At 48.6% G+C, this 135310-nt stretch overlaps 41 protein-coding genes across 41 annotated transcripts in view; 19 read left to right on the top strand and 22 right to left on the bottom strand.

The window, feature by feature from the left end:
* T310_2523 (uncharacterized protein) overlaps positions 1–1556 on the bottom strand; it is a gene marked incomplete at both ends in the record, with an annotated part of 1563 nt that extends 7 nt beyond the window's left edge. The window contains one exon of the mRNA XM_013474615.1: positions 1–1556. This exon is cut by the window's left edge and continues 7 nt beyond it. Within this exon, the coding sequence (XP_013330069.1) occupies positions 1–1556 (1556 nt within the window).
* A 1118-nt stretch (positions 1557–2674) lies between these two features.
* On the bottom strand, positions 2675–4606 carry T310_2522 (Patatin-like serine hydrolase; the record flags this gene model as incomplete). Its single annotated transcript, XM_013474614.1, has 4 exons — positions 2675–3382; positions 3439–4234; positions 4316–4494; positions 4526–4606. 4 exons carry the CDS (start codon positions 4604–4606, stop codon positions 2675–2677), a joined length of 1764 nt encoding a protein of 587 aa, XP_013330068.1.
* A 947-nt stretch (positions 4607–5553) lies between these two features.
* T310_2521 (60S ribosomal protein L9-B) lies at positions 5554–8270 on the bottom strand (the record flags this gene model as incomplete). Its single annotated transcript, XM_013474613.1, has 11 exons — positions 5554–5604; positions 5667–5844; positions 6019–6274; positions 6367–6565; positions 6717–6921; positions 7009–7061; positions 7130–7181; positions 7267–7318; positions 7431–7697; positions 7762–8128; positions 8196–8270. The coding sequence occupies 11 exons, from the start codon at positions 8268–8270 to the stop codon at positions 5554–5556; spliced, it is 1755 nt and encodes a 584-aa protein (XP_013330067.1).
* Positions 8271–8587: 317 nt separating this feature from the next.
* Positions 8588–9245, top strand: T310_2520 (uncharacterized protein; the record flags this gene model as incomplete). The annotated part of the gene is made up of 3 exons (XM_013474612.1): positions 8588–8761; positions 8865–8995; positions 9224–9245. 3 exons carry the CDS (start codon positions 8588–8590, stop codon positions 9243–9245), a joined length of 327 nt encoding a protein of 108 aa, XP_013330066.1.
* Positions 9246–9703: 458 nt separating this feature from the next.
* T310_2519 (Hydrolase, alpha/beta fold family protein) lies at positions 9704–12480 on the bottom strand (the record flags this gene model as incomplete). Its single annotated transcript, XM_013474611.1, has 2 exons — positions 9704–10545; positions 10731–12480. 2 exons carry the CDS (start codon positions 12478–12480, stop codon positions 9704–9706), a joined length of 2592 nt encoding a protein of 863 aa, XP_013330065.1.
* Positions 12481–14785: 2305 nt separating this feature from the next.
* T310_2518 (uncharacterized protein) lies at positions 14786–18799 on the top strand (the record flags this gene model as incomplete). Its single annotated transcript, XM_013474610.1, has 4 exons — positions 14786–15073; positions 15235–16810; positions 16875–16988; positions 17043–18799. The coding sequence occupies 4 exons, from the start codon at positions 14786–14788 to the stop codon at positions 18797–18799; spliced, it is 3735 nt and encodes a 1244-aa protein (XP_013330064.1).
* A 642-nt stretch (positions 18800–19441) lies between these two features.
* On the top strand, positions 19442–21050 carry T310_2517 (uncharacterized protein; the record flags this gene model as incomplete). Its single annotated transcript, XM_013474609.1, has 4 exons — positions 19442–19514; positions 19570–19691; positions 19777–19930; positions 19999–21050. The coding sequence occupies 4 exons, from the start codon at positions 19442–19444 to the stop codon at positions 21048–21050; spliced, it is 1401 nt and encodes a 466-aa protein (XP_013330063.1).
* A 1185-nt stretch (positions 21051–22235) lies between these two features.
* T310_2516 (Phosphatidylethanolamine N-methyltransferase) lies at positions 22236–23119 on the bottom strand (the record flags this gene model as incomplete). The annotated part of the gene is made up of 5 exons (XM_013474608.1): positions 22236–22308; positions 22369–22711; positions 22863–22879; positions 22948–22987; positions 23071–23119. 5 exons carry the CDS (start codon positions 23117–23119, stop codon positions 22236–22238), a joined length of 522 nt encoding a protein of 173 aa, XP_013330062.1.
* A 409-nt stretch (positions 23120–23528) lies between these two features.
* T310_2515 (Intermediate filament protein (Mdm1)) lies at positions 23529–27251 on the top strand (the record flags this gene model as incomplete). The annotated part of the gene is made up of 3 exons (XM_013474607.1): positions 23529–26178; positions 26242–26477; positions 26535–27251. 3 exons carry the CDS (start codon positions 23529–23531, stop codon positions 27249–27251), a joined length of 3603 nt encoding a protein of 1200 aa, XP_013330061.1.
* A 1303-nt stretch (positions 27252–28554) lies between these two features.
* On the top strand, positions 28555–29964 carry T310_2514 (Uncharacterized protein; the record flags this gene model as incomplete). The annotated part of the gene is made up of 2 exons (XM_013474606.1): positions 28555–29272; positions 29372–29964. 2 exons carry the CDS (start codon positions 28555–28557, stop codon positions 29962–29964), a joined length of 1311 nt encoding a protein of 436 aa, XP_013330060.1.
* An 873-nt stretch (positions 29965–30837) lies between these two features.
* T310_2513 (uncharacterized protein) lies at positions 30838–31612 on the bottom strand (the record flags this gene model as incomplete). Its single annotated transcript, XM_013474605.1, has 4 exons — positions 30838–30978; positions 31035–31218; positions 31336–31387; positions 31459–31612. The coding sequence occupies 4 exons, from the start codon at positions 31610–31612 to the stop codon at positions 30838–30840; spliced, it is 531 nt and encodes a 176-aa protein (XP_013330059.1).
* Positions 31613–34052: 2440 nt separating this feature from the next.
* T310_2512 (Nuclear pore complex protein (SonA)) lies at positions 34053–37179 on the top strand (the record flags this gene model as incomplete). The annotated part of the gene is made up of 7 exons (XM_013474604.1): positions 34053–34307; positions 34374–35203; positions 35604–35655; positions 35926–35980; positions 36021–36048; positions 36103–36375; positions 36597–37179. 7 exons carry the CDS (start codon positions 34053–34055, stop codon positions 37177–37179), a joined length of 2076 nt encoding a protein of 691 aa, XP_013330058.1.
* A 1989-nt stretch (positions 37180–39168) lies between these two features.
* Positions 39169–40584, top strand: T310_2511 (uncharacterized protein; the record flags this gene model as incomplete). Its single annotated transcript, XM_013474603.1, has 2 exons — positions 39169–39690; positions 39784–40584. The coding sequence occupies 2 exons, from the start codon at positions 39169–39171 to the stop codon at positions 40582–40584; spliced, it is 1323 nt and encodes a 440-aa protein (XP_013330057.1).
* Positions 40585–42732: 2148 nt separating this feature from the next.
* On the bottom strand, positions 42733–43424 carry T310_2510 (CAMP-regulated phosphoprotein family protein Igo1; the record flags this gene model as incomplete). The annotated part of the gene is made up of 3 exons (XM_013474602.1): positions 42733–43137; positions 43212–43295; positions 43389–43424. The coding sequence occupies 3 exons, from the start codon at positions 43422–43424 to the stop codon at positions 42733–42735; spliced, it is 525 nt and encodes a 174-aa protein (XP_013330056.1).
* A 1471-nt stretch (positions 43425–44895) lies between these two features.
* On the top strand, positions 44896–45846 carry T310_2509 (DUF431 domain protein; the record flags this gene model as incomplete). Its single annotated transcript, XM_013474601.1, has 6 exons — positions 44896–45226; positions 45260–45291; positions 45335–45352; positions 45414–45528; positions 45575–45720; positions 45790–45846. 6 exons carry the CDS (start codon positions 44896–44898, stop codon positions 45844–45846), a joined length of 699 nt encoding a protein of 232 aa, XP_013330055.1.
* Positions 45847–46971: 1125 nt separating this feature from the next.
* On the top strand, positions 46972–48977 carry T310_2508 (Carboxypeptidase D; the record flags this gene model as incomplete). The annotated part of the gene is made up of 3 exons (XM_013474600.1): positions 46972–47099; positions 47235–47535; positions 47598–48977. 3 exons carry the CDS (start codon positions 46972–46974, stop codon positions 48975–48977), a joined length of 1809 nt encoding a protein of 602 aa, XP_013330054.1.
* Positions 48978–49802: 825 nt separating this feature from the next.
* Positions 49803–51191, bottom strand: T310_2507 (cytosolic iron-sulfur protein assembly protein 1; the record flags this gene model as incomplete). Its single annotated transcript, XM_013474599.1, has 1 exon — positions 49803–51191. The coding sequence occupies one exon, from the start codon at positions 51189–51191 to the stop codon at positions 49803–49805; it is 1389 nt and encodes a 462-aa protein (XP_013330053.1).
* Positions 51192–52044: 853 nt separating this feature from the next.
* Positions 52045–55026, bottom strand: T310_2506 (IQ calmodulin-binding motif domain protein; the record flags this gene model as incomplete). Its single annotated transcript, XM_013474598.1, has 1 exon — positions 52045–55026. The coding sequence occupies one exon, from the start codon at positions 55024–55026 to the stop codon at positions 52045–52047; it is 2982 nt and encodes a 993-aa protein (XP_013330052.1).
* Positions 55027–56039: 1013 nt separating this feature from the next.
* On the bottom strand, positions 56040–58404 carry T310_2505 (uncharacterized protein; the record flags this gene model as incomplete). Its single annotated transcript, XM_013474597.1, has 6 exons — positions 56040–56303; positions 56377–56598; positions 56662–57087; positions 57165–57495; positions 57569–57922; positions 57998–58404. The coding sequence occupies 6 exons, from the start codon at positions 58402–58404 to the stop codon at positions 56040–56042; spliced, it is 2004 nt and encodes a 667-aa protein (XP_013330051.1).
* A 1066-nt stretch (positions 58405–59470) lies between these two features.
* T310_2504 (MFS transporter, SP family, sugar:H+ symporter) lies at positions 59471–61563 on the top strand (the record flags this gene model as incomplete). The annotated part of the gene is made up of 8 exons (XM_013474596.1): positions 59471–59508; positions 59576–59739; positions 59807–59900; positions 59956–60012; positions 60080–60566; positions 60662–61033; positions 61118–61246; positions 61333–61563. The coding sequence occupies 8 exons, from the start codon at positions 59471–59473 to the stop codon at positions 61561–61563; spliced, it is 1572 nt and encodes a 523-aa protein (XP_013330050.1).
* Positions 61564–62693: 1130 nt separating this feature from the next.
* On the bottom strand, positions 62694–66082 carry T310_2503 (CHY and RING finger domain protein; the record flags this gene model as incomplete). Its single annotated transcript, XM_013474595.1, has 6 exons — positions 62694–63246; positions 63294–63658; positions 63707–64976; positions 65087–65125; positions 65645–65749; positions 65802–66082. 6 exons carry the CDS (start codon positions 66080–66082, stop codon positions 62694–62696), a joined length of 2613 nt encoding a protein of 870 aa, XP_013330049.1.
* Positions 66083–66831: 749 nt separating this feature from the next.
* T310_2502 (uncharacterized protein) lies at positions 66832–70039 on the top strand (the record flags this gene model as incomplete). The annotated part of the gene is made up of 6 exons (XM_013474594.1): positions 66832–66969; positions 67013–67150; positions 67222–67512; positions 67557–68363; positions 68407–69776; positions 69913–70039. 6 exons carry the CDS (start codon positions 66832–66834, stop codon positions 70037–70039), a joined length of 2871 nt encoding a protein of 956 aa, XP_013330048.1.
* A 2194-nt stretch (positions 70040–72233) lies between these two features.
* On the bottom strand, positions 72234–75425 carry T310_2501 (uncharacterized protein; the record flags this gene model as incomplete). The annotated part of the gene is made up of 5 exons (XM_013474593.1): positions 72234–73227; positions 73294–73975; positions 74026–75213; positions 75271–75373; positions 75423–75425. The coding sequence occupies 5 exons, from the start codon at positions 75423–75425 to the stop codon at positions 72234–72236; spliced, it is 2970 nt and encodes a 989-aa protein (XP_013330047.1).
* A 414-nt stretch (positions 75426–75839) lies between these two features.
* On the top strand, positions 75840–76670 carry T310_2500 (Kinetochore protein Spc25; the record flags this gene model as incomplete). Its single annotated transcript, XM_013474592.1, has 2 exons — positions 75840–76068; positions 76126–76670. 2 exons carry the CDS (start codon positions 75840–75842, stop codon positions 76668–76670), a joined length of 774 nt encoding a protein of 257 aa, XP_013330046.1.
* A 355-nt stretch (positions 76671–77025) lies between these two features.
* Positions 77026–79180, bottom strand: T310_2499 (Meiotic recombination protein Ski8/Rec14; the record flags this gene model as incomplete). Its single annotated transcript, XM_013474591.1, has 8 exons — positions 77026–77209; positions 77273–77459; positions 77525–77618; positions 77681–77847; positions 77907–78167; positions 78486–78523; positions 78592–78700; positions 78823–79180. 8 exons carry the CDS (start codon positions 79178–79180, stop codon positions 77026–77028), a joined length of 1398 nt encoding a protein of 465 aa, XP_013330045.1.
* A 446-nt stretch (positions 79181–79626) lies between these two features.
* Positions 79627–80948, top strand: T310_2498 (Septin; the record flags this gene model as incomplete). The annotated part of the gene is made up of 6 exons (XM_013474590.1): positions 79627–79765; positions 79830–79958; positions 80013–80094; positions 80149–80286; positions 80341–80554; positions 80610–80948. 6 exons carry the CDS (start codon positions 79627–79629, stop codon positions 80946–80948), a joined length of 1041 nt encoding a protein of 346 aa, XP_013330044.1.
* A 670-nt stretch (positions 80949–81618) lies between these two features.
* Positions 81619–82247, bottom strand: T310_2497 (Guanylate kinase; the record flags this gene model as incomplete). The annotated part of the gene is made up of 3 exons (XM_013474589.1): positions 81619–81891; positions 81994–82057; positions 82201–82247. The coding sequence occupies 3 exons, from the start codon at positions 82245–82247 to the stop codon at positions 81619–81621; spliced, it is 384 nt and encodes a 127-aa protein (XP_013330043.1).
* Positions 82248–83060: 813 nt separating this feature from the next.
* Positions 83061–84994, bottom strand: T310_2496 (Golgi matrix protein; the record flags this gene model as incomplete). Its single annotated transcript, XM_013474588.1, has 6 exons — positions 83061–83311; positions 83370–83476; positions 83535–83782; positions 83851–84309; positions 84362–84772; positions 84830–84994. 6 exons carry the CDS (start codon positions 84992–84994, stop codon positions 83061–83063), a joined length of 1641 nt encoding a protein of 546 aa, XP_013330042.1.
* Positions 84995–86102: 1108 nt separating this feature from the next.
* T310_2495 (putative coiled-coil protein) lies at positions 86103–86996 on the bottom strand (the record flags this gene model as incomplete). The annotated part of the gene is made up of 3 exons (XM_013474587.1): positions 86103–86503; positions 86548–86634; positions 86924–86996. The coding sequence occupies 3 exons, from the start codon at positions 86994–86996 to the stop codon at positions 86103–86105; spliced, it is 561 nt and encodes a 186-aa protein (XP_013330041.1).
* Positions 86997–90849: 3853 nt separating this feature from the next.
* T310_2494 (Glycerol-3-phosphate dehydrogenase) lies at positions 90850–93287 on the bottom strand (the record flags this gene model as incomplete). Its single annotated transcript, XM_013474586.1, has 5 exons — positions 90850–90858; positions 90892–90974; positions 91042–92361; positions 92452–92711; positions 92794–93287. 5 exons carry the CDS (start codon positions 93285–93287, stop codon positions 90850–90852), a joined length of 2166 nt encoding a protein of 721 aa, XP_013330040.1.
* Positions 93288–95371: 2084 nt separating this feature from the next.
* T310_2493 (Unspecific monooxygenase) lies at positions 95372–97145 on the top strand (the record flags this gene model as incomplete). The annotated part of the gene is made up of 4 exons (XM_013474585.1): positions 95372–95740; positions 95807–96564; positions 96631–96749; positions 96823–97145. The coding sequence occupies 4 exons, from the start codon at positions 95372–95374 to the stop codon at positions 97143–97145; spliced, it is 1569 nt and encodes a 522-aa protein (XP_013330039.1).
* Positions 97146–99550: 2405 nt separating this feature from the next.
* On the bottom strand, positions 99551–100136 carry T310_2492 (uncharacterized protein; the record flags this gene model as incomplete). The annotated part of the gene is made up of 2 exons (XM_013474584.1): positions 99551–99751; positions 100053–100136. The coding sequence occupies 2 exons, from the start codon at positions 100134–100136 to the stop codon at positions 99551–99553; spliced, it is 285 nt and encodes a 94-aa protein (XP_013330038.1).
* Positions 100137–103418: 3282 nt separating this feature from the next.
* Positions 103419–105887, top strand: T310_2491 (Shugoshin family protein; the record flags this gene model as incomplete). Its single annotated transcript, XM_013474583.1, has 4 exons — positions 103419–103467; positions 103540–103972; positions 104025–104551; positions 104617–105887. The coding sequence occupies 4 exons, from the start codon at positions 103419–103421 to the stop codon at positions 105885–105887; spliced, it is 2280 nt and encodes a 759-aa protein (XP_013330037.1).
* Positions 105888–106162: 275 nt separating this feature from the next.
* T310_2490 (Type 1 phosphatases regulator ypi1) lies at positions 106163–107460 on the bottom strand (the record flags this gene model as incomplete). Its single annotated transcript, XM_013474582.1, has 5 exons — positions 106163–106464; positions 106591–106858; positions 106945–107064; positions 107156–107238; positions 107451–107460. The coding sequence occupies 5 exons, from the start codon at positions 107458–107460 to the stop codon at positions 106163–106165; spliced, it is 783 nt and encodes a 260-aa protein (XP_013330036.1).
* Positions 107461–108327: 867 nt separating this feature from the next.
* Positions 108328–109296, bottom strand: T310_2489 (uncharacterized protein; the record flags this gene model as incomplete). Its single annotated transcript, XM_013474581.1, has 3 exons — positions 108328–108453; positions 108506–108660; positions 108717–109296. The coding sequence occupies 3 exons, from the start codon at positions 109294–109296 to the stop codon at positions 108328–108330; spliced, it is 861 nt and encodes a 286-aa protein (XP_013330035.1).
* A 799-nt stretch (positions 109297–110095) lies between these two features.
* T310_2488 (uncharacterized protein) lies at positions 110096–113609 on the top strand (the record flags this gene model as incomplete). The annotated part of the gene is made up of 8 exons (XM_013474580.1): positions 110096–110848; positions 110907–112102; positions 112162–112669; positions 112852–112891; positions 113096–113159; positions 113338–113360; positions 113391–113498; positions 113533–113609. 8 exons carry the CDS (start codon positions 110096–110098, stop codon positions 113607–113609), a joined length of 2769 nt encoding a protein of 922 aa, XP_013330034.1.
* A 1329-nt stretch (positions 113610–114938) lies between these two features.
* T310_2487 (Uncharacterized protein) lies at positions 114939–115916 on the top strand (the record flags this gene model as incomplete). Its single annotated transcript, XM_013474579.1, has 2 exons — positions 114939–115464; positions 115540–115916. 2 exons carry the CDS (start codon positions 114939–114941, stop codon positions 115914–115916), a joined length of 903 nt encoding a protein of 300 aa, XP_013330033.1.
* Positions 115917–117597: 1681 nt separating this feature from the next.
* On the bottom strand, positions 117598–121439 carry T310_2486 (Exportin KapK; the record flags this gene model as incomplete). Its single annotated transcript, XM_013474578.1, has 10 exons — positions 117598–117838; positions 117892–118063; positions 118118–118496; positions 118579–118808; positions 118867–119337; positions 119387–120158; positions 120239–121062; positions 121142–121214; positions 121281–121310; positions 121374–121439. The coding sequence occupies 10 exons, from the start codon at positions 121437–121439 to the stop codon at positions 117598–117600; spliced, it is 3258 nt and encodes a 1085-aa protein (XP_013330032.1).
* Positions 121440–125731: 4292 nt separating this feature from the next.
* T310_2485 (Acetyltransferase) lies at positions 125732–128476 on the top strand (the record flags this gene model as incomplete). Its single annotated transcript, XM_013474577.1, has 4 exons — positions 125732–126632; positions 126710–127925; positions 128298–128347; positions 128442–128476. 4 exons carry the CDS (start codon positions 125732–125734, stop codon positions 128474–128476), a joined length of 2202 nt encoding a protein of 733 aa, XP_013330031.1.
* A 201-nt stretch (positions 128477–128677) lies between these two features.
* T310_2484 (Delta-aminolevulinic acid dehydratase) lies at positions 128678–132008 on the bottom strand (the record flags this gene model as incomplete). The annotated part of the gene is made up of 5 exons (XM_013474576.1): positions 128678–129827; positions 130306–130414; positions 130682–130709; positions 130916–131190; positions 131294–132008. 5 exons carry the CDS (start codon positions 132006–132008, stop codon positions 128678–128680), a joined length of 2277 nt encoding a protein of 758 aa, XP_013330030.1.
* Positions 132009–132381: 373 nt separating this feature from the next.
* Positions 132382–134711, top strand: T310_2483 (uncharacterized protein; the record flags this gene model as incomplete). Its single annotated transcript, XM_013474575.1, has 10 exons — positions 132382–132392; positions 132541–132572; positions 132933–132982; positions 133135–133280; positions 133485–133527; positions 133587–133667; positions 133727–133837; positions 134141–134159; positions 134309–134465; positions 134525–134711. The coding sequence occupies 10 exons, from the start codon at positions 132382–132384 to the stop codon at positions 134709–134711; spliced, it is 837 nt and encodes a 278-aa protein (XP_013330029.1).
* Between the last annotated feature and the right edge of the window lie 599 nt (positions 134712–135310).

Below are 135310 nucleotides of genomic sequence, written 5' to 3'. Positions count from 1 at the left end.
GTGGTGTAGCCAGAATCTCGACGGCGGATCCGGCGTGGCTTGAATACGGGTACCTCTTCATCAGGATCGCCAAATGCCCGCTGCAAGGCTCTGGTAGCTGCCTGCGCAGCTCCATAGTTGGGAACAGTGTCGTTCTTGGGATGCTGCTCTTCGATAGAATTGACCAAGCGGGTGAACCTAGTAGAAAAGTGAATCTCGTCGTCCTGCTCCTCTCCGTTGCAAGCAATACCAGGGCCGGCAGAAGAACTAGAGCTTGAAGCCTGCACGAGAGCTTTCTGGGGAGATATGGTGACAGGGGGAGAGCAAATCACACAGCCATGCTCCTTCTTGTGCCTCCGCAGCATCTCTGCAGTGTATACGGAGGCCTCACTGTCCGGCTCAGTGAATGCCTGCTGGAAATAGTCCTGGGTTTCTTTCTGGTACCGTTCCCAGCTCTCCCTGCGGATCCTATCACAATAAGCCTGGCTGGGGGCGTGCCAGGTCTGACCACGCAGGCTGTCTGTCTTTTTGGAATCACCAAAGCTGTACAGGTCGAGAGTCACCTGATCGCACCACTTCCTTCTACAGTAAACCTCCTTCGGCGGCATGTCACGAACCGCCTTCCAGGCTTGATAGGATGCGCGCTCGAGAATCTGGCGCCACTCGCTCATGTACTCGGTGATCTTGTCCTTGAATACTTCAGCATTGAACCAAGGATCCTGAGGGAGGATAAGATCCGCAAAATCGAGAATCCACTGGCAGCACTGGATGACGATGACAATCTCGAGTCCAGGATCGTCATTGTTCATCTCGATTTCACAGTAAGTAGTGACGCTGAGAGACAAGATGTCCACGATCCCGTCCTTGTTGTTGAGGCTCTTTTTCATCATGGAATACAGAACCCAGATGGAAAAGTAGTACAGAGGAACCCCTTCATGCCAAACACTCCATATGTCACTGACTTCAGGCAGCCAGTTAAATGAACGAACAAAAAATTCTTCACAGTCCAGATCGAAGCCGATGACATAGTGCACACCGTTAAATCTAGGACCGTATTCTGCAACAGGAAGAATACCAAACAACAGCTTTTGCTGAGGTCCTGTAGTCGGAAGCTGCCATCCATCGTTTGTCTTGCTCTTGACAAAATCTTGATACGTGAATGGGAAGCAGTCATACCCATCGAACAGGTACATACAGTTGCGACGGTACTTCTGATCCTTGCCTTTCTGGATCCAGCCAAGGTACAGGTTGTAATCGATCAGCCTAAACGGGTGGCTTAAATCGATGTCGTCGATGTTCTCGACGCCGAAAATGTCGTCAGCTTCGCCGTCATCCTGCTCAGATCCGGCATAATGAAAACGTTGGAGTCTAGGAGTCAGGTCTCCTTCTCCCTCAGATCCAGAATCATCATTTTCAAACTCTGGCTGTTCGAAGCTTCGGAAGCGTCTGACTCTAGGAGTCACGTCTCCGTCTCCTTCAACAAAGTCTTTTATGGTGAAATTTTCCTTGTCTGAGGAGGTCTCAGTAAACAGTTGGTCAAACGACAGGTCTTCGGAGACGTCGTCCAGCAGAGACATCTTGCCAACTTTTCTGCCTTTCTTCAACTTGAAGACAGCAGGGATGGGCTTCGATAGTATTATTTTTGAGAGAGAAGTAGCTTAGAAAGCCAACTTCAGGTGCGATTCGGTCAGCAAAGTGCTTGTCTAAGCTCAGCTTCGATTAGCCTCACTCACCGTCGAGGATCTCTCGTTCTTCGACCGGCTATTTGGGTCTTTTTTTCCTCAGAGAGGAGGTCAGCAGCCGTGTACTCGATGAAACGCGTACACAACTTCCACTGAGAAGGATGAAATGATGAAAGAAAGGCTGGTGAGAGATGGGACTAAAGGAAGGATGTGAAGGATGTGAAGGTGAAGGTGAGGAGAGAGAGAGGTGAATTTGTGTGAGAACAAAGAGAGTGCCTAACTGCCTAGCCTTAGCTCTTGGGAGGGGGTCTGGCTTTTAGCGCTGAAATTCCAGCTCTGCAGGTCCCAGAGAAAAGTTTTAAGCACTTTTTAGAACAAATCCTTCTGCTCTCTGTTCCCCTCAGTATTTTTCCTCTTAAAAAGACACTTATAGCATGGTACTAGAGTCCTACAAGGCACTGAGCCGGCCTATCTGTGAAAAGAGCAGTGAATTACATCAGGTTCCTTAGAATTTCCTAATTTGGAAGACGTGAAGCGTCAACAATAACAGGGGAGCGTATCTATAAATAATTATCAACAAGCCTATAGCCATTGGTTCCAGTGACAGTATCTTGGCGTCGACATCATCATTTCATGATGTCCTAAGGGTGACTGATCTCGGTGAGGATTTCAGGTGTGATGTGTGGTGAGAAGACGTGATGCTGCTGCTGCTGCTGCATGCCACAACGCTAGGACACCGCCCTGTGAGAGACTACCCAGAGGGATCCTTCATGCTTACTCACTCTTATGACATCTACAGCAAAATCAGATAAGGTGATCTGTCTGATGGACCCTCTGCAATGAAGGTCTCTGTGTATCACTCAGAGGGCATATACAATACTAACGTCGACATGTCAATCTGACCTTGTTTACACATCTATGGGCACACTGAAATAGATTTAGAACTTGCTCGGAAACACGTGTTTGGCATTGCCACTGCTACAGAATTTTCTCTATTACTATCTGATTGCACCCTATTCTATAGTATCGCTAACAGTACGTTTTCTAGGGACACCTTCATTGGCACTATAATGCTGGACGTTGACACTTCCACTCTGTTGGACGTCGCTAGGTCGTCGCCGATGCACAATCTGATAGCATCTGTCCAGCTCAATCTCGATCGCACAACGGACTTTCAAGGCACTAATCGCAGGCCAGACACCCCTCTCGCCTCTAAGAATCCAGTATTCCAGACCCTCTTTCGTGGGATTCTGAAAGAGTTTCGCCAGATCTTTGGCAGACAAATCCGGTATAAGTGTCAGGCTAGGCCCCGGTATGCTTTCGTCTATAAGCAATTGGCGCAAGCTTGCAGGGAGCAGACCAAGATAATCAAGCTGTTTTAATCGATGACGGATCTCCAGAACAATAAAGCGCATCAGTGGACGTGTGAGACTCCTCTGGCCAGCCTGTCGCTGATCTGGGTGAGAATCGGAGTGGAGGAATGGAATTAGGTATGGTCGAGTCTGCGAGACTATAAAGTGGTTGACATTAAACAGCTCAGCGAGGCGTGCAAGCGGTGATTCACGGCCATTGTAGTTGACTTGCCGCCACGACCGGAATGTTACATCCTGCGAGTGTGGCCAGGGGACAATTGCACCGGTCTCGTCCTTGCAGTAGATCGTTACGGGAGAATAAAGTGCTCTTGACGATGTGTTGGAAGCAAGCGCAGCAGACCATATCAACTGGAATCATCCTTGAGCATAGATACTTACAACGTAAAGGGTGGGTCAATACTCACAACATTGGGCGCGGTCAGGTAATTGAGCAGGTTGGGAAACCCTCCCTTTCCCGATGCTGCTACAGTGATGTTCAGGATTCTTTTTGACTTCTCATACGCCTCTTCAAACGTCAAATCGCCCACATTGGCTCGCACGCATTCCTCGAGCACCCTGACATCGAGAAAGTTTCCCTCTCGAATGAATCTTTTCAACCGTCTAACTATGGTCTGGAACCAGCTATCTCCTGAATCTTTATATAAAGGATCTGCGAACCGCTGTCGGTCAAAGGCAGTGAGATCAATGGCGTCACCGTTGAGAAAGTCTAAGAGCTCATCATCCGTGTGTACGCCAACAAGCGCTGCTACCAAAGCACCTGTCGCTGTTCCGGTGATGATGCGTGGCAACAGACCCCGAAGATGCAACGCCTTGACGACACCCAAGTGGCACAGACCGAAAATAGATCCTCCCTGTAACACCAGAGATGTTCTGCCGAAGGCTTGCCGTGTATCGTGCAGAAGCTCCAGCTTCGCCTGCGAAGTGAAGCCGCTCTCGTGGATCGGTGTCGTCTGCAGGGAGGTCACGTATTCGATCGACCGTGTCACTTGCGTGATGTAGTCGTCAATCAGCAGCTTGGTGCCGGCGTATGCGTGGTTGAAGAGTTTCGGGGAAGTTATATTGCCAAGGTTCCGGATCAGGCCGGACCGTAGGAGGTTCACCAGCGGGAGGATATCTTCGTTTTCCCTGGCGCTGATAATAGACTCCAGTCTTTGGAGGATGAGCCGATAGTCGTAGTCCTTGCTGGTCGGATTTTGGCGCCTGGAGAGCAGTTAGTACTGTTGTACTGTACGTACTATACCACAGCAAGACAAAAGGGGGATAAATGGATAGGATAGATACCAGACATCCGTGCCGAGCAGCTCATCGAGCTGGAAGGCAGCATCTTCCCATTCTTCAAAGGTCTCTGCTGTAGCCAAGCAGTGCAGCAGACGGTCTTTGGGAGACCTGGATCTCCACCACAAGAGCCATCTCTTATAAGTCTGAGTAAGCAAGGGCCCTTGTGTATAATAATGAATGTACTGTATGTACAGATATACAGAACCTACTCACCTCTTTCCAGAACTGCGCAACATCAAGCAACATACTCATAAAAGCAGCCAGAACTCCCCAGAGCCTAGCCCAGAACGCCATTGTTGCGTTTCTCTAGTCACGTGCAGGGATTCCTTGAGACAAATAAAATGAATACAAAGAATTGACATGTACCTAATTAAGGGAGGCCATTTGATCTGCTCCAACATGTGTAGTCATGAGTGTGAGAGGCAGCGTTGGTGAAAGGGGAACAGGTTTATGGTTAGCTTGTCTAAGTCGCTTTCACATGCATGCTTACTCCTTTTTCGCCGGATGGGGTCGCTGAGAAGTTAGGTAAGCAGTCCTTAAGAGTAGTGTTGAATATACGAATCAAAAAAAGATGAAGATAATTTCCGATTAGGTGTCAATGGATAATTAATGATAAATTACCCCCTTCTTTGAGGGGATGAGCTGTCAACACTTTGGCCAGCTAGACCCCATGGAGCAGGTAGCTTGCTACAGCTAAGTGACGACAGCCGGAGATCCGTCGGCCTTCCCCGCAATCCGGCAGGGCAACCTAGATAGGGCTTAGGACTTAGGGCTTAGGGCCGATGACACAAATCAGACCAAGAGACATGTCATAACCTCAGGAGAGACAATGCTAGCTTTGAATCTGTAGGATATCTGTGGGATGGGGCAGATACAGTTTTTGCACAGGCTGGGTTTGGAAACATTCGCTTTAGCGTTTCCAGCATTCAATCGGTTACCTTTCCACGACTAACCTGTCTGGAAGATTCCGATGAAGTTTTAGGCAGGTTGGTCCCGGCTCTTTTTACATGCCATGTTTGCTTTCCAGCAAGCCATTCCGTCACAGAAACATGTAAAAAAGGGCATAATATGAAAGGTTCCGTGGCTCATTTATATTTTTATTTCGCATCGACTCCCGAATCAAATGCTAAGTGTGCGAAATCAGAATAGAAAAGGAAAATGGTATTTCCCGGTATTCCCATTTTCTCCCTTCAGTCTACCACCCAAGCAAAACATACACCGTTTGTCGTCAATATTCTCCTTTAGTCCTGAACAACGTTGGTCCGCTCCGACACGTACAGACCGTCCAGGAACTAGTGAGTGAAGCAAATCAGTATATGGTTCAAATCCACCCAGGATGTGCCATTCTGCTCACCTTCCGGATATCCTTGTTGCGGACTCGGCAGATCTGCTGGATGTCGGCAGCACTCTGCGACACACCCTCAAGGGAGTTTCCAGAGAGCTGGAGCTCATCCTTGACGTTGGGAGAGATGGACACCTCGACACCAGGCTGGGCAGTCACGCGGCGCACGATCTTCTCACCAAGGAAGTTTCTGTGAGGTGCAGGATTCTGTCAGCGCAAGTTCTCTTCAAAGCCCCCGTGTCTCGGGTGACAGAATCGTCGGATCCACAAATATGAATGATGGATTTCCTTCTTTATTCCAACAGTCCACATCCCCAACGACCATCCAGTTCCAGGGTGACATCAAACGCGAGGTTATCCGTACCTGATCTCAACCTCATACAGACCGGTCTCCTTGTTCTTCTCAATGTTGACGTTGATGGGGAAGTGGGCGTAGACGTAGCGCATCTTGTAGAGGAAGCCCTTGGTGACACCGATGATCAGGTTGTTGATGATGGTGCGGACAGTGCGGAGGGCAGCAACACTCTTGCGGGAGCCGTGGTGCATCTGAATGGAGATGACATTCTTGGATGGGCGACCGAATGTCACGGCAATGTGGGAGAGGTCCTTGGTCAGCTTGCCTGGAAGATGACGAAAAGACACCCGGTCAGCCTCCAATCCAGCCGAGAGCAGATGGATCAATGATTGACCCATCTCTTTGGAGGTCGCATACCTCGAGGACCCTCAACGGTGACAACCCGCGAACGAATGTGAATTTTCACTATAGGAAAAAAGACACTGGTCAGCTCCTCGTCGCAATTGAACGCATTTTCCAAAGCAATCATCTTCCTAAAATGCCCATCGGCCTCTTTCCATTCATTGGTCTCCGTCCCACCCGGCGCAACATGAAACTGAGCATATATCTCTGTTCCCTTAAATTTTTAAGAGAATTTTTTTCTTTTTTCTTTTTTCCTCTGACGCCCTCTCTGACTCTTTCTGCCATAATTCTCCTTGCGCGCTCACATATCCGGGGAGGGAACGGAACCAGGGAATTGGCCGTCAGGAAATGTGGTGTTTGCTCACCATTCTCGGGGATTGGCAGCGTCTCCTCGGAGTGAATGTACCGCATCTTGCCTCTCTGAGTGGCGTGAAATTATGACCGAGGAGGAGGAGAGGAGGAGGATCGTCGTTTGTCGTCGACGTGCGGTGCGGTCGGTCGTCGATGGAAATTCGACGAGCAGAAGCCTTTGGTGGAGCGAAATTCGAGGTGCGCACGGGTTGTGCGTCGCTTAGCGCACCGTTACGGTTTAGCGCAATCTTCCCTCAAGTCACGTGATAAGAGACCAGATCTGATGCCTAAGGCTGCGAGACATACAATTCGCTCGTACTGACAAGTTGATGTTCAGAATTGTGAGACATTCTCCAATCCTATGCCGTATTATTTATTTTTCTTCAAAGACTCCAGCGTATCCTCCTCTTCGATCGATCGGTCCTACTAAGGTTCTTAGAGCAGTATGAAAGTCTGGACACAAAAACTCATACAAGTAACTATAACAATGGAGATATCTTCCCACTGAGAAGACTCAAACCCCGAGACCCTATCCAAGAATAAACCCAACCCAAACGCCTGTACCATGCATCATCTATACGGCCAATAGCCCCTCTGGATCCCCGATATACCAAAGCTGCTAAGCGCAACGGACATGGCTAATTACAAAAGGATAACTTCCTCGCTAGTCATATACTACTCTTTGTCTCCTGCCTCTGATTTCCTGGATACCTCCATGATCCGCTTACCACCTAGAGATTTGATTTTGGACGCCAATTCATCATCCCTGTCTAGTGCAGCGATATCGTCTCCACCACCGATGCTTTGTCCATTCACCATAATATTAGGGACTGTGCGACGCCCCGTACTCTCGGCCAGGAGCTGCTGAAGCCGTGGCCCCAATGGATGTTGATCGAGCTCGACAACGAAGGGTGCAGGCACAATGGAGTATTTGTCCATGAGTATCGACTTGGCTCTAGCGCTGTAGGGGCAGTAGGACTTTGAGAAGATAATTACTAGAAAAAACAAAACATTCAGCTTGCGCTCCTAAAGATAGCCAGCCTAGGAGGAACAACATACTTGGTGATCGCTTCAAGATATCATTCAGCTCTGTCTTGGCCTCGACGTCCTCCTTGCTCTCAGTGTCGGCTCCCTGCGGCCTCTTCGTCTCTGCTGCAGGCTTTTGGTCCTCCCTCTGCTTTGGAACCTGCATCTTTGTTCTTCCTGCGACGGCGATCTCTTCCATCTCCTCCGACTTGTCGTTGGATGCGGTGTCGGGATTGTCTTTGTTCACTCGTAACACCTTCTCGTCTGCGGCGACTGGAGAGTCCAGCTTCTGGATATGCGCATTCTCATTTGTCGGAGCATTCTTCGCCGCTCGGGCTCTGTCCATGGCAGCCACTGTGGATTTGTAGAACTTGTGATTCTGAATCCCTCCTGCATCGGTCTGTACGTAGCACGCTCTGTGTTAGCGATCGATTGACCGTCCCCTGGCGGTTTTCTCATAAACTCACCGTGAGATAGAGAATCACAAAGAAGACCGCCAAGGCGGCCATCAAGTATAGCCTCATGCGACGTTGCGACCGCATTGCGACTCCTCTGTTGAAGCTCTCAAGTCGGCAGTATATTTCCAATGGAGAGGAAGTCATTAACAAGTTGCGAAATAGGGGTAGATCGCGGAGAAAACAGCAGCCGCGACGATGTGGAGAGAGCGAACTGGGCTGGCTGGTTCTGCAGTATGTTTTGTAGTCTCCTGGCGCGCCGATGAAAAATCCGGGGTAACTCAGGCCACTAACTACTGCACGTAGCTCGGCGGCATTTATTATTCGTCTGCCAGAAAGCAATATGCCGAACGCATTGGTATATATTTGGCTTGGTGAATACAATGTAGTACTGGCCTGGAGAGATGACGCTGCGAAGAGCTGGTTCTGGTTATGAAAAAGGGGAGGATCCCCAGAAAAGAGGAACGATGCAGCTGCCACCCATCCAAAACAGGGTTCTAGAGTGGGTTTGCGGGCGGCGATCCATCAATCATGATCCCGCCGCGCTGGGCGACACCACTGACGAGTCCTGGTGTAGCGTACGTCACACGTGGGATGATAGTTGACAGGTAGCAGGTTATTCCAGTTATGAATTAAAATTGTCTTCTAAAAAATCGGGTTCGGAGAGGGAACTCCATACAGAACTCCCCTCCCGCTGCCGAGTTCTGGACTACGACTATCCCACACGTCCAATTGTCTGATCAGACGAGGGGATTAATGCGCCTTTGCCCATGTGGACGTCTGCAGGACGTTCAAATGGTGATACACCTTGGGTAAGCTGCGCCGCATGCATCTTGGCTTGAAACGTCTTTGAAACAAGAAAGATGCACGCATGCAAAGCTATGAAAGCCCCTGACACTTACGCAATCAGCGGTCTACATGATTAAACAAGTTCTACATGAGATTCAGCATTCTCAGGGCGTATACAAAACATGTCTTGGAGCCTTGCATTCTCTATGCCGGGCAAGCTTCAATGGATATACACTATACACTATGTACAGTACATACATGCAAAAAGGTTGAAAAAGTAGATGAATAATAATAGTGGGTCTCAGAATTCCAGCAAGACAACCAGAGTTTATGCATATACATCCATTATGTTCAGAAACATTAAAGTAGACTATAGTAATAAAAAAAATAAAAAGGAAATCCTGATCCAACCGACTTTGGCGGCTGGCTAGAACCACGTATCCAAAAGAAACCTCGTCAGAATTGAAGCAATTAGTCAACAAGGAATATATAAGAACGCTGTGAAAGAGGAAAGACAATAAAAACATACGAAATAAGGAACGAACGGCCGGATGAAAATGAAACAATCCCATTTTGTCGTGTCCTCGATGGAAAATCCAGTCAACGCCTCGCACACCAAATTCCGGTTCCGATAATCAATGATTGTTCATGGCATTGTACAGGCCATAGCGTTTTCGTGCCAGTAAACGAGTCGTATGTCATGGCTGAAATCAAGGATAACAGGGTGAAAGTTATACCATGATACCAGAGCGTGATGCGAGACCCGAGCGCGATGCATGATGCGTGATGGTCGCGCGGCGACCTCGTCTCCCCTGGACCACTGTCGTCCAGTCCACCCATTCCTGGGCGATTTCGCTCAGCACATTGCTCATGACAACGGCCGATGCCATTAAGCCATGGCCTTCACCCTCGAGGACGCGAACTTCACACCTCCGCATCGTCCTGCCTAGCCACCGGACATTGTCCACCGGAACGCGCGTGTCTCGGCTCCCATGGTGGATAACGACTTCTCGGTTAATATCAACGTAACGGAAACCAATCGTTTGTCGGCGCTCAAGGCAGACCAGCAGGTCCACAGCTGGGTTGGCATTTGTTGTTGCCAGCTCCCAGATCCGGTACGTCAGTCTGGTGTCATATTCAGACTGGCGTTCTCGATTTTGCGCAGCCAGGGCAGCCGCGTTATTACCGGAACCTGGAGTGGTCGACTGGTTACTGTTCGAACCAGTCGCATCTTGCGCGGCTCCCCGGTCCTGCCCTTGTTGATTATCACCAGACGATGTTTCTGCGACTGTGGTAGCTGGGGTCTCCCTGCCAATGCTCTTCCGTTTACTCCTTCGAGGAGACTTAGGTAGACTAGTCGTCAGACTGCTGCTGGTGGCGTTCATAAAGCTCGAGTTCGCGACCTTCAGAATTGGTGTCGGAAGCGCGCGGAGGATTCTCTGTGAATAAGGAACAGCGTTGTTCGGAAGAGGCTCCTTGTGTGTCCCAAGACTCGACATCTGGGAGGGTGGGATCCAAGGAGCCAATAGATGGATGCGGCCTCGAATATGTTGTGGGATTCGAAGCGCTGTCGCTAAAGCATATATAGCTCCAGCGGAATGAGCTAGGATTGAAAACTTGGTGATTTTGAGGTGGTTACAGACGATGGCAACGTCATCTACCGCGGGGTTAGAAACCTAGCACAGCATGCGGCTTATCCCTCAGAAGCCTAAAAAACAAAAAGAGTTAAAAAGAAAAGAAAAAAAAAAGGATGCTTACCAGGCCAAGTGAGAGGGGTGCAGGTCCCGTCTTCGCAGGGATCACTCTCCCCGACTCCAGGACGGTCAAGTGTGACCAGCCGCAATTTGAGACTGCGAGCCAGTTCATCGTAGAAGGCCATAAGATATCTCGTCAGACCCATGCCCAGGCAACAGAAGACGACATGCCCTTTTGGATCCCCCACTTCAGAGAACGCTATCATGCGACCTGAACGCGGGTGGGGCACCTTCTGGGTCAGTCTGGGCGAGGATACGTACGCTTCTACGGCTAGATCGATGGAATCGGCGCTGGACGGTCGCTCCTCGACAGTCGAGTGGCGGACTGGAGACAAGGGACCGGACGGAGAACGTTTATGATGCTTTGAACCAAGAGGACTGAGAGGAGGATCTGCTTTATCAAGCGACTGTCGCTTCTTTTCTTTTTCCTTTTCTCTTGTTCTGCGTGTCTGGACGGCCGGAGAAGGCGCGCTCTCCTCCTGCAGATCACCGCTGGACGGATCGATGTCCTTAGAAAAAGCTTCACCACCCCGGGACCTGCGACGAGGCGGCGGTTCAGTCGAGGATCGAGAAATCCGTTGCTGGGATTCAGACGTGGCTTGCTTTGGCATGGCAGAAGTGTCTTGGCCGTTCTCCATTCCCGTCTTAATCCTTTGCTGCTGCTCCTTGACCTCTTGAATCCGCTTTGTCGTCTGCTCCGTCTCGTTCTTCGCCTCGGCAATATCGGCATCAACCTTGAGGTCCTTGCTGCCTGTCGAAGAGTATCGGCCATGACGCGCCGACCGGCGTTTCTTGTTCGAATTGCTACTGTAACTATGCCGTAAGGACGAGTCCCGTGCAGGAATAAACCGACCGCTACCAATGCCCCCCGGACTAGGGAGCGGCGTAGTTGGAGATGTAGCCTCTCCTTTGCTTGGAGATTCCTCCACAGTGTCCGAATTACCGCCCTCTTCGGCCACGTCTGCCATAGAATGTCGAGAACGCAGACTAGTTCGGCTTCGAGCCACCCCCGACTTCACGCCATCATCTTGGGTGGGAGTCTTCCGTGTCCGGTCAGTTTCTTTGTCTTGGACGAATTCACGCGATGCTTTCCTGAGCAGTCCTAGCTGGCCCTTGAGACTCTTTCGACCTCCAGAGCTGGAAGACGCGATACTGGCCGTCCGCGAGGGTCGAGGACCAGGTTCCGCCGAGATGACCCCAAATCCAGAGTATTCATCGTACGGCGCTCGCGATGAAGCATAGGAACCCCTCGAGGTGGGTCTTAACGATGAGGAATCCCGCCCGAAGCTAGACTTGGCTCGCGGAGAAGAAGGAGCAGGCGCCGGAGCCATGCGAACGACAGGGGCAATAGCGGCATCATCCGGGTGCAAGAATGAACTGTTGATGGACTCTGCAGGGGTCTTATAAGCGCCATAATCCATACCAAACCCATGCTCAGTGGAGGACTTGCCATCCAATCGGCCTCCAAATTCGGATTGAGGATTTGGAGAGGGCGGCGCCGTGTGGGATCCGATATGGGGAATATTGTCAAAATGGGTCTGGGCGGGGGTTGAGATGCTCGAGAGAGACGAGATCAAAGAAGATATGACTTCGGGAGACGCGGGAGGCAGAGGCGGAGGGTTTGCAGATCGCTGACGCGGTACACTAGTCGAGCGAGACGGAAGCGATTTGCGACGCCGTCGAGAGGTATTGGCATCCTGCGCAGCAGGAGCGCGACGGGAATCTGAACGGGAGGAACGCTCAGGTTGGTCCATGGTGTCTGTCGGCAGCAGAAACTATTTGCGCCTCCTGATAGGGGCAAGACAAAGAAAGGTAGATGGATCTAAGTTAGAATTGACGACTGTGCAAACGCATGATCTCCATGACATGACTCGGCTGGAAGACGCAGTTCAATCGTTTCGCCTCGAGTGCCGCTTCTTCGAGCCCCCTTTTTGCAGTTCTTTGTGATTTCACTGGCGTGCTTGCCGGCCGCGGGTCATCAGGGGGGTACCGCAGGGATACGGAAAACGGAAAGGGGATGCAGAAGAGAGGAATTATTGATTCAAGCGAACAAAGAAAGCTGAAGGAGTGATGGCGATGATCCGTGAAGAAAGGGGTCCCAGGTCCTCGAAGGACCACTACCCAGGCGTGAAACCAAAGGAACGAAAGGCAATACTGGTAATGTCAGAAGACTGCATATGCATATGGAGAATCGGAGATGATCCAAACGCCCAAGGAAGCGCGGGACGGGCCCAAGCACAGTCTCCGTCGCTAGGAAATTAACTGCCTATTCCATTGAGGAACGAGGGTTCGATGATTGCATGATCGCGCCCGCCGGGAGGACGACGGACGAGCCGGCGCCCAGTCAGCAACGCGCATTGCCTGGCGCGCGTCCGAGCTCGATCCACCGGCCCAGTCTGCCGGAGGAAAAGGAGAGGGGCAGTTGGCCTTGACCACTTTACAGAGTATGTCACTAGCCGCGGTCCATTGGGTTGGTCACTCGACATGCATCAGAGATCGGGGATGCAGGCAGCCCATCCCTGGCGCGCGACGCAAGGTTGGCAGCTGCCGCGGGATGTCTATCAGTGGGAGTTCTGTCGACAGCGGGCTGGCTAGCGGTGTGGATGGACCGGAATCAGCCTAACTGCCTGCCAAGGGCTTTCCTATGATAGACTTGAATCGTTCGAGGCGATTAGAAAGTCTCCATTGTGTGGTTAGTCAGCCGTTAACCGGGTTCACCTAGATTAGGTAGGCCCATCCCGGAGGGGCTCCTCCCCCTGGCAGCACACAGCAGACTGAGAAGGCACCAGGTCCATACTCCGTACCTATCAGGCAGGAAGTCAGGACTGAGGTCGTGCCTACTCTGTAGAGTAATCAAATGATCAAGGATCCCCATACTCTATCCACACAGGCTCGCAGCCCTATTAAGCTCATTAGGTTGCGTGCATGCAGGCATGCGATGCTACTCCTGCCCAAATCCATTAGTACTGCAGATCCACAGCCAATGTAGCAGCTTTTCCCCTTTAGAACAGCCAACTTTTTCTTGCTTCTTCATACTGCCGCTTAGGTATTCTGCACGTTGCCCAGCCAAGGTCACGCGGAGGAGCAGCAAGCAAGGACCTTCTGTATAATTCATGGAGAAGACCACCGCAGAGATAATATTTCCCTTACTTCGATATATCAAACAATTATTGTTTGATCTCTATCAGATAAGCATGATGTGTGGCGATCTTCATCATCTAAGCAATAAGCCAGCAGCTGCGCTATGTGGGAAAAACATTCTCCAAATTTATTAACAGCTACATGGATAGCATTATTGCCTACGTATCTATTAGATATCATTTAAGAGTCGCTCTAGAGAACAAGTGAGGTGCTCTTGTTGAAACACTAGCAATTAAATGACGATTTGCTACTTCCTGTGCAACCGAAGTATATAGTTTCATTACCTGCGCAAAATATATGATATTGTGCTCTAGCAGGTCATAGTCCCTACCTAGGGCACCTAGGTATGGACGAAACCAAAGGAGAGATCATTGAGCTCCAGGGTTCCGAAAAGTGATCCAGGAAGCCAGATTGACTATAATAAATAACAGCCACTCAGCAATGCCAACTAGGGTATTTTTTTATTTGGTTTTTGTAGATACCATGGCCAAAGGGCACTTATATACTTCCTTCAGATCGCTCTAAATTCCCTCAGAATCACTGTCTTGCTTCTTGTTGGAATACATTGTCCATAAACTGTGAATGAGCGAATGAAGAACAACGCAACTGAGAATTTGGTTGATAAGCTGACATGCTTCTATATCTCGGCCTGCAAGATGACAGGGTCGTGTTGAGCGCTGGCCACAGGCTTGGCATCGGATCCCCTCCGCAAAGTCAAACCTATCCGCGGACTGACGTGGTAGCTAGAGCGAGTGTGATGGCCTCCGAAGATTGATCTTATTCGCTTCCACAGGGCTCTATACGGTATTTCTTTCTGCGGGGATCCCCAAATCCCTCGCTCTAGATCCTGGAGGGATCTGTGTCGGATCTTAGTCATGCCATGACCTGCGCAATCCGAAGCACCACATACTGTCCGCGATGGACGCCTACCCCGAGGATTACGTTGCTCACAATCTCCCCCTCATCCTGCTCTCCGGCATAGAACCGGCGCCTGATCATGTTGCCAACAAACCGGAGGTCCGGTACCCTCTGCTACAGGAGAAAGGAACGCCGATAGAGTCAGATTTCCCGCTCCTCAGTGGGCGGCTTGTGGAGGACCTGCGGACCGCGTTCCTCCAACAAGATGCGTCAGACGCACCATGGAATTCACGGAGCCATACTGGGCGGTCAATTGGGATTGGGCTGAGAATAAAGATCATTGGGCGGGTAGGTCAGAGAGCTGTTCGATTTGGCACTATATGGACTTCTGCTTGCGTTAGACTGCATAGTGCGCTGGGCAATTCGCAACACTTTTGCGCATTGAACGAGCATGATGGACTTGCATTTTTTTTTCTCATGATATAAGCCGCTAATTCGGATTCGTATAGTCTTACAGACTTCCTCCCAGAAAAGCTGATCCTCCTCAAATCTCTCCCGTCAATTCTTCGGTCGGACCAATTCTTCATTCTCCAATCTCACCGTTGACGCCTGGCTCGCCAACCTTCCCGGATGGGGTGCTTACGCCATTATGGGTCACGAAGCACCAGGATCTTATTCCTGCTGCAGCTATCAATGTATTCCCGATCACCTCCGATCCCAATATGAGTACACTACGAGACAATCAGCTTAAAATCGAGATCAATGGTCTGAAGGATTCGTGGGCTTCGTCCGGTTACAAAACGCGCTTCGTGGTTGTGTTGGTCGCTGAAGATGGCCTCAACATGCAGGATATTGATGATCGAATGGCGAGCATACGGAGAGCCACAAATTTGGACCCGAGATCTCTTTTCCTTCTTCCACCAGATTTATCAGCAGTTGAAGTGAAGGATTTCGTCCGGTCATTACTGGCCTCGTTGCAGTCATCAATCGCGGAGTACTACCGCGATCTGTCCAAGCATGCGAGACGAAAGCGCAATCGGGGTTCCATACCACCGCCAACGGCACCCCCGATAAGTGGAACGTCTCAAACTTTGTCTTCGCAGGGATGGAACGTTCGCTATGAGTTCAAGCTTGGCATTTTCGCGGAATTTCGCCAGGAGATGGATGCAGCCCATCGCAACTATGAGAGTGCATATGAGGCCCTGTTTGGCGAGGAAGTGTTCGAATCCATCGCGGGATGGAACCCAAGATTCAACGATGCCCGTCTTTTGGCCGATGTACTAGCGATCAGGATCATCCGATGCTTGCTCTGGAGTGGTCAAACTACCGCCGCGGTGCGTGCGTGGCTCGAACACAGGGCCCGTACTGAGGATATCGTCAGCCGCAAAGGAAAGGGAACAAAGAATTATGGGTGGGAAGCTTGGGATGCGAGATGGTCAACAGTAATGGCACAGCTCATTTCTCGAGCGGAGCTACCCGCATTCTCAGAAGACATTCTCAATGACCCTAGTAGGCTACACGAATCCCTTTTTCACCAGCCTGAAAAGACTTTGCCCGTGGGTGAAAAGTTGGCCCCCTGGGAATTGCTCCACCATGAAGGCTACTGGTTGGAGCGATCAGCCATACATTCAGCCCACCGACGCGCCCTAGCCGAGCAAGTTCCAGGAGAGGATCGGGTACCTCCTGGCCAATCTCCAGCTTCTCAGATTGCAGGTAAATCTTATCTGTACGACACATATCTGGCACCCGAACCACATGTTGAGGCTCCTGAACCTGGTCAGCCCGGCTTTGATCACTCTTCCCTAATCATAGACACGCTAAAAGCGTCCTTGGAACATTTTGCTGCAAGACGGCAGGTCAGAAAGGTCGAAAGTCTGAGCTTGGAAATAGCCAGAGAATACATGCGGGCCGGTCTCTGGGCGGATGCCCATAAAACACTTTTGCCTCTTTGGCCACAGTTGACATGGCGGGCCGATGGGTGGTGGGAGTTAATGGAGGAGTTTGCTTGGACCTTAAGAGAGTGTTGTCTTCGAGTCCACGACTGTGAGACATTAATCTGGGTAAATTGGGAGTTACTCAGTCGAGGTGAGATTGCATTCGACGTCCGCTCGAATTCGTGCCGTCGCTTCTAACATAGGGTGGTACATAGTCTTTTCGCCTCGGTCCAGCTGGAACTACGACTTTCAGAACTGTCTCAAGGATGTTCCCGTAGGCAGCCCTAAACCTGTCGTCGTCCTCAAAGCTGAGGATGTCGTGTCGTGCTGTTAGTTCCCATCGCGTTCGCCGATGTCAAGCCCCAGTCGCTAATAGTTTGTAGTGTCTGCATCACTCGTTTTTGAGAAAGCAGCTGGAAATGTCGGCGAGCCTCTCCAAGCTCAATTGGCCATCACTTCTGTGGCCCAGCCTTCTTCAGCTCCCATTACTCTCTCTGAAGTAAAAATCGTTTTTGAAGGCAGCCTGCGGCCCATTAAATTGCAATCGGAGCATGAGGTGGATGAGAGCGACTCATCCTCTTGTCAGATATCTGACGTCACTTTACGTGACTCTACAGCCTCAACTGATTCCTCAACACCCCTTTCCCCAACTGAGGGAACGGCTTCCATGGTCGGCGCAGCCAACCTGACCTTCAGGCCTTCTCAAACCAGAGTATACAATTTGACGTCCATACCTCGCGAGGCTGGTGAGGCCAAGGTTGCATCGATCTCCCTTCTGATTGAAGGGGAGAATTTCAATCTTGTGTATGCCATCACCCGTCATAGAGAAGGGGCATTATACTGGTGGGTGAATAGCGCCAAAGGTCCTCATCGAAAGAGGATTGGCAAAGATCGCGACACTACCTTGTGCAAGATCCTACCGAAACCGCCTAAGATTCTCATAAGCACACCAAACCTCAGGGAGACATACTATACAAATGAGCGAGTTATTCTCAGTGTCGCCATCAAAAACGATGAAGAAGAGGCTGCAGACGTAACCCTGCAGGTCAGGCTGTTTGGAAAACCGGAATTGGCAGCTAAGCTGTCATGGGCGAATGACGACGAACATCCTGCTGAATCGGGCGATGATGCTGGGGGCTCTCCTAATGAGGATACTCCTCATTCAATATCTCGTTCGATCGGCGTCCTGGAACAAGCCGCCAGTACGGAGTTATCGATTGTTCTTTCTGACACCCACTATGCCGCGGATTACGAACTCGAAATATCCGTTCGATACTCTCTGGTCTCAGATATGGAAACGCCCATCTCGAAGACTGTGGTGGTCAGCCTGCCCTTTGTGCGACCATTTGAAGCAAACTATGAGTTTCTCCCTCGCATCCATCCGCAGCCCTGGCCCAATTTCTTCCTTCCCGACGACGACCTCGCCGAGCATGGGTCGACCTCGAGGCCGAACGGCTTGCAGCAGAAGTGGTGCGTCAATTCGAAGATTGTGTCATTCGCCTCGGAACCGCTCATTATCGAGAAAGTCTCCTTGGTTCTGCTTGACATTCACGGCGGTGCACTCTGTGACATAAGCGAGGAGACTTTGCTCAGCCAAGAGGCGGCACAGATATTCCCAGAAGAACTTAGGGAATCTGAGTTTACCCTTAATGTTCAGAAGACCAGTCTGGACGATCGACGGTCGGTAACACTGAACCTCGCCTTGGATATTCTGTGGCGACGTCCGACTGCCGACGGTAGTGATGCTAGCACGACCACCTCACTGGCAATCCCCCGTTTCCTGATCCCAATGGGTGAGCCGCGCGTCCTGGCCTCTGCCTTACCGTCGGAGACGCTACCGGGCTTGATCCACCTGGACTACACACTCGAAAATCCCTCAATGCATTTCCTCACATTTAACCTCACGATGGAAGCGAGTGAGCAGTTTGCGTTCAGCGGACCTAAGACGAGAGTAGTCCAACTCGTCCCCTTCAGCAGACACACGGTGCGGTACAACCTCCTGGCTTTTAAGCGGGGCTTGTGGATTCAGCCACACCTCGTGGTGGTCGACACGTATTTCAACAAGACGCTCCGGGTTCTTCCCACCGAAGGAATGCGGGCCGATAAAAAGGGTATTTTGGTATGGGTAGACCCTGATTGAAGTCAAATAGACTTGCTTTAGACGTGATATTTTTTTTATGGGTGAATGACAACGACATGGAGCTAAATGAATGATGGACCTCATATACCTTTTACGCTTGCATGATTTACTGGGGATATCTTTTGCGAGTGTACAAAAGAAATTCTAATGAAAAGAAAAAAAAACTACATCAAGTTCTCATTGTATAGTTACCTATTTCCCATCCAGAGATCTGCGCTGTCACTGTTATCAGCAGGGCATCTCACGTGCCAAACCCTAATCAGTGCTGCGGAACCCGATGCGGATTAGCGTCTTTCAGTATGGTAGCCGCGGCGATCGCTTCCCGAAGGCGGTGAGCTCAACTCCGTACGCGACTGCGTCAGGCAGGCGGAGAAGAAGCGTCGCCGGGCTGGCATGGAGCAGCTGATGACCTTTGTCTTCTCAAACGATTCTGGCCCGTTTCCCGAGACATCCAAGAGCTGAATTCAACCCCTCGCGAGATGGCCCTTTGACGTCTCTGGAGCCTGGAAGCGGCAATCGTCACTCAGGAAGGCGCCTTGTTTTCTCCCCCTCTCTGCAAAAGTCGCCCCGTTCTCGCGCTTCGTCCTCCCATTTCCGTCTTGCTCTCTGCTGGAACGATTCTCGTCCCTGCCACTCGTCATCATGACTACACAGGCGGCCCTGATTGCAGATACGATCATTGGGCTGAAAAAGGCCCTGCGACGGGAAAATGATCGTAAGATTCTCATTTGCCCTCGGTGTTTCCGATGCAGGTCTAATTCCCCCTCCAGACTCAGGTCCAGACGAACCCATCACCCAACCGACGAACCGGGGTAACAAACTGAGAGCGAATGCGAAATATGTACACGAAGGTGTACTAGGTTACACGAATCCGCAGGAACTTTACAAAGAGGTGTGTTAGCTGTTGCTTTCTTTCAGTCCCCAGGTCTGCCACTTGTGACTGCTAGACTAATGCCCCTCCCCGCGGCCAACTCTAGAAAATCGAGCATGCCGGCTACACACGTTACATTCTACGTCGAAACCCACCTCGATATGATTCTGAAGGAGACGAACTTGAAGAGGATGATGAAGACTCTGAAGCCGATGCTGCTGCTGCAGAGGAGAATCCCTTTTCGGAAGTTGCCATCGAACGTTAGTCTCATCGCGCTGTCTCATCTGGGTATTTTTCGAGGAGCTAACTTGTCTTCTTATCTATATAGAAATCCTCTGCCCTCTCAAACACCCGTCCGAATTACCTAATCATCCTGCAATGTCCCAGCCGTATAAATCCAAAGCCCTCAGGACCATGACGCAAGCCATTGAGGAGAAGCTTCGGAAGGAACGAGCGCTTTTATGGCGTGCGAGAAATTTACATCGGCAATTTCTAGGTGATGCGGTCTGGATGCCCTGCGGAAAGGTCGAAACACCGGAGGATCGGTTTATTTTCGAACCAAGGCCCACAAATGAGGGATCCGGATTGGGTATAAACGGGCTCACTCAAAGTGAGCAGGTTTTGCCTTCGGGCGACAGCGCCTCCAAGAACACCAAAGCCGCTGTCCACGAAATGGTTCAAGGTGGAGCTTCTCGGAAGAACTCTATAGCGCCGCAGACTGAAGATCAGGGCCACCCGAGTTCAGGTGGTGACATTGAAATGACCGATGCCCCTAATCCTGAAACGGAGCTTAGTCAAGATACAAAGAAGCCGAAAACTGAAGATGACGATGCCGTGGTCGCAGATCTTCCGCAGCACACTGAAAGTGGTGATTCCGAGATGAAATCGAACGGGGCCGGCCTCTCAGATACAAAAACCAACAAACTCCAACCTGTCGGTGGTCTTCGGGGTGAAGTTGAAGCACCTGACGGCAATGGGGAAGTTTCCCAGGAAGAGCCTTCTGACGCAACAGTCGACGTTGAGATGCGGAATACCGAGCAACCTGACGAAGGGCAAGATACCGAGGAGACCCCTGATGGCTCTTCTCCTGAACCGCTTAGACGTATGACCACGAGAGCGCAGGCTAATGCATCGACGACGACTGAGGAAAATGGCGTCGCAAATCAACGACCCTCACCTGCTGAAACCATGGACAAAATCCCATCTGCACATCCTATCTTTCTCGTGCCTGACAATATCCGACCTGATAGGGACTTTGGCCTCCCCCGAACGAAGCAGAAGAAACAAGGCGCTTGCTTTGGTCATTCATACAAAAGCAGGACGAAACTGTGCGAGGGTTCGAGTACATGCTGGAGTCGCTGCTCCGAGCATGTCGGATGAAAGATGATGTGTACGAGTGGTGCAAGGCAGAGGCGCATCTCGGCGAAATGAGCGACGGTGAGGACTGGTACGACCGTGAGAAATGGGGATTGGCAGAAGGCGAAGATCTCAAGAAGGGAGCGGACGAAGATGATGTCGATAACAATGTCGACGAAGGGAGAACAACAGGAAAAAGGGGAAGAGGAAGGCGGTAATGAAGGATTCCTACTCTTAAACATCGACGGAGACATCGATACTTTGTTGTACATACAATGAATACCTTTCTCTCTCGGTTCCCCTTTCTTCCTTCCCGCATACCCCCGGAGCAGGTACCTCCCTTGTTTCCTTTTTCCCTTCCATATTCATGAAGAACTCCCCTACACTATGCTGTCATCACTGGTCGGTCTTGGTCTTTTGCATACTCTGATCATGATCATCATGTTCATCTTTTCATGTTCATGTTCATACATAAATAAGGTCGGGAGGTTAGGAATCTTGTCTTTTTTTTTGACTTGTCACATCTTATCTTACCTTTGGGAATGAGGTTGGCAGCTATTTATTTATTTGTTTGTTTGTTTATTAGGGTAAAGAGGTTGGTTAGGTAGCTTAGCGTAGCTTAGATACGTACAGTACATACATACAATACATGCCTATCTAGGTACTGTAGTACTGTAGTAGCCATGTGGAGTTCTACTCTCTTCGATGAAGATACAATAAACTAACTTATTGAAACAAGGATATATTCTTTTATGAGGCTTGAAACGAACGTATTTCTAGTCCTGCTCATGACAATAAATCATACATGCCAATTTTTTCTTTCAAAGTGTCCTGTCTTTCCCCTCCCCTTTCTCTGTCTCTCCTGTTTTGTTGATATAAATCATATTTGGCTGTTTGACCACTCTTGGCTCTAGTGGATGCCAGACATTGCAACGTTTTGTCTTTGCTCATCCTTCCAGGTCAAATATAGCTATCGATTCAACTTGTATAGGGCATCTTGCCCGGTCAAGGACTTGTTTTGTCATTGACTGCTCGTTGAAGATGCAAGTCATGGTGACAGTCCTTGATATAGATATAATCTTTAAAGATTGTGGGCCTCAATTCTGGAGCTTCTTTGATGTCTTTCTCGCTCCTTCCTATGTGCGTGACGCTATAGGATGTTGAAAATCCCTATTTTCAAGCCCGCAACGTTCTGAGCGTGGCATGACCTTACGAGCTTTTGCCGCCCTTCTCTTTCGCCTTTTCACGCTCACGCTTCGCATAGATCTCGGCAGTGAAGGGGCTAAGAATATCATTTATTAGCCAGAAACATTCGTCAATGGGGGAATAGAAATGAACGCACTCTTCCCATTGCAAGGCCAACCAGTACATAATAAAGACCTCGAGAGTTAACAGCAACCCTGCGACCTTGCCTCTGTACAAAGCCACAGCCAGGAAGCTCATGGTGCTGCCCCAGTACATGGGGGCATCCGAAACGTTGAACGGGAACCCGGTTACCGGGGCATCCATCAGAATCCCGAAGTAGTCGCCCAGGTACGTTCCAGTGATACCAAGAGCCCACATACTGGAGAGGACGAAGACATTCCCAATGGCAAAGAGGATGTACGCAATCCAGGGTTGATGGATCGGCTCATAGTAGGGCTGGTCTTTCAACGCTTCATTGTAGAGGTGGTCACGGAAGATGCCTAGGGAGAAAATAACAACAGCAAGGAAATAGCAGCCGTAATATGGGCTTCCGAATATGCGAGTCAGGTAATGTTTCTTGTGCTCTGCAAACCCATGACGCTTGTCAGTACGCTCTTTCAAGTCGAACTCACGATAGAATCGGACACATACCTAAACGAGCAACGACGCTTCATTAAAGAGAGTTAGTGCAAGATTCAAATCAAACGAAATGCCATTGAAAAGATAGGATACCTACTTCCAAAAGATGGGATTGAACGCAATGGACAGTGCAGAGACTAGAAAACGGCATTAGTATGACCTCATATGGCGCACAGACAAAACAGAGGGCTAATAGACTAGAGCGCAATCAATGGCTTACACTGCAGGCTCTTCTGCGAGAAATCCACGTAGTCCGTAATGGCTGACATCTTGGTGGCTGGTTGCTGTCAGGAATCGACGCTGGAGCAAGAGGTGTTTGTTGACTGCAAGTTCGACTTGGAGGTTTAGTTATGACGTCCCACACCGTTGTTTGGCTGGCGTGCAGTCACGGGATTGGTGGATACGGTGCGGGAGTGACGACGATGCCGCGGAACTACAGAAGCCACGAGCCGGCGCGAGATAACTATCGTGCAGCAGACAACACCAGCGTTGTGTACCTTCAGCAGTCCCTGCCATCGATCTACCGACGGTGATCCTGTCGTCATTCCTTCAGCCTTCGAACACTCCGCTAAAGCATCCATTCCGGTGCAATCATTGTCGAGCATATACGGAGCATCTCATGATCCTGGTTGCATAACCCGCCATGGGTCTGTTGACCCAGCATCGTGCGTGGGGAGAATGGCCCTCAGCCGTCAACATGTCATCCTGGCAGGCCTCTGCGGCTTTATATCCTGGGGCTTGATAGTGAGTTGGATACCGGTCGCTCGCTATCTCGGCTACGCGTTTGTCTCGGGAGCTTCACTTGTCTTGGTTGCTTTGTTGGGCTTGGTATTGCTCACGGTCAGGAGCAAGTCCAACGATGGAAGACACCAGCGGGTCTCTCCGACGGTAGCCTTTCTAACCCCGGATAATTGGAGGAGGGAAGTGAACAACTATCGAAAGATTGCGGCATACGAACCCACTTCGCTATACCCTCAATCCTTTGTCGTATCTGAAGGCATCGATGACCTTCTCCGACTGGTTTCTCGCGACTTTATCTCTTCCTGGTATCAAAACATCAGCCCCAGTCCGGTGTTTATTCACGAGGTGGACAAGGCGATAAGGATCGCGCTGGGCAACCTTCGCGACAGGCTTCTAAGTGAAGACTTGGTCTCAATCGTCGTCTCGCGTATCTTCCCAATCCTGACAACGCATCTTAAAGAGTTTGACCGGGCTGAGAGAGCGGTGCGCGGAAGAAACCTGACTCGAAATGTGACTGAATCCGAAGAGCTTGACTTCGCAATCGCGAGCAAGTATCGTGACGGCAGGTTACACCCGGCTGTGGCTGTTTCATTCTCCGATCAGAAGTCTCTCCAACAAGAGCATCTCCGCAAGGTTGTCGTCGGGCTATTACCGCAGCTCCTTCCTGAGAACCTGCTGAATAGTCGAGCGGTTTCGGTTTTGATAAGAGAAATCGTCGCTTGCGCTGTTCTTTTCCCACTTGTGACGTTGCTTTCAGATCCAGACACATGGAATCAACTGATAGAAACGTACGGGCGCACAGCGTTGCAGGATCGCAAGACGGTGCGAAAGCTTCGGGCGGCGTTGGACGAGCATGCATCACCGGTTTCGAAGTCGAAACAAGTGCAACCGTTTCCGAAGCTGAGGCCTAATGACTCCGAACGCTCCTTTGAACGTTTTGTCAGGGCGATCAGACGCTGTAATAATCTTTCCGATGCCAGGCGATTTCGGGCGCAGATCGCGAGCCAACTGAAACGCGAGAGTATGGTTGACGGGCAGGATCAGGTCTATCTCCGACGCCTGGAAACCGGCAAAAGAGTTCTTGACCAGAAAGTGGCTAAACTATCATCTACTGGCAGCGTCTCTCGTCCTGCAGCGGCTAGACCTGACGTGCGGCGTAACAGCGCTCCAAAGCTGCATGAAGCATCTTTGGTGGACATTATGCACGACGCCGCTGGACTCTCGTATTTCATGGAATTCATGGATCGTCAACGTCGGATGTCCCTCGTCCAGTTCTGGATCGTCGTCGACGGGTTTCGAAATCCTCTCGAAGACGATTTTGGGGATGAGACCTCCGTTGCTTCCACTACGTGGACTGCAACTGACGTTAATGATATGATATTGATCAGCGAAACTTACTTCTCGAAACCAGAGCTGAATGTTCCAGAGGAATCTCGCAAAGCTGTGAAGGCTTTCCTGAGTGCTGGCAAAAAGGCTACCCCGGAGCAGTATCGCAAGGCACGAACCGCTATTTTGACAACCCAATCCGCCGTGTTGGAAGAACTGCAGGAGGTTTATTTTCCCAAGTTTAAGCAGTCTGATCTATATTATAAGTACCTCTCATCCGATGAGACCTCGACGTCGGCCCCTCAACCGGGTCCTCCGCGGACCATGACGAGCTCTCCTGCACCGGAGACATCCGAAAGACGACCTCTTCCTACTCTCATGACCCGTACAATGTCCCAACCCAGCATGAAGCCGAGAGACCTACGCAGGGCTGCTGTATCTTCTAGCGATGGGAGAAACACAGGCAGGTTGTTCGACGATGCCGACTCTCCAAGACATTCGTTCGATTCAGAGCGTTCTGCACCACTGTTCGATGATGATTATGATACCGACCCTCTTGCAATGTCAACCCACAGTATAGGCAAAGATTCTCAGAATGGTGAAAGCGAAGCTAAGAACAATCAAGTGATCGAGAACATGGAGGCTGCGTTGAACGACATTATTACCAATGAGCCTAAAAATGGGAAAGTAGACGGCGTCACTTCCCCCGTATCCTTGTTTTCCGAGGACAAGGAACGAAACTCGCCCCGTGGCTCGTTAGATGGCCCCCGGGCCGACTCCCGGTCGACAGAAAAACCCAAACCAAGCATCGCCTCGCTTGGCCTGGTTGACCCTTCTTCTCGAACAGGAGTGTTTGATGATGAGCTTTTCCCGGACGAGAAGAAATTCATCGAGGACGAATATGCCGACCCGGAGGAAGAGGACGAGAAAGATCCTGCCGATGAGATCCACGAAGCAGCCCCTGGAGACCTCGGGCTCGCCGAAGCAATCGCAGCTCTGACAGAGGATATAGAAAAGCTGGCAGCGCAAGAATCTGTGCTTGACGCTCTTACCCGAAAAGCCGAACTTACAAACAATACCGCAGAGCTCAGGATCCTCGGGAAGTCGAAGGCGAGTATTCAACGCGAAATCCGTCGCAAGGAAATGCAAAGACAACAGTATATAATTCAAGAGAGTGACAGCAGTCTTTATGGTCGATCTACAGTGCAGATCAAATCGATCATGGTGGGAAAAGAGGAGGATGGGCGGGAGTTTGCACTATGTAAGAGCGAATATTCTTTGTCTTGAAGGTATTGTGCATCATCTGACTAATCTTTGCTTGCAGACGTGATCGAGGTGCATAGAAAAGCAGGAGAGCAGATGCCCGCAGCAACATGGGCAGTTACACGCCGATACAGCGAGTTTCATGAACTTCATCAGAAACTACGGATGAGGTACGCTTCTGTGCGTCAGCTAGAGTTTCCGAGAAGACGCGTTGTGATGAAGCTACAAAAAGACTTCCTGCAAAAGAGACGTGCTGCTTTGGAGGCATACTTGCAACAGCTTCTTCTGTTGCCGGAGGTATGTCGGAGCCGAGATCTACGTGCGTTTCTATCCCAACAGGCAATATTACCTCAGGCAGAGCCTGCGGCCGATGGGGAAGCCAAAGACATTGTTAGTCGTATCTATAACTCGGTTGCCGACGGCATGGAGGATTTTCTTGGGAATATTGCCATGCTGGATCAGCTCTCTGCCGCGGGACAGAGCTTAATTTCCGCTGCTACCAACCAGCTTTCCTCGTCGGAACCGGCCCTGGCGACGGAAGATGCAGTGACTGCAGCAGAGGCCGAAGCTGAATTGAATGCCTTCGAAGATCGCGAGTTGGAGCCCTTCATCAAACCTATCTGCGACCTCTTCCTCGAGGTTTTTGAACTGAACAAGGGCAACAACTGGCTTCGCGGGCGCGCGGTTGTCATGGTCCTTCATCAGCTCCTAGGAGGTACGATTGAAAGGAAGGTGCGCGACAGTGCGAAGTCTTTTGTTCAGGATGACTCGCTACTTCGCTACATTTCACTTGCCAAGGATACCCTATGGCCTGGAGGCGTCTTGCGCCCCCCCGTAGTCCGCACCCCTTCACAGAAATCAAGAAGCCGGACTGAAGCTAGCTTTATGCTTGCGGCGCTTATTCCGGATATGGCTGGGAATGTCGTCGGAAGAGCAAATGCGCAAGCGGCTGCAAGGAGGATCTTTGCGACGCTCAACAATCAGCGATTGAATATGCACCTGGTGCTTACAATCCTAGACGAAATCGTTCTCGTGCTGTTTGGTGGTGCAGACGCCGGAAGAGTTCGATAGGTGTCTATCCGCTAATATGGCAGAGCAAACATGGCTGGTTAGGTGTTTACGGTTTGCTGTTCCGATTTCAGTCTATAGATCTTGGGTGGCTTCAGTCTGTTTGCATGCATTCATGAAGAACACACTCAAGGATATGCAGCAGATTCACAGAGGTCGAAATGAGCATTGTTATGAATTGATGAATGATGGCGTTTGGATAAAGGTTCTGACGACTTTCGTTTCCCCGCCTTTTTTTAAATTATTTGATGTGAGACTCGGAGTTCGCTGGGAATTGTACACCATGGATGAAAGTGAACGTACCAACTGGCACATTGATTTATGAATGTCTTCGCTTATATGAACATATATAGTGCCTAATCAATTAATTCCCGTTATGATAGTAATCATTGGAAGTCCTGTACAAGCTGTCTGGTGCTATTGCTATCCACCGGTGACATGGATTTCCAAGAAGTTTTGACAGAGGGGTTCTTGGTAACCAGTCCAAGTTCCCAGCAAATAGATCTGTTCAGTTTTGCTTGTATGATAAATTGCATCTCTACCAGATTATCTGTACCTCCTAATAATAGCAGTATGGCCTGGTCCCACATGGCTTGTTCAACAGCGAATGCTTCTGCGCATACGGAATACTCCGTACGGTAGTTCGAAAACAAGTACCGAAAAGTACGCAATGCTCTGTACCGAGACGACAACGCCTGATTACTCCGACGAGCTCTGTGGATATTATTGGTCAGTTTTCAACTCTCCACCTGTTTCGTATGGTAAAAGGGGAACACATAAAATGAATAAAGTACGGAGTACGGTACTTGCGAGATGGAAGCCCTCTAGAGGTCTAGACCCTCTAAAGCCCAGTATATGGTCTCACTAAAGCTCTAGAAAGCCCGTTGTAAAGCTCTTACAAAACCCCTATCATGCCCACAATGAAGCCCTTATAAGGCTTGGCTGTAGGCTTTGTAATAAGCTTGGCGGGGGATTTTTAATAAGGATTGAGGCTAGGTATGTATTTTGTTTACCATCTTAAAACATTAAAAAAGACGACCAATCCCCACAAGGCTTCATCCGAGCAATCAGGAGCAAAGAACCCTTTTTAAGGGTTCTTAGTGTGATTGGGAAGCAATCGACTGATCGAGATCCCTGTCAGGTATATTCGTGTCACAAACACAAAACCCCATGACCATGGCATTCCCACCATAATCGAATGAATTCGAGATAATAATCCTTCCCTTTGTTATCGATCTTGTCCTTTNTTTTTCCCCCGTGGGACACTGGGGCTGCGAGACAGCCACCAGAAGAACGTGGGCAAGAAATGCGGCTCCTGAGCGGGACCCCCTCGCTCGGAGCAGCGTCACTGCTGCTCCGCTCCTACACCGCAAAGGTCTTTTTGGTCTTCCTGCTTCTGTACCTGCTGCTCGTGCAGTATGCCCGGACACGATCCTACCGCGATCCCACGTCCGTCTTCTTCGACCCCGATAGGGGCTATCGTCCCGCTTACTCGGCCGTGCGCGCTGAGCAGGCCAACTCCTTCATCGAGCGTGTCGATTCCGGCCAGATCACGCCGTACAAGGCCTCTGCGAATCCGGCGCTCTGCGTAGGCGTCGCGACGATCGCGCGCAATGGCGCCCGGTACTTCAAGACCGCGGTGGGGTCGCTACTGGAGAACCTGTCCGAGACCGAAAGAGCACAGCTGCATCTGATCCTCTTCATAGCGCACAGCGATCCGAACCAACACCCGGCTTATTCGGAGAAATGGCTCCACGAGGTCGCGGACACGGTGCTCCTGTACAACTGGGACGAGGTGGACAAGGACCACATTGTCGAGCTCGAACAGGACCATAACAAGATCTCGGGCAGGGAGAAGGGGCTGTTCGACTACACCTACCTGTTGAAAGCGTGTCATGCCGTCAACGCCTCCCATGTGGTCATGCTGGAGGACGATGTTGTCCTCCTGGACGGATGGCTTCACCGGGCTCGAACGGCATTGGGTGCTGCGGCGCGTCAGACGGCGGAGATGGGTTTGTCGAACTGTGAGTCTGGTCCGGTTTCTTCTTCTCTTGAAGGGAGTGTGGCTCCCTTTGAGAGCTAACGGGAAATCACGCTTTCTGCTAACACGTTTGATGATATAGATCTTTACCTCCGCATGTTTTATACAGAAGAATTCCTCGGCTGGAATAGCGAAGAATGGCCGATCTACTTGTTCTACTCCGTCCTCGCTGTTGCTGCAGTCGGAGCGAGCCTCCTCGGAACCCGACACTACTTCCCTTCGACGAGACGCTTCATCCCCGACGAGACAATCCTTCTCCTCTGTGCCGTCTGCACACCTCTCCTGATCATTCTGTTTTTCGCCGCGGGTCGGGTGACCATGCTACCCATGCCGGCCGGCGTGAACGAAATGCCCAAGTTCGGCTGCTGCTCGCAGGGGTTCATTTTCCCGCAGTCCCGGGTCCCCGACCTGGTGCAGTGGTACGAGTCGAGGCATATCGGCTATGTCGACATGCTCACGGAGGAATACGCGGACCAGAACCGCGAGCTCCGCTGGGCGGTGACGCCGACGTTGCTCCAACACGTTGGCAGCAAGAGCTCCAAGGGGGACGATTTCACCACCCGACCCAAATACCACCGCAGCATGTCCGAGCGGATGTGGAGCTTTGCCTTTGAGACGAACGATGCTGACGCTCTCCGGGCTGAACATGAGGAGCACAAGCTCGACGTTCCCTAGGGAGGGATACCGAACGGTCTTGGGAGAAGGAGACCCATGGAACTTTGCCTCCTTGGATAAGGTTCAATGTGTTAATTCTTGGAATATTATGATTTCCCCACGCACATATGTGTATTGTATTATTATTAGGTTTAATAGGGAATGGGTACTCTGGAGTATGTAATGACTCAATGTGCTTTCTGGCCTGGGCGTTTATCTTACCTGAATGAGATCACCATATCTACTTTTAGTTGACATCAAGCCATCGGTTCACATTGTAAGGTACTCAAGGCATAATTTGGTATCTCATATAGTGATCATGTACTTGAATTGACAGTATCTTAACTATCTGCTCGTTGCAACATAGATTACGCGCCTAATCAGGTTCCATGCAGATGAGGAAACTGAGGATTGCCATGGACGCATGCCCGAACTGGTTCATCAGTCTCCGCTTAATTAATTCATAGAGTGACCTATAACGTACTGATCTCTCTAGAGATGAGCGGTGATAGAGTCAACATATTGTTCCAATCTCGATTGGTAAAGAATGACAGTGGATGCTTGGCCGTGCCACGGCAAACATCAAGGACATCAAAAGAATGCATCAGCCCTTCCAAGGGAAACAGAATATCATATCAACAATCCTAACACCACACAGCATGGAGCAGAACCATCCACGAAAAAAGATCAATAAGACGGATACATTCCTCTCTATTTTCGTTTCTACAGCCGACTATGGACCGAATGAAACATACGATCGGAGTCTGAGAGGAAAAAAAAAGGCAGAGCACAAACAGGTAACTATCACGGACGTCCGAGCAGTCTTAAGAGAATGCAAGGATGACACAAGACTGAGAGAGGGAAGATCCCATCGGCATTGTGGTTAGGCGTCGTCTACTCCTCGGCCTTCTTTTTCGATTTCTTGCTTGCGGGTGGAGCGCCTTCCTTCTTCTGATGTACAATCAGTCTCGTCCACGACTCCTCGGGATCCCACTCGAAGCCAGCGAGGATGGGTTTGTCAAGCTCGTCATCAGCCTGATGGGCGGAACAGTTAGCCGCAGACTCATAGCAGAGCAGTGTTTTAGACGCACCTTCTTCTTGAATTGCTTGTATATTGCATCAAGGGCATCTTTGATCGTGACTCCCTTGAGATTCCGTGCAGTGACTTCCAGGCCCAATGGGAAGTGCAGGTCAATCTTCTTGACAGGTGGTGTGGTGAGGAATTTCTTGAGAGCTTCCTTGTCTTCCACTGATGAGGGCGACGTGTTGAGTTTCCTGGAGGGCAGATCAGTCAACAACATATACTGTACGTTGGTTGTCGTATACTGAAGAGCAAGCCGGTATATCTAGTCGACACACACGCAGAAGGACGCCAAAGGGTGGACAACTCACCAGTTGAGCTTCTGCGTTTCGATTGCTATTTGCAGCTGAATTCCCTCTTTTTCTGTAGTTTGTTAGCATCTGGGTTCAACGAGAAAAGCGTTGCGCTCTGAGATTGGAAAGGGAGGTTTTTACCCAGGTCGTTAATGTTCCGGACTCCTTCAGCCGTCGAGGAAACACGCTTGTGTGTCTTCTTCTCTACCTTTTCAGGCTTCTCAAGCTTCTCATCCTTGGGAGATATTGACAGACCGGCGACGGCAGAGTCGACTCTGGTGAGTTCTTCGGACATAGTGGGCAATTGGATGATTGATGGGGGAGACTTGGAGCGTCTGGAGGCCGTTACGAGGTAGACTGATTAGAAGACGACCTCCAAGCTCTAGCATTGAGGATGGCGGGAGCATGTGAAGCAGGAAGGAGAACCTACCTAAATTGGTCTTTGGACAGAGCGGTGGTGATCGGATGTGTTAGGAAACAACCCTACGGAGGCAGGATTCAGGAGAAGAAAGAGGCAGGTTCGCCCACGAGGAGGGAGGAGGGATAAGGCAAAGGAGGGGAAGAGCGATGCTGGGCCGGGGAGGCGTGAAACACGACCAGGAGGCCGTGGGCTGATCTCAAGCGCGCTCGCATCCAGGCCACCCTTGGAATGCTGTCCAATTGAGTTACCTCGCCGGCTAATGATGCGAGAGGCCCGGCGGAGATGGGACAAAGGCATCCCAACCTTGCGAGGGATGGCAAAGCAGCCGCAGCGCTGGCCGCTGAATGGCTCGCCGCCCTCCAAGCTGCCTTGTTCGGGCAAGGCGCCGCAGATTCCAGGTTGCTCCTGCTTCATTTGGCTGCTCGATGACCTCAGGACCTTGCTGTCCCCCGCCCCCGGCTATTCAACCGTGCCGCTTTTTTGGCTGTCACCAGCAGCATGGATGGCCCTCGCCCAGTGGCCTGCTATCCTGGCCAGTTCCATATTAAAATCCACAGATCTAATTCCCTCCAGCATGACACTATTTCCACGCCTACTTTCGGACCTGAGTGGCCTGACACAGCTGGCCTGGCCTCATGCGACCATGCCACTCCGGCAGAGTCGGATGGAGTGGAGTGATTGACGGCCGTCGTCACTTGACACGCTACCACGGATAGCATGACTGCTCTCTAGTCGCTGGGCCGGCGCCCACTAAGCCCTGCACCCCGCATTCCCGGCATTCTCCATCCGCTCCACTTGGACCGCGTGTGATTAACCTGTGGGGTACGTAGCTACTAGCTGGCATCCAGACTCTCATACGGAGCAGATGCCGATGCCTTGCAATACGTATTGCGGTCCGAAGCTAACAATACGGAGTACTATGAGGAAAATATAATGGTCATGCTTTTAATTCCTAAGCTGTGCTGGCTGCCAAGCGTCTCACAGTCCTTGGCGTCATCCAGCTCGGCGACGGAGCCTGTCCACGTGAGACCATGACGTCTCCAAAACCACCTAGGTATGTGTCCATTATTTTCAGACTTGCAGAATGCAGACTTGTGGATGAAGATTAGTTTGCTATTATTATTATCGCACTTCGTTTCCATCAAGCACTTGTCACCTATAGAAGAAAGAACAGCTTCCCAACTATAATAAGCGCTCACTGCACATTGTTCTTTCAGCGCACCAGTCTCTGCAATATAAGCTGAGAAAACATCCCACGTAAACCATATATCGAGCTACGACATCTCCAACCGTATTCGAGTAATTTCTAATCCGTTTGGTTAACAGAGAGTTTAAAAAAAAAGGGAGAAAAACGACTCAAGTGGTGTTGAATCCCATCCGACGAAGGTCGCACGCATGGTCGAAAGACCCAACAGAAGGACAGGTCTAACCAATCGATCACCCCCAACAAAAACCGGGCTTTGAATAACCCATGACGCCGGAATGCATAATGCCATTGGAGAGTCGATGGAGTTTTCCAGCTCTTGGAAACCATACTGAAATCCTTGCTGCAGTTTGCTTGATCGCCCAATTTTGTGGGGAGTTAAAGCTCAGGGCCTTCTCCGATCTCGATTGAAGCGAAGGTGGTGCTTGTGATTTCCCCACTTACCCTTCGTTGTTTACAATTTTGACAAGACCGCATTGTAGCATCGATTGTAAATAGAAATATATATTTTATTTGTTAGTAAACCAATTATCTCAGGGCCTGTTGCCGACGCAGGCCCAAGTGAGTATATTATGCCTCTTACATTCTCAGAAGGAAATTCGATAACAACAGACGATCAGGCACTCACTGTGCAAAAATAACAGATAGAATGCAAGCAGTGTCTAATTACTCACTAGCATATCCAGCACAAATATGAGATCTATGCCATTTGAGGGCGCTTTCACACTGCAATGGGCATTTTCATCATCCAGCAATTATGAATTCACTTCCAATAGGTTAATCTTCATTCCAGGTCAAAAAGAGGCAGATTGCAATTCTACATCCTTATCTGGTGAATGTGGTGTTGCCTGCGGAACAGAGATTCCTGCCTCAGAGGGCAGGCAGTAGCAGTGTTTGCAGTGTTTGCAGGCGGTGTGTGAATGAAAGGCGGCATTACGCGCGCCTCGCTCACAAAAAGTCATAGGTAGTTTCATCATAGCTTCCAGCTTCTTTCTTTTCTCACAACAATCATTCTTCAGGAAATAAATTGACGAGTACTCCTCTGACTTACTCTTTAATTCCATTTCGCACGAAGATTCGAAAAAAGCAAAAGCAGACTCCTCCCTCTGAATGTCGCTCTTCGGCTCCGCGACGACGTCCACGGGCCAGACTACCACGACTGGCGATATCTCCAAGGATGTGGCCCTGAACTCGCCGCCCGAGGATAGCATCTCTGACCTCGCATTTTCCCCTGTCAGCGAGCATCTTGCAGTGGCATCATGGGACAAGAAAGTCCGCATCTACGAGATCAATGACCAAGGACAGAGTGAAGGGAAGGCATTTTTCGATCATGAGGCGCCAGTGTTAAATTGCTGCTGGTCTCCGGTGGGTAACTTGCCAAAATAGCTGGGATGAACTTTTTCTGACCGTGCTTGCTTTTTTTCTCCTCAGGACGGAACCAAGGTCGTTGGTGCCGGTGCAGACAAAGCGGCGCGCATGCTGGATCTTGCGGCGAACACGACGACTGCAGTCCAGGTTGCTCAACACGACGCTCCTATTCGATGCTGCCATATGATTTCTAACCCTGGAAATGCTGCGTCTCCTCTCCTCGTAACGGGTTCCTGGGACAAGACCGTCAAATATTGGGATCTGCGACAGGCAACGCCGATTGCGACGGTGGAATGCCAGGAACGCGTCTACACAATGGACGTCAAGAACAAGCTCCTCGTCATTGGTACTGCGGACCGGTACATTGACATCATCAATCTCGACAACCCTACGACTTTCTACAAGACCTTGCAGTCCCCGCTGAAGTGGCAGACACGGGTGGTCAGCTGCTTCACAGACGCCACTGGCTTCGCGGTTGGTAGTATCGAGGGCCGCTGTGCTATCCAGTACGTGGAGGATAAGGATTCGAGTTCGAATTTCAGTTTCAAGTGTCATCGTGAGAACCCTCCCAACAACCGTGACATCAGCAACATCTACGCTGTCAACGCCATCTCCTTCCACCCGGTTCATGGAACATTCAGCACCGCCGGCAGCGATGGCACGTTCCACTTCTGGGACAAAGATGCAAAACACCGTTTGAAGGGGTATCCATCTGTGGGTGGGACCATTTCGAGCACCGCTTTCAACCGAAATGGAAACATCTTCGCCTATGCTGTCAGTTACGATTGGAGTAAAGGTTATACTGCAAACACCCCGCAGACTCCTAACAAGGTCATGCTTCACCCTGTGACTCCTGAGGAGGTGAAACCAAGACCGGGAGCAAGGAAGACGAGGTAAAGCAAGATTTTTTTTTTCAAGCTGCGATCGAAATATCTCGTTCCGTTTCTTGATATGGTCGGCGAAGAAGCACCGGTGATACTATTCCTACAACGCCAGGCGAGCTTCACCTCAAAGGGGGGATCCCGTCATGGGCAATCGGAAGAGGTTTTAATTTTCCTTTTCTTTCTCATTTCCCTTTTCTCTTCCATAGTGGTTTTACAAGATATCTGGGACTGCATGCGAGCGGAATTATTTTTAACGGCTTCCATTAGCCCTGCCTGTTTTCTTTCTTCTTTTCTCTTGGTTTAAGAAACCCATGGGGAGTCGAAAATACAGTTCGGAAAGGACGATGAACATGTTGCATGATCTTTTTTTTTTCAAAGACGAAGAGCGAACGAACGTTGTCTTTGCTAGCTACCTACCCACCCTAGCTCCTATTCTTATAGAAAGTGGCATGCATAGAGAGGTTAGTACTTAGTAGATATGATATCACATAGCCCTTTCTCATCCAGTGCTCAGTAGTCTCTTATCGATGTTCAACACGTAACCAACCTCGTTGCTTATAGTTAGATTACCTTAAAAGTTACCTAGGTAGGTAGCTGCTCACCGAAGTCCGTCGCTGTTGTAACTACATGTGCGGTACCTACCTTCCCGGCGTCAGTTTCTCTTTGTCTAGGTACAGTACACCCCCCAGGTAAAGAATAAAAAAAATTCCACTAACTAACTAGCTAACTAGCTAACTAACTATGCCCTGTCGATCGATCGATCGATCGATCATTCTAAACTACTCCGTACGTAGTGAAATTCAGCTCCACCAAAGTAACATAATAGATCCTTCTCTTCTGCCTACCTATCGACTGTACGTACCTCTCGACTCTGGACTCAACCTACATATATACATATACACTGATAGACAAATTCAGAAAAAGAAAGTTATCAAGACGAGATCTCATTTTCCTGCTGCTGCTGCTGCTGTTGCTCCTGCTGTTTTCTGCACTCAGCACCGAGCCAACAATGTTACCCAAGTGAGGCATATTATTGACATATGGCAGAGTACTGGTAATCAGAATATTTGTCTGGTCCTTTTTGGGCAGGATCGTATCACCAGTCGCCATGATGTTGAGGATGGTGGGGTTGTGGAGGGGCAAAAGAAGGGCGCATTTTTTGTAGGTCCGCCGCCTAAGTCGTAGAGCTGAAATCATCCCTCCGCATTCCTTTTCCTTTCCAGCGCACAACTACAGGGGTGCGTCGCTCCCCTTTCTGCCAATCCGTGTCTATCCTGGATTGATTCTTTGATTGATTTCTTATCGCTCCTAGTCGTTCTTCTCTCTCTCTTTCTTTTCCCCCCATATTGCACGACTATCGATGAAATTTCGTTGCTACCATGGAACCGGACTTGTTGGATAGTGTCCTCGAACTGGAGGAAAAATTCTACAAAGAAGGTTATGATTTAGGACTCTCTGATGGCGCACAAGCAGGCTATACTGAGGGCAGCGTGTTTGCGGTGGAAAAAGGTTTCGAGAAATTACTCGAATTGGGAAGGCTGTATGGAAAAGCGTTGGTATGGGCGCAGAGACTTGCCGACTCCAACATTCCACCTCTAAATCAGACGGGAGACACGGAGGATAGTACTGGAACAACCTTTGGCAATAACCGGTCGGGAGTTTCTGATGAATTTCTGATCGAGCCTGCGCTCTGTCAGGTAATGCCTGCTCTTCCAGAGGGCTCCAGACTGGCAAAGAACATCCAAACCCTTCTATCGCTCCTTGACCCTGCGACTCTCTCATTGGAAAATACTGAAGATGCCATATCTGATATTGAGGATAGGCTTAAGACTGCTTCTCTCAAGGCTAAACTGATCCAACGAGCCCTAGGAGAGCGGGATGATGTCTCGGGAAATCTCAATCCGCACAGCGGCAGAGACGCTCAAATGCAGGGAGATGGTTCCGGCAGCATTGAGGACATTAGTTCTTTGAGGATCCGGCATTGAATTTTTTTTGTCTCCAACAGCGAAAGGCCGGAACCGGTTCTTTAGCATCTTCATGTTTCTCTCCCAACGCAGAAGCTTGCTACAGTGTTTCCCCAATTACGAGCAACACTCCAACAGGAAGGCATCAAAGTCAAGTTGCTTGTCAAGTTGGCTTTGCGCGACCACTGTACTTTATTCGGGGATGACATTTGGTTGCACATTTTACAAGTCAGCCATTGTCGCAGATTGCCGCCTTGGGAGACGCGTATCCTTTCTGCTCGTTTAGAGTGCGGCTTCTCGTTAGTTCCGATTCTCCTGTCTGAGTATGAGTCATTCGAGCCTTTTTCTTCTCGCGTCGACCAGAGCTTTTGTTGGCAAGAGGCAATAATGCTGCCAATTGACTGATGCAATGGCATCGGGTTTTATGGCGTCTGCCCAGGAAGTCATGTCCCTGACAGAATTCTTACTCAGAGAGGGCATCTCAGCGAGATCCATTCAACGAGTGATTAGGACCTCTATAGGGAGGGAAAACAGGTGGAAGCAATGGTCAGCCATGGCTTGTTGCCATGACTTGACATGTTTCTTGTGGGAATTTCTGACTGGGAGGGGTTTTTTATGTATGTACATTGCGAATATCTGACATTCCTGTCTATACTCCATGGCAGGAGTGGGACTTGGCAGGGAAAGAGTTAACGAGGTAAAATAAGCCCAAGGCTTAATTGGAGGCCATTGCAGTACCTAAAGAATTATTTGTCAATACCATTTACGTACTGAGAGCGGGTTTGAGTGAGGAGTGTACTCCTCAAGCCATATAACTTCTCGTTTGTCATGCTCTCCTATGTGCGTACTGCTGTTTGTCGGTTCACAATACCAAAGAACACTGGACCATTGCGGAGTAAGGCATGGAGTACTCGGGCACATGCGAGTATTCCAGAGTCGGCAGGCCGTGTTGACGCTAAGCTTTACCAGGACTAGTGCATCTGGCGAGCTTCCAAGGTTCCATCGTGTTCAACTTGCCATCAGTGGTCATCCCGGCAATTTACCAGCTCTTATCTTCTTAGGTAACTTTGAGGTATAGCAAGAGGCAAATTGCATCATATCTTACGTTTCTTATCTGCTGCCCGCACCAGAGGTGGAGGCAAGAAGCCGTATTCTCTTTCACTACATGCACCTTTTTTTACTTTTCCTCTTTTCCCTGCCTTTGCACTCTCTGTTGAGTAATCCGTAATTAAAATGAATGTGCACCCTAGTCTTGACTGCAATTAGCGCCTTTAGGGTAGCGCCCACAGAAAGCCAGACTTTGTAGTTGGAGTTATTCACTGTGTTGCTGCATGAACTGTACAAACACCAGCATCAGATCAATACTTGCATCTGAGCAAAGCATATAATTTGTTGCTCCAGCTTTTCTGTAGCCCAACCAGTGCATGTAATGGCACTTCCACCACAGTATCGATACCTAAAACGCATTGCTGCTAGACCTGAGAGGACAAAAGGTGGCCCGTGCAGGCCCACTGCGGCCAGGCGTCAACAGGCCCCTGCAACCTGCCACAGGCAAACGCGCCACGGTCCAATCACAAGCACCAGTCTGCCTGCACATCAGGAGTCAAGAACAAATTTCCCAGAGCCTCTCATAAACCGCGCCCCTTCTCTCTCACCCCCCTTGTTGTCCTCCATCGCAGAAAAGGCTCGAGGGACTTCAACAGGAGGTGTTTTTCTCTGTCTCCTGTTGTGGGCCTGTCAACGTCGCTGCTGCCACTGCATGCGAGCGTTCGCCCTTGTTTGCACGTGAAGATATCACTTGATCCCGCACCCAGATAAGATCGCGTGCTTAACCCATGCTGCGGTGTGGCCTCTCTCTGAGGATCCACTTCGAAAAACTGTGAGAGTCTAAACCTGTCTGCAAAGGCACGATCTTCTCCCTGCGTGCAGAATCTCTCTCGCGTTGTTTGTCACTGTGGCCTGCGTCGTGTTCTGAACGCCTTCCCCTCTGACAGTTGTCCCGCAGCGTCCATGTGGCTTTTTCGGGTTCTCTCCTCCGCAGTCTTCTTGACCGCCATCGTCCTCTCCATTCCCTTAGCCTTCGATGTCGGTGGCAGGACGTGCGGTCTGGCCTACTCTCTGTCCCTCGCCAGCTTCTACTTCTTCTTCTCGCTGCTCAAACTTGCCACGCCCGACGAGTCATGGTTTCGCCGCTCGTTGGTCATCCTCATTCGATCCACGCAGTGGCTGATCGTCCCGACGTTGCTCATCTGGTCTCTCAATCGCTTTTCAGTCGATTCCGATAACAGCAGTGGGTGGGTGGAGCAGACTTTCGATGGGAAGAGGGCGCAAGACACGTCCATTAGCTCGTGGATCTTTGGTCCTGGCGGGTTGATTGAGACCCTAACCATCGGCAACTGGGATAAACTGTTACGCTGGTCGACTCCGGTCTTTCAGCTGGTGGAAGGATTCTGCAGTCTGCTCGTCATCCAAGCTGCAGGACAGATCACCCGATGGCTGGTCAACAGAGGCGGAAGAAGTGATACTTGGATGGTACGTCTGTCCTTCCCCCCTCTCCCCGCCCCTCCTTTGGTCTCGGCTCAATATCTCTTGACTTAACTGAAATCTGGGGCTAACCTATCGTAGATCTGTCTCTTAGTGTTGTCAGCGACAATCATTTCGAGCTCAGTCTATTTCCTATGGCGCGTCCTTCAATTCCCCGAGATATCCAATGTCGATTCTGCGCTGATTGGGGTGGCCATCACGTGTGCTGTGATCCTGTGTGCCTTGGGAATTGGCAGCGGCCGTGGGAATGCGGTCGAGAGCTCGCTTCTCTTCGCCTACATTGTTCTTTGCATTTATCAGATCTTCACCGACTATCAGCCATCCCGACCAGTTGAGCCGAGTCCACCACCTTCGCAGGCGGCTGATTTCCCTCCTCTTCCGCCCATCATTATGGCATCCTACACCACTCTCATGCATGCCCTATCGCTGCTTCCGTCCATCATACATGCGACCTTCAATGTTGTGACCGCGGCATTCAGCGCTGTCACACCGTCCGTTCTGATCTCTCTTGCCTATCGTCTTTTCGTCCTTTACGCCTCGACGCGCATCATTCCCGCCGTTCGCGAATCTGGAGCCCGAGCTCTGTCGCAAGAAGCCTCTCTGGATGATGATGACGCTGCGGGCCAGTTCCTGGGACTTCTAAGCTGGTTCTCGCCTACGATTCTTGTTGCCGTGTACACCAGTCTCTTGATGCAACATTTCGCTTCGACTTCTCAGGCAGGGAATCACGGCGAATGGTGGAGAAACCAAGGTGACATAGGTGGCACTTTTTGGCGATGGGTCAATATTGCTTGCACTATGGCCTTGTATGCGGTTGAGCTGTGGTTGGGAAAGCAGGATGACATCGATGCAGGACTTGCAGGCCATTGGAAGACAGATTGAACAATGACGACAAAGTGCGGTTGAAATCCGTCCGCACATCCTCTTCGGCATCCCTCTCGGCAGTCTTAAGGCCTAATTGTCCAACAGGGAAAGCAGAGGTAGAGCAAAAGAGCGGCGAGCCCAGAGCCACTGACCGGATGTTGATTTGGAACGTGCGAATCCCAGGCACGTCCTTTTCCCATGATGATGATGATGCAAGCGTACATAGTCGAGCTTGTTTCCTCAGCCACGACTCGGTGTATGAGGATTCAGTGTGATTATCTGTGGGTTATTGCAGAGAGATTGAGCCCAAGTTACCCACTATGCAACCACACACAATACCCCCACCCCAACCCTAACATTCACGGAAAGCCGGCTTCTTTTCTCTTTTTCTTGAATCGTCTGGTAGATATCCAGTTCTGTTCCGCTCCTGAAAGAGGACCCTGCCCGAATGATAAGCTCACCCCTTGTTTTACCCTCCTGCCGAGTCTTCTCACGTGGAATCTATTTTCGTACTTGATTTCATCCACCGATGCCAAATGCCTCGGAATGATATATGGTGATTTGGAAATGGACTAGTTATCCTTGGTTGCACTCTTGTGTGAGCACGACTCTGAATGCAAAGAGTGCAACACAACGATCTTGGATAGTTGGAGGACAGAATTCACACCCTACCGATTATTAGCTTCAGAAGAAAATATCACTGAAGATCATCATGGATATCACATCACAACCACAACCGATTTGCCTATCCTATCACCACCTCATGTATCCCCCACCTCCTATTCTCTCTGATAACATGTATTGAGACTTCTCCAGCCATTTCCCTCTTTTTCTTTTTCCAATGTTACTTATATGACACCTGCCATGCGCCATGAAGCAAAACAGAAAAGCAACCCCATATTTTGTCATATCATTCTTTTCTCTTTCTCACCTTTTTTATTGTCCAATTTTTATTTCCTTTCTCTTCTCACGATCATGGTCTTGATTTTGATCTTGATCTTGATCGATTGAAACAATATCCGCCCCCCGCCTTTAGATAAGTACGGAAAGGAAGAAGGAAGGAAGACGGGGAAAGGAATGAAAACTACACTAGGTAGTGTCAATAATTAGGTAATTAACTTAAATAAATAAATCTATAAAATGGAAGAAAAAAATTGAAATATCCCTTGGAACTCATTGTTATTATTATTTTTTTTTTGGACAGGCACCCCTCCCTGCCTGACCAGATACCTTTTACTCCGTAATGTATGTAGAAAATTGCATGCCATAGATGATTTGAGTAGTGAGCTAGCTCCAGTATCAACTGTGTGGGGTCGGGGGATAAGAGTAAAATAACGTAGATGATGGTGTTGAATTGTGACCCGAGTGCTGCTGCTATCGAACTACCTATCTACCTGCCTACATATGCAGGTACTGTACAATAGAATTATCTAATCACACCACCATTGCTATCAGCAGCTACCCGCAGATCGCCATCATTATCAGACAGGATTGATGATTTATGAATCCTTGGATGGACTTCACATGCACAATACAATGCTATTGATTGAGGTCTCGTGGCAAGATCCCCAAAGGGCTATTGGTATAACATAACAGATGTGTGGGGGCAAACAGTGAACTGAACACATGACATGACACTGACATGGATAGAGTGAAGAAGGCAAGAGAAAAAAAAAGTATGTAAAAGAATGAGAGGTGGGGCTCGAAAACAAAATAAATCTGAGGTTGAATGACATGGAAGACAGAGGCTATATAACTCTGGCTAAGGCCCAGAATATACTCCTTTGATCCCGCATAGATCAACCTCAGGCTTCAACCCTTCCAGGAGGGAAACTGAAAAGGACATATGCGCACAAGCATGAGATGGCAAAAAAAAAGTCACAGACTCTCCTATTTTTTTTCAGGCTTTCCCTTGGGGTCATCCATTTTTGGCAGCCTTGCTTTTGTTTGCTCCGCACTGCAGTGCACAAAGACCTTGTCTGTATGCTTAATTTCTCCACGACGCAAGGACATAAATTAAAAAAAGGAAACGAAAGGAAAAAAAAGGTGAACCGAGTCAATTTGTAGCGCCTGCAATTGCATCTAAGATCGGGGGAAAAAAATAGGAGGGGGGAACGCCGAAGGCATATTGATCAACAACATTTGCCTCTTCACCAAGGGAGCTTCTCATCGCCGGATTGGGACGCCCTCCCTTGCTGGAGGTGGGCTGAGGCTGGGATCCTTGCCAGTATTGTCCTTCTCAGACTGCCCGCTCTCGAGCTCGTCCGCCTTTTCAGAGTCATCGACACTGGTACCACGGTGCAAGAAGCTGGCCTCCTTGACGGGGCTACGACTCTGAAAGCCTATCGACCCAGGATGACCGCTGATGCTGCCGGGAATCGGATGGCCCTGAGAACCGGGTACACCTCCATTGGTATTTGCCGCAGGGTTATTAGCACCCGGAGATGTGGCCGTCAGGTGAGGAATGTTTTCTGGGACGGGATGACGAGATCCAATATTGGTGACCCCGACATCTGAGGCTTTTCCGGCTTTGCTCAGCGCATAGTCTCCGGAATCGAAGTATTTGCGTTCCTGAAATGAGAAATAGGGTCAGAATATTTGAGATAGAGTCGGACAAAACGAGGCGATAATAAGGCGAGTCGAACCTTCAGCTTGTTCTGCAGCAAGTCCTTCTTCGTGGGCACTTTGCCATAGAGACGGAGCAAACGCTGCTCATCGGGACTTAGAGACTGTAGCCAGGTTTAGCAACTAAACTTGTCGACTATGGTAGCAGAGAATTGGAGAGGATGGATCAAATGAGGGCAGAAAGGAAGGGAGCTCACACTGATATCGACTTTGTTCTGCTGGTGGGGATTCATTGTGATGGCGAACGGCGGGGGATATGAGGGAAGAAGAAGAGCAAGGTTGCTGAGGTTATTGCTCTCTGCACACAGGAAGACTGATGCGCGGACCGGTTGAACTGCGCCGATGGCCAGCGCGGGTGTAGGATCAGGTCAGCCCTGATCGCGTCAAGCCCTTGGCTCTGGTCTGGACTTTTGCCTCTGGACAAAGATCAATCACTGGGCAGCTTGGACACGGTCTGCCACCCCTGTCCGAATGAGGCCAGTGATGAAACGCTGAGATCGAGATTCGCACGCTGCGAGAGAGAGCTGTTCACATCGAGGGCACAACGAACCAGCAGGGATGAGAGACAAGCAGCGTACGTGGTTGACACTGCAGAAGGCGGGGCGTGAGTAGTTGAGACGCTAGACGAGCGGGAAGCAGATCGACGGGCGACTGGGCAGAGCCACTGCCTTGGGGAAGACGGAGAAAGCCTGGAGACTGGATGATTAGGTTAGGGAGGTTAACCAGAGTCGGTTGGGTCGAGGCAGTTGGTATCGATAAGTGAGTGCACAACGGACGAGAAAGAGGGGATCGAGGCCAGTACGTCAGAGAGCTGCCCGCCCGCCCAATGGCCGCCCTCCATTCTGGCCCGCGCCTGCCCGGCAAAGGCCGCTCCGACTAAAGAATGGCGATGATTATCTCTGATTAATGTGCTGCTGGCGAAGAAGAACAATAATAGACACTTTCTCTATCCTATATTTCTTGTATGATTTCTTTTTCTCACTGGCCACGATGCTCAGTATGTTTCCTGATTGTCTCGACTATTGATGCCCGAAGTAAGGGCTGTAACTGAACTCGCTTGTAGCTCATAGAGCTGATCATTATTGGTGCTTGCGAACAACAACAACAACAACAACAACAATAATATTCTTCTTATTATCACTGGGAACCAGCTGGGATCCTGCAGCGTGTAGACTAAAAAGATCTCGTGATGGGCCTTCCATGGATTGCACCTTCCTGCTCTCCAGCTATTTCCCATTGTGCGCGACAAAAATCCGGCACCCAATCACCATCTCCGAAGGCCAGTAATGGACAATAATTATTCTGGTTAGCTTTGTTGCAGATATCCCTTCGACCTCTATGCAGTCAGTCAATGATGCGTGCGATCAGGGCTTGGCTGGGAAATTAGTGTTCGTTTCTTTCTCTTTTTTTTTTTAGACTTTTTAGTCTCTGGAGATAGGTCTTGTCCAATCGCAGCTGAGATCTGGATTAAAGTGGTCGTCCTTCGACGCCATCACGAGGTGGGCTCCTTCTGGTGACGTCTTTGACTTCAAGGCTTTTATTTTCTAAAAAATTATTTACCCTTTTTTGGGCTTCCAGAAATCAATTCTATTTGTTCCCCCGCGGATCCATTCTACTACTTTCCGGAGCTTAAATCACACGCCTCCCGGCTCGACCTACTCGCTTGTCCTGAAGATCCCTATTCTGATTTGCTGTTCAGGCAACATGAGTGACGACAAAACCAGGAAATCCCTGACCTTTGTGGTCGAGCATCTTGACCCGGAGCTTGGGCCCTGGTCGGCTCTCGAATATGGTTGCATAGCTCGAGAGTCACGAGCAGCCGGGAACAGGTTCCTGCTCACCTCCGTCCCGGCCACCCTGCAGGTGCCAGAAGATCTGGCTCAGACGGAGGGGTTCGAGGTTGAGGGACGCAGTGTCGAAGAGATCTTCGGGGACCGAAAGTCGAAGGTTTGCTTGCTTGACCCGGCCGCGAAGACGGAATTGAGCCCCGCAGATGGAGATGAGTTTGAGGTCTTCCTATTCGGTGGTATACTCGGTGCGACCAAACCATGACCATGAGAGCTCCCAGCTTCAATTATCATTCGTCGTGAAGCTCGTAGAGTGAGTTCACGTAGTAGGCTGACTTGGTATGATCTTGATGCAGGTGATGATCCCCCGCGAGGTGCGTCTGGCCAACTAAATCCGTGGGCCTCCTACATGTATCTATTACTGATCGCAGAGAGACAGACCGTACTTCTGAATTGCGGAAAAAGGGCTATATTGGGCGAAGGCTTGGCCCGAAGCAGATGTCCACGGACACCGCCGTAAGAGTCACGCGTATGGTCGTTCAGGACAAAGGTGAGAGTTTTTTAGTAGAATGTAGGCTGTCGAATTGTCTGTCCAGCTACTCACTCACATTCGTACCATATAGTTCCCTTGGATCAGATCCCATATATCGATAATCCTGAACTGCGCATCAACGCGCACGAAAGTACCGAGTTGCCTTACCGATATGTCAAGAATCAAGATGGACATCCTATCATGCCCGAGGTACGTTTATTACCTATATAGGAATTTATTTTTTATGGAACTACAGTAGCTTACGAAAACGACTGACAGGGAATGGAAGAGTTGATAAAGAAAGACGCTGACAGAGGCGTCAGCGATCTATTGTGACTTGTGTGCCAGTTGCAGGGCAAGTTACTTAAAATCATCTTCTCATGCGTTTGGTGGACCATTCAAGGCTTCTCAAGGATCCTACAATGTGGGCATAAGTCTGTCATGTAGAGATGAGAACTAAACACCGCCACTGCTCAATTTTGTGTAATGAATATGCCAACAACTATCAAACGGCTGTGACAATAACGACAGGAGATACCGCAATGCACAGCTGGTTGGTCAACTGAGTTCTCCATGACCCTGAGTCAGTCCCAGCTATGCCATTGATAGCTCTTAGCAATGGTGATACAGGATTCGGAATCCATGACATTGATTATATATTGCATATTTCAGTTAGCGACAGTTTATTTGTGAGCAGGCTGCTAACCCCTACTGAGATTGTTGTCTTGAATATATAAGCGTGAGATTTGAGACTGCGTTGTAGCAAAGATATGGAAGACTTCAAGGCATGGATACGAATTGGAATTGTAGTGCTCTTTCTCTTCCTCGACTAGGGGCAGTAACCTGATGAGAAGAGTTTCTAGGAATGGTAACAATAATAATGACCATAATTATTTCCTCTACCAGTAAGCAACTAAATAACAGTGAAAATTGGATGGGAGTAATGTCAGTATTGTAAGTGATGCTGTGTTTGGTACGGTTATGTTACATGACATAAGCAGGACCAAGTGTATCAACTGCTGTATTTGTTCTGTCACAGACGCCCCATACTCCGTAACTACCCGGCTACTCAGCCACAGCTGACGAAACAGCTAATCTGGCCACGCATGTCAATCTCCCTATCTGATCATTCACACCAGCAACCCGCTTCCGCCTTTGGATATTTCTCGTCTCTCCTTTTTGACATCTCTCCTTGGTATTTTCCCGACTCCGCCTTTCTCCCTTTCGCCGGAAGCATCTCCGCGGTAGAGTCCGCCAGCGTCCACGGCCCGCCATTCGGCCGGGCATAGCGCGGAATCGAGGGTAGCTTGGACGCGGTGCTCGCACGGGACATATGCTATTCAAGAGCCTTTCTTCGCTTCATTCTGTGCTGTCTTGTGGCGGAGTGGACTCACGACCTGGGAGATGATGTTTTCCTTCGCCTCCGGGAGGGACTGGAGGCCAAGGAGTTTCCATCCCATTATGCTACAGTCTCTCCTGCTGCTGCTCCTGGGCAGTCCGCTCTGCGCGATTGCGCAGTCGGCTGCGGATTACTATGTTAGATCACTTCCGGGACAGCCGGAGGGTCCATTGTTGAAGATGCATGCTGGGTAAGTTGGCGATATCTTGCTCTTGAGAATGGTGCTGTGCTGATTGAAACGCTAACTGACCCATGCTGCTACCAGACATGTAGAAGTCGACCCCGAAAACAATGGACATCTATTCTTCTGGCACTTTCAGAACAGGCATATTGCCAACCGACAGCGCACCATCATCTGGCTGAATGGGGGTCCAGGGTGCAGCTCCATGGACGGCGCCCTGATGGAGATTGGGCCCTACAGGTTAAAGGACGATCATACGCTGGAATACAACAATGGCTCTTGGGATGAATTTGCCAACTTGCTGTTTGTGGATCAGCCGGTGGGAACCGGCTACAGCTATGTCAATACAAACAGCTACTTGCATGAATTGTTCGAGATGTCCGCGGAGTTTATGATCTTTTTGGAGAAGTGGTTCAAGATTTTCCCAGAATATGAGAGTGACGATGTACGTTTCGACGTCCCGCCAGGTATAGGCTGTGCGTAACTGACATCGCTTGATCGTCGTAGATTTACATCGCTGGAGAATCTTATGCCGGCCAGCACATCCCATACATCGCCAAAGCCATCCTCGAACGGAATCAAAAAGTCGCGTCCACCGGTGGCACTCAATGGAACCTGAAAGGGCTCTTAATCGGCAATGGTTGGATCTCGCCAGCGGACCAGTACCCGACTTACCTCCAATTTGCATATAAGGAGGGTCTAATTGCGAAAGGCAGCGACATCTCTTCAAATTTGGAGTCACTGCAGTCCGTCTGCTTTGCTCAGCTAGAGGCCTCCGGCGGAAAAGATCGAGTTGATATCCCTGAGTGCGAAAAGGTCCTCACAGAAATGTTATCCTTAACCACGGATTCCAACAAGCAGTGCATCAACATGTACGACGTGCGTCTCCGTGACGAGTCCTGTGGGATGGCCTGGCCTCCAGATCTGGAATATCTGAGACCATACCTGCAGCGACCGGATGTCATGCAAGCCCTGAACCTCAACCGTGACAAGGCTAGTGGGTGGGAGGAGTGTGCTGGTGCTGTGAGCAAGAATTTCAAGGCAAAGCACTCGCTGCCTTCGATACGGCTCCTCCCGGAATTGATCGAATCCGGAATTCCCGTTCTCCTGTTCAGTGGAGACAGGGACCTGATTTGCAACCATCTTGGTACCGAGCAGCTGATTCATAACATGAAATGGAACGACGGGACTGGCTTTGAGACATCTCCTGGGGTTTGGGCGCCCCGACGTTACTGGACCTTTGAAGGCGAGCCAGCTGGTTATTATCAGCAGGCGAGAAACCTGACGTACGTCCTCTTTTACAACGCCAGTCACATGGTGCCGTTCGACTTCCCTCGCCGGACTCGTGATATGTTAGACCGTTTCATGCACGTCGACATCGCCAGCATCGGTGGCTCCCCAGCCGAGTCGCGTATTGACGGCGAGAAGTTGCCCCAAACCTCCGTGGGAGGCCATCCCAACAGCACTGCTGCTGAGGAGCAAGAGAAGCAGAGACTGAAGCAAGCTGAATGGAAGGCATACGCCAAGTCCGGCGAAGCCATGCTGGTCGTCGTTATAATTTTGGTGTGTGTCTGGGGATTTTTCATCTGGCGCAGTCGCCGTCGTCACCGCGGGTACCGTTCTGTCTACCGGAACGGCGAGGCTTCCACCGGCGGCTCTTCCAGTGTCTTGGACCGGTTCCGGAACAAGCGAGAAGCAAACGGAGATATCGAAACAGCCGACTTTGATGAATCGGAGCTGGACAGACTCAACCTGGAGGGTTCTCGGAACATGGAAGCAGAGCACTACGCGATTGGTGACGATGATGATAGTGATAACGACGAATCACCATCACAGCAACAACATCCCGACTCTCGAAGAGAGAGTCATCCGTCGGGAGAGAGATGATGCAAATCGGCTTCTTTTTCTTAAAGTCGCTTTTGTTCTAGCGTTTTTTTTTTTGCTTCTATTTAAATATATTCCAGCTTCTTACTTATCGAGTAGGGAAGAAAGGATTTTTTTTGTAAAGATAAGAAAGTATCTCAACAAATTCTCCCTTCTTTTTAAATTAAATATTTAGTAATCGTTCTCCGTTACGAGGAAAGAGGTGGAAAAAAAAAGGAGAATGGTATATATCGACATCTTCATGAACAGGGAAGGATAAGAGTAAGAGGAGAGAGAGGAAATAGGAAATTACTATTACTTCCAGCCGGTAGGAACCGTCATCTTTTTTTGTCTATATACGAAGTATAGTTAATGGCCAGGTAGATACCTAGTTGTTTATTTATTCCCTCTCTACCCCTCTCTTTCTAATTATACAACTTTAAAAATCAGCATCATCATTCGATTGAATTGCTGTATTGTATGTACAGTACAAGATATTGATAGATGGATTGAATTAGATCTTAGTGCGTCTGTCTGTCTATTTGTCTGTATGAGGACTATAAATCTAACTAACAAGGATTATTGTCTGTTTGTCTTCATTTTGTGATGTCCACAGAAGCATGTTTTTCTGTATTCTATTTCCTTAGTTACCTAAACTACTAACTTAGTACCTTTTGTTTACATGGTCATAAGGTAGATAGATATCCGTATGCATGTATGACAAACACACACTAAAAAAGCAAAGTCTCTAAATGTATATCCAGATATCCATGCCAAGGGATGTAATGTAGGGGGATTGTTGTATCCAATTCAGAATATGTCGACGATTACGGTGGCCTGACCCTTTTCCTACCGATCCACTGTCCACACTTTGACGCTGCCGTCGTCTGCCGTGGTGACGAGGATCTCTTCTTCTCCTGCCGAGGAGGACTCATGACGCTTCCGATCAGCACGCTTCGCCCAGCTGATATGGTTCACTTCGTAGATGCCGTGCGCTGCGTCGATCGTTGCGAGTATGACCCATTCAGTTCGCAGTGATGGAGGCGTATGCCCGTCAGTCTGATTTTCAACAGCAGGTTCGACATCCATCTTATCCCCTTCGTTGGAAAGATTGTCATCGGCAGACACGAATCGTTCCTCATATACTACAATCTTGCCGTCCGCCCCTGCAGACGCGACAAGGCCTGTTCTCTTACTCCATGTCACAGCGTAGATGGAAAGATCATGTGCTGCCGGTAGCACTGCTTCCTCATACCAGGTCTCGTCCAGCCCGACAGGGCGGATGATGCTCGGCATGCCAGTGCCAGCGGATGATGACTGCTGCTTGGGCTTTCTGCGCCATACACGGACTGTCCGGTCATCGGAGCAAGAGATCAATCTCGGCCCCGACAGGGCATGGTGTTCCTTCCATCGATCTTTCACCGCTGCGGCTTCGTCTGCAGTCAATGACGGAGATGTTGATGGCGCATTGTCCGCTCCCTCCCAGTCTATATACCACACTGTTCCACCGTGACCTTTCAAACAAGCAACTTGGCCCCAGTCATCGATATCCTCTCGCCATATCCTGATCGTATCGTCGTAACTACCGCTGGCGAGACATTCTTCTGTTGGATGCCAAGAGACGCATTTAACGTCTCCAGTATGCTCCTGAAGCACGGCGACCGTCTCGAAATTGTTGTCACCATCGTCGAGATCTTCCCAGATCCATATTGATTTGTCGCGGGCACACGTTGCGAGTAATATCCCCGACGGTGACCAGGACACGGACTTCACCTCGCTGTCATGTCCGTCCAGTAGCACCGCAAATCGCCACTCCTCTTCATCCTCAGCGTCATGATCATCCTCGGGTCTCAGCGACCCTCTGCCTTCGTCATCATGGTTTTCTTCTCCGTTCGGTTTCGAGTCATCTATGGCCCATGCTTGGCTGCCGCCCTCTTCCCTTCCATAACTGTCCCACCGTCTCCAGATTCCAACAGTGGCGTCAAAGCTGCCTGTGGCGAGCACACTCTCCCCTTTGACCAACGGTTTCCAGGCGCAAGTTCTCACACTCCGTTTGTGACCTCCGGATATCGTCGAGAGAAGCTTGAAGTTTGTGAGTGAGTATATCCGCACCGTCTTGTCGGCGCTGCACGTCGCAACGATGGGGAGAGTTGGGTGCGGAGCAGTCAACCACGTCCGCTCGAGGGAGGGAGGGGTAAGATCGGAAAGGTATGAAATCCGAGCACCTGCAGCTGTCATTTTTCTGCGAAAAATGTGTGATTTTGTAATTTCCAATCAATTCCTTCTCTTTGCGCCAGCTAATGAGGTTGCTTTTTAACCATCCGCCCTCCGAAGAGGGGTGGGTAGGCTTAGTTTTTTTTCCCAGGGGGTCAAAAAGAAGTACAAACAAGATCAATTTCCCCCCTCAAGCCTTGTTTATGGAAGAAAAAACAGAGCAAGGCGCTTATTTTACAAGCAATCTTCCATAAACCGTAATGCAGTGCTAGATATGGGGTGGAAAAATGTTGCCAGTCTTCCGACAGAAAGTTAAGCAAAGAAGTGCGGGGCGGAAACTAAGCTATCTCGGAGCCAATAGATAAAAATCTATTGATATGATAAGCAACCTTACTGTTGCTGGAAATGATATACTGCGTAAGCTACGAGATCTTTCTCGAGTTTTCGTAGAGTTTACTAAATTTTATAATTTACTTGGATCTAGAGCTAAGACAAGGGAAAAAATGAGGAGAAAAAAAAGCATTCAATCTGGGTAAATGTAAATATCACCTTATATATGAAAACATTCATGTAACACCAGCAAATCATCAACTATGCAGGAAATAGGCTTAGGCTGGGCATTCATCCCAGTCTCTCAGATAGCAAGTCCCATCCTTCCATGTGCCCTCGAAAAGACGATATTCGACCAATACTATCCCATTGACATCGTCACGCTGAACCACCATTTCTCCTATTCAGTGACCGTTGATAGGCTGTTCTCAAGGGACATGACGTGCGGCAAAAGAAAAGTTGTACGAACATCAACATCCTTTCATAAAAAGCATAAAGTAAAAAAGAAAGCCATGTAAGCAAATCAAGAAAAGGCATGAGCTATGCCTTATTCCTGTCTTTGAGGCATTTCTTCGTTCCAGATGCGCTCGTAAAACACCCCATGACAGAGCCAGTCAACTTCCCTGACCTTTCCCAGTTCGTCAACCAATTTTCCAACCTCACTCACAAATTCCGGCATGCCTGCCGCGGCCAAACTCTGGCTGGCCGTTGTGGTAGCACGCACTCTTTCGCTCGCGCTAGAGGCGCTGAGACGAGTCAGGACATGCGCACGGAGACGCGATAGTATCAACCGTGCGACAGGGTCACTGAAACTCGAGGGAGTGGCACTGGTTTCATTTTGTGAAGCTGACGAAGTCGACGCCTGGGAGTTGTCCGAAGAGGTCGGCGGTGACGTTCCGGTGATGATTTCAACAGATGTCTGGGGCGTCGCCGAGGCCTCAGCTGCGGCTGACGCGGTAGCAACAGGAGCCAGAACGCGTCTAATGGTCGCAGAGAGCTGTGACCTCGCCGCTGCGGGCATAGGATGGGTTGATTCGATAATCGACTGTACGCGTTCTGCTTTGATGTCGGTGAAGTTAAGGGAAATTATGTGCTCAGCTTCGGTTTTCCACTGCGACCGGACGTCTCGCTTAAGGAGATTCTTTGCGGTCAGGAGAATTGAAGCGGTTGCGACGACCTTGAACGCCTTCAAGTGCAGCCTCTCCAGGCGCTCACGATCCAGATCGAGCGTTTCTGGAATGAGATCGGCAGAAACTGCAGCATTGCTGAGAACAAGATCCACAAGACCCTGAGCGTAGATCTTTGCGGCTGGAGGTTGGGGATCGGCGTTGCCATTCTCAGGATCTCGCCTCTTCATCTCGTCGATAAGGAGGTTTCTGTTAGTCCTCCAGAATCTTCTGGTTCTGTCCAACTTTATCGACCCATCTTGAAGACCTCTCTCGAACGTCCTCTGCTCATAGCCTGGCGCTTCCTGGATAAGCTGAGGTGCAGCTACATGGATCATAAAATTCGTGTGATCTAAGGATAATAGGTCAATGATGCCCATCAACCGGGCGAGACGATCGATCGCGTCGCCAGATTTATCTTCAGCAAAAGCTTTCACCTCGGGATCCCGGAAGGGAGCGCAAAGCTTGGGGAGAATGGTGCTCATGAAGTCAAAGAAGGCATCGTAGGAAAATGTGCCAGCTTTACATTGATTTTCGATCAATTTTGGATCGAGGACTTCACTGATCAGGACATGTAGCGAATTCCCCGGTCTTAGAGATCGTAAGAGCCGGTCCTGTATAACAGTGGCCATGGCCACTATCCAGTTGGTGCCATGACCGGCCTCGACATCTTTCCTCATCATGTCACACATATGCTTCATGATTTGCTTCCGTGGCTCTGTGTACGCCGCCTGTTCGATTTTGTATTCTTTGTTGATGAGAAGTTCATGCACCAAGACGCGGTTCTCAGGAAGGGCCGTCAACGCCTTGGTGAAGCTCTCGTGGGGAGAAAGCCTCTGCTTGTCCAATTCATGGAGAACGGCACTGTCAACGTTGTTGAACGTCTCACTGATGGGCGAAGGGACGCTCTCGGGATGAGCTTCAGCTGATGGGGAGGGCGGCACTGCAGCTGAACGAGGAATGGCCTGCTTGGAAGATGCTGAGCGTTTTCTCTCCCGCTTAGCTTTCCTTAAAGCCTGCCTGACCATGTCCATGGCCTTATCCGGGCCCGCGAGACGCTTTAATTTCGCCAGCAGAAGGATTTGGTTATGCCGGATGCCTTGTTGATAATCATCCACAACCCCACCATCGCGATCGTCTTTGACGGCTTGCCAGATCAATTCGAGCTCGACAAACTGAGCCAACATGATTTCAATCAGCACAGTCGAGTCATGTGCCTTCCACGCATGAAATGCAGAGAAGAAAACACTGTAGGCTTCACATAGACCTTGGAGCTCACTCGTGATGGCAGAGGTTGAGTATCCAGCCGACAGCTGAGCAGTAACTTGTTCAAAAGACGTCAACAAGTCTCGCGCTTTGGCGATCAAGTCCTGTTCCTGTTCACCGTTGGTGTTAAGGACTTGAGAAGGGTGCGCCGAGATCAAAAAACTGCTCAGGAACGTCCGCACAGCGCCTCGTTCGCCCATACTACCGCCTTCCATGTCCTGCAGCCCGCAGAGTCGCAGGACCTTGGCCATGGTATTCAAGACGACTTCTTCCGAAAGAAGGGCACCAACTTCATCAAAGGTCATGCCTTGAACGCGCTCTAGAGAGAGATTGAGAGAACGGAAGGATTTCATGACGACTCGCGTGTGATGATTCCTCCAAGCTCTCTGGATGATTCTGGCGGCCGCCTCTCGAGTCAGCGACTTGACGGCGGATCTCGCCGTCTTCTTCTCTTGTGCACTCGACGACCCACTCGTACGGTGCCGCCGCTGACTCTGCTGATACAGGAGTCGCCTTTTCTCGGCTTCAGCAAACTTCGCGGCCATCTCCAGTCGCAGCCGGGCATGCTTCGCAGCCTTCATCTCCCGATTGTCCTCAGCCTTCTTCTTTGCCCTTCTCACCTCCTCTTCGCACTTGGCAGTAATTTCGGCTAGAAGTCTCTCGCGGGCCTGCTGAGCCGCTAACGCTCTCTCCTCCCTCTGTAGGTTCCGGTTCGCCGCTTTCGCAAGGGCCGCACGAAGTCTTACTTTCTCCGCATGTGCCGCCCTGTCCGCAAGTCTTGCTTTACGACTCTCGATAATCGATGCCCGACGTAGATGCTGGGCGACATGATCACTGTGGTATCCGCCATGGGCGGAAACATTCGAATGATGGGAGTGCAACGATGAGATGGAACTGCGGCGGGACGACGTGGTAGAGGCGCGCCGGGCGCTGCCGGATTTCCTGTAGAAACGAGCGGCGATATGTGCGGGCAATGATAGAGTCTGGCCTTGGTCGTCAGATAGCATCTCGATATCTTGCTCGTCTGGAGTATCCGCTGTTTGGGATGCGGCCGCATCTGGCAGCTTGACTTCGATGTCGGAATTGCGGCGGATCATGGTGGGGATGTGAATTCAGAGATAGTCGAGGGCAGACACTAGCTGTGTTTCCCACTCTCCCACCACAAGATGTCAACGTGAAGAGTGACCTTGCTTCACGGCTGCAGAATCCGAATTAACAAGTCGAGGAAAGGGGAATGAATTCGATATCAAAGGGGAGGCATTTCCGGTCGGAAGACTGGGGCTAGGAGATCCGTGCTTGTTTCAGGTGGCGAGGTTGAAACCAAGGGATAAGGCGGGCGGAAACACGAATCCGGCACAGGCTTGAGACGCAAGGAGATCAAGCAAAAGAGACTAAAATGAAGAATACAGAAGAAGCAGCACGTTAAAGAAAAGAAGGAACTAGAAGGACGGTGACAGGCGGCGAAGAGTCACACAGGAATGCTCGCGATGCAGGAGATGACTCCGCCGCCAGACAGGGAATCCGCGGGACCCCTCGGGCGCATCATGTGAGGATGGGATGCGAATGACAAACGTCACGCATGCGGCGGAAAGCGTGCTTGGCTTAGCTCAGCCCCCTCTGGCCGCTTCTGACGCCGAGGCCTCGTCGTCATCATTATTCCTCTTCATCAGTCTCAGTACTAACTAGGTAGCTAAGCTAAGCTGCCTCGGTAGCTTACTTAGCCTGTTTACCTCCTACTATTAATAATGTTGCATTTTCCATCGCAACCCCTTTCCGGACCAATCCCGAACGAGAACAGCCAGCAATATCAACCTGCCGCTGCAGGTACAGTCTACTCTGTAGTGTGACAGCCTCGATGAATTCTGATAATCCTTCAAGCATCATAATGATTATAATTCGAGGTCATTGATGAATGATACAAGGATCTCTGCGTCTTGGTGAGCCATTATGTACTGCCTACCTAACTATGTATGTACACACGACACCAATCATCTCCAAGTGAGTGTACTCATCCCTCTATCAGCCTATCTAAGTCTTACCAAAATTGTGTCTATTTTTTTCATATAACTCTTGTCTTCCTCACGTCAATGGATATCCAACCCTTCCGCCCTCATTGTACACGGAGGCCAACCCTCATCTGGCCCTTTCCTCCCCTGTTTGCTCGCAGGTAGTAAGGAATGAAGCACAGATCCCGTCCTGCGGGTGAGGTCGGGCTGCGGCCGGACCCGGGGGCCAATTCTGCGGCGACTTTGCCTTTCCACAGCGAGAGGTCGAGCTCATCTTTGAACCCCTTCTCCGCAATAATTGCCACATACTTGTCCGGTTCTGATCGCTTCTCTTCCCGGAGCTGAGCCCCAAGGTCAAAGATCACATTCTAGTCACTTGTTAGTATGCTAACGCGGAAGTTCTGACGGATGAGTGGCTATCATGACCGGGTTATCTCTCACCTTGAAATGATTCTCTTCCCAGGGATGGTCCACGTCCTCGACACAGTACACGATAGGACCTCGAACAACATACGCCACAGGCTGAAGGGTCAAGGGGTTTGGTCTGACAATCCTGGGCTTCATCGGAAAATTGATGCTAAATTTCAGGTGTTCCTTAATCCACGAGGAGCTCAGGAAGAGATACCCATTCCAGATGTCGACATTGTTAAGTTGTGGTGTGATCTGCGACACATTGTGAAGTCTTAGCCATCTAGTCTCCTGGCTGGACGAAAGAGATCGGCTCACCTCATAGGAAGAAGCCCAACCGGGGATTCTGAGTCGCAGATCCACCTCGACTGATTCGTCAGGAGAGGTGACATTGAAGGCCACGTTCCCGTCCCAGGGCCAATCAGTGCTCTGCGAAATCTCAACCGTGGAACCGGATACGTCAAGTCGAAGGGTCGCGGACGTATATAGATGCACATTTACTGTAGCCCGTCGCTCTTCGATAACTGGACTCCAGACGTAACCACCAAGGAATCCAAGCGTGCGAGTGACATTAGGCGGACAGCATGCGCATTCGAACCATTCGAATCGCTCAGAGCGGTCTTTCTCGGATGATGCGAGCTGATTGACATAGGTAAACGCTTTTCCATCCAAGCTCATCCCTGTCAGAACCGCGTTGTAAAGACAAAGTTCCAACATGTCCCCAACCTGGCTATCAAGTTCGACCTACTGGGGTAATTAGCAGAGATGCAGTTGGGGGGGAAAAAAACGTCATAGCAGCACGACATGAGAAAGGAGCTCACCCGCAACAGCCGTTCAGCCAGCATCATCACCCCAATCGCCGCACAAGTCTCAGCATAACAGCCACCTTCATCAGTGCTGTGGGGTAGGAAATAATCGTTCCCAAATCCTTCCCATTGCTTGATTGCCCCAATGCCGCCCGTTACGTATGTTTTCTTCTCGATCATGTTGGACCACAGCCGCCGAACCGCAGGGAGATATTTAGCGCCGAATTCACTGGTAGGAGTAGACAGACGGATCAAATCTGCTACCGCTGTCAACAGGTACATGGCACGCACAGAATGTCCCTCGATCGTCTCTTGTTCCGTGATGGGAACGTGGGCCTGGTGATACCTGTCCTCGATAGTCAGAGATTCTGGCGGAAGAGTCATGACTTTGCGGTAGAGGGAAATGCCATTGCACTTACCAATAGCTCCTGGGCTGTGGATAGTAAAATCGAGTCTCGGTCTTGAGCTCGCCTCTTTCTTCCGCCTCCACGTCATAGTAATGTCGACCTCCTTTCCCGCCCGTTGGGTTTCCTCTCTCTTCAATGAAAAAGCGAGCCAACTTGAGATGCTTCTCGTCTCCTGTCACCTTGTATAGCCGGAGAAGGGCCAGTTCGATTTCGGGGTGGCCTGGATATCCACGCTTCTGACCAGGACCGTCACCAAAGGTCGCTGCAAGTAGATCCACATACTTGAGGATCGGCGATAATAAAGCATCATTCCCATAGTGTTTGTGGTGCGCAATGGCGGCTTCGATGAGATGCCCTGCGTTGTATCTGACGGCCCACGTATGGTGCTTAGTGTTTCGTGTTCTTCCTCATGGGGATATATGTGATACTGGTTATACTTACAGCTCGTGCATGTCCTTCAGGTTGGTAAATCTCTTTCCCGGTTCGACGACGGTGTAGTGGATGTTTATATAGCCATCGTCGGCCTGGGCTTCGCGGATCATCTGCACCAGTTCTTTCACGGCCGCATCCACCTCCGCGTCCTCTTCATCCATCAGGAAGTAGCAAGCACCCTCAATCCATTTGGCGACGTCGGAATCCCAGAAGAGATGATTCGGGATCGGCCATACCGTTGGCGGGTTCGAGTAGCTCGGATGCCACTGCAATTTAAAAGCGTCATACCGTCCCGTCCTCTTCAGCATCTGCAACTGATGTCGAAGGGTCTGCGACCTGACTACCGAACGGCGTTTCGCCCAGAACGAGTCGGGAGCGAAAGTTGTTGCTGTGAAGCTTTCTTGCGGGTATTCCATATTGAGTCCAGGGACGCTGATTGCTCTGCTCGGAATCAATTCACGGGATCAATTGCTTTTTTCTGTCGAGGATTTCTTCGAAATGTGAAGCTAAGGCAGATGATGCAATATTCAGCGTTTCTAGAAGTATAGCTATTACAACAAGGATAAATAAATGTAAATAAACGTAGTCTAGGTAGCAGTATCTAGTCACCACCACCTAGAAACCATTGAATCGGTGAGTCGCCAAGCCTCTCATAGTTCACCAGAGCTTACAGCAGATCTAAATATACCCCTCCTGGAATCCATGTCGGCGGATCTCCGTGCATACTCGGCGGAGCCAGGAATGGAAGGCGGGTCGTGACTACCCCGTGCTCAGACTCCACTCCCCCACCCCCAGGGAAAGTTCTCCGGAAGGAAGGTACGGGCGGAGCAACCCCGAGGGTAAGTCTCCGGCGGGGCTGGACGTCGACTTGGGCTTGCACATGATACTCCATACACCTACATTTACTATAATAGCTGACATCAAGGCCTATACGGAGTATGTTCCTCCTTCCTCAGCTTATATTGTCCTCATCTACTAGGCTCTAACTATCCCATTATATTAGTAGTTTGTCTCGAACTCCTTTCAGCTGTAGCTTCTATCCTTAGACACTTCTACAACCTAAATATGCTTATTACAAGTTATTTTGTCACTAAATAGCATCATTCTCTACAGGAAGATTAGGTTGAGAACTTTAATAGTACGTATATTCAATCAATATTTACTAGGGGTAGACATCTATACGGAGTCTAGCTAAGAGTTAAAGGGGACGATTGCTCTTTTTGCTCTTCGTGGTTCCAAACGGAGCTCCGTCCTGGACAAGAAGAGCAAATTCCCGGACTGGCATCGGCATCCCGTTGGTATTCCCCAACGGACATTGCGGGGTTGTAGTTTGCGGAGACAATCAGTGTACAGGAACAAAGCATAAACTCATTTCGAATATAAATATCAAGCTACCCCTGGTTCTACAGTCCACCGTCGTGATGAATTTGACCTGTCCGACGTTCTCCAGTCTGGGGAATTTACCACTGCCAAATCGCCACGATGGGTTTCCTCGAGACCTTCCTCCCGAAAAATGACCGGTATGTACAGACACGACCACATCCACTTCTCTCTGGATAGACGACCGGATAACTAATCCCTTCCAAGTTTTGCGGCCCTGCTGCTGTACGGCATGGTCTTTTGCACCTGTTTCAATGGATACGATGCAGGGATCATGACGGTCATCTTGGCCGACAAGCAGTTCACCCAATATTACAATATTGACTCCAACAAACAAGGTCTTGTGGCGACAATACCGTGGGCAATGACCGGTGAGTTAGCCGGGGATGGCAGCTTCACATCTAGTGTGCATATCGTCTGATCAATCCTAAACTTCAGGTGTTGCCCAACTCTTCCTTGGCGGTTCGCTTGCCAGCTGGTTGGGCCGTCTCTGGGCACTTCGCGTGTCCATTATTATCATGATCATTGGAGTGTAAGAACGACTGTCCTTGCCGAATGCTGGATCCAGTGGCTGACAGGTTAATCAGGGTTGTGGAGGTTGTTCCGAATACCTTTGGAGTCCTAATCCTTGGAAGACTTCTGACGTATGTTTTTCTTGCTTTTCTCTGGTATACATCAGCATTGGCAGCTAACGCGCTATTTCGTGGCTAGTGGCCTCGGGTTTGGCTGTGTGTACATTGCAACGAACCTGTATGTCGCAGAGTGCGCACCTACCAGACTTCGTGGCAGCTTCGTTGGTACGGTGGCCCAGTTTGGTTACCAACTGGGTACTCTCATTGCTTTTTGGGCTGGTTACGGGATGTCATTCCACAAGTCCCCTTACAACATCGCATGGAGAGTATCCAACATCATCCAGATCCCAATTGGACTTACTTTCATCTTGGTCTCCTTCTTCTATCCAGAAAGCCCTCGTCATCTGCTCGAGAAATACCCGGAATCCCCGGACCGAGTTCTTTTGGTTCTGGCCAGATTGCGATCCTCCTCTCCGACAGACGAGGCAGTGCGAGCAGAGTTCCATGAACTTGTTGCCTCGAGGGAGTACCGTCGTCGTTACGATCCAGGTTATGTTGGCCTCTTCAAGAACAAGGCGATGCGAAAGCGACTCCTCTTGGGATTCTACGCGGCAGGTCTTCAGCAGGTTAGTCAAACAGGAACATCTACAGTTCTCAAACCTACTACGGAGTACTTTGCATTTTGTTCTGTCCTTGCAGAGTCTAATTCATCTGTGAACAGTGTGGAGGCATTGCAGCGCTCACCATGTACGCTGCTTTGATCTACCAAAGCCTTGGATGGAACTCTGGTTCGCAGGCATTGGCCATCAATGGCATCCAAGCCGTTCTTCAACTGCTCATCGTCCTAGTCAACACTTTTACGGTGGACCGTTTCGGCCGCAGAACGCTTCTTTTGGCGGGATTTACGATTCAGGCTCTCGCGTTGCTGATTTTAGCCTCTTTGGTTACGGCCTTCCCAGATAACACCAATAAGCCTGCCGCAGTGGTCGAGGTGGCCATGCTTTTCATCGTCGGGTTGACCTATTGCTGGTCGAATGGCCCCATTGCAGCTGCTGTAGTATCGGAAATTTTCCCGCAGCATGTCCGAGATAAGGTAAGTGATGCTGATATAGGACGCTGAGACTAGAGAGCATAACCATGTTCCTCATGCTAATTCTTGTTCGTTCGATCAATACAGGGTTTCGGTCTTTCCATGTTGGGCCAAACCTCCTGGCTCATTCTTCTCACTCAGCCATGGCCCAAGTTCAACGACACGGTCGGTGGAAAAAGCTACTGGCTACTTTTCGGTCTTAATGTAGCTGCTGGGGTAAGTAAGCCCTTTATTATCAGTCATCATTCCAATTCCCAAAAGCTTGTTCCCGCTAATCATGGCTTTCTTCTGCTATTCTGCAGCTCTCCGTCTTTTTCATCCTGCCGGAAACTAAGAACATATCCCTCGAGCGGATGGAGAGGATCTTCGGCGGTGTCGACTTTGTGGAAGAAGGCGAGCGCGATCCCGGTGCGAGCAAGCTCGAATCTCAAGCCGTTCTCACCCATAAGGTTGAGGAAAAGACGACCACACATGTGGAACAGGTCAACGAAAAAGAAACGGCTGCTGCTCCCCCGGAGAGATCTCCTGTCTGAATGAAATAGGCTGATGTTAATTAATGAATTAGTTATTGCGAGGTTTGATTATGTATTCGAGTATTCAGCATGTCTGGATCTGTATTGTACGAGAAAAGAGAGAAGAGCGAGAAATGAACGAGATAAAAACCTATATTTGCAAAATCTCGTCGATTCTAACTTTGTAGCTAGTATCAAGTAACTCACTCCCTCTCCTCTATTTGATTTCTTCACATTCCAGGGATCGTGATTTCATGGATAGATGGTCAACTGACAGAGGAAGATACTGTACGGTCACCGGAAGAAATGAGAATTGCAAGATCCGTGTTAGATGGATCGATCTCCCCTTTCTTATTCTTATATACATATCAAGCAGGTTTTTGAAGAAATAGCTATCCCGAGGATAGAATCAAAAAAATCACCACAAGAACAGAGTCCACAGGGCTCAGGTTGAGAAAAGCAAATCTCACATCAATACAAAAAAAAATCTTTATATTTGTACGCAAATGAGGGGAATTATTGAGCGCCTGAAAAAAGCCCTGCGAAGAGATACTCGAGCACTATAGAGGCGTGTCTCATGCTGAACACATTTTGCTGTGCAAAACCTCACCAAAGAGAACTTGGACAGATCAGACTACTTCGTCCGATGCGTAAAGGCCCGAAATGCGTTGTGTTGGCTGCACAAAGAATCCCAATATATAGATCCCTTCTGCACAACACCTTGCAGTCGACGACCTTCAACTTATCCAACAAATTTCCAATCTCCTTTGCGGATGGTATCCGAATTGCTGGGATGATTAGGCGAGACAGTAAGCACGGTGTTACTTGATTCCCGCATGCACCCCATAGTGAAAGGAGTCATGGGAGGAGCTTGAAGCACTGCCGAGGCAGAAGCGTGATGGTGTCCCGGATAACACCGATCACTCACGGAGACCGTAAGGATAGACGTCAACGGAATGAAACTGTCGTTTGACTGCCTTCCTTAGCCAGGTTCTGAATCGATGTTGACAGCCAGGGCGCGGATCCGATCACGAATCCGGATTTTAGGGAGACGTATTATTAGATGTCACGCCCTGAAGTCATTTTGCTGGAAAAGATAAGGTTTGACAGCGGTTAGTATAGAGCATTGACCATCGTCAATGACACAGAATTCAACGGTGCCCAAATATATCGATGGGGTCGACATCATCGTCATCATCTTCATCCAGGTCTTCTGCAGATTCCTCGTCCTCGTCCTCCTCCTCGTCCTCGTCATCATCTGCTTCACTTTCACTATCCGTCGATTCACTGTCACCCCTGAAAAAGGGATATCTGCATCTCAAGCTTGTGCTCCCCCAAAAACTGAAAGTCCCAGTCTCGTTGCTATTACTTCGGTACCTCGAGAAGATCGACGGCGACGCTGCAGAGTCTCGGGATAGTCCAAAATAATTACTCACTGTCGGAGAGACGGCTCGAGAACGAGACTGAAAAGAGCGATAGTCCCGGTCAAAAGAGGAGCTCATCGTGGGCCGCAGATACATGTCTGTACGCGGCACGAATCCAGAAGTTATCTCTGATGATGTTTCTGGTCCACATCTAATTTCGTTAATTCCGTACGATGATGACCTAGGCCGCGGTACCGCATCGCTACTATTATTATTGTCTGTCCCCTCAACTTCGGTCCCACGAAGGAGGCGGATTTGTATCGTATTATAAGATTCACATCTAAATCTGTCAGCATTCATATAAAAGACAAGTGGAGAACAACTTACAGTTCACATTTTAACCCAAGCCAATGATATGGGACAGCAGACTTCGCACTGCAATCATTGCAATAAATCAATGCTTTAGTGTCTCGAAACTCAGCAGGCATTGGTTGGCTTTCGATAGTGCGATCCAAGTTTCTGAAGCGAGCCTCCATGTTTGTTATGCTTTTGCTGCATATCGGACAACGATACGACGTTTTGGAGTATTCTGCGTAGCACTTATGATGTATACTGTGTCCACATCGCATGAAGACAACTGTATCGGGAGATGTGAACATGTATTCCCCGCAGATCGGACAGTCACATTGAGTAGAACGCTCGATGCATCGATGGGCATTTTCGATAGAGATAGGCATACACACGCTACATGTCTAAAGCTGAATTAGCAAGCAAACAATTTCGAGTCAAGAGCGTCTTACCTTGCAGTGAAAGAAGTCCTTGCCGAGACCCTTTCCTATACGGCAAATTCCACAGTCATAACAGTGATAGATGCTCTTGGCACTGTCATTATCCCAGAGCTTGCATACAGCACAGAAATACACTGCCGCTCGCTCACCGCACCCTTTACACCACTGTGCAGCTGGCTGAGGGAGACCACACAACATACAGAGCATATTTTCCGTCTTACGTCGCTCTAGCGTATGATCTTCAACCTCATCGTGACAAAAGCGACAAGTGTACCATCTCTTGCAGGTATAACATTGCAGCTTGACGTTCCGTTTATAATGCCGACAGCCCAGGGTTTCTTCCTCCTCTTCCGAATAATCAGTATCATCGAGGCATTCGGCGACCGTATTGCTCTTGGAAGTGTCATTGTCATTTTTGGGAACGTATGTCGGTTCTAAATCCTGGGGAGTGAGATTGTATATGCTGAGTTGTGTTGTATCAGTCGAGGAGACTGGAGCCAAGGAGAGCTGATCGAAAGACCGTCGGGTTTTCGGAGAAGTTGGTGTTAATGAACGCTCCAAGCTTCTGACACTAGATGGAGAACGAGGAATTGACGACGACTGACGGCTGAAGCTGCTCCGAGAGGCATTGTAACTCTCCGTCATCAGAGAATGGATCAATCGTGCCTTCTCGGCTGTGGGTGCATCTTTATCCCGTATGGCGTGTATCTTCCGTCTCAAAACGCCCATCCCGTCATCTTCAGGCAATTCTTTTCCGTTTTCCTCCAAGCCGTACGACTGGAAATTGGTCGACTCGTTTGACATTTCAATGTGCGCCTCTTGCGTAAGATTCGTTCGAGATGTGTCTGTTGTCTGATTTGTTCCGGATTCTTGTGAAATCCCATTATTATGGGCATGAAAGCTCTCCGACACATGCACTTGGCTAGCCTCAGTCCTATCATTAAACGTCGACCCTCCTAGATCATGCAGCTCGTGGTCATGGGAATCGAGGGATGTCGACACCGATGGTGAACTGTCAGAGCGCTCTCTTGGTCCGCAATCCAGTCTCCAGTCAGAATTGTATTGAAAATCAGTCGCTTTAGAACGATTTCCGTGGTTGTTCTGTTTTGAAGAGCACGAAAAGCCGTCCGGTGGACTCAGGCATGTGGCTTCTCGGTCATCATCAGTCACAATCGGTGCAGGCTCAGTGGTCGTCAGACGCGATAAGCGGCGGGCTTGCCGAATAATGGGCCCGATAAGTAAAGAGGAAATTAGCCCACTCATTGGGACCCGGTACCAACACCTCGTATGAAAGGCGTTGCGATAAAGTATTAGAGGAACAAAGAGGCGTTGTTGACATTGCCCTGCGGCGCTGCGAGACTGTTCCGCGGAGTTGGAGTGCATGTGACATACCTCTGGCGGTCACGCATCCAGGACCGCTTGCGGTTTATCCTGCATTCGGTTTACCCAACTACACCACAAGCTTGAATTTGAGAAAATTTCATGTCAGAATCTAGCGAAGTTTTCGTCTGGTAAGACAACCATCCGAATATGCGTGCTTTGTTACAGTAGTATAGTTACCCTACAGACTCGAATAACTACATTGGAGGCATCCTCACAAGTCACTGATCTACGGTCTGGTCCTTTTGTTTCCTAAGGTTCCATCGCTGCTGAATAATGGCTTTCAATGAGTCTTGACATGTGCAGATATAAGCCTCCTTGCCCGTTACTCGCGTGAGTTGAACGACTGAAAGGCTCGAACATGAACCTCAGAATATTAGGTTCGACGTCTGGATAACATCTGTATCGCCCGAGGAGAGCTTTTCAGGGAGGTTCGGCTGACTATGCCATGGAAAGGACTCGCAGGATGGAAATATATTCGCCATAGACCAGGCTCCCGGACAGGTAAATATGTGGGCAGTGGCATTTACTTCTTTCATGCAGCAGCCAGTTGTGAGAGAGCAAAGTCACCTTAGGCAAATTCCCAAGCTTTCGTTCAAGAGCATGAGGGTCGAGTTGAAGTGAGCATTGGCACTCTTCCGAAGATGGGTATGCTTAACATCTTGCTCTTTGATCCTGCGATCAGTGTTAGAGATAGACTTCGCCATGAATTAGTACAGCCACTCACATTTTTACCTCCTTCTTTGCCTGCGGCTGCTCCCAATACCTGACCATTATAAGGTTTTTGATGATCTTGTGCTCTAAGCCTGCGGATTCCGAAGCGCGTTGGAGAAACTCCAAAGTTTTGTTTATCTTCTTGGGATCAAAGTCATCGCGCGACCCGGACCGAAATGAGGATCGCAAAATCCTGAGAAGCACATGACGTGCAGGCGTTGCATAATTGACAGCCTGAAGGCCACGACGATAGAGATGGCGGTAGGCGAGCACTATTGCTCGCAAGTCAGTCATAGCAACTCTTTTTCTACCTAGTACCTTATGCCACAAATCAGATCATGAGGGGCGCGAAGTCTTCCAATCAAAAAATGCCAATGTTTTTTCTTGTTGAGTTTCCGCAGCCAAGGTTCCTGAAGCGGGTGCTGCAATGCCCGCGAGGAATGAGAAGCTAGGTGAAGTACTTAGCTTACGGCGTATGAGACCGGAAATCATTGAAATGACTGGGCCTCGATAGCGTGCCGTGGATGATCACATCGTCAACCAATCGAGGAAGGTGTTTAACACACCGCCCTGACGCGCCCCTCCTGGAACTGCCCAACACCTACCAATATTCCTAGGCTGGGCATCCATCAACTTCCTACTTCGCCCTCTGCTCTGTGGTTATCGACTACAAATTTGACAAAATCCGGATGATATGCCATCCTGGTGAACATGTGAAATCCTGTGTCTGTTTCTACTTTTCCTTTGGGCCAAAATTTAAAGCCCCTCAACAGTTGCTCTAGGAGCTGTTGGAGCAGCCCCATTTGAGTCCGAAGCTCAAATCTGTGCTGCCCTTCTTTTTCTTCCCTTTTTTATCATTATTTTCTTTTCTTTTTTCCCCCCTCACGCGTAGGAATGATCCACGAACTAACTAGTCCGAAACTGTTGACATATTGAAAATACAGCCTCTTGGTTATTGTATTCCACCAAGCTGGTGCTTTGGGTGGACATGTTGAGCGACATTAAGGACTTCACCTGGTGTTCAAGAGTCCACGCTCACAGCCATGGCACGAGTAGTATCTCGGCGGGCTGCATCAGCCAACGCCGCTCGTGCTCCAAGCAGAACGGCTAGAAAGAAACCTCGAAAGCACAAGGTCATCTTGGAAAGCGTCACGCAAGAGAAGAAGAAGCTTCGGAGTGTTGTATGTTGCCCAACTTCCCCAGTCCTTTAGACACGAAACTTAGCTTTCGACTCTGTCGCAGATCTCATTTGAAGCAAAAGCACCACCTGGTTATACCTTTATACCAGCCGGCAACCCACAGTTTACCAGTGCCTGCAAGGAGATGTGCCGAAAGGATGGGCTGAAAGTGTTTGCTGTCACTGTAAGTGGATGGAAGCAAACAGTTTTCTAGCCTATCTCAAGCTTCTTAACACATGTTCATAACTATAACAGACCACTCCACACCACCGCATGCATGACCTTTCCCAACAAGTTCATCGAATTGGATATCACTTCCCGAGCTCTGTTGTGGCAACAGTTTGTATGGAGATGGGATTATACCTCACATCGACTGGGAAAGTGGTGCCGTTTGAGGATCTTGGTAACAGGCCTTCCAGCAGACGAGCTGACTCTGAGGTTTCTCAAACTGCAATCAATACAGAAGCGAGAGACGTCATCCGCGATCTTTTCCCCAATATCCCGGAGAATGACCTCAATCAGATTATCAAAACTGCTTTTCAAAAGGTACATTACTCATATTCACGTTTCTAGTTTCTGACTTTGATTAGGGCCAACGAAAAGTGGGTACCGCGGTCGAGTTGCCACTTGCACGTAGGGCACAGTTGGCAGTTGTAGCCCATATTCGACACGTATATACAAATTATGACCGGCTACTGAAAGTAACATCGTTCCAAGAGGCTAGAAGTCTCGTAGAAGAACCTACTCTGGAAAAGCTGGTTGAGTGGCGGGGAGACGATGAGAATGGGAAGACAGAACTCGAAGACGTTTTTCGAGAAGTCATCGTCATCTCTGATGATGAGGATGAGGATGATGACGATGACAGTGCCACAGTTCATGCAAATGAGCCAATTCCTGCTGATCGAGATTCTAGCGTTGAGATTGTTTCAAGCAATGCTGTCGCTGGTGAGCTCCAGACCAGGCCTGTGAATTATGCAAACCTGCCGAAAGAGACTTTCCAAGATCTTTCCGATGATGAGGCGCCACCAGGCTTCCGCTTTGTCCCTGGAGTTACCCCAAGAAGCAAGGCTCAGGTTGATCGTCGAGGATTCAGCCGGTATCAAGCCTGGGACCGAGCCAGGGATCGTTACCGTGAAAGGATCTCCATGCCTTATCAAGCTCATTTTCCTGGTTCTCGGGTGGATGATCATAACCCTGGCTCACATATCTCACAGCAGACATTTTATGACACTGTTAACAGGTCATCTGAGTCAATACGTGATCGTCATGTCGCGCCACAGCGACCTGTGCCAAATTCGGCTTTTGACAGTCTGAATTTAGGACGAGTAGCACCTTCAGATCACACAGTCAATCCTCCAGAGTCAGTGGTCTGTCGAAACATGGAGATGACTTACCCTGTGAGTGTTAGATAGCTATATTTCATTCTTCGCGGAGCTGCAGACTAACTTTGGTGCCTCATGTCAGCCCCGCTTTCCCTCACGCCAGCCTCCTGATGTCCTTCGGTTTCCTGATGGTTCCATTTTCGAAAAGATTCCTGCTCCCATAAGGGAAGAAGCAGTGCCTCGTTCGACTAACCCTTCGGGTTCTCCCGTCTTTGTCAGCGGACCTAGCTCTTCTCTTCGGGGTCACGAGAACCCCCGCAAACGCATGCGCCCTCCAGAGAACTTGCCTTTCCAGCAGGATAGAGTAGACGTATCCCCCCAACGTCATATAGTTCTGCCATCGATCGAGGTTCCTGAATCACCACCTTCCCCCAGGCAGTGGGTGGATCACAGAACAAGCCAGACGCATAGGAATGAATTCCAAGGACATTCGCAAACGCACTTGCGGCGACCCGTTGAAGACCTATCTCGGAGAATTAATATGATTAACGTAGCTGACAACAGAAATGAAAGCTCAAAGAGGAGGCGCCTGGAATACGATGAGCGTCCGTATAATCTTCCTCATCACCAGTCTTCTCCCGGGGATGGACCACAGCCTATGTTTCCACAGTCCTTCGAAAGACCAGAAAGGCAGCACATTCCCATGGTCGCGCATGGTACACCGCCAGGGACCAGTCGAAATGACCATCAATTTTACAGGGCGGAGGTAATTCCTCGTGAACGGCAGCAAATGACGAGACATCCGCCCGAGAGGATTCCAATTCGCGAGCCTTCCCCTCCCCCTTTAATGCAATCAGACTCGGACGTTCCTCGTCCTATGGGTCAGGGTTTTTCTCGCCCCTCAGACGTTCCGGTCTTTTTGGATTCCTCCCAACATAGTGTTGGTTCCATTCGCAGATCTCCTATTCATTCTCGCTTTGCTTCGCTTTCTCATAACAGGGGCTTCCCTGTGAGAGATGAAGGCTATGTAACTGAATCTGGCAATGTCCCTAATTTGCCAGAGACCCAACCCCTATATGTTAGGAGTGGACGTGATCCCCCAGCTCGAGGAACAGATGCCCCAGCATGGCGAAGCAAGGCTAGTCTCTATGAATCCGAAAGGAGGCGTATTTATTCTCAGGGGTCTTCATGGCCGGCTGATATGCACAGTCATGAGGTCCATTCTCTGCATGCGTCGCAGCCTCCCCCGCACGACCGGGATATTGAGGTCATTTCTTCTCCTCGCAGAAATGTTCCCAGGGCTACGGACCACATTAGAGATGGAGGCTCCCTGAGAATAGATCCTGGGTTCCACCAAAATCCCCCTCTCCATCAACCCCGCGCAAAATCCCAGGTGTCAGCCGTCGTTGATGGTTTTACTTCTAGCACTCAACATGGCTCATATGTGAACGGAAACAAGGAGACTCTTCCCCCGTCGGCAGTGAGAAGGTATGAAGTTCAGTTGGGGAAGACATTAGATCCTATACGGTATGATGAATAGATGCATTCGAACGAAAGGAAGCACCCGGATTTGTGTGCTGTTTACCTTTCGTTTTGGTTATATACAGACTGATGCCATCTCCAGGTACGAATCAAGACCTCGCCGAGTGCCGCAGGAAACTGAACAGAGCTCGCATGCGGCTCACAAAAGGGAGGGCCAATCTCATCATTACCGGCATTGGCCGGCGGAAGAGACTATTGTTATTGATTAATTCTCATGTCCTGTCTAGTTTCATCGGGCAACAATATGTTGGGACTAGAAGGGCATTTTTCTTTCTGGCGCCATTGTTGACTGGGACTTTGTTACTGCATTGCATATTATTATGGTTGGCTCGGTGAATGATACCCCTCTGTGTTCTTTTTGTATTGTACATGTCAACACCTCCAAGGCGCCTAGACAAGTCATATTATTAACAATTATCAAAGTAACCCACAATTGCGTATATGCCTCTGCGGTATTTCTTTAGTCGGGACTACAGCACAAATCTCTTCTCAGCAATGATAGTAGCCTCGTCTAATCTTCAAGAACTTCAGGGAAACATGGCCAAGTATGTATGTACGAGCATTCTAAAACGCAACGGTGGTATTGAGAAATAATGAACCTAACACACTACCTTGCGGCACGACTGGGGTTATCCACAACTCGTCCAAGTTCACATCCGATAGTATTCTCCCCCACTACTACCTCACCATCATTACCATTTAAGTGCACGTATCTTCTCACAGCCCACGATATGACTGGAAGCCCTGCCTAGACCGCCATGGGAGTTCCGTCTGCTTCGCCGCTGTTCACAGTTTTACCCGTTTTCTTTATCGTTGCCAGCACTGTGTCATAGGGAAGCGAGGCGTCCGCAACAACGGTGGCTGTTTGTGTCTCGAGACTAACATTGTAGGATTTTACACCTGGAAAAATTGGAAAGGATCAGTCCGTAAGCAATGAAATAAGAATAATCCCTTGCTGCAACTCAGAGGAGAGAAGTGACTGTGTTTTCTTGTTGAAGAAGCTCCAACACCTTGCTTCTGAAAGACACATGCGACAGGATGGAGGGGTACGTGCAGGCAATGACTTGTTCGGGCTGCAAACTTACCCTCGAGTTTCTTGAGCACACGTTCGACGGCGCCAGAGCAGCCGCCGCAGCTCATAGAGACATTGAATTTGTACGTATGTTCAGACATATTGTTGGAGGAAGTGGCCGTTATTATTGCCCAAAGATCTCGCGTTGATCTGGAAGTGATGCGGCTGCGGGGTATTCGGACGGAGTCACGGAGGAGGGATACGATGCCACGAGGAAGCTAAGCCAGTGGCCACAAGTCTTCAATCGGAAAAAGAAATCGTAGGTGCAATCACAAGGGAATCAAAGCTTGGAAGTAAATGACAGATTTCTTCCTTGGCTTGTGTAGCAATTACAGCCAGGTGTCGCCTATTTCTAATGGATATTTCTACGGAGTAAATATTGTTTGTAATCATACCTATGCTTGATCACCTAATCCGGGCTTTCCTTCCCCTTCCCAACACCAACGGAGTCCCTAACAATCACATTCATTGCTAGTTGTTACGCAAGGAAAACACCCAACGTAGCACACACACCAAGTCTCGTCACTGTCTACCTCCTTTCTTTACCGGGTATCAAGTCCAAGCCCGTTCGAGATGGTCTACGGTAACGTAGGAGCCAAGCTTGATGATCATGCGCTTCTCCAACGACTTGTAACCAATCAACTTAACTACCACAGCCTAAGTTGGATGCGAAACAGTTCATTACTTATATGGTGGGACACCACCTCTCCCCTATTTCTTTTCCGGTTTCGCTATCTGTTTCCGAATCGGAGTTACTTTGCAGAGCGACTGGTGGTTATTATGCTAGTCGCTGTTCAAGGGATGATACACAAAGATGATACACAAGTCCTTACTACTATGGTCACACGACAGGATAGTCAACCTGGCACAGATGTACGAAATTAGTGTTCCCGAATGGCCTCTCGTGAGAATACAGTCTCGAGCCCGCTTTTAGGTGTATCGCCAGCCCTGTCGCATCTCAGTCTATTCTCCGTGGATGGCCTTGAATCGGGCAGCTTTGGACATAGCACGGACTGCACAGCACATCACTGAGCTCTTTATAGGTTTTAACAAAAAAAGGCCCCAGAAAAAAAAATAGCCTGAGAGCTATTTTTATTCTTACGTTTATTTAATGCAGCGTTCTAGAATGATGGTTTCCGTCTGCTGCTGGATACCGCTGTCATGTCCTATCAGCCTTCCAATGTCCAGGGACATTGCCCATAGTCAAGGAGTAAAAAAGTTGGTTTGGTTTATAGAAAATAAGCGATATAATATTATTTATATATATACTACACAAATGCAATCACAGACCATAATAATGCCTTGTCAGCATTAACCGCTTGCGATGCGGCTCAGAACCCTGCCGCTCTCTTTTTCTTCCGTGCCTTTGAGATGCTCTTTTTAGTTGAGTCTCTGCCACCGAAGACACCTCGTTCAATTTGCGTCATCGGAAGATTCTCATCGGTAACTTGACTGCTTTGCAACTTCGTCCGCAGATGTTCGCCTTGAGGTTGACTTCCGAAATGTTGCACGATGGGGACAATTGGAGACGAGCGTGCAAGCATGGAATCCTCACCGGCAAGAGTTGGTTGTGATCGTCCCCGTATTTTGTGCTTTGGGGTTGTCAGTTTATTATCCGCTTTCGACTTTTCTGCTTCCTCTTCTCTGACTATCTTTTGCCAATCATAGAGACCTGGGTCGCCTCCAGGAACCCAATGGGAGAGAACGTCATTCACAGTCTTTGGAAAGGGACTGTGGTCATGGCAAGTAGTCAAGGAATTCAGCCGGATGAGGGCAGAAACAGTAACTGGCTCCTGTTGACCTGTGGCGGGACTCAAATCTACAGAAGCCACAGCAAGCTCATCGGGTATTTCTGGTGGAGCTGATTCGCCATCACTCAGTGTTCTTTGGGTCTGTGCCCTTTTCTCAGGGAGATCAGGGAGCTCCGCGTCATATGAAATGGCTTCTTGATCTTCTGTGGAGCCATTCGGGGCAAGATTCGGAGGCCGAACATGGAAAATTCTTGCCAAACATAATTCCGCGGTGATGTTCCTGATCATTTTCTCCTTGAATATCCTTGTCCGCCCCGGTACATCATGGGGCAAAACAGACAACCAATCATGGATGAGGCGATCATATAATTGCATGATGTCAACTTGCTGATATGAATCGCCTAACCTGATAAATCTCTCGGTGATTCCACAACCAACTTTCAATGGCAGGTAATGTATTAAGTTCTTGCCATGTCTGTCCTTGACGTGACAAATTTCGGCCCTGAACCGCTCAAGATCTCGAACATTTTGATCTATGTCATCCAAGAAAGGGGTACAGTTAACTATTTCAAGCCTGACATTCGGGTAGTCAGTAAATGGACATATATGGGATGGAAGCATAGAAGTAGGGTCATCTTACATAGTCTGAGAAGTAGCCGAGTCTTTGTTGTCAGATTCGAGAACCAATTTCGCCAGGTTTTCCAGACAATCCTTGAAACCTTTATCATGCATAGGCTTCACATCGCTTCTTCGCGCAGATGGTATTTTCTCACCGATTACAGCCGAGTATGCAGCGGTGCAGTCAACAGTCCAGGATAGAGTCGAGGAAAGCAATGCCGGGGCAGCCCGTACGTTATGGGGCTTAATTGCTACAGTCGTGGATTCATCGAAGTCATCCACAACGAAGTCCGCTCTTCTGCTCCTCCGTACCCCCGCATTCCGTCTTTTCAAACGCAAGACATCCCGACTCAGCGGCATATCAATCTCTTGCAGATCACCATCATTATCAAGAGGCGCAAAAAACAAGGATTCTTGAACCGCAAGGCTTGCATCTAGAATGAAAAGCTTTGCAAGCCGGGCAGAGGGGGTAAAATCGGTCTTGTTTCCGGGGGGCGCTTGTTCAACTTCCTTGAACAGTAGAGTCAGAAAATGGGATTCATTTCGGACACCGTTCGGCTTCTCTTGATCAGGTGGCCTCTTCGGGATGTGCACAACAAAAGGATCAGGAACAGAAACAGGCACGGCATCTGCCTCAGACAGATGAGGAACCTGAAACCCCAGGCCCAGATCATTTAGACGAGAGTAAAGAATTAAGAAGAAATCTGAAACACAGGTCAGCAAAGTCCCTAGGAAGTTGAGCCATTTTTCTCACCTTCGCCTACGGAAAGAGAAGCAAGGCGTAAGGTTATGTCTTCAGGATCGCGAAAATGCCTCCATGAGAGCTGAGGAAAGACGGATGACTTGGTATATCCGTCGCCATTGGAAACCAGGCTAGAATCGACATCGAGGAAAAAGATTCTCGAACTAGTAAGAATAAAGACACGAGACATTTGCGAAGAGCTCCTCTTGATGTCCAATATCCATTCAGACTTTCGCTTCAATCCGAGCTCGACAGGATAAGGCAGAACAGTGTCGCTTTCCATCACGTAAAGAACCATGCAACGTCGATTGCACACAATAAATTTATTGACGCTCCCAACCCATTCGATAGCACCCCATCCATCATACAGCGGCTTGTTACCGATGTCTTCGTTCTCATCATATTCAAGGCAGGGTACGGAGCCTGATTGCGCGCACTCTGCAAATTCACGGTTTTTTCTGCCAGATATATTCCATATACTCCATTTTCCACGTTCATCAATGATACCAAACTGTTTCTGATACCATGGATTGAAAGTTACATCGACATGAGTAAATCCACCAGTCTTGGAAGTCGGAATTTCCACGACAGGGTTGGGGTCGAGGCGCGAGTTATGCACAGGCACGATGGGAGCATGACCAGCACCACCATGCCTTATAGGGACGCGATCTCTGTGAAATAGGGGCCGAAATATGATTGTGGACAGCGGAAACCGCACAGCCATCCATCCAGCCGGTTCTTCCACGGTCTGTGAAAAACGTATCTGACGTATAGGCGCAGCACTGCCAGCCCATTTTGCAGTCTCTACATTACCGATAGAAGGAACACGCACTCGTCGCCCTTCGTCTTGTTCCCAGCCTACCAGTTCATCTTCGATCCTCATCAAGGTAAGGGTGTTGCCGTTTTCTCCGGAAGCGGCCACTGCTATCGGCACAGTTCGAATACCAGTTCTGTCGTTTTCAAGATCCACAGCATACCCGAAATCGAGAAGAGCAGACACTTGGGGATCGCATGTTTCTGAGATCGTGGTGATGACGCCTGACAACTCTTCGGATCGCCCGATAGAGGGGCTTGCAGTAAACTCCGGATGTGCCTTCAGGAAAGATCCTTTCCAGCGTCTCTGCTTTTCTGGGTTTCTCGACGACAAATTTGAAGGAGGCACTGTAGTTTTCGTCACCCCGGTGTAGGAAAGGAAAGACGCTGGGAGATCATCAGCAACCACGTGGCGGGAGCTCCATCTATATCTGGCGGACTTACGGCGTGCAAGGTTGCGGGAAAAGTGCCAGGACTGGGTTTCTGGCAGATAGACTGCCGTCCCCGTATGCCCGTATTGAAGAGCATCGGTGCGGCGTTCATCCATCTGGACTGGTTCTGCTCGGTATTCTATATGCAGGATCTAGAGGACCAACCATTTCGAAAGCGCGGATGAAGAGCTAGTCTGTAGACGGACTAGGTACCTCAGCATGGATTACAGAAAGCGCAGGACGCGTAGCTGAGGAATCAAAGTAGTTGTCACGCGTGGTGTGGCGTGCTATATGATTTTATCGCGGGCTTGGCCAAAGCTTTTCTCTAGAAGAGCAGAAGTTTAGATGCTTTAAACCAAAAAAAGCTTGGCTCTGCGGTTCGATGTGGCTGACAGCTGCTGGTTGCGCCGCAACAACTGTTATTATTAGCGCGGGACACTAGCTTCAACACCACTGCGAGTGTTATCGCGCCCTTGGAGCCGCGCAGGACAATCAATTTGACGCGCAACTGAAATAGTCAACACACTTCTTCACAACGGCTATCTCATCCAGTTTCTTTGAATAGTTTTCCGGAATTACAATATGGCCTCTTTCGAGCCGTCCCTCTCCACGAGCGGCATGCGGCCTCCGCTCGCATCCGCTGAAGCCCCATCCATGGCCGATTCTCTCCCCAGTATCAACTTTGGATTCGAAGATCTACGCAGCCGCATGGCGCAGTTCACGGCCAAATTCGATGCCTTCATTGAACGAGGGAGGAAGCAGGTGTTGGAAGAACGGAACCAATTTCGTATCAATCTCGCAGAACTACAAGGTAGGTTTCCGTGTTGTGTCTCAAGTGGGTGAGCTTGTTCTGACAATAGTAATAAAGAGGACCAGCGGATGAAGCAAAGGGACATTGAAATTCTCACTTTGAAGTCGCAATCGCATGCGCAAACTCTACAGAAAGAGGCTGCTGAGGCTGCTGAAATGCACGCAGCCATCTCTTCGATTACAATGGAACGAGATGCTCGGCTCGCCAAGCGTGATCGACTCAAGCAACAGATCGCCGAGACCCAGAAGGCAATCAATCAGAAACTGGAAGCCCAGAAAGCTCATGCGCGATATCTCGATGCTCAAGCACGGCTCAACGTCCCCGAATTGGAATTCTGGCAAGACTATCTTTGCCTTCGAATCGAAGGGGCTGGCAGGGAGGATCGTCTGAAGTTTGTTTATACCCACCTTCTTGAGAAAGATTGGGAAAGGGAAGCTTGGTTTGAACTTGGAACAGCTTCTCGCGACTATGAGATATTCCACACGAAACCGAAATTGGACAGGGCCGCCATTGACCGCGAATTGGAGATTGTCAACGAAGATCGAGACTTTGGTGCACTCCTAAAGAGAATGCGCAAACTCTTTGTGGAGGCCATGAAGTGACGATACCTTCGGCAAGGCGGTTGTTTTTTGTTCCCCCTTTGTCTTTTTTTAATGTTTTTTTAATCAGTGATACCACTTATGATTCATGATCTTTACAGTATAAAGTTGGAATTGAGACGATACGTCGATGGCAAGACTTCTCTTGTTCTAATACTGACTTGAAAGAGCGCAAATCTTCAAGGCAGCGGGTGTTGCTTCGTAACACAATAGACAGAATAAATTAGGCATGTGTCGGAACTAGTGCCAGGAGGATACTGAGGTGCAGGTCACGGAGCACTGAAACCATGTAGTATTGCTCCTAACATGAAACCTTTCATCGTGAGAGAACATAGCAAATAGGTACGAAGCGTATGGTTTATCCGCCAGTAGCCTCTCGGTAGAATGATATGCTGCGGTTCGCTCCGGCGGTAGCAAATCCTTCTGTTTTCCCGACCTTTGGCAACCATTTGACGCTCCAGACAGCTTTATCCGTTTCTGAGTGAGTAGCAACACAAGCTCTCCGTTCAACAGACCATACTTTCACCTTTCCATCAAAGGACCTGGTTTAGTGTCAGGTAGGGTTTCTCTCACATAATATATAAAAGCTTCATAGATAGACTTACCCACTGAGGAGATACTCTCCAGTATGGCTCCAGTCAAGGGATAATATCCACGCTGAATGACCAGAGAGATGAGCAACTTGCTCCCCCGAAGAAGTATCGTACAATACAATCACTCTCGAGTCTCCCGCTGCGGCCAGAAGTTTCCCCCCGGGAGAAAACGCTATGGCACGGACTGGCTTTACCAGGCCTGTAAACTATCAGCAGATCGATATTCCTCAGTTATTCTCCCCAATGGTGCAAATGGATACTTACCCGACAGAGAGAACGGCATTCGACCCGTCTCGTTGCTGAATATGTATATGCTCCCATTCTCATGACCGCTCGCTATGTATTGGCCATCGGCAGACTAGAGGACAGTATGTTAGCATGCGTGAACGTTCAAGACAGCGGAAAGTTTTGGCGACATACCATGTCAATGCAGGTACCGAAACTGCCCTTGGTCTCAAAATCTCGAATTTCCTCGCCGTTGGCGCTCAAGTCCCAAACTTTGATGTGGCCATCATGAGTAGTTCCAGCAAGAGTCTGCCCGTCTTCTGACAAGGCAATTGCCCAGACTTCTGATTTCCCAACACCTGCTGTATGTATGTTAGTAATAATAAGGCTCAAGTCAACTAATGGGAAACATATGAAAGACCTGAAATATCTCCATCTTCAACCCAAGTCCCATCTTGACAGGACCAGATCCGTATCTCTCCCCCGAAGCCAACACTGGCTGCTCTCAGTCCATTGCCAGATGTCACCACGTGATGGCATCCAATTTTATGTGCGCCATCAAGAGATTGTGCTAAGGGAAAATCCGCATCCGTGGTTGAATGAACCTTTAATGAAGAGGCTCCAGAAGCAGATAAGATTTGATTCGACGTCACAGCCAGGGAGAAAATGTCGATAGGATGAGCTGTCATGTATATCAGTTTTAGTGCTTGGAGTGAAGAGACTAATTAATTCAATAAAACGGCGTTGACTTTGAACGCACCATTGTCCGCTGAACTCCAGGACAGATATTGCTTCGACTTCCAGTAATCTCCATGTTAGAGCTTTTACTTTGGGATATGAATCTGGGTCTTACCATCCTTTCAATTTCCCCTTTACAGGTGGGATCTCTTTGAGGGGTACATGCAGCTTGCAGCGGCTCTTGGGTCGTGTGGTGTTGGACTCTTGGCAAAATGAGAGACCCGTGAGATCATGAATGGGGAGGAAATTATTCCCAGCTTACAATCGACTAGCCCAACCTGGCTCTCATGTTGCACGACACTGATGAATTGTTACAGCTTCTCTTTTCTCTAAAAACAACATGACTCTTGAATAGCTGATCAACTGACTATTTGTATTTAGAGATAGAAAAGAGTACAAAATCCTCAATGACAACCCGACGCCAAGTACATGCAGCATATTTTTCACAACCCATAAAAGTACAATTGGCCTCTAATCCTTATTTTGCATCATCACTGTCATCTCTACTCCTTAAGAATTTCTCGCCATGATTCCTTAATATCTTTCCGCCCATGTGTTAGCAGCAAGCACAGACTACGACTTTTGGAGCACACTCCTACCTTTGACACAGTGGGCGCACAGTACGTGTGCCCTTTTGATCTGGCCGCACCCGGGGCATCTGTTGAGAGCTTTGACATCCTTCAAAGCTTTCCCTGCCATCTGCCTGTGGCGCTTCTTCATGTGCGAGGTCTTCTTCTTCGGCACGGCGCGGAGAACGGAGTCCCAGATGTCAGATAGTAACGAGGGAATGCTCCACGTTGAAGCTCCGGTCAATAATGTAGCACCAGCAATATGAACACTATTTTGCAGATGACGAGTCCATCTCTCCACGGCGAACGAGACCGGCGAGATCGAAGCGGACAGGGCTGGGCGCGAAAAGAATCGTGCGGCGGAGGGCCGTAAGGCTTGCAAAGCCATGACTAGTGGAAACACGGCCAAGAAAGGAAAGGCAGAGAGAGAGAAAGATCTCAATGGGGTTGTCGAACTAAGGTGGAGGATGCGGGCAGCAATCTCATCGAAGCAGCAAGCACGATATCAATTCAGTTTGCATTTCAGCGCTTTCCTCATCGGGCGGTCACGAGCACCACAGCTGACCACCCGTGAGAAACAAAGCCGGCCGCTAGTCCCAATGAGGCCTAGGCGCTCTGTCCCCCCTGATCCGCGAGAGCAAGCGACAATAGGGGGTAACCGCCCGACCTCTGGCCCAAACGTCTCTTAAGCAATCTCTGGGGAATTCCAGTTCAAAATATCTGGTTTGACCATTGGTCTTGTCTTTCCTCTGTTCAGGCGACCCGTTCCTCCGCCCTCATCCAAGCCATCGTGTCTGCTGCCTCTTCTAGGTTGCGCTCTCTTGTTTACTTACCATGGCTTCCGCTGCTGCGAACGCGTCGTCACAGCCGGCCACGGTCTTTCCTCGCAGCCATGTCGGTTTCGACAGCATTACGTCTCAGATTGAGCGGAAGCTCCTGAAGCGTGGCTTTCAGTTCAATGTCATGGTTGTTGGTTAGTGCCGACTTCTATATCTTTCCGTGCTAGCAATCTTCTGACAGCCACATGCCAATCGCAGGTCAAACTGGTCTGGGGAAGTCGACTCTGATCAACACCATCTTCGCCTCGCACCTGATCGATTCCAAGGGTCGTCTGACCCCTAATGAACCAGTTCGTTCGACTACTGAGATCCAGACCGTCTCGCACAGTATGTTGACCAGCTCGTGGGAATGTGGAAGACACTGCTGATCAGTATTTTAAGTCATTGAGGAGAATGGTGTGCGTCTGAGGCTGAACATTGTTGATACCCCCGGTTATGGTGACCAGGTGAACAACGACCGATGGTATGTCATGGATATCCATCGATGCGCGCGAATAACTACTGATTTGTGACATAGCTGGGACCCGATTGTGAAGTACATTAAAGACCAGCATTCGGCATATCTCCGAAAGGAGCTTACCGCACAGCGCGAGCGTTACATCCAGGACACTCGGATTCACTGCTGCTTGTTTTTCATCCAGCCATCCGGCCATGCGTAAGGCTCACGAAATGCAGCGCAATCAGGCCAAATGCTGACTGTTGGGAACAGACTGAAACCAATTGACATCGTCGTGCTCAAGAAGCTGTCTGATGTTGTCAATGTCGTTCCCGTTATTGCGAAGGCTGATTCCCTGACTCTTGAGGAACGACAAGCCTTCAAAGAGAGAATCAAGGAAGAATTTGCCTTCCACAACCTGAAGATGTATCCCTACGATAACGACGAGCTCGATGATGAGGAGCGCGCCATGAATGCTCAGATCAAGGTACCTAGGCTGTAATGGAAGATCATCGTGATGATGACGGCTAACAATTAGATAGGACATCATTCCCTTTGCAGTTGTTGGTAGCGAGAAGAACATTGTCGTGAACGGAAAGCAGGTTCGGGGCCGTCAGAATCGCTGGGGTGTGATCAATGTCGAGGATGAGAACCACTGCGAATTTGTTTACCTTCGAAACTTCCTCACCCGTACCCATCTCCAGGATCTTATCGAAACCACCAGCCAGATCCACTATGAGACGTTCCGTGCCAAGCAGCTGCTGGCTCTGAAGGAGAGCAGCGCTACCGGAGGTCACAATACCGGAAACCGGCCCATCAGTCCATCTGCCGACCGAGAACTCAGCCGTAACTCTCAGAGAGTGACCATGAACGGCTACTGATTTCGGTACTTTCCAGAGAAGTTTTCCGGGGATATTCTCAGACATTGCTGGTCGTCAAGATGGCAATGTGAGAGAATGCCAGACGAGATGGAGAAGAAGAGGCAGAAAGGAAAAAACTCGGAGGGGTGTGGGCATTAGAGAGGAAGTCTTATCAAAAACGTTTCTTGCCGATTTCTGCCAGTGGGAGCTTTTTTTACCATTCCAGATATCCATTTTTAACTCCACGTTGTCTTTGCGAATATCTTATTTTTCTCATATGTGACCCCTCTTACTCCCTCTCCCTACCCGGAGAATGACTTAAGCTCGACTAGCGACTCTATTTTCCTTACTATGCTTCTGCTTTTTTGTCGCTATTATTGCTCAGAGAATACGTAATACACGGCGACCCCCGATTCAAACTTCATTCATGTATTTATGTTATTAGTTATTCTACTGAATAACCATTTCCCATCAATTTCTCTTAGGCACTTCTGAAACTTGCAAAACTCGCAGACCTAGCGGTCTACTTTGCTTTCGTTCGATATCTTCGGATTCCTTTCAACCAAAAACCAACTCCCAAGTGCTCAGCGGAGTATGAAACTCATGCCTCTTTCAGGGGTATGTATGTAGATTGAGACAATATCCACGCATGTCATCGGTTGCCCTCACTTCTTCTCTATATTCGATTAATTTATGCGGTCGCTCCAAACTTCCCACCATCCACAATCCAATCCCGCATTTCTGCATAGGCCCGATCCAGATCGTCGTTGACAACGATCTTGTCATGTGCACCAGGCTGTTTGGCATACTCCAACTCATTCTTCGCCTGCGCTAATCTCTTGTTCATGCTATCCTCCGTTTCTGTGCCTCGGCCACGAAGTCTTCGTTCCAATTCTTCCAGCGACGGCGGCGCCAGGAACAAGAACCGAGCATTCAAATCTGTGCGCTTGACTTGTTTGACACCCTGTAGAGAAGCAGCAAAAGCAGACATCGTCAGTCAGAAGATCCTCTCCCTACTCTTCATCTCGTGGAGAGTGAATCCCCATCTCCCTCCCATAATACATACCTCCATCTCGATATCCAAAATACATATTTTCCCTTTTCCCGCGATGTCCTTGACTGCCTTAACGCTGGTGCCATAATAGTTTCCTCCAAATTGCGCATGCTTAGTATCTATTAGTATAAGACTTCCTAACAGATTCTGCTCTACGGAGCAATAAGAATAGTCTTGACTCCTCTAGCTCCTTACTTCGATGAATCCGTTTTTGCTCACAAGGTCGAGGAATTCTTCCTTTGTCGTGAAGTAATATTCCCGTCCATTTTGTTCGCCCGGTCGAGGAGCTCTCGTCGTGTCTTTTTATTGCGCGGCGAAAAAGAGGAAGTCAGGACAAGTGCGCTTAAAAGTATGGCGAATGGAAAAGAAGGGCTCTCTTGGGGCTGCCTTACGAGAAACAGAGAAGCCGAAAGTGTCAGGGAATTCGGCAAAGAGCCTCTTCAGAAGAGTCGATTTCCCAGTTCCAGAAGGCCCTGATACGACTACAGGTCGGTATTTCTGGACTATATATAGAGAGAGTCAGACGTAATTCCCTTGTCAGCCCTGAGATCGGAGAAACTCGAGACGGCAACAAAGTTCAACCAAGAGGAAAGTGTGCACCTGAAGAAGTGGCCATTGTTGAGAAAACGCCACAGTACCAAGTAGGACAAGCACTGCGAAAACGGAGCGCACTGGCACTGATTCTCAGGGCTCTGTGCATATGTTCAGATAAATAACAATTGTTTGGGAACACTGTTACTACTAGACATGCGCCAGGCGGTGAACCTTCGGCGGGACCAAAAAAACGTACGGAGATTCCCCGCTTGCCACCCCGCCTCTACTTGATCAAACTGCAACGACAATGGTTAGAACGGTTGCAATTCAGAATGACAGACCAGACTCCACACGTCTTGAAATGAGAGCATTGACTCTAAATGTAGTAATCACTATACTAAACATATGTCCTTTCCAAGGACTCAATTGTATACAGTGAGAGGTTGCAAACCCTGGAACAATACTAAGCCCATGCTGGGGTATGATATGAGTCTAAAGTGATCATCAAGTAATGCCAAATCATCTCGAAAATGTCATGGAATCATTCAAGGGGATTTCAAGCCGGCGTTTGAAGCTCCACCTCTGCCCGCATTTCCGCCGCCAGCTTGAGCCTCTTGTTCAAGGAAATTAGACCAGAGCTCCGCAAGCGACTCCTTGCCTGTGCTCCCATTTTCGAGGAATTCAGTTGCTAATGACGGTGTGCTTGGTGTTCGGTGAACCGAGAAGCTTGAAGCTCTAAGGCCACCGGACGTGTTTGAGGTTCCCGGACGTGCAAGTCCAGCTTGTTCACGTTGGTCTGGAGGATTTGTAAATAAAGACTCTCGGCAGGCAAGGATTGGCGAGGAGGCACCTACCATCCGTCCATTGTAGAAGGGCTGCAATGAGCTGTAATATTTCAAACTTTTTTGGATCCGAGCGATCAAGAGCAAGGAAATGGAGGAGGTGGTTGGTGACAATATGTCTGCAAAAAGAGAGAGACATTAGAAGATTCAAACAAAGCCTATCAGAACTGATCTTACCTATCAACATTATCCTCTGGTTTGCCTCTCTTTAGGAATCTCAAAGCTTTCGTCAAATGATCGTTGAGAGTAACAGCTTCATGCCTCAATTTGCCGATGAGAAGATTCTTCTCTTTTACTTCTTTTTCGAAAGGCTGCAGTCTCTCCAGCTCTTTCTGAGCACTTTGGAGTGCAGACTCAGCATCTGAAGCCCTCTTCTCCGCTTCTCGTAGAGACTTCCTCAGTTCTTCTAACTGAGCATCAGAGCTCTGTACAAGTTCACGCAGTTCTTGTTTTCGAGCTGAGACGGTGATTGTTAGCTTTTTCATCTTCGAACCAAAAACCGAAGAAAATCGGTACCTGTCTGGATCTCTTGTAAAGCCCGTTGTAGCCCGTCAACAGTTACCGATTGACTGTTGCACTCGGCCGTTACCTTTTCGTATTCTTCTTTGAGACTGGAGAGCTGTTCTTCCAAATCGACCACTTTTTCTCCAAGCCCCTCCCGAATAGACCGTTCCTCCATGGCTAAAACCTCCCAATTGTGCATCGCTTGTTTCGCCTCCTCAAATTCCGCACGAAGGTAAGCCTCCTGTTCAAGTAATTCCTCCTTTTCCTTCAACCAGTTCTGTTGAGATAAGTTTGTTCTGTTTCGTAAGCTGGAAAGCTCCCTTGATCTCTGTTCTGCTTCCTTCGATAGCTCTGCTATCTCGGAGGCCTTCGAGTCAAGCTCAGTCTTCAAGTTGGAATTCTGTTCCTCTAGCTCTTCAATCCGAGATCTCGCCTGAGCCAACTCTTCCTAAACAAGCATTTAGCAAAATCCGAGGGAGCAGGGACAAGAGCAAGCATACAGCATCCTCCTTCATCCTCTCTCCGAGTTGCGACTTGATAGTATTAACCCTCTCTAATAATTTCTGGAACTGATTCTCAGCGTGTTCCTTCTTCGACTCTGACTCGGCCAGCCGGCGTTGTAAAGCTTCCATCTCCTCCTGGTGTTTCAGTTGTATCTCCTCCAAAGACTTTCGCATCTCGGTTACTTCTGCTCGAAGAGAGTCCCGGTCTCGCACAAGCGCAGCGAGCTTCTTTTCGGCGTCGATAGGAGAAGGCGCGGAGTTCGCTGTTTCATCAGGCCGTTTTCTATCCCGGACAGGAAGAATATTGCTTTGCTCAGATATTTGTTTTCGGATATCACTTTTACCCTCTGCTTCCGCTTCCTCCTCGTCTTCGTCCGGTGTCCCATTTATGGTATCATGAGGTCGATCCTATTGATTCAGGTCAGCCACCGAAAGCTAGAAGGCATTGTCGTTGCAGTCACACACAATTGGTATAGACGCCTCAGAGTTGTTATCGGATGCTTCCCCGGTTGCGTCTTCTGTATGCGCATCATCGTTGCCTCCATTACCATCTGTCTTGGATTTGGCAGCGTTCCTGTTCTTCTTGTTCTTCTTTGACTTCGGGCCTAGATCCAATCTGTCAGAATCCATAATTGAAGATCCCAGAGTCATCCAGACCTTGAGACGCAGAAGATTGGTTATCTGTAGGCATTTTCTTTGTACTTCAGCTTATTATTGACGGTGTTGGTAATAGTCTTTGCTATACGCAAGAGAGCGGGTCGTTGGCACAGGACACGCATGTCAACAGCACTAGCGCGGCTGAGGCGTTCAGTTGAGCTTCCCGTGCCACCGGGTAAGTGAGGTTTGGCCATGTGCAACCAATTGCGGAAGTAGTCAACAATGGTGACTACTGAGTGTTTCTTCCACGAAACAATCAAACAGGTGTGAAGTGCTTCTATTCAGATGCTGACATTTTGTTTATTCTTCAGCATTGTCGTCTCATGAGATGTCTACCTACGCGTTCCAATATCGAAACGCTCCTTGAAAATCCGAATAACGTACTGACCAAAAGTCTAGGCAATATTAATATTCCATGAGATGATCTTCATTAATCCTTCACCTAAAAAACTGTACAAGATGTCTGGCTCCTACCGCTGGACAATCGTCGCATCGGAGATACGTTTTACAATACCAGGCATCGGGATCCGCAAACCCGATTCGAGTATAACACCGGGCACCTATGTGATACACATGAGTTATAGCTCAATTTTACTCCATATTGCATCAGCAGTTCTGAATACTCGGTGGGTGCCAAGTAATGAAGCAGCATACTCGATGGCCTCGAGTCCCAAAGACAACATGATCGCATGTTTCTTGTCTTTGTGTAAAGTCGAGTCAGTATGAAGATCCGACATTTGGCACAGCACAGGAAATGGCCTGGGTCATCTAAAGAGCCAGAAAATATGACAACCCATCATTCTCATCTCATGGCCCCCTTCATTCTATCACCCCTTCACTTAGCTCCTCATCCCTTGGCCTTTTCTTCCTTTTTTGGCACCATCGATTGCTCCCTTATCTGTAGATCTCGGCAGGGCAAACTTGGACATATAAAGGCAATATCTCCCTGCAAGAAGCGATTGAGCGGATTTCTGCATCTGTGCTCGCTTCGGCAATGCATTTAAAAGATGTGGAACCGCGGCTTGGAGCGCTGAGGTTGATAGTAGACATCTTTCCCTGTCCCGTTATTGTAGGCTCCGAATTACATAAAGTCGTCGAGGAAGTTTGGATCTCGATCCTGATTGCTGCTCTGCTGAATGTTCTCTTCACTCATTAAGTCGTCATAGGCGTGCTCCTTCTGCCATTTCAACTGCTCCCGCTCCTTCTTCTCTCTCTTCTCCGCGGCTTTCTTCTCCTCTCTGATTCTTCTTTCTTCTCTTCTCTTTTGTTTCAAGTACTCTTCCTTCTCTGCCATGAGATCAGGAAACTTCTCGACGCGCGTCTTGTTCAACCGGTTGACAATATGGTTTTGGCGAGTGGGAACAAATATCCTTTTCGTCAGTTTAGGATTATGGAAAGACACCTGGCCTGTTGCCATGGATCCATCCTTCATGAGATTTGACCACGGTGTATAGATCACAGTAATATTGTCCTTTTTGTTCCCTGTCCGATGAATCAGCCACAACAGAAGCCGAATTACGATGTACCATGATTACCTTCGATAGAATTCGCTTTCGTTAGCTGTGCACAGTCTTCTAGAAGCTCTTTTGGGATGTTTTCCCAGGACTCGTTATCTCTTAGACGTAGGTACACATGCGCACTGGACAGATTATCGACGTGAAACTGCCGATCCGGTCAGGTGGCGGTCTTGAAATAATATAACGAGCGGCGGATAGACGCGAGACAAACCCTTCATCGCCAGTTGTTGATGTCAGCAATGCAGTCTTGCAGATAAAGAAGTTTGTAATCAGGACTGTATTACCAAACATCTTTATCCAACCCGTACTTGATGAGTTCCTCATCTGTCAAGACAATCGATCAGACACCTGTTTCCGTCACCCGAGGTTGCAAAATCATCCATACTTTCGTACTTGTCTTTTCCAACATAAATTGTTGCTGGAGGGGACACCACGTTCGAGGTAAAATAGTAAACCATGTTGCGCTAGTCCTTTCAGGGCTGTCAAACTCTATAAAGCCCACTGATTGATGCTAAAGCACTGATCAAATCGCGCATGAGTTTGTCAAAAATCTAAACGGCAACCGCCGTGAAGGCTAAATGTGGGGGAGTGACAGCGCGGGGCCAGGGACCCACCAATAAAAGAAGTTACAGTAACGAGACACAGTATAACGTATCTGCGACCTGATCACCATGAGAAGGGAGAAAAAAGAGGATGTAATTCATCAGTAGTCTTCTGCAGCGCATCTCAATGCCCTTACATTCCCCACTTTCAGGGAGCATCTCATCTCATATTCGATCATTAGTTAAATTTCAGGGTCGTCAGAGTACATACACGTGCCTAGCTACACCTACCACATAGGTAGATAGAGAAGCCTAAAATAGACATGCATGTAAACTTGTGTGCTGATTCAGTAATTAGCGATACATTCATAACTAGTGCTGTTTCTTCTTATCCACAGAGACGACAATATGTATCCGGCCAATGGGATCCTTTGCAGGCGTCCAGGGCATGTGTTCATGTATGTGCAGCACAATTCAAAATTTAACCCGAAATTCCAGAGCTAACACGCCTTGATTGGATTGGGGGAAATCAAACAGGACAACCTGTGGAAAGAACTTGCCTGCATTTGCGATTCAAGTAGCAAATCAAATCGATCCCCCGCCCGTACACACCACTTGGATGACTTCCGTATTGCCTGCCATGCAGATAACCGAAGTGACGAGCTGCAGTCTCTTCTTCAGCACACAGTGCCAGCGCCGCAGAGCGCTACGGTATCGCTCGAAAGGTGGGTCTCAGGGACGCGATAGGCAAAACAGAGAGAGAGGTATTTCATCGTCGGGCTCTCCGGCCCCTCACACTCACCTCACGGGTCACGAAGCGGCTTCTAGTCGAGGGCCTGAAGTGGGCTCCATGTGGGCAATATATCACATGCGCCGTTCGTGATAGGAGTTGATCAAAAGATTACTGTTGCAACGGGTTAAGATTTGCGTTAGGTTGTGCCCAATTATTCATCTCTTGGGAAGCTAGACTAATGAATCTACTAGTATATTCTGGTCCAAACTCGCTTTATTATTGCAATCTGACAACCGCGAATAGTCAAAACCAAGAATGCGCCATTTCTTGTGGAAAACCGGGAAACTCCATACTGCGCCGAATCAGTGCCCCGGGGAATGAGAACAGTGGGGTGTATATCGAAGTTGGTTATATCAAAGACAGAACGAGACTCAAGAAACCCTCGAAAGCAGAATTATCGAATTGGATGGCAACCAAATGATGTCAGGTGATCAGCAAATCGATTATACATAGTTTGACCAAAGCTCCTCTTCTTAATAACAGGCGACAGGAACTCAATGAAACGTTGAATGGCGGAGATGACACCCGCACCGAATAATATACTGAGGACTCACTCCAGCATCAGCGCCAGGCCAAAATTAAACGTGCTCCAATGATAAGATAGACAGACACGCCACAGGGAAAGCCTTACCTTGTGCTTTAACCAGTCAGTCGATGCAAACACATCCTGCTGCACGTTAAGGCAGCCTCCCCGTACGTGGAAGAAGGACGATAAATGTATATTCATCCGAAACTCAAAACGATGTTGATGGGGCCGGGCAAGGGGGCCATTCGTATTTATCTGCCGGTTCTGGAATCCATGCTCCGCCTTTCCAAATCACTCGTGCTTCATGTGGCGTATCCGTCAATATCTGAAGCATCACCCTGAAAGTTGTTCCAAAAACGTTCCACCGCTCTCTGAGCGATAGGTGAACCTCGGAACCGCTCTCGAAAGTAGTTGAAAAGAGCAAACTCGTCCCGGCTTAGCACGTAGCTGTCGGGTTGCGCCTGTATCTTCCTCCAGAGCTCGCCAATGGCAGTTTCAAGAATAGCGCTGGTCTGGGGGTCGATGCGACCGTCGTCACTGTTTCTCGCACGATCCAATGCTTGTCGAACATCCGAGATTGAGGTTGTATTGGTCATAACGAGACCTTTCAACGTCTCGAGATTGAGGGTGTTCGTTATGACGGTGATGGTGGGAAGATGTACAGATCTGAGATCTTCGATATAAGAAAACAGAAGAGAAAACTTTCAATAATAAAAAGGGCACAGGGAGGAAGGGAGTTTGTTTACCCGACGAATCGTACCTTTTCTTGAATGGAACAGTTTTCCTTTCACACTGACCACTGAGAAGAGTTGGAAAAATATGAGTCTACGCTAACAAAGCTTCGCAAGTGATGCTTCTACGAAGACACGCACGTTGATAGACCCAAAACTATTGTTCGCCGTCCGTCGGTGAGGCAAGAAGCTCGGTCTTGTCATCTTCAATGGCGCAGGCTCAAAGGCCGGCCTGCCAGGTCTGCATCCAAGAGAACCAAAACTTAGCCTGGAACCCAAGGACCCGTTTGAGTAATGCTCTCTTTCTCTAGCAACCGGGTGATATGTAGACGGTTAGACCATTTTTGATCCCAAACGGCCATGCAACACCATGTGGCATGGTGGGGCATGGGAGGAATTAGGCTGTATCAGACTGTAGCCTGTAGGTACAATGCTACTAGGCTTAACTCCCAATCTCGAATATCCGGGATTCAGAACGTCGCGATTCATGGGCTTATTATTTTAGATCCTGCAATGAGTAATGAGGCAAGATGGACGGATTTCAAGGGAGAAACGAATTGATTGGCCGTCGATGGTCGAATATGTCTCTCCGGTCAAGTTGCATTTCGTGACCAGAGACTAAAAAGGGTCTCGTGATGACGGCGATCGTAGCTCGATATCTTAGGAAGGTGCTTAACTGTGGGCAGCAAGCCAGTCAGTACTCCGTAGCTACGAGGGAGGTACTTCGGGTAGTGGATTTTCTTTGCTGGGACCGTAGGACGGCACGGACCGGTCCCGGATGGGGAAGCATGAAATTGAGCTCGGCGATTTTCTTGCAGGACCACGAGTGTTCGCTGTCACAGACTATCACTTTAGGTTTCGGATGACCGGGTGGGCTGCAGAGGAGGGGCTTACACGTTTACGGTGGCCTGCAGCCTGCAGGACGGCGCTCGCAAGCGAGTGGGGCGATTTCTGGAGGATGAGGCGGTGAGGCTGAACCTTTCGATATCCATCATCGCCGTGATTATTGATTTCAAGAACGTCTTCGGCCTGGAGCTTGGGTGAGCCGGGTTAGCAGCGCTAAGCAGCGGGTGTGCCCGCTGTCAGTGCTGTCAGCCTGTCGTCTTGGCTCCGGACTCCATGTACAGAGTAGGGCTTTGCCGATAGACAGACCAGAACGCGCCGTTCCAGCCAGCGTTTTCTGCCTGCCACAGGGGATGAGGGAACCCTGTAATCCGACTGCACTGAGTCGCAGATAGTGCCGTTTCTCTGCCGTTTGGATCAGCTCGGGCAGTGGTACCCGTAACCCTAAGAGGCATTTGGTTGATTCTGATCATTCCTACCGGCTTGTCCTTCTTGATAAGCAAAGACCATGACTGGTTGGCGTTTGGTGCGCATACGGACGAGTCGTCGAACTCTCACACGATCATGCGCCGCATCAATTAAATCCTGTGAGGATACATGTGGGCTTCAAGGTGCCGAGGGTTGAAGAAATGTGTTGTGTCACCGTTTAAAAAAAAAGCAACTCATTCATTGGCGATGTCAACGGTCAGTATACCATGGATCTGTGGCATCCATTATCACCGAAACTTTTGTGAAATATGCCAAGAGACTTAACTGACAACACAGAAAGAACTCCATTATCATGCATTGAGAAAATGGTCCCCCCCCAAATGGTCTATAAGCTTCTATAGCTCGCTTCTCATTCTAGCATACAAAGATCCCCAGAATGTGATAAATCTAGACTTCCTGATTATTTTACAACAATTATTATTTACTCACAGGGGCTTCCGGGCGCATTGCCGGGTCTTGTTTGGCCGTTCCGAGTAATGGTCGGTCGCTGTCCAGTACGTCCGCAGGCCCATCTGCCAAAAATTGTCAGTATCCACAGTGTCAAGAAAGAGAAGTTGGAGGGTTCCAATCTTGGCTTACCGGTCCTAGAATACAGTTTGCGTTCATCTTCGTCAAAAGCAATTGCTTTACCGCTTTCCACATCTTTCCTGGTCATGTTCAGACGGCTCTTCGGAAGACCCATCGAGGACAGATATTGGAGGGATTCCTTCCATTCAAGATCTTTCCTCTTCTCGTCCCAGTTCAGTTCTTCTGCCATTAGGTCGATCACACCAGGAAGAGCCTCCAGGGCCGCTTGGGCGTTCAAGAACGCCAGCCGAGTTCTTCGACCAATCACATCCACGGCGGTTTGGGCATACTCATGACGCACCGCATAGCGGACCTCACCATCAATGAACGGGTACAACGGTGAGAGACGCTTGCCTCGAACCGGCCACCGAGAGTGAGTTGGGGACGACAAAGCTGCAACCTGCCACGCTCGGTCGCCGTAGGATCCGGTTAAATGCTTCGCAACATCTGTTTCAAGACCGAAGTGCTGAATCAGGTTGATGAAGAGGGTTTTGGAGTAGCCGTGGGCGCCAACCAGACGGACTTGATGTGTGTGACACGAACCGTCCAGGTCGACCTCGTCCGTCTTTAGCCCTGTACCGCTGATATCCGGGACCTTCTCCACCCTCCGGGTCTGGAGACCGAAGGTCTTGATGGCCTCATCGACTGCTTCTTCCGCCATCTGACGATAAGTCGTCCACTTGCCTCCGGCACAGGTCAACAGACCTGACGGTGAGACTGTGATGAGGTGATTCCGGACCAATGACTCGGTGTTTTTCGCTTTCGGATCCTTCACCAGAGGCCGAATACCAGCCCAGGCAGCAAGTACATCACCCCGTCGAACATTGATATCCGGGGCTAGGTAGCCACGGATCTCCGACAGAATCCATTCGATGTCCTGCTCATCCGGTTGCGGATGAGGCGTGATTTCTGTGGGTCGGTCCGTCGTCCCGGCGATCGTGTTACCTTGCCATGGCAGGAAAAAGATCACTCGACCGTCGGAGGTGGATGGGTCGATCAGCCCCATGTTGGAAGGACTATAGTAGCCCGGCAACACAACGTGGACACCGGAGCTCGGGGCCACGATCTCCTTCACGCTGGGGTCATCCATCTTTCGGATTGAGTCAGAAAAGGGACCGGTCGCATTGATGACACCCTTTGCCCGAACAGTGAATTCTTCGGCTTTCTGGCCATTCTTCTCTGCAATCAGATCCTTAACGCGAGCCCCATTGATCTTACCCGACTCATCTTTGGTCAGGCCCGTCACTTCCATGTGGTTGACCACTGTGCTTCCGTACAGAGCAGCGGTCATTGCCAACGAGACGTTCATGCGAGAGTCATTGTGGGCCCCATCTGAATGCAGATCGTTAGCTAACCAAACTATTCGAAGCCGGGAAGACAGAAAGCCGCCCACAGCAGATTTTTTGGACAGCTACCTCGTACCATAGTAAACCATGGCTCCGAATAGATCGTCCTTCTTCAGCATCGGAAAGGCATCCAGGGCCTTGCTCTTCGTCAGGAAGTAGGAGCTCTCAATGCCTTCCGATCCCGCCAAGAAATCATAGAACTTGGTGCCAGCCCAGAAATATGGCGCCTGCCACCACTTCTGAACGGGAACCATGATTGGGAGCCACATAGAAAGATGGGGAGCGGTATTCAAGAAGTACTTCCGCTCACGGAGTGCTTCCTTCACTAGCTTGTACCTGAAGGGGAGGGCGGACAGGCGCTATCAGCAACAGGACTCAGCTACTTGGTAGGGTAGTAGATAGCAGGTTCTGGTCATACTGGTTGTAGTCCAGCTCCCAAACGGCCTTTTCCAAATACCGAACACCGCCATGAACTAGCTTCGTGCTCTTGCTGCTTGTTCCAGCACTAAAGTCGTCTCTTTCGATAACCGCGACTTTGAGACCTCGTGTAGCTGCATCGAGTGCGATTCCGGAGCCCGTAGCTCCTCCTCCAATGACCAGGAGATCGTACGGCTCATCCTTGGGGGGTTCCACGCCTCCCATGGTGCTCGCAGCACCTTTGGAAGACCCAGAATCCACAATCCCAGAGCTCCGTTTAAGATCTAGGATCTGTTCATCACGAGACTTGATGCGCGGGAAGTTCGGCGGTACAAGCTTGCCAGAACTGTAACCGGGAGGAGGGACGACAGCAGGCTCGGAACCCGGAATATTGCGGGGACGGTATGAGATATAGAGAACTCCTGCTCCGGCAGCCAGGGCCGCAGAGGTGTAGAGCAGAGGCCGGACAAGTCGGCGGGAATGTTGAGCGACCATTCTGACGAGCCGGCCGCTTGCTCTCCGTTCTCAAGGTATCCAGCCCTAACTAGCTGGAAGGAGGGGGGGGGGGGGAGAAACCGGTGGGCACAAGATGGTCGAAAGCGCTGTGGGAGCGACCAATGAAGATATATCAATTGACGTGAATGCCACTTTGCAAACCAAGGACGGCTCGATGCTCCTGCGGGAGGAAGAATGCAGCTTTGGTGGAGACCGGATGCTCGGTGGAGAGAGGCTGCCAGGACTCACGGGTAGTCACAATAACCAAATTCTATGATAGAAGGACACGAAAGGCAATGCAAAGTGAATTGAAGACAAATTGAAGGGTGGAAGGGAAAAAGACGTCGACGGAGAGGCAGAAAAGGGCCGACGTCGGGGTTACCAATTGGGGGGGGGGGGGGTCGAATTACTGCGGAGATGGAATGAATAATGACGAGAGCATCGCACTCTGTCCAACCCAGGCAAGGTATCATCGGCGTGCTATCGGTGGTGACTGCGTGAAGTCAGGATTAATAGTCTCCGGCCGTACCTGGATGGCGGGTGACGGCAGGCCTTCTGTGGAGGAACGATGACGGCGGCAATGCGCAAACCGGGCAGGCCAGAATTCTCCCACCAATCGCCTGCTCGGCCCAGCAGGCGTGGGATGCGCCTTCCTCGAGCGACCGGCGGAAGGCCGCTCCGGCGCCTGCTGGAAGAACAATTGTTCCGGGCCCACTGCTTGGCTGCGCATTTGCATGTGATGGGAAAAATTTCGCAGGGCGAAAAAAATCCATTGATAGCAAGAACGATCGTGGATGGTTGGACAGGAATCAGTGGAGCCATCTCCATACTGTTCTTTTGGGATTCAATAACCATATGGCCAGCCTGGTGGCTTGCACAGCAGCCCTCAGGCCCAGGCACCAGGCCGGACCCCACTGCCCAGTTGGATGGTCCAGTGGAGTACGGAGCAAGAGCAGCATCGTGATACGCCAGCCACGGTGGCTTTGGGGGTCGATCTCCGTGGACTGGAGCCCTGGATTTCGGCCAACTTGCCTGCTTGAACTGAAGATCGTGTTGGTCATCAGATCACGGCCTACCGATGCGCAACAGGCTCTTGATTCGGCACGTCCGTTTGCCGAGACAGAGTTTTTTTTTTAGTTATTTTAGTATTTTTTTTTACATGCTCTTCTCTCTTCTGAAACCTGCATTCCCTGGTCTTGTGTTGTGGCTTTCGGTGTTGTAGGCTTGTAGCTTTCCAATCTGAACTGCATTGCCATGACATCATGTGGTGTCCTTGCAGCAAATATTTATTACCCTCACTACTTGAGGAATCATCAACCAGTTCCGAAAGACACAAAATTCGAACACGAGGCCAAAGATCTGGATGGAATGGCGATATTTTTTTTTCGATCACTGCAGACTTGAGCTTGCAGTCTGACACGGTACAGGAGGTACCACACGCGTGTAGCAAGAACATAAACGCTTATCTCCGGAATCCGGAAGACTCGTAAGCAGGTGACACGTATGATTCAAGAATGTCTCGGCGAAGCATGACACAAGACACAAAATCATCCCAATGGGGGAAGCACAGTCCACGTGGATATGCCCATCTGCAACTGTCCATACTGCCCTATAAATAATATTATCACTTTTGACTGCCTCACCTACATGCTGCGGAAGTTTTCCGGGTGCGGAATTCGTTCGGTTCTGGGGTTGGCCGGTTGGCTCTCCACGAGATGCCTGCTTGGCGGGGTTCTCTCCAGTATGGAGTAGTTCCTAACCCTGTACAGCGCATGAGAGAAATCCGGGGTTGGTAAATGAGTGATCATTTGCCTGCATCTCCCCGCTCTTGAGATTCAATCTTCTCCGCATGTCTGACTGCCGAGAGAAGGATCACATCTCTATGGATAGAATCTCAATCGTGGGCGGAAATATTCCATTAGCTCTGCCCTGCGTAGTTTGGTGTTATTTTTACGACCAAAATGAATAGCACAAATACACATTTAAATTAAAGGGAATGTATTCATTTATTTAAGAAGAAGTCCCAGGATCTTGTTGTGGTGAACCGACCCAGTTGCACTGTAGAGAGCATCAACATCAACACCATGGCGTTGGGAACGACATTGCTTTCTTTGCAACATCACACCCTGCAATATCCTTTGCAATCTCTTGCAGCATTCACAGCCTTTATTACGATTGGATATGTGATCATCAATGAATTCATCCGGGCATCAGCTCGTGTCCCTGGAATCAAAGGACCTCGTGGTCTGCCGCTCATCGGCAACCTGGCACAGATCCGTGTCAATGCTGCAGAGCAATACCGCCAATGGGCAAAGACTTATGGTCCAGTCTATCAAATTCAACTGGGTAACATCCCGGTCTTGGTCGTGAATTCAGCGGCCTCAGCGAAGGTCCTCTTCGGACAGAATTCTCAGGCATTGAGTTCGAGGCCAGAATTCTATACGTTTCACAAAGTAAGAGAGGCGTGGTGGCTAATTCCTTGCTGTCGTGATTTACCCTAACTCTCTGCATTCCCACAGATCCTGTCAAATACGGCCGGCACAACCATAGGCACATCGCCATATAGTGAGTCTCTGAAGAGACGAAGGAAAGGTGCCGCGTCAGCCTTGAACAGACCCTCAATCCAGACGTACGTGCCGCATCTAGATCTCGAGACAAAGGACTTCATCTCCGAGCTGGTCAAATACGGGGAAGCTGGGAAAAAACCAGTGAATCCGATGCCGATGATCCAACGTCTGAGTTTGAGCTTGGCCTTGACATTAAACTGGGGCATTCGCATGCCATCTCAGGAGGAAGAGCTCTTTGCGGAGATCACCCATGTTGAGGAAGAGATCAGCAAGTTCAGGAGTACGACGGGCAACCTGCAGGACTATATTCCTCTGCTGCGCCTCAATCCCTTTAACATGGAATCGAGAAAGGCAAGAGAAATGAGGGATCGCCGCGATAAATACCTCAATGCTCTCAATCATGATCTTGATGAAAGGATGGCAAAAGGCATCCACAGACCTTGCATCCAAGCCAATGTCATCCTGGATAAAGAGGCCAAGTTGAACAAGGAGGAACTTACGTCAATCAGCTTGACCATGCTTTCTGGAGGCCTCGATACTATCACGACCCTGGTGGCCTGGAGCGTTGCCCTGCTTGCTCAGCGACCCGACATTCAGGACAAAGCCGCCGAGGCGATCAAGGAATACTATGATGAAAAACAGCCACTCTGCGACGCTGAAGATGATCAGCAGTGCGCGTATATTGTAGCACTCGTTCGAGAGTTCCTGAGGTACTTTTTTTTTTGATCCAATAGCGTCTTCCGTGATGTCGATCATTGCTGACAATCAACTTCCAGATATTATACCGTTCTTCGTCTTGCATTGCCTCGTACCTCGATCAAGGACATCACGTACGAAGGAGTAGTGATCCCAAAGGGAACCGTCTTTTTCCTGAACGCGTGGGCATGTAACATGGGTAAGTTCACCAATCGGCTCCAGCTACCTTCACTGTCGGCGGGTGTTGATAGCTTTCTGCGTCGACTTTTTAGATCCTGAGGTCTGGGATGATCCCGAAACGTTCAGACCGGAGAGATGGCTCGAGAAGCCCGATGCGCCGTTGTTCACTTATGGAATTGGGTACCGCATGTGTGCGGGCTCCCTGCTCGCGAATAGAGAGCTATATCTGGTTTTTCTTCGGATGCTTAACAGCTTCAGAATTGAGAAATATGACGAGGTTGACTGTCACCCTGTGACTGGAAATTCTGATCCCACCAGTCTCGTTTCCATTCCCAAACAATACCGCGTGAGGTTTATTCCCAAGAACGAGTCCATTCTACGAGAGGCCCTTGCCAATCACCGTGTCAAGGAGTAAGCTGCAACTAACGGAGAAGGTGAGGTGTTAGCTTAGGTAGGTAGAAATGAAGTGGACCTACCTAGGGAAGTAGTTCAATGCAGCTTGATCTCTGCCGGAATGGAGATATCAGGATCTCTGGTATAATATGCTGTGACTATTCTGCATTTTCTGTGCAATTTCACCTGTCATTTGCTCCTGCTTCTCTTGAAACATGAACTGAGTTGCGGTGACATCGTTGATGTCAAATATTTCCTAAAGCGCGGTTTAGATAGCCAATGTCAAAACTCGATGGCGACAATGACCAAGGAGGTGCAGAAATATTTGATGCAGACACAAGGAATCATAATTGGAGCAATCCATCAGACAATGGTGGCTACAATTGGTATGTTGTTTCGTAGAGCTTTCCTTTTCTCTCTTTCCCCTGCTTGCTCCCCAACCCTTTTTGTTCATGGAGTGTACGGAGTAGGAGAGGAGAGAAAAAGCTTGAAAAGAAACACGGTCGCAAGAAAGCTACCCTTACCTTCTTTTTCAGTGGAGATCACATGAGTTTTCCCAAAATATCACGACAACGTTTCGATAATGATGCTATACTGCCGCACGGAAGCTGATGGCACGTCAACAACCGACATCATATGACCCACCCACCAACTATTAAGTACGGAGTAGACCGAGGCTTGAATACCTATATTTGACGCCCCACATAAGGAGTAGACAAAGATGAGATCAGCATGATGAAAATATAGCACACCACAGCTGGCAATGTCATTTCCATACCGAGTCAGTTGAAACTCGAGCAGGGAGTTGCGCTACCTATAATCTTGATGATCATGACGACCTGTTTGGACCCACAATATCACTTTGATTTACAGGCCCGAAACGCTGCTCTCAATGTACTTTTGTTGCCTCAAGGTCATATTATTGCCATGAGAAATAAAACTTTTAGCCCAAAGAGGAAAAAAAAAAGACACTCCGAAGGCGACCCTCAATAACTCCATGCATCCCACCTCTTGAAACCCAATTGCAGTTGCTCGTACACGTAAAAGTACCGCTATTTCAGCAGGCGCATTCGCAAGACCCAGTATTTCCCAAAGCCCGAGGACACCGATCAATATAGCAGAGTTGAGAGCCTTTGAAACAATTGCATAAACGAAAGGGAGTAGAAGGGGGGAAGAAAGGACGTTCACGAATGTCTCAAAGACGACGGGAAATTCTGGAGACACAGGGCCGGGTAGTAAGGGTATAATGTGGATAAATAGTGTCACAAAAAAGAAACATGTAGGACTTGAAACAGCCCATCTCATGAATGAAGGGGCTTAAGTCGTTGCCAGACACGAGTTGTTCGCTCGTATGTGGAATAGTTGGGCCCGAAGGAGGTCAAAAACTATCCGCACGTGGTTTTCACGCAATCGAATTATGAAGTCGAGGATATCAATATAAGTTTAAGCCGAGAAAGGTGTTCCCGAGAGAAGATCCAACATTAAAAATGTCGAAGTGAAAGATCATCAGGTCGTTAAGCGTCGCTTCCAGTCACGCACTTGATCGAAGCAACTAGCATAATCCCGCAACTCGTTTCGAACATGGTCCGATAATATAGACAACTGGGAGGTATTGCTTCGTAGCGACGACAGAGAAGTTTGAGATGAAGATAGAGGTAGGCCATGTGTTAGGGATTGAGGGGAGTTCAACAAATGTTTATGCCCGACAGGAAAGTCGACTGTCGACATCAGTGGTGACCTCGACGTGTTTGCACCAAACATTATCTGAGTATTATTATAATTCGTTGGAGATGGCAGCCCCGAGTCTGGGAAGAACTGATCCAGTTCGGCCAGTCTGCAGGCCTGGGAGCAGTAGGCTCCCCCGAGAGTCTGTCGGTCGCAGACCAAACAGAAGTCGAGTGACCACTCTGTCATATTGCTCAGATGGCGACTGAAGAGGCGTAGGAGGAGGAGGAGGAGGAGGAGGAGCGGGATACAATATGGCGCGGCGTGCAGAACGACGGCTAGGGAAACAGCCAGAATATACGGGTTAAGAGAACGGAAAAGACGACTCGCGGCGGTTTATGAAGATCAACTGTAGAGATGGAACAACGCTGCCTTGGCGGCGGGTCAAATGACGGGACTGAGGATGTCGATATGAAATTATGAATCGCTGAGAAAGGAGTGCCGGCAGGCAGAAAAGAAGCGATGACGGCAGAAGGAATTTGACATGCACGGGATATGATATCACCTCATAACCTCCACATCGGGCTCATTTTTGTGCACGTCCAGAAAGACGGCAGGGGCCAGGCTGGTTCAGCGCCTGGAGGTGTTTGGAACCCTTTTTTCTTCCTGACGACGATTGAAGGCATAAGAATGGTACCTTGGAGGATAGATAAAGCAGACCCGAGTTGAAGAAACGGGCGTCCTACTAACTATAACAGTCATCTAGGAGCCTGAATCATCGCGAGGGAATGGGAACCAGGCTAGTACAGAAAAGGATTGAGACTTGGCTAGTAAGTGGGGATGACAGCAAGCAGCACGGAGGGCTCCGTAGGGGTCCATCCAGGTCGGTGGAGGCTTCCATAGCTTGTGCAGACAAAGTTCGGAGGACGGACTCCTGGCCTCTTGTCCAATCGGGTAGGGAGGCTGCAAGTTGCAGGTTACAAAAGCAGCGAAAGTGAACAACTAGTTTCTAGGACGATGACTCGACAGGACGCTCGCAGCGCATGCAGATGCTTCCAGAGGCAGAGGAAAGACTCTAAGAGGTGGTGGGTTGCATGAGCCACCCTAGCGTACAGAGAAGGGCGCCAAAAGAAACCTGGTGATAATCATGGCACCCATTCTTCTTCAGTGTCGAGAACAAAGTCATAATGAACTCGCGATCTTCGGTGAAGGAATCTGTCATTCTTTGGGAGCTTGCATCTCCAGGAGTTGAACTCCAACTTACAAACAGTTGACATTCTTCACCAAGGTTCCGTTTTTCCCTCTTCCCCATCTTCCAATCAGGAGAATGGTACATCGAAGAGGTCATAGCGTCCCGAGAGGCACGAAGCGTCTACTCCGTATTAGGCACAGGGAGTAGCGGCAGGTGCGGCACTGGCCAGGAAGTGGAAGATGGCGCGGCAGGTGTGACCACGACGGAATGGCGTCTACGACTCGTGAGTGTCCCAGCCATTAAATGCGTGGTTCGGGCGCGAGAGGGGAAAATCTTAAAAGGCAGCAGCAAACCTGGGAAACAAGGAAAGGAACCTTGCGGGAAGGAGCGCCAATTGCGTCGGCAGTCGCCCGCCACGGCCCAATTGTCGAAGAGCACAGGGTCTCCCTTCGACCAACCAGAGGTCGCGGAGGTGCAGGACGGCCCCATATCTCCATATGGACTAGATGCATCTGATGATCGGATGCTTGCCATGATACTATTGCTCAGCACTGAGCAGGGTCGAATCCAAGGTCAAGCCTGATAGAGCGCGTTTGGCGCCAAACCCAGAGGGGACCAATCCCAATCTGTTCGAAATTCTTCATGCAGCCTGCAGGCCTGGCCTGAGAGGGGAGCACTCCCATAGTGTTTGTATCGTTTCTTGCCTCTCACCTGTGTTGGTCGTCAACCTCTTTCTTCTAACGTTGCTGTCGCTGTGCTGAGAAAGCGAGGTCGACCAGTTTGGACAAGGAGGGAACCGCGAGTTAAATCAAGGGTCTGGGGGTGGCAAAAGAGGCCCCCATCCCTGGCCTCAGTCGCCTGCAGTAGCGCGCACGGGTACTCCGTCCTCCATTCCCATTAGTGGCAGCAAGACACTACCGCAGAGGCTTGGTGCATTCTCCGTAGAAGTCGTAGAGGAAAGCATACTCCCCGCTAGACTAGTCAGCGGACAGACACTCCTGGAAGACTCGGCCCGAGATCAGCATGGCAATGGACAGGCTCTCTGGGTATTATCTCCGTAATCAATGATATCAACGCGATTTCCTTGCGGAAAATACTTTTTGGAGCTTGAAAATTTGCAAGTACACAGTTGTCTAGGTGAAGAGTTAATAAATAATAATACTTAGAATATCGTCGACAAGCAGAACGACGCAAGTACGCAATACAAGACACAGTGGACTTGGGCTCTCCATACAAAAGTATTATTGCTGTTGTCATGGAACGAAGTGGTTTGGACACGCTTCGTACAGAGAGCTTCGATTAGGAAACGCGAAGAAACCTGCTTCAATAATCCGTATATATACACGCAGGTTCAATCAGATGACCACGGCGGCTCATTAACTTGTAGCGAGGTGTTAGGATCATAGTCTGCTTTATGAAATCTACTGAGTGCATGCGTGACTAGTAAAAGTACGGCACACAACTTACATATGAAGAAAGTTCTGAATCTTAGGCTTTGGCCTAGTGCAATGTGTTCTATATCAAGGTCCAATTCTCTACGCTCATGCTCCAAGTGACCCGGAAAGGATGGGAGACTGGCAGCATTGACTGAGGCTTAGCTAACTGGACATTTTCAGACTAACCTGATCCGGGTTATTTCATTTGTTCTTGCTTGCTTAGGTTTCATAAAAATTACCTAGGTAGGTCAATGGGACCGTCGCGCGATTGAACATTGAAAAAGGGCCTGCCGAGGCTCCCGGCACAGCCTTTGCCCAGCCTTCTCCATTGAGCGGACGGGAAACAAGTAGGCGAATTAACTCCACTTTGTACCGAGTAATCTTTCTCAGACGGATATGAGTATAGGCTATGCAGATCCTCGTATTGAAGCCATCCCAGAAAGCTCATCAGCTGAGCGAGGTTAACACGGTGGTTTCTTCCACCTGAACTCAGCCCTGAATTCTTTGGCCTTGTGTCTCTTAGCCAGCCGCGGGTGCTACTTTCCTTTCAAACACACATCGCAGATCTGTTTGCGCCATAAAGAATTTTCCACAAAGACTTAACCTTTCACTGTCCTTGTTGCTCCTGACAACCTTAACTTGATCACTATATGCCTGGTCGATGAAGAATTAAATCGGCACATTAATCGAGGTGGCACATCTGAGCTGCTTTCGGATGCAAAGAGAACGGTCTCGGTAGTTATCGCCGTCTCGCAAGAGATTCCACAGATTAGCACCCAACGAAAAGAGGGAGGGACTCCTCTCATCCGAACGATAAGATTCTGTGGTTTTGGATAGGCCCCGCGTAAGAGATTCACGTCTCAGGCCTTGGCCCGCAATCTTCGTCTCGATCAATGCCGCAAGTCTCCCATCAAGACCAGGCTCATGGGAAAGTAATTGAAATGACTCCGCAAGGCCGCTTAGCGAGCTATGTTCCTCTTAATGTAACTTGACGTTATATACTCAGGGGCTTTTCGGTTGGTCTGCTGGAATTCGGACAAGAGTTGCTGGAAGAGGTGCGACTTCACGAGCATCGGCTGCCAGGGACGACCTATGACTTCCACTTTCAGGAACTTGCAGTCGAGCCGCTTTCGCTGGATGATCAATCGGATTAGTACTTGAAACACCAAGACTCGCCGCAGGCTCATGTGAGAGCTGGTAGGGAAATCTCACTGGTTGCCATATTGATGGCTTGTAGGACATTGTCCCAATTTGCAAGAACACAAGCGACAGCTGGAAAGCAAAAAAAAAAGCCAGTCAACTTTGCTTGGTCTTTTGAAAGATCACACACGGACAAAAAAGCACGACAAACCTTCCGTTCCATCTTTCAATGTCCCTATCTTCTCTTCCAGAGCCTGCATTCGTTCCGCTAGCGCATGGCTGAGATCACGCAGTTGTCTGAGATTCTCCAGCTCGGCCTTCTTTGATTCAATCCGCGCGGCAAGGACTGACGCTTGCTGCGAAGCCACTGAATAGGCGTTGGGCTGGCGAAATGAAGAACTCGTGGATGAAGTCGTTGGAAACGAGGTTGGCCGGGGCCCGTGCGCCATAGTTTTAAGGCGGTAGTCACCTAATAATTGAATGTCGATGAATTATTTTATCACGATTTCAACGAAGGTAAAGATTATCAGTTCCCAGTCAGCGAAAGCGTTTAAAACAACAGGATATGATGATGTGGTGGGCTGTTCTCCATTCAGCACGCTAGCCCAGAGCTTGGCGGGAGTCCTGCCACGCGCAGTGAAGCTAGTCCATATTTAGTCAAATGTCAACAACACCAAAGCCTCTCGGTAAACTAGGAAGTAATCATAACTTTCACTTCGTCCGAGGTCACCACCAAATGTGAAAAGGTAGGTACTTTTACACCATCTCATCAACAGAATAGCGCGAGAATTTTGGAGATTGAACTGGAAGGTTAGGGGGTTTTTACGGCCACTTGGTTGAGAACGAGATTCCGGTGTGAGGGATGGCGCGATTGAACGAATTGCCTGCTCCGGCAGAATCAATTGAGGCTCGTAAGTTCAGTCCCTAACATTCGATTTAAAACTGTCTATCCATTTTCCAGCTAATAGCTGAGGGCGTTTTAGTGAAAAGACGCTTTGTTCGACAAAATCGCGAGATTGCCAGAGCAAATTCGATTCAGTCGCTCCGTATTCAAAGTCTCGAATCCGAAGTATCCCACCTCCTTAGGGAAAATGCAGCGCTTCGAGAGCAAGTTATCTCTCTCAGTCAAGATGTCGAAAAGTTCGAGGCTGCGAGATCTCTCAGCAACGAAATTTGCACCTATAAAGACAAGTTGGCGTCGAAACTTGCAGAACTAGGTAGCCTAGTGGACGAACTGGGAATGATGCCACAGAAATTTCGCAAAGTTAGCGAGCATCGAAAGGGCTCTGGCACTGAACGGCGACAATCCTGTATTTTACCTCCCAAGCGAATGGCGATTGGTCCTGATGGCGGTGAGGAAGACGGAAGACTTCCTGTCATACTGGAAGACAAGTATTTTCCAAGGAGAACATTAGAGTGGGTATTCCGTGAAGGTGAAGTTGTTACATTATACTGATTTGGTATCTAGATCCCAGGAAGTAGAGGCCATCTCGAATACAACTACAGATCCTTTTGATTCGCCCAAGATCGGATCACCACCAATTGCGCACCTTGACGTTGACCAAAGTCTCAGTCCGGAATCATTGACGGGCGATGCGGAGTTCACTAGGCCAGAGACTGTGGATAATGAAGAGCCCGACTCTCCACTACCAGCACGCTTAGACGCGAAATCGACTGGAAAGGAGAGCTCGTTTCTTACAGAAGTGAGCCAGGCGAAACATACAACAGGAGCCTCGAAATCCGAAATCGCAAAACCCGCTATGAAATCCGGATCAAAGCGGAAATTCAGTGCCAGAGATGATGATGACAAGTTCCTGTCGAACACGAACATCATCGATGACGATTTTCAATTCAGCCGTGCTATCAATATCTCACAGAAGACGGCCTCACAAACTGGGCCGCATAATCCGGAAGAGTCATTCGATTCCAGCCAAAATAATCTGACAAAACCGTTAAAAAATGCCAGAACATCTAGGCGTAAAGTACTGGAGCCAAGTACGTAAGATACTTTATCTTTACAGGTCTTATCTCAATATGAACTAACTCCAAAACTTTTGCAGAGAGCACAAATATGCGCCCAATGTCTCCCAGAAAGCAACCCACTGCAGACGTTGAAAGCCAGAAAAAGCATATCAAAAGAGACAATCATGAGGAGAATATGCAAAAAGATGCCCTGATACAAACGTCCCAGCAGCTCGATCCTGGTTCAAAGCCTGAGTCTGAAAATCCAGATAACAACGGAGGAAGAATCGTATCCTCAGAGACGCCCAGTGCTCCGGAGACATGCATTTCCGGGTCTGTGAAAGATTCGTCCTCCCAAGTCGAATCAAACGACTCTTCCCGTCAGCAAACTCGGGAGAACACTCAAACGGCCCCATCTACAACAGGGCCTGCATCCCGGCAGACCAGACGACCCCGACCCGCGATAAGCTACGCCGAACCGAATTTGAGAGACAAAATGCGCAGACCTACAGACGAGCTTGTTGACGCAGTGGTACCGGATCGATTTCGACGAATCTCCAGCTCGCAAGCGGAAAAGAATAATCATGGTAATGAGGAGCAAGACATACATGTTTCAAAGGCAAAGACGAGAACCACATCGGGAACAAAAGGAGACAGTGACATTTCTTCATCGTCATCAGCCCATAAGGATGCGACCCGCGAAACGGCTGCCTCGTCCGAGGATGTGAAATTCCACAGTCTATCCGAACTGCCAACCACTGTAATCACCGAAAGGAAGCGAAGAACACTCTCAGCAAACAAGGACGATTTGATCCGGTCACAAGACTGTGATGTCACGTCTGGAAGCTCCGCCCATACAGTCATGCCAGGAGGAAGAAAAGCTCCTGACCGCAAACATCGTGGAGTATGCAATGACAATAATCCGGACACAGCACAAATCAGCGCTGAGAGATCGTCAAATCCTGAAATAAGCAACGAAACAGAAATCACGCCAGCGGCAGGAAGTACAGACAAACTACCTGCTGGCACGGTTCGACATACCCGACGACATTCTTCCAATACAGGCAGTGTCTATCGTGACGCCTGTTTTGGAGATGGTCAGTTCGATGACCATCAACGACAGAAGTCCTTGGAATCAGATAGAAAATTATCAGGGCACACACAGACTTCTAAAGGAACAATCCACCAAATGGAAAATGAGGTCGGTCAATTCAACAGGAAAGAACAGGACGGAGGAGAGATATCTTTCAACGAAATCGCGGAGCATGCCAAAGACAACTCGGAAGATTCAATGAACACGGCTGCAGATGGGGGCCAGATCAAGCGCAGTCAGCGAGGTGCAGCCAGGAGACGTAGTATGATGTTGTGAGGGCGTTGCTGCGCAGATGAAATATCTTCTCTGTGAATCTGTCAGAGAAGCGCGACAGAGCTTGTAACTGGTATATACTCACTTATGCTTATTTTGTGGTTTGACGGAACTTGGAACAGGTGTGTGGTAGATACCCATCAACACTGCAGTTTGTTGGCAGAGGTTTGGTGTTTGATTGTCATGTTTCTCGGGTATGGTAATAACTCTGGAATAAATATATGCAAAGCAATGCTTCCTTCAAAAGAAAAAGTGAAGATATGCAACCCAGATGAGCATCAGGTTCCGCGCTCTTCAGAATATCTTTTAGAAGCGGATTTTGGTACTCTCTCGTACGCATTGGGACTTGGCTTTCTCTTTTTAGACTTTCTCTTGTGATGATGGCCGGAGGGACACGAGGTGCTATCGTCAACATGTCCACCATCTGCATGGCTGCACCGCCCTCTTATTGCTCTATCCTGTCCATTGACAACATCGCTATCACTATCACTTTCCGTATCCGAGGAGCTCGAATCCGACGACGACGACGACTCAGAGCTACTTTCGCCTACCGGGCGAGGTTTGTGATAGATGCAGCAGACTATAGGTTCCGTCAGCAGCTGCTGCATTGTCAAGAAACTGAAATAAACGTGCAGACGCCACGAAAGTTCACTAGGACTGATTTACAAGAACGGCAGCTGAAAGCGTGCCCCAAGCTCCTACCTACCTTTCGAACTCTTCTTCCCCATTCCTTCATTATTGACTACATCTTCACGCCATCTGATGTGTCGCGTAGGTGGCCTCTCGGTATTTTGCGTTGAATCCGTAACACTTTCGCCTCTCAGTCTCAAAGTACCCCGAACCACGGTGCTCGAAGTCCCTTGATGTGATTCTGTTTCCGTGTCCACTTGCGAGCCAACTGTCACGTTCGGATTGCGCTGCCTGTTTTGCGACATATCCACAAAGACGACAGAATCGTGGAATGAGGGAATGGGCTGTCTCTCAAATAGAGAATCAAGTTGGTAGGTAGATTGTGTTAGGAACAGTGTTCGAAACTTGCATACGGTGCTTAGTTTCTGACATTGCTGACAAAGCAGCTGGGAAACAATGTGGGGTAAAGTGATTGCACGTGAGCGGCTTCAGCGCTTGTTCGATGGCGTTTAACTTGCCCACCTGGGAAGTCGGGGGCACAGGTACCTACCTATGTAGGTAAAGTCATCTTCACACTTAGTAGATTTTAGTAAAAATGACTACCTGCTTGTCTCCTAAATTTTATAAAACCAGCTACCTACCCATCTCCTTGTGAGAGGGTTCGATCCGTAGATGAGTACGAAGGTCTTTAGTAGGCAAATACGGTCTCTAAGGTGTTGGAGTCCTACGCAGTGAATCAGCTGGTATCTGAGATATAAGGAAGGAGATTGTTCCTAGGAGTTTGGGGGTATGAAATCAGCCTATTTTAAAACTCATCTTTGTGTTCCTTTCTAATCATCACTGTTGTCAAATTCTAGTGGTCTAAGTGGTAGTCAAAACTGAGTCGTTGTGGTTGAATCCCTTGCTCCGATACTGCAGGAGGCTAATCTAGCTTACCAATATACATCGTGATTCGTGTGGTCGTTGGGTGATCTCGCTTAGATCGCTCGATTACCGGTCAAAATTGATGAGTCATTTCATCGTTCGCGCCGACATAATGGGTATCATTGATATGGAACAACGTGAACAATGTACGACAGGCAGCACGTTAGGTTCGGATTCATGTAGCTGATGCTGACCTTCTCTCGAAGGTCAATTAGCAGGGGTTCGGAATCTAAACACGTGAGCTCGGGAACCCTCACTACCTCCCTCGACACAGGATGGAATTTCCGGCGTCACAAGGAATTGGCAAATATTGTATAAAGAAAAGATATCTAATATATCTAGTAGATGATCTTCTCAAGCTGAAGTTATAAGCTTTAAAAATAACTTCAGAGGTAGTAAACCCTTTTGAGGTCTCTAGTACTAAGAAATAGATATAGGTTTAGAAGTACCACCTCCATATGTAGATACTTAAGGATTGTGCAGAAGAATAACCAAAGAAAAGGAGTTTTCTCTTTCCAGCGACACGGGAGACTCGACTCGTCACTGGAAGAAGCACAGCCGTGATTACCTACCTAAGTAATGAGCTTCAACTGCCTATTCGGGAAGCTTATTAGAAAGCCAGGCTGTTCCGGTGGGGTGCCACAGAAATCCTCTAATAGTACAAAGTATACACATGGCGGATTCTTTGTTCTGCCTGCAAAATACTCCGGAGTACGCATGGTTGATATTTAAGATCACTTTTTGATTTTTTTTTACTGGATTTATCCTCTGCTTTTGAAACATCAAGCAAATCCAAATATAAACTACAACTAGTGTCTCGTATATTCTGAAAACACATAAGTGCTGCCACAGTATTCCGGACTTGATAGTTCATCTCTTGCCAGCATGTCTACCACGCTTTACCTGTCGTAGATGTAGAGCGTTTCATCGGAGGCCGGCCGGCTTCTGGCGGAAGAACGATTGGAACTGCGTCCATGGAGATTTCCGGAAGGTAGTCTCTGGGCTTGTCGGTATCCTGGATATATGTTAAAGACTAGTCATGTCTATAGACGGGATGCGGGATGTACCCTGTTCACGTCCCACGCCACATTGACGACAAACTTCCTATTCACTTTCGAAAAGGTGATGATCTGGTCGATGTTCGGATTACGCATGAGTGTTGGCAATTCTGCATAGTAGAAAATCTCGCCGTTTGTGGCCTGACCACCATGATCGGGATCCACTGGAGGAGTAATAATTAGCCAAAATGTAGGGGGAAGAGGTTAAGGAAAGCCAAACCATCTTGAGGATGCTGGGACGGAGGAGAGAAGAGAGTCCGGCAGTTGTTGTTATTCATATACACGTAGGCCTTTCCATTGGTGGCAGCAGCAGCAAGAGCTGTCGAGAAGAAGACAATAAGCCTAAGGCTCCAGATTCGTTTGAAGTTGTAGCGGGTCTGCTTGCCTTTGGAAGCTCGATACATTGCCCTCCAGTAGAGATTATTTTGCTCCGTACCAAGGTTCATATTGGTCTGGAAGAAATTGAAATCAAACACATCACTGAAGAGCTTCCCCTTGAAGTCCAATCTCATTTCGATGAACTCGTAAATGTTTTCAAAGTCATCAGCTGTTGTCGCTCCGCCAGCCCAAAAAATACCAACACGGTCCTCGTCTGGGACCTTTGAAGTGTATGCATTGATGAAATCTTTCACATAGAAAATGCCATCAGGGTCTTTGCCGGAGAGGGTCCCATCCGCATCAGCCCTGGGCAGAAGGGTATTGTTTTGCTGGAAGGGAGAAGGCAGAACACTGGCAGCCGCCTGGAACGGAAGAGTGCACGCCGCAGCAGCGACGAAGAGGGTTTTGAATGAGAGGAGCATGTAGGATAACCAGCTCAATTCGAATGTCAGTTTTAACAAAAGTGATGGATGGGCCCTCCGGGATCCGACAAACAAGAGATCAAATGAAACGAAAGTAGGTGAGAAGAAGAGATGGTAATTGCATTCAAAAGATCGCGCTTCTCGTGGATTTTATTTTACTAGAAAAAAAATACCAGAGATGAATCCCATCATCCCAATTGTGGCGGGCCCCTGCTGCTGCATCCCCATTTCTAGCCCCATGTTAAACCGTCCGTGATTCTGCTCTGTACATAGGTTGGGGGCGACGCGGCCGATGTGCCTGACGGTCCAGACAGGTCGACAGCGCAGAGACCTTCTTTTTTTCTTTGACTTGATTTTCATCTTTTCATCTATCCTGAAGACCCTCATCATGCAGAGGGGCCAAAAGAGACGCCTGAGGCCCCAACCACGAGCCGTTAGGCAGACTTGGCATCCGTCTGCCAGTCAGAGACTGTCCCTGCCGGAAGGATTAGCCCTAAAAAGTCTAAACCACCGTTGACATTGGGGGCGGCTCTACAATACAATATGCTTGCGATGATCGAGACCTTCACGGCCAAGACGCAAAACCAGGGAAGCAATACTTGATGCGCAGTTTGTTAAGCCATCTCATAATGCTGAGGCTCGTGGCAGTAGTGGGGGCAACATTGGTGGTATCCCCAAGTTGTTTTCCGTCTCTTAAAAGATCCCCTTGGCCCTCTTCGCAGCTATCTTGATATTCATCAAGACGTTCTTTTTTTGCATTCTTTACGGTTGTTTCCTCCAGGGTGGTGCTCTTTCCACCATGCACATTCGTCTTGGGGTTAGCTCATGGGTGGTCCTGTGGGCAATATATACGATAACCCTCCTGCCCACCACCGATGCATTCTCGAAGAGGCCCTTTCCCAGTTCTTCATCAATATCAAAAAACAGCACTACACCTCGCACGTCCTACGCATTCACCCGTTCGAAAAGCTTGGGATTGAGCTCTTCTAGCCAGATCCCCGGTGCTTCAAACCCGACTCCTTCTACTAGCCACACACATTCGCCTCCATCTTCACCCAGCTCAACGGTTCCTCAACAAGCATCCTCGACTGTCAACTTGGGCACCAGCAGCCGTCATTCTTCAATATCAATTTCTACTCCACAGAATGCTGCCACCTCACCAGGGAGCACTACTGCACCAAGGAGCACCACCTCAACTGGCCGCCTATCATCTCCCACTCCTGGATCTTCAATTGCAGCCGCGACCACGTCTCGTGGTGGAAATGATTTTGGTCCCTCGATTTTCACCACCACAGTTGTGACATCTGGGCCATCTAGTACACATACTGAAGTTATCCCATTTATCTCCGGAGGCGATGTAACAAGTGCAATCCCCGTGCAGGCAACCACAACCATTGATCCTAGTGGTATAGAAGCGAGCTCTAGTGCCCGCGAATTGCAGACACAGCTTGCTGCGATTATTCCGGTCATTAAATCTTTCATTGATGATCCACAGACCCAGAATGCTGAAAATGCCATCACCTCCATCAAAAAAGTAGAGCCAGAAGCCGAGGTATTCACGTCACCTGAGCCGTATTCGTTGGAACCGAGTTCAACTAACGCTGGTGCAGGAATTAATGGCGAAACTTGGATCGTCGAGCGGATCGAAGAAGTCATGTAGTGTGAACACCAACCTCATTACTGACCTCTTCAACGCTGTCTCCTGTGTCACAGACAATTTAAATAAGGCAGTGACAGAAATTGAGGGCGGCATCAATAACGGCTTCAAAAATGTCAACGACGTTGAGTCAACTTTGACCAATCTGGAGAATCTCCAAAAGCCGCTTGACAGCAACCAACAAGAATCGAATAAGCCCACCGAGTCAGCTCAATCAACCGAATCAAAAACATCCTCCCAAACATCTTCCCAAACATCCTCTTGCACAGCATCTTCAACGGTCCTGGATGTCTTCGTGGGATGCTTTGTTACTGCAGCACCGGGGCGTAGAGGGCAAGGGGCACAGTCTTGCACTACAAGCAAGTCAACGATCACTGGTTGCGACTTGACCGCCACCACGACAACAACATTCTCATCTTGCACATCGATGCAAACTGCCAGCGATTGCCGTGCCATATGCCCTTCTGTCACCTCCACTCCAGAAAGAGTTCGAAGTCAAAGCTGCAGCACGACCTGTTACTCGACTTTTACCGGGTGCGATATCACAGGAACCACAACAACCACCTATACGTCCCCAGATGCATGTCCCATGCTCACATCGGGTGCAGCAACAACGACTATACAAGGTCCTTTTGTGACTGCCTGGTGGGATTATGGCCTCTCATGTGCAGGATCCTGCTCAGCATTCTCTGTACCTTCAGGTTCTGCTTCTGGTTCTCCCTTAGGCACAGCAGTGTCAACACCCTCTTCAACGACAAAATCCTCGTCAGGAACAAGGTCACAGGCTTCGTCAAGGACCAGGTCGTCTTCTCTGACACCGACCCCAACTAAGACGCCAACTATCACTACTCCGCCAGCGACTACGCAAGTGACTACACGAGAGACTACAACCACATCACGGGAATCTTCGACGACCACACCACGAGCATCTTCGACGATCACGCCAGCTCCAATCTGCTCAGAGGGAAGCAATGAACTGATGGGTGTGAATAATGAGCCGTCATCTTGGTGTTTCTGTGGTGGACGTGGGCCATTCTCAACTATCCCCGGTGCAACAACGTCGTACTGTAACTTCTCAACCCTGCCAAGTCAAACAATCACTCTAACTTCCCACTCCACTTCTGTGAACACTGGTTGCGTGGTGACTACGTGAGTGATCTATAAAAGCCCTGTAAATATGGATTTTATCACTAACTAATCGTACACAGGACGACTTATACTCAAAGCAGTGCATCCGACCGTGTCACAACCGCCACTCAGTGTCAATGTGGTGACGTAATTGCAGCCTTTGAAACTACCACATCTGGTAATGCTGTTATAGCTGGCTGCGCCCTGCCGACATCATGGGCATTAAAGAAGACAATATCGACGATTACTCCCACGCCAACTCTGAATCCTAATGCAACTGGAACAATTCAGTGCTTCCCGACACATGGCACCAGTGAAGCTGACAAGCTTATTCAAGTTAGCAACTTTGATCCGGCCGAGTTTTGCGCCAAGAATCAATCAGACTGGTTATATGTCGGCAGCTCCGACCCCCTGACCCCGGCTGGTAACAATTACATCTTCTCAGGATATACCCTGGACGAACATGCCCCGGCCGAGTGTCACCATTTGTACACATCGGGTTCGACAAAACTTGAGCAAGACCTTTGCTACGAGCCGCTTAAGGCAATCGCTAAGGCGTGCCCATGGAACGGTGGGCAAGCTCGTAATGTCTGTGGTCTCTGGTGGCTGCAGACATGTCCTCTTGGCAAGACCTGTCCGAAGGGCGACCCTAGCTGACAGTCAATTGAGGCATGATCTGGATAAGAGAGCCTTTTTTTCCCCTTGTACCTAAATATTTGGTCATATGGGTTTGTCTTCATGCCTGTTAGAATATATGTTATTCAACACAGTGTGCCATGACATCTTTTTCCACCTTGAAGCTCGTAGCTCGTACGCAAAACACAAACAACAGCGGCCTCGATTGTAGTTGAAATGCTATGTCCCGGATTGCATTCGGAAATTTAGCAGGTTAAATTGAAGTCAGAATAAGCACATTTTAGACCCCAGCTCTATCTTGTGACGCTGGAAGGGAAAGAAAGCAGTCCTCAGGATGCAAATGGAAATGAGAGTATATTAATATCTCATGGGCCGAAGATAACTGTAAGGAATTCCGTCCTAGAGCTCAACTAGGCGTTCGAGAAGGCTACCTAGGTATACCGTAAGTCGGAGAGCTAACATTTGAGGTTTAACATGACATCCACAATTTGTCTAAGTGCCCTTTTCGTACTTTTGTTGATAGCTAGAACCCCATTGCTAAAGTTTCTTTTCTGATTTCAAATCTTTGACTGCTAGTAAATGAAAACCAATTTTCATGCTGGAGTAAGACCCATAGCTAGAAGTCGCTCCCTTGCCAGTGGCCGTAAGTTAGCTAGTGACATTTGATGTACAGCATTTTGGTTTCTCCCCTGGAAGATTCCTGCTCCAAAGATCTCACCAAGAGTGATGGGGATTATTAGTTGTGCAGCAAGAGCAGGTATGGGGGAAATATCCTATAATTGTAAGCTTCTGATTAAATATGAATATTGAAGCAGACCAAAGAATACCTCATGATGCAGTAAGATTTCAGCCCCTACAGCATTGCGATGATACACCTCAACAACTCCTTTGACTCGATTATTTGCACCTTTGGACCATTGAAGCAGGATCACATATGTAACGGCGGGTCCACCTGAAAACCAAAGATTCTTGTCGCTCTGAAGATGAGGCCAACTTTCTGACCAACCACTTTCAACCACTACTGTTGGGAGAGGGTAGGTGTTGAGCCTGATAAAGAGGTCTGGTTCTTTGCTGGAGCCGGTATAGATTCCAGAGAAACCAGTAAATCCTATTTAATGTTAGAAAAGGTTTAAGGATCATATAAAGCAGGGCCCATGACTAACTGGTGCCAACATTGAAATCCAGAAATTTCCACTCAGGAAAAGTCAGAAATTGAGATTTTAACATATTAGAGAACTCATTCTTAATCCAGTGGACATGAACATTATGGATTTCGGTGGGCATAATATGGACACGGAAAACTTCTGTTGCTGAGTTTTAATGTATGCTAATATTCAATAGAGATATTAACTTGGAAGATTGCGAATAATTAAAGCATAACTGACCGTGGAAATGTCCTTTCAATTCTAGGCTCAGCTGCTAGAGAGTCTGCCACAAGGGAACCAATAGAAGGGTGGATGCCTTTGTAGACCAACTCCTGGGAGTTTGTGGCATTAACAACAGCAGCACAGATCTCATCGAATAACTTTTGTGCTGATAAAGGTGGCTTTTCAAGTGTGCTGCTGTTTCTGAGCTGGTGTAATGATGGTGTAGAATCTGTCATTTTGAAGGAGAAGATTGTAGAGATGAGTATTCATTGATTTTTGCATAAGAAAATATGGGAACATGAAGCATGAAAGTGAATGGAAGTAGAGTGAAAAGTGAGTAATGTGGAAAGGGAAGAAGAGTAGGCAGCTGTCCAGTAACGTCACTATGGTTAGTATGGACCGACCCAGAAATACAGACCTGGTTGCCGGGATCTCAAATTCGACTCTTTGATATTAGAAAGCTATGCAGAGAGCGGTGTCCAGTGTCGCCGAAAAAAGGCATCGTTCCCTCCTACTTACAGACTATAGAGGTAGTTTCACTAGGAAAATAGTGGGAGAGACGCCACAGTCTGCGTGGGTGTCCCCATGGAGATTTCTATTGTTATTAACTATTATTTATTATTGCCCAACATTGGAATTGGGGGCCAGAATAACCTACCAGAGCACCACCGGATCAGCTTTAAAGTATCGGTCTTAGTTGTACTGGTTTCAAAACACCCGTGACTCACATTTGAATTCACCGTTCAGATCTATACACATGTACTATAACTATATCAGTTTGAAACATAGTTATTTATTATCAGCAGTATCCGTCAACTGAATGTCAGGTGCTCGACTACCAGCCGGCCGCAACCATGCTACCATCACAAGCAGAGCTTAGGTCCTTATGTGCAAATGGAAACCTTCCAAAACTCCAGACCTTTCTGGAGAAGACACTTCCCTCGATGTCCACAGACGAACAGGTCAAGTATTGTAACCACCCAGTCAAGCCATGTGACGAGGTACCTTGCTCCATCAAGGTCACCAATCTTGCAAGTGCAGCCGCGGAAGCTGGACAGATAGAAGTCTTCACATACCTTTGGGATAAATACCTGGGGCCTCGTGGCGCCAGAATCCCTTGGGAGGCTCTCAGGGCGGCTGCGCGTTTTGGCTCAATACCCATGGCAGAAGCATTCTACGTCCGAGATCCCAGCTGTTTTAACACAATTGAACCAGAGAGTCCCCGTGGGGGGCCAGTAAGAAACACACAGATCGATGTTGCGATCCGCCAGGACAACTTTGACTACGTTGATTATCTCCTAGCTCACGGCGCGGACATGAACTACCAATTCCCTGAGCGGAGCCCTGTAAGAGCTGCGGTCCGAAGTGCCGTCAACGATCGTAAGCAACCATATGTGTTATTTTCTTTACTGTTTCTTTCCTTTTTTTTTCATATGTCTAACTGAACATACCTAGGGACTGCAATTAGACGGATTAACTTCCTCGTTGAGCGCGGCGCTTGGGTGAGAGGGTCCGGCGCGCTTCGAGCAGCCGCTAGTGAAGGCAAACTTGACATTGTACGCCTCTTGCTTTCCAAAGGAGCGGACGTTGACGATTTGGGTGATGAGTCACAACCGATACATCGGATGAGAACTTCGTCACTTATTTCGGCAGCGGCAGCCGGCCATGAGGGCGTCATCATGGTTCTCCTCCAACATGGTGCCAAGTTCGATCATGTGGATCGCTCTGGTATGTCTGCCCTTAAAGCCGCCGAGAAGAATCATCATATCCGCGCTGCAGAAGTCTTGCGTCAATACCAGTTAAGCTCTGAAAGAGCGCATCGTATTCCATAGCCCAACAGATCCTGGGGGAACTTTCTGTTTCATACAGCAGGTTGTCGCTTTACATAATGCATTATTGTATACCAGTTCAGTCATGTCATTTACAATGCTATCTACGTGATTCCCACTTGGGGCTTGAAGGCGGGACACCTGGCTGTGCTTCTGGGGGTATATTTGACAGACTCTGTTGTTATCTAACAGTCAAGATATTTGTAGAATACATGTAATGTAATATGACTATGCCCAATGCCGCAAAAGAAGCAATCAAAACGAGACTTAGGTGGGGATTCTGAACTATCCATTAGTTGATCTCATTGGCTATCATTTGAACAACGGATTTGATGATACACTCGCATCTTCCATATACTGCGCAGGTGTGGATTAAGGAAGCCAAGATATTGATCATACAGCAGACGAACCGTTTGCTTATTAGAACTACCTAGGCTATGAACCTTGACCTAGGTGTGAGAGAGCTACCAGCTGTGAGAAGCAGGAATTCTCTGACAAACTGCCAGAATTGGATCATACTTCTACAGTTATTCTTTTTTATATATAGAAGATGAAATGATTGCTGCATCTTGGATCTTTCTATCCTTTCATCATATTGGCTGTCAGTGTAGATATGGACTGCGTCGGCACCTAGGAGTCCTAGGTAGTGGTAGTGATCTCATCTGTGAATCAGCCGGTATCCGAGACAAAGGTGAATGAAGGTGACCATTCCCAGTAATCTCTAAATATGAAATAAGTGTATATATATGTGTATATGTACAGCACATAGTCATCACAATTGTTTGCAAGCTGTTGCATCAGGTATGTTTTTGCTAGATCACCACATAGTATTGTCAGGTCTATCATAGCTGTATTTATATATTACGGCACTTAAGTTCTATCGGAATGTCGCTCTTACCTACTGACTACTGGGATGTGCAATGGCACCAAACAGAAAAAAAAAAAGCTGAGCACCGGAGTCCTTACGGACTCGGTCCAGCTCCAGATCTAAATAACAAATAATGTGCTCTATTAATAACATGCTAGCTATAAAACTAGGTATAATATAAAAACATTTTTGTTTAAAAATATATAAACTATAGCCTTTATCTACTACCAATATTGCTATATCACGGCAAAAAGCGCAGTCATTTAATCGCAGGTCAAGAACAGTTCTGTTATCTTCGACTAACCTACTGAATAGTTCATGGCCATGGATCGATCAAAGTCTGCCTCATTTGCGACGACGATCTATTTCTCTCTGACTTGTTAACTTACATCGTCCTTTTTTAAATGGATATCGGGGCCGCAAATCCATTGCAAAGTAACTGTGCTGTTGGGCATGAACCGTCCACAAGAAACCAACGAGGGTATCTACAGACGTCCGTCATGTCGTTGGCAACCCCCTAGTAAACAACGGCTTCATTCCCTCCAATCCAGACCACCTTAAACCAGAATCGACGAGATTTTGAGTCGGCGACCGAGGCCACTTGGTGACCGACCAAAAAGTTGTATTTAGATGTCTTTGAGACGCATCCAAGACGAATTGCGTCACATGGTAGAGGAATCGACACCGATTTCAGAGTGCGTAGAAGGCCCAGCCATCCAGCAAGTCTGGATTCCCAGATAGCTTTGATGTCGTAAGAGGATCTGTCTCCTCGGATGGATTAGAAACTCTGAATTCGGCACGAAGTTCCCTTTCAAGTCATAAGTCGTCGTCCTGGTCCATCTCAGCCGGCTTGAGCAACCCTCCAACTCTCATTGCGCGGTCTCTCTCAGCAGCTTTGGCCTCTCTTAGAGCTTGCTCGCGTTCCTCTGCGTAAAGTTCAGTATTGTCACCCGCAAACTCCTTCAGAGAAATCAAGAAGTCACGAAGATGGGTTTTAAATTTGTTGAAATCATCATTGTAAGCAAAGAGACCTATCACGAACTGCTTGATTTGGATCCTAGATTGATTCAGCAGTATGTTCAGATAGAAGGACTCCCAACTATCACTTACTCTTGGAGGTTCTTGAAAGCATTCTGGAGAAGACTGGCGACATATTCTTGAAGGAATTCCTTATTAGAAGTCCCAGGGGGCGCTTGTTCCGGCGAGTAGATAGGGTCCTGAATTTTACCCGATTCTACAAAGTAGAACATGCGGGACAAGAGCATCGCCTGGGATTTGAAACCTAAAGGGATTTACATTAGTTTTGTGTGTTATATAACTGACGGATTGAACATACCGGCTTTGTGATCACTGTCAGTCAGCACAAAGAACACATCCTGAAGAATCGGAAGGTAGAATTGGCGGAAAAAGATGCTTGATGTCTGCGGATCGGTTTCGGCCATATTATTCATAAGCTCCAGGCACATGGTGAGCCCAGTGTTCTCCACCTCGCGGTTGTCATGCTTGCTGGCCCACATGCAGGAGTCGATCACAAATTTGAATTGATTCGCGTCGAGTTTCAACAATGCCGGGAAACAATACAGGTTGATCGCTTGGAGTAACTTGAAGAACTGAACGCGATGCTCCGGATATTCGTGAAAGTCTTTATTTATCATATCCAGTGTGCATTCGAAGACATTTTCCATGATAACAGGGATCTTATCATCCATCAAGTTCTGGGAAAAGTCAGCACCAATTCAACGTGAGATGCCCAGTATATCTGACCGAATAGCGCGACGTTCGGGGGGTCCAACGTACATGGAGCTTGTGGATGATAGTCGTCATAACATTTAACACTTCCGCCTCACGTGCATCTGGGACATTTCGATTGTAGTCCACCAATACAGCCTCAAGGAGTGGTGGGACCATGTTCGCGTTCACCATCTCCAAATCATCGGCTTTTTGCACATAGGTATCGATGAGTTTCAGGATCTCCTTCTTAATTGTCCGAAGCCCGCGAACTTTGGGGGTCTTTGTGGCAATGGTTCCTGTGCCAAGTCAGAATCAGGCGAGAGCTCTTCGAACAAGCGACTAAGGGCATCTCACCATCCCTCGCAACGGCGTCGGATATGAGTTGGCTCGAAGCACGATACATGTTGAGCATGTCGTGGTAGATTCGGCCAATTTGAGTGTAGAAATAGCTTCCAATTGAAGAGCAAGCCGCAACATTAGTCTTCATAATATTGCCGACAATTTTGATAGTCTCTGCATCCTGCAGAATCGAGGGATCCTGGTTGGCTTGGGCGATGATGGCATCCCATGCAGAGTTCGGTAATGACATCAGGTTCTCTATCAAACGATCTTGAAGTCCCTTTTGGCCTTGTGCTGATATCATGTAACCACATGCCTCGTAGAAAGTGTGCACCTGCTGCGGGGAAAGATCGCAGGTGATTTTCCGCAGGTTGCGAACTATTTCTTCGATGAAAGGTTCACTTTCCCCAGGCTGAAGAGCGACAAAGTGGCGTTTGCATTTATTTGCAATCTTGATGAAGGTATCGCAAGCCATGTCCTGGACGCCTAGCGGAGGTTAGCGCGTATGTTATCAGCAGCATTGTACTCGACAAACCTTCGTGCGTTTCATGCATAAATTCAAAAAGCTTGTTGACCACCGTCTTCAGAAATTTCCAGTGAGCTTTTAAAAACCGGGGGTACTGGCCGACAATGTACATGATGTTGCTTGCGACGACTGCTTTGTTGTCCTTTCCACGCTTCATTTCCGTAAGACCAAGGAGGTCCTTGATGACGGTGACAAGGAAACGCTTTTCTGTCTCCTCGTTCATAGCTCCCGATATAGATCCTATTGCCCAGCACAAAGTGTTGCAGTTGTGCCACGACCATTCGCTTCCGTCAACTTGCTTAGCGAGCTTCTCGGCCATGATGTTCTCAGTATCGACAACATCAAGGTGCGTAAGATAAACCAGGCACTCTCGGGTCGTTTTGTAAAGCTGAATGGTGTCACTTTCCTTGACAAACTCTCGAACAATCTCCCCCTCATCATTCTCGACTATAAGCACCTCTTCCGGTCGCACCATCTTCTCAATCATCACAGTTCGCAAACTGGACAGCACCTCTGCATACTTGTGTTTACGGAGGGGATAGTTGGCTAGAGTACTCGGATGAGGGGCACCTCCATTCGAGAGACCACCGACCCCCATGCCGACCAACGGGTTCATATCTGTAATCGGGAGCTGTTGCATCTCCTCATACAGTTCTTGCACGAGTTTCGTCCAGTATTCAAGGCAGATCTTGAATATCTCTCGGTCATCAATCTGGCTGATCCGGATGAGATAGAAGTGAGCATGCGTGAGATAGTCTTGATTGGGCAATCTCTCAATGAGCTGCATAATTAAGTCAGCCATCATAATTCACACGGGATTGCTGAAAGAGGGGGATGCCTGAAGTCAGTTCGGATACTTACATTAAGGTGGACGCTGAAGAAGTTGGTCAAGAAAAGGGCCAGATTGAGCACAAATTCTTGGTCTCTGGAATTGCTATTTGCGTAGGTTTGCTTCAAATCCATTGATAATGGAATGATTTTTGAGATTCTAGTCAACGTCTCTGTGAACATTTGAACCAGCTTCTCGTCATATGAGTATTGCTGCCCAATCTGCAGGCCACCGATCTCCGTGAGACATTTCAGGGTCACGTTGCGAAAATCCGGGACCTCGAGGAACCTGGTAATAAGGGTGTCGATGATCGGGGTTTCGAATATATATCCTAAAGGAATCCAGTTTAGAAACCGCAAAAGAGTCTCTAGGGTGGCCTTGATCAGACTGGGCGAGTTTGCCGTATTCAAAACCTCGGAGCAAAGCTGGAAGATGGACGAGAACTCTTGGGTCATCGTTGTTTTGAGGTTTTTGGCCTTGGTGGATGTCATTTGGTCTTGAGAATAATCAAAAACTTCCTCGGATAGCAACCGAAGGATAGCCATGTTGTTTTCGCAGATGGAAAGGCTGGTATGACAAGACGATATAATTTCGTTGATGAATGTAGGCCAGTTGTGGGGCCATTCTTGCTTCAGAATCGAGACGAGAACCAGATTCAACTTATTCAAGAAGGCCCGCTCGCTTTTGAGTTTTTCTTCAGACTTTGAGTGCTCGATGATAAGATTGACGACGAAGTTACGAATGCCTATGATATGGTCAGTCCGGTCAGAGGCAGGTGCAATAACGAACTGGATGTACCTTGACATTGGTCTCGTGGCAGAACCTTCCATCTTGTCATAATCACATCGTCCAGGACCTGCAGACCAAGATCTTCTGCAGATTAGTCGTGAACCAACCATATAACACATATTCTTCTCTCCCACAAGCAGACTTACATTTTGTTTGGGAATACGACGACTCTTGGAGAATGTTTCCAACCAGTAACCACGCGTCGGGATTTTGTTTGAACTATCACGAGCAATCAGTTAGAATACAATTGCAGTTTGCCGGCACCCTCATGGTCGCTCAACATACCTCAGTCAAAGTCTGCTGGGCTTGTTTTTGCTAAATTGTGGATATATCATCAGCATGTTGCGGTGTCTGCGGGGGTTTCTCGTATAAACTCACCACATCGCCTTTGCCCTCATAGAAGGCTCGGACTGTGTTGTCCAGTTCCTGGATGGAGACAGACATTCCGCACCAGTAGCTGGCGACGTCGCTTTGGCTGCTACTCAATCTTCAGAACCGTAAAGCCTCCTATGAAGTTGCTATCCACAGTATGTTATGGCGAAATAGGTGGTGGTGTCAAGAAAGACTGCGTCGAAAGATTGGAGGCGGGGCAGAAACCTTCAGAATCCTTGTGATAGGTAGTCAAATGCGATCCTTGGACAAACAATGAGACACTCCAGCTAAGACTCAAGAATAAAAAGGGACTAATTACTCCTCTTTGATGTTTTGGTGATTGGTTTGAGGCTCTTTTTGTGATCGCCCGCGCTGAAGAGGAAACGCCGCTTCTGTAAGATGATAGCCCGAATGCCTGGCGTATCCCGTGGGCGTGATGCATGTCGAAGGCGGCGGCGCTCGTCATGCTTAGTCAGCCATCTTTTCTGCGCATTGAGATTCTCCGAACACAACATGGTGGGTCCATAATGCTTAGGAGGTCCTCTTTCTGCTTTTCAACATCAGTTCTTGATGTAATTTGGCCAAAATCGGCCGATTTTTTCCAAATTCCTTGTTTTCCGTCGTCAGATTTCAACATGGGTTTTAAAATCAACTGGAATGTATACACCTCTTACTGTAGCCAGACATCGAATGAATCTTGCTTTCATATTTTCCCGCACCCCTGGCATGAGTGGATAGGCTCAACAGCTGATATTTGACTAACAAGAACCGTCCTTTGATCTCTTTTTCCCATCCCGAATTTCGGTCTCGACGATTTGTGCATTATTGGCTTCAAATGGCCTGTGTTTGTCGCACTATGCATTCCTGATCTATGGCAATATAATAATTAAAATATTTGACAACCAGTGATGGAATCATATATACTTCCATCTACGCTCCGTGAAGACTATGCAAATCCATGACCAAGAGAAGGCCACCTCGTAGCTCGCGATATTTGGAGAATTTGCGCTGCAAATTTAAAACCATATGGGTGCCGATGTTGTGGCAGTTTTCTCCATCGTTGCAGAATGAGTGCAATCTTCAGATGCGCAGGAGTCTTCCTGCAAAATGTCTTTGGAGGAATTTTTTTTTAGGAATAGCGACCTTTATCTTTGTGAAGGCAAGAGACTGAAGCTGAATAAGCGAGATCATCCAGGGAGGATAAATTAGAGGTGATCGTCGTTTGTTGTATAACTATTTGCTTCCTTGCTCCCTCCCACTCCTACTGCTTGTTGCTGAAGATCCAAATTAACTGTTGGGAAAGTCCTGACTAGTGTTCAAAAGCACTGAACAAGGTCACCACTATCTAGCAAAGCTGGCAAGTGTTCGGTAAACTCAAGACGCATTGTTGGAGCATGGGGTATAAAGATAACAATAAAAGCAATCAGTCTTTCCTTGCTATGCAATATACTAGGTGCAACCGCCAGCTAAGCGTCGAAGCCCTGTTACAAACAATGATCCACGAAAGAAATTGTCAATTTGAGAAACAGGCTGCTTCCATACTGATCAGCTTAGGCAGACTAAAATATATTTTAGATTCAATGTTTTACAGAGGCTTCAGCGGCTTTCCGGCCAATGAATTTGCAAAGACAATGTTTCAGAAGTTGAATGCTAGAACCAGTTCTTTTCTTCAGCATCGACAACCACGGAACCCGTTGACCATAATAGGGAATCCGGAAGAAAACCTAATACTTCTGGGCATTACAATAATCTGACAGTACACCAATATCAGATTTCCCCTACGTTCATCATACTTTGTGAGGCAACAGATCTGAAACCCTATGTCGATAAAAGAAAGGATATCCAGCAAGTTATCCGTCACTTTATGTTGAATCTCGGGAACTGGACCAATGGTGGGCAGCAAGGATATATTGGCGTACCTTACCTCGATATCAAATACCATCGAGGAAACCGTTTGACCAATGAGAAATGTTAATGCTACCTACCTGCTTGTCTTCAGGGAATAAAACTGTACTCATTCTCATGGATAATAATAATATAAAGAATGATTACTAATCATTATTGTAGTATTTGGTATGGAGTGATATTAGAGATACGATGACCTGCACAACTCTTACCAGTAATTAGGTGTTGCCAACAATCCTACACATGGGGTAATATTTTGAATCATCATGCCTGCAGACAGAAACAAGCCAGGTATTTTTTTTCTTTGAATGTTTTTTAAATCCAGCAGTTCCCCAAGTTTCCCATATCCATCACAGCATGACCTAAATAAATGTGTTAACCTTGGGAAAACTCTGTCACCCTAAATGTGGTAACCATGGTATTACTATGTACTCCGTATTTTGGGTGGTATTAAATTAGCACAGGTATTTTAGTTGCAAACCTCTTTGGTGGTACACTGTAGTAACAGGTAGGTAGTAGTAGTAGATATTACTCCAGGGCAGTATGCAATCAAGTGTAAGCACACCCATAGGCGTCTCAAGTAAACGCCCACACTGACCTGGGATGCGGCAGAAACGCCACTCTGGCTAACAGATGGTAGACGCACCAATAATGAGAGGCAGTTGTGGAGCACAATGGGCAAGACTGCAGCTTGCTGTGCACACACGGGGCAGCACCCCCTGCCTGCTATTCTCGTGCAGCGGCCGGCGGCCAGAGGGCTCTGGGTGCGTCCCTATCTAACCGCGCCAGCTGCTCCCAGCCGGCGCCAATGGCGAATAATTTGACGAGGAGGCTGCCCGCTCCCCACCTGGTGTTGGTCGAGGAGGGTGAGCGCTCAGCGAGTAAGCGAGAAGAAGTCGAGCAGGGACAGCCGCCGCCGCCGGGAATGTTGGAACTTAGGCGGATAATGCGGCGAGCATGGGGAGAAGATGGAGCAGCGACAAACCATCTGTGTTGAGCAACCACGCCTTTCCATCTCTCCTGCTTGAGCGTTTCATGCAACGTTGGCGTTGGGATTGCGTTTCTTTTTTTTTTGCCACACGAATCCTCCTCCCTCCTCTTCTTCCTCCGCCTCCTCCTCCTCCGTGCCGCTTCGGCTGCCTTCTGCAGATGCCGCTCAGCCGCGCGGCCCCGGTTACAGGTCCGGCTGGGGTCATGGATTCTAGGTCGCCTGGACTACCCAGGTAGGTAGGCACTGGGCAGCGTTCCAGAGCATACCCGCGGCTTCTGACATGCTGTGCCAAAGTTAAACTCTATAGCGTCGAGGAGACAGCATTTCTCTCTTATCCCAATTGTCTCAGACTTTCGCGCCCAGCCAACCAGGCAGCCGCACTTCCGGTCCTGGACGGTGCCGCACAGCCAACCAGCACCGCGCGATGTCGGGCTTCTGTCGCTGCCGCTGCCGATCGCGCGCCAACGTGAGCCAGCTGGCACCCGCAGCGCTGCAGCGCGCCCTTTACGCCCGCCCATTGCCCACGGCCTGCTGCTTTGGGGCCTGGCTGCCCTGTTACCCGACCCTCTCCCGCGCTTGCCCAGCGCTGCCAGTTCGTCTCTTCCCCTCCTTGTGGGTGTTTCTGGACCGTTACCGTGATTATCAGCAGTAGGCTAGTGGCATTATTATGATCCTGCTTGCCCCCCTCCCCGGTCTTCTCCAGACATTGGTAACTATCACCCTCCTTCCGTGCTCTGGCTCTGTCACCAGGACGATCTTTTACAGCAGCATCTCCCTCCTCTTTCCTTTTCTCTAAGCGGCAGGTTATTGCGACCCCAGGAAATACGTCCATACTGTTCTTGTCTGCGCTGCCACTGTTCCACCACTGTTGATACTTTCACTAATCCTGTGCCGGCTCGGTCACCTCAGCGCAGTCCGGAGACTGCTGACCGGATTATAACTGAGAAGCAACCCTTTTTAGTTATATGTTCTTGCAAAACTTACTATACTTCACTTCGGACGGACCGGGCTTCAACCTACCAAGATTCGAGTGGTAACCCCGCTGCTTTCCCATATCATCGGCTTGAAAGACTGCTTGCATCAACAACAAAATTTGAGTTTTCGAATGGCTTTGGAGCTTTTCGTCGCCCCGCTCAGTGGCAGTCTGTCATTCTGTGACCCGAATTGTTAGTCATTTCGATCGATATCCTTACCTTGTGGGGTTTATAGCTACACAGTGAGCATTTCGACCTCGAAACACGGATTGTTCGACTGGTATCTACAATATCTTGGTTTTCACTGGCGGTAGTTGCCCCTGGACTTTTCACCTGCGGTATACGGGCAAAGTCAATTGGACTTTGCATCATTTTCTCCTGCATAACGACAACTAAGGAGTCGATGTGAGGGACGAGTACAGCGCTTGCATTGCGTGACCATCTTTTCCTCGACTCTTTTATTTGAGTGATTCGTCTCATCCACCAGTGCAACAATGGCCGCTGTTGCGCCGCCTACGTCAGTTGTCAATGGCAGTCATGACTCGGAGAGAGATCAACATACGGAACATAGCCCTTCCCGGTTTACGGCTGTCAACGGAAGAGATGCCGCCGTCACCACTGGGTCGGCGCCAACTTCTAACAGTGCACCCAATGGCAAAGATGACCGCCGTGAAGGAGTCGAAAATAGTTGGGGAACGAGCGGATACAGTGCCCCATCACGACAGGATGAGCGCCTGCGAGACAACGGAAATTCCGGTCAAGATCAGGAAGACGGAAATTCTCAACGGTCCTCGTCTCGAGCAGGTTCAGTTGGTGCGAACAGGAACAAACGTAAGAGGTCGGAATCTGTTGAACGGCAAATATCCCCTCAGAATTCATCTCAGGGTCGTAGCCTTCCAAGAAGTCCTGGTCTTCGGCTAGAAGAAAATGTTGATCCACAAATACAATCAACTGGCGCGAACGGATGTAACCCTCTTCATCCGAGCCCTGAGCCTCAAAACCCATCATCGGCGAGCCATCCTCGCATGGATGGCACAGAAGATCCCAGAGCCCCTACAACAAACGCTTCCTGGCAAGATTATGATTCACATTTGATTAGCCAGGCGCAAAAAGCGCAAAATCTCGATGCGTCCGATGCGCAACTTGCAGAGGTCCTACAACGCGAGGCACAAGGTACCGATTCCGATCAACAAAAAGTTTGGGGTGTGGTAAATCGATCGGCAGAGACGTCTGGGGAGGTGGATCCAAAGTCTCTTCCAACCTACTCCCAGGAAAAACCGCAGGCTGCTGTTCAAGTGGCCCCCAAGAGGAAGCGTGTTTTCAGTAATAGAACCAAGACCGGATGCATGACGTGTCGAAGGAGGAAGAAGAAATGTGATGAACAGCACCCTGCATGTAAGTTCAATCTATCTCATCACGACATTTCTTGCCGGCCTATGGAAGACGACAGGATCTCTAACCTGACGTGGCAGGTAACAATTGTATTCGTGGAGGTTTTCTCTGTGAAGGCTACTCATCACGAAGCACATGGCAAAAACCGTCGAATGCAAAAGGGCCGGTCCCTCTGCAGTCAAAAGAAGGTTACACTGATGCCAACAGTCACTATATCCAGGACATGAGTCCCCAGCACCATGATAGACCCCCCGCAGCAACCCAGCAGCTTGAGGCGAGCAAGGTTAGACCAATTGTCGTTGAGGATGGTGACCGTTCGGCCCCCCAGTACATGACGAGTCCAACAGGTGTTGGATCTAATCGCGGATCTTGGTCTAAGCGAAGTTGGCCAGGTGCCAGTCACCCAGCCTACCTCTCGGAGCACATGACGAAGTCAGACTATCGCGAAGTACCACCGATCCACGAGCTGTCGCGGGAAGGGCAACCAAAGACTGATTACCAAGTTGTTCCTTCTATTCGTGAGCTTTCGCAGCATGGCGCACATCCCAAGCCTGGAATACCGATTTTCCAAGGCGGCGTAGATCAACGACCACCTCATCCAAGCAATGTGGATACCAACAGCCCACAGGCGCAGGCCAGAATGGCACTCAGTATTGAGCATCAATTGTCCACACGCCCAGGTCCGGGCGAGGAATCAGAAAGGGATAAAATGATCCGGGGAGAGCTCTATCGACCCTTTGATATGCAATTAGTCGAGGACAGAGATCGCTGTAAAGCAGCGCTGTGGAGGTTCAACAATGCGTGCAACCCTAATTCGGGAGTCAGTGCCAAGGAACAGAACCGTTTGCTTAAGGAGGTTCTGATACCTCCTGTCACAAACTCTCCTTCTGGTTCTCCATCCAATCGACCGGTGGGGTCAATTGGCCAAGGCGCGGTTGTTGAAGCACCTTTCAGGTGTCACTATGGTTATAACATCCATATTGGAGAAGATGTGATGATATCAGAAAACTGCTGTCTGGTTGACGACTGTCCTATTAATATTGGTGCTCACACCTGGATTGGGCCAAATGTCACCATACTGGGATCTATGGCCCACGCCAACATGCAAGAACGGAAAGGCTCACAGAGTCGTTATCAAGGTCGCCCGGTTACTATTGAGGAGGATTGTTACGTTGGAGCTAACTGTACGATTTATCCCGGTGTTCGTCTTCGGCGGGGTGCATATGTGGCTCCAGGTGAGGTAGTTAAGTCGGATATTGTTGCATATGGGTTCCAAGGACTCAAGCCCAGCTACATGTAATTTGCTGATGCAAAGCATGTGGTGAGCTATTGTGGCAGATGCGCTTTTATTTATTTATATTATCTTTTTTTGTAGAATCTGGAAGGTCGTATTCCCATTGTACTGCTCATATGCAATACATCAATTGCTCGTGGTTCCTTTACTAGGATGAAGTCGCAGTTTTAATAAGTATTTAACTGTTGCCGGATTTACCATAAGGAATTGATAGCCTAACCTAGATACTCCGTACAGCAACACTCACGATGTTGCTCTATCGGCACGTTCTCCCATGATAAGTACAGTGTGTAGAGAACGGTTTTTAGCAGTCCGACCATAAGGATTGAAGCTGCTAAAAAAAAAAGGGTTGTTTATAAAGAAACTAGTCGTAGATCACCTCAAAGGGCAGCTCAACAAGATGTGTCGCATTTCCAACCGGATCGTATGTATGTATAGTATGTATGAACAGGATATCCAGTCGGGTATTATTTGACACGGAAACACTAAAATATACATACTGGAACTGACAACCACAGATAAACATCAGGAAAGCATGCTTATCACCAACTAGGGAAAGCAAACTGTCTCCAAGCTTTTATCAGTCCTACTCATCAGTTACAAAGTGCAAGGGGAAATACATAATAAATTCGCCCCCCCCCTTTCATAACAAAGTATGAAAAGCAAGGGGAAAAAGGCCACCATAATTCAAAGACCATAAGCATGGCCGCCTAGGGAAATCGAGGCGTTCATATTTGATGGTTGATGCCGCTTGTTAATGACGCAGCCAATCCAAAAACTCCGGGACAAAGTAGCTCACCACAATCCTGGCACCAGCCCTCAAGATGCCTTCGGTACTCTCAAAAGCCATTGTCTTCAAATCAAACACACCAGCTTTGGCGCCAGCATGAATCATAGCATATTCTCCACTCACTTGATAGGCTGCAATTGGCATATCTTTTGCCAACTCCTTTGCATCACTGATGATGTCCAAGTAGCTGCTTGCTGGTTTGACCATGATAATATCGGCTCCCTCGGCTATATCACGTTGGATAGCACGACGAGCAAGTCCACGGCCCCCTGGAGGCAGTTGATAGCATTTGCGATCTCCAAAAGAAGGCGAAGAGCCGGCAGCATCACGGAAAGGTCCGTACAAGCAACCACTGAACTTCGCGCTATAGGACATCAGCAGAACTTTATGCGCGATACCGGCCTCGATCAACTTGAGTTTTATAGCTCGAACCCTGCCATCATTCATGTCTGACGGCGCGACGCAATGTGCACCAGCAAGAGCATACGCCAATGCCACATCAGAGATACGATCCACTGATTGAGCATTATTGAGGGTTCCATCATCCCGCAGAATACCACAGTGACCGTGAGACGTATATTCACACAGGCATACATCCGCCACAATATAGAGCTCCGGAAACTGGGATCGTAGGAGTCGAATAGCTTGAATGACTGGACCGGCTGGGTCGTCAGCCGCAGTTCCGAGAGGGTCCTTCGCAGCCGGATCCAGAAGCACGCCAAAGAGGATTACAGAGCGCAAACCCTTGCGCACAAGCGGGGTAAGAAAAGGAACCAAGCGATTCAATCCACGTCGATATTGGTTCGGCAGGGAAGGTATCGGTGTCTCTTCGTCAGGATTGTCGGTAATGAACAGGGGATAGATGAGCATTTCCTGGAACCGTAATGAGAGGCCGACCAGATATGTTAAGAATGTATTAAATATACTTGCCTTTGTCAGTTGCCGTTCGGCTTGCCATGATCTAGTCAGTGGGTGACTATAACCAGCATGCAATTGACTAGAAATATCTCCAGATATGCTGACACTAGTGGCTGTAGTACTGGGATAGGAGCGAGCAGTCACCTGTGAGCGAGCATGAGAGACTTGCGAACTGCGATCGTCTGGTTGGGCATCTCTGAACGCGATATCAGAGACTAGGGTGGAGAACGACATCGATGATGATTTCGATGAGATTCGATTGATAATAGACTTAGAGTACCAAACAGCCGTAGCTGCTGATCAAAGGACATTCAGTTAAAGCTTCCGCAAAATCACATGTAGGAATATATGCAGAAGGGCTGGGAACAGACCGGGTGCTTACAATGAAAGGAAGAGATTGCTCAAGCAAGGGTCCAAGGTAAGTGGTGCGGCACTACAATGCACAATGTAAACGCTGAATTTAGGAACTGGATATAGTAAAGAAAACTGCTGATGTCAAGTTGGAGTGATGTCAATATCAGCTCCTTGAAGATCACTGTTGTTCGCAATGGACCGATGGTACTGGAATGGGAGCCAAGGTTCAGCTGATGATAGTGACTATTATATGTAAATCCTAAGTGGCTCCCCTGCTCTATTGGGATGCCTCGCCAAGAGTCTTAGTCATCCATCCTTACAAAGTTACAATTTCCAAGTTCAACTGGAACCCGTACTCCGTATTCAAGAGTATCTGCCCGCATTCACCTACTTGTTCTTGTGCGTATGTAGGGCAACGATGAACATATGCTAAAGGAGTATTATTCATTGCCGCATTCCCTCCTTATAATTTGTAAATATAATTCTGTAGACCACGAAATCCAAAATTGACAATATAATTAGGTAAGGAACTCTCTTTTTCTGCAAAAATCCTTAATGTCATGTTCAGGCATAATTGGGATTTAGAATCCACACTAATCAGCACTGATATCTAGGTCCAATTGTCACCATCATAGTCTATATACTTGGTGAATTTTCTTCCTGTAACTGTACATCATAACTTCCCAGGACACGTACTTGCTGCCAGAAAGATAGTTAAGTTTATCTATAAATAACACAGTATAGTAATGTGACACTTTATAATGGTGTAAGCTTGGCCTAAGTCATATATTGGTGTAGAGCAAGCCATGCGTTGCCCTCTATATTCCATAGTATCAATGACAATATCCCCACAGGTAGTCGATGTCCACAGCTCTCGTCTAAATTGAATTTGACCACTCAAAGCTGTACATCATTATTCAAAAGTCTCACCTCTTCCCCTGGCTTAAATGGAGGAAGGCCGATATAGGGACATCCGTCACAACGGAAGGCATCGCCCAAAGCACAATTTCCACAACTGCCCACCTTTCCCTGAACAGTAAAATCGACTTCTGCGAGATCACCACGCCCAAGTTTCATGTCACTTAGTGTTTTGTCTGCATTTGCACGCGTTGTTGCATCTTCCGCCTGAAGTTTCTGTGCTAAGCCGCAGGTGCAATCTTTGCAAGCCCGGCGGCGCTTTCCTGCCTTAGGACGGCACTCTGGTGCTACACGGAGAATAGTTAGTTGCAAGAAATAATGCAAGATAATAACAGGAAAAGATCCAGATGACAACGTTGAGGATTTCGGCAGGGGCATATTTTGACATACGTTGAATAATTGGCTGACCAATATCAGCTTGACTGAGTAGGTTGTCCTCGTCAATTAATTCGTCAGAAGACTCGCCATGACTGGTGGACCCAGAGCCTTCAAACGTATCTGTGAAATCGACGAATCCAACACCAGCCGGTCGAGTCTGAATACCATCATTGGAGTGAACATTATCTTGTGCCGAGTCGCGCTTTACACCGTTATCTGGCAACGCTGAAGCGCTATTTTTCTTCTTGCTTGATAGTCGCAAGGGTATTGAATGTTGTCCACCATAGTCCGGCTTAACAAATCCATTGGCACCATCTTTCACTAGCCCCGCAAGAATAAATTCCGTCTGCTGCAGATTATGGTCGGCTCCGAAAAGACCGTCTTGACTCTGTAAGCGGCCATTAGGTTTAAGAGCGTTGACAATATGAGTGATAACAAGACGATTCATAAGTTGAGTGCTTTCGTTGTATGAGCCATCGGCATCAGTGAGGATAAGGATCGTGTCATAGGCTGAGGCAGGCAGCGTTACAAGACCAGCAGCTAGACGGTCGAGCATTTGCAGGTCTGTCGAGTCCCGCTCGTGGAACTGAAGGACAGCATTGAGCTTTTCAGGGTGTGATGATAAGGAAGGAGGCGAGAGAAGAAGGGTGGACTTTTTCATGTATTTGGACGGCATGCTTTGGATTTGAAAGTCTAAATTGTCATCAAGTGTGACAGATGGCGACATGGTTGGCAGCAGATCGAGCTGTCAATGCGGCAGAGGCCACCTAAATCCGGTGAAGATCCTCCAAGGAATGACTTCTAAGAATGTAATAGGTGCAGCAACAAAACAGGAATATCAATAGTCACAGGGTATATGTTGCGATTTGTTATGGAACAAGTAATGACTTTGGAGACTCGGAGAGGAGGATGATTAAGAGAAGGGGGAAAGGTTTTAGAAGTGGGATGAAGGCAAAAGGCCGTTATCGGACTATCGGATTGATAAGCAATTTAAAGCGGCAACAGCATTGAGACAACCACAACCATATATTGAATGTTCACTATATATGCGGCAATGTATGCAAAATCCAGAAATCTGCTATATCTGTGAATAATACATCATGATTATACTGTAATAATGGTAACTGATAATATTAAGATTATTGTGTGGTCATATTACAGACTTGCAAGTCAGTTGACTTGGTTGCTGCAGGGTTACAGGCTATTAGGACTTATGCTCCTTGGACATATATAATTGGGTACTCCTACTAGAAGTTTAGCCATCAAGCACAAACCACTCAGACCCTGTTCAGTATGTGTAATAATTGGAACACATTGATGGATCCCTGACCATTTACTTCTACTGACATTATAAAACAGGACTTTCATAACTACATAACCCAAAGTCCGTTGTTCATTGTGTACATACACATACATATGGTGACTTTGACCAGTATTGATCCTTCTTTTTCATGAACAGAGAGGATAATTAACTTTGCACTCATAATAACAGTGTGTGTCTGTAAGACATACTAAATATCCAAATTTTAGCTTTTTGGGTGTCATTTATTTTCTACAGATGCCACGAGATGAGATCGAGCTGGGGGTTGAGCACTCGGACTCGCAAGTCTTAGCTCATGAGCCCGAGCTGAGTCTTTGACTGGACTTGCAGCAAGCCTAGGACTCATTTCCAAGGATCTGCCTTCTATGACAGGTCTGGGCGTATGTAAATTGAGACTGGGAGTCTAATTAACACAGACTGCAACAGAATTGGCACACTTTTCAGAGATCCATGAGAGCCATGCCTTGAATGGGGACAAAACCCATCTAACCTATCTGCTTATGCAACATAGCAGAGATATACACATATTTAGAGAAGCAGTGACAGTGCCAATGTTCATGGTTCAGATTCAGGACTACATGATGAAGACACAGGCCAGAAGGCTAGACCTGATCTGGGTCTTTGGTTTTTTTTCTTTTTTTTCTTTTTTTTGGGTTACTTTACATCATGGAGAGCCCAGTAAGAGCTTACATTACATAAACATTACTCCATCTACTCCGTGGGATGTAATTTTCACCTAGAAAAAGATCATATTGTTAGAGTCAAATTGATATTGACAAGATGGCTAGGTAGAATGCTATATTATTAATATATAATATATGAGCCCCTCAGTTCTCCATGATGTCTATTTACTATGCCTACCTGGTGCTGCCATGCTTATAGACATCCACTGTCGCCCATGTGTAACAGTACATACAGTGCAAAAGTATGTTTGGTGGTTATGTAATCTGTACACTAGAGGCATGTGCCCTTGGGCCTTGACAGATTAGTGGATCAAACTCTAGTCTGAAATCGGAATGGATTGAAGGTCTGGCCACTTACAGATTCCCATTGCCCCAGGTTTTGGTGTGTAATTTCCTGGGGTAACATCAATGATGGTATGAGGTCACGAGTGCAGCTCCTAGCTGGACAATGGCAGTCCGGTGATAATTTATATTATCACTCTTTTCTCACCTCCTTCTACTAAATCAACTTGTCACATTGCAAACAAAAACCTACTATCTACAAGCACAAAGGTAAGTCAAAATATTATGTCATTGCCCTGATATTTGTCCTAATATCTATCTCCACTGGAAACTATACTGTGGTTAGGTGATTTTGTATCAATCCACTCAATTTCACTTTGGCTTTATTTACATATTATCCTGATTACATCCTTCATTGTGTCAACATACTATTTAATATCTCTACTCTTTTTCATTTTCTATGTTAATAGTCATACAGTCAACCCAGTAAAGGGCATTAATTGTTCCTGACATTTGTCTGACAGGACTGCCATTACAACTTTTCTATCTACACAGCAAGGAATTCGCCTATAGTATCACTCAGAATTCACAAGTAAGTATTCCCCCCTGTCTTTCATTCTACCACTCTGTTATATAATATACCTTCCCTTTTTTGCAAATGCTTTGCCATGTTTGCAGATAACATTGGGGTTATTATTTATGTCATAGAACTCAACTGAGTATGCTTGGCTATTTTTACAGTGACTCGCTCACATAAACTGAATAACCGTGACCATGTTGCCATTTCAGATGGTACTTCGACACCTCATGAACATATCCCTCGGTATTTTGCAAAGTCCGGACCAGTCGATGCAGACCCTAGAAAAACAAAAAAGGATGGTGGCGGCAAGGGAAATTGGTGAACTCCAACCAGCTCTTGCCTCATAATAGCTCGGTGCTGACCATTAATATTTCTAGGGGTCGTTCAGGTGATGAGGTGCAAGATTATGAATATAATTTTACCAATGTTCGGCGTCACTCAAACAGTAGTGGTCAAGGACTGGCCGATTTCAAGACTAAGTTTGAGACCATAGAACCAGAACCTGTTTTTGAAGAGGAGCTTCATGGCTCATCTAGTGAGGAACATGTTACAGGTTCCCAGTGATGATGTATCCCCTGTCCAAGATTGGGAGTGTTGGTAGCAACACTATGAGAATTCGGGCTACTGCAACAAAGAATTGAATTTGAGGGACTCTGTAATAGGCTGCAATGGCTTCTGTATGCAAGCCTCCTATCAAGGGTTACACACAAGATGTCACAATTAAGGGAGGAAAGGAAAGAGCCTTTAGCTACAGGTTTGAGGAGGCTAATATAGGTAACATAATCGGACACCGAGCGGTCCAGGACACCGAGCGGTCCGGTCCCCCAACTCAACCACCTCAACTGCCTCTTATACCAACAATTTTGACCACAATGCTGCCCAAACATGATACTACTGATGTCTCTAGGGAGGGACGTTTACAATTAGCTCTTGATGCTTATAAAAAAGGCCTTTTTAGGTCGATTACTAAGGCAGCTTCAGCATATGATGTCCCTCCAACAACATTAAAGAGATGTGTCAAAGGGGTAACTGTGCATGCTGATATAGCTGCAAATTGCTGCAAGCTCAGCAATACTAAAGAATCTACACTTAAATTCTGGATCCTTGATATGAACCGACAAGGATTACCACCACATTTGGCAACTATATGACATCTGACCCAG

The sequence above is a fragment of the Rasamsonia emersonii genome, assembly GCF_000968595.1.
Source record: "Rasamsonia emersonii CBS 393.64 chromosome Unknown ctg1118621760031, whole genome shotgun sequence".
Taxonomy (NCBI): Eukaryota; Fungi; Ascomycota; class Eurotiomycetes; order Eurotiales; family Trichocomaceae; genus Rasamsonia; species Rasamsonia emersonii.
Note: the sequence above shows the minus strand (reverse complement) of the source record. Positions and strands in the feature narration are given on the sequence as shown.